Below are 144179 nucleotides of genomic sequence, written 5' to 3'. Positions count from 1 at the left end.
CTGCACACAATTCCCCCTGCAGTTGTCACTACCATTTCACAAAGTGCACCCCACTAATTACATCAGTGTTACATCTAATGGAAGCAGAAGCATTGTGTGTGCATTACCAGAGGACCAACCTCAGTCATTATTTCACAAAAAGCTTTCTGCACCTGGTGACGAACAATAAGGCAGTAATGAGGCAGAATATGTGTTGAATTGACAAAAAACGAGCAAAGTTTGAAATGCAAATATGTTCTTAGAAGACTAAACATCACGGCCCCTTTGAAAAAACTAACCAACCTGCCTTTGTCTTTGAAAGAGTTCAGATCTCCTGAGGCCTGTTAATGTCAGCCTTGCTCCACTTCATTGTTGTCTTGCAATATGTCTTTAATAGTGACTTTCAGTGTCGACAGCATGGAAAAGGACAGGTCAGACATGCAGACAAGTCATATATCTAAAATGCTTCAATTTACTGGGGGCTAGAACATCTGGCAGTTGCCAGAGCATTTCACAATCAAAACAGTGAATGAAGGCCAGAGGATGTTTTGTAAAACCATTTGGAGGCGTTGACAGCTCTTGACAGCTCTTATCAAGTGTTGCATTGAAGCTGTGCATGAGGCGAGCTTGTTTTACTGTGCTGTTGTCCTGCATTTACGTTTTCTGCATCAATTCATATTTTTAGGAATATAGAATTTTCTACTTCCACCAAATTTTTTTCCAACATGGAAGAACAAAATGCAATATGTTAAGATGTGGTTACTTAATATTGTGAATCTCTTAGATTATGTTTGAAACAAACCTAAACCTGTGTTTCATCCACCTAAACTGGGGACCTAAGCAGGGCAGAAAGACATTAGTGGGCAGGGGTTTAAAGCACTGTAGTAAATCTACAACAGAATTTGTAAAGGAGAAAAGTAATCAATGTTGCAATGATACAGTAAAAATGCAGATTAAAACCTGATTCTAATGCTGTAATGTGACATTAACACTGTTGTGCAGAAAATAATGTCTGCAAACCACAACCAAGAGCAAAGAAAATAATTGTTTGCCAAACTTTTTACAGAAAAATCTAAAGTGAAAATGACCACTTGAAGTTATTATGTCAAAAGCTTGCTCTGCAAGCTGGTAAATTTATTGGCGTACTTATTTTGCCCTGGTGTTTTTCCTTATAACTCAATGTTAAGGTAACTTTTTGACATTTCTGGGCTGTGTATGTGCTTTTATGTAACTTTAATTATTTAAGGTTTAATAGACATTAAAATGATAACTACATTAGCTGTACTTTTCATTGACTGTTTAAGGTTGCCATTTTTATCAGTTGTGTTAGAAGGTCCTGATCTGGTTTCATATATTGTCTGCAGCCTGTTGCTTTTGTAGCTACTGTACTCTAAGTGCGTAGTAAGCACAGAAGAATAAGATCATTTTCCCCTGCACCAAAACAACTGCTGCCTAAACTCATCTCATCTAGCTTTCTCTCTTCTCTGTTTGCTTGTGTGTCTTTTCCAACAGGAGTTTGTAATGATTGTGGTGTTTGGTTTGGAGTACATCATCCGCATCTGGTCAGCAGGATGTTGCTGCCGCTACAGAGGATGGCAGGGCCGACTGCGCTTCGCCAGGAAGCCTTTCTGTGTCATAGGTGAGTTTAACCTCTCCGTCTCCCTGGCCATTTCCACTCACTGATAGAGCACACTTAGTCTCTCTGAGCTCAGTCCCACAGCACGCTATAATGACCACTGTTTTCTGGTTTCATTTCCAGCTGTGGTCAGAGCTTTAAAAGGCAGGGAGCATTTATGTAAGGAGGCTGCATACGCTGCATTTTATTTTTTCCATTGTTTAGACTTGGATCTTTCTGCTTGAAAAGTGAAGTAGGGTGATCTGGAGAAGCAAGGGGACACAGAGTGGTTGTCTAGTGGTTAGAGAGCAGGGCATTTGTGTCCTGGAGAGGCCACAAGTACCCTGGCTGGAATCCCACAGCCTGCCACTCTGGGTACCTGAGCAAGACCCTTACCCCCTGAATGGTCCTGGGGCGCTGCACAATGGCAACCCACTGCTCCCTAAGGGATGGGTTCAATGCAGAGGGTAATTTCTCCACTGTGGGATCAATAAAGTCTATATTGATTATCAAAAGGGTGAAAATTAAAAACAAACTACAAGATAAAGAGTTACAGTTAAGTGAACTGTGAAAGAGAAAAGAATGAGGGAATATGTTAAAAAAATAAGAAGCTTTCTAGGAGGTAGCTTATGTCTGTTTTTTGATAGATTCTGTTACTTGATGATAATAAATTATGTTTTCATGTAACTGTCTCTTCCACATTCAAAAATAAGAACAAGGTTCTAGAGTTGTTTTTTTTATAAAATTACTGCTGCAGAAAGCATTTACATAAGGATGGTACATTACAGTTAGTTTTATTTCAAAGATTCTGACCTTCACTGATTTGTACTGGAGTAAATGGCATAAATGCAACAAAATGTTCTGAAAGAAAAACGACATCAAAAAGAATCCATTAAAATTCAGCATAATTAAATATGAACCTCAAAGACATTAGTGATGATGATGAATGTGTCATGTTCTTTGCAAAAAAACAACTAAATTTGAACTTTTGTGCAGGCTCTTTGTTCTTTTTTTCATTAAAGCAACATCAAGATGACACTTAGGCGAATTAAAGTAACTCACTGGAGTCGTTTCTGTCTAGGTAGCTGGTAGGGATAATAGCTGAGAATCAACGTTTAAACAGATTATAGCTGGACCAAAACAACGATAATTATCAGAAGAATGTCAAACGTCTGAGGAAAAAATCTTTTACAGCATCACATTGAGGCTGGATTTAAAGAATAGGGCATAATATCCTTTACAACAGCTGTACAATTGTAATGAAAACATAACAGGAGAAAAAAATATGAATTTACAATACAGGATTTCACAGAAATACAACATTTTAAAACAGTTAAAGCACTTAAGATAATTAAGAGGAATACAATTACGAACACATCAAGGACCAGTCAGAGGAGGCGTTCCAGCTGCAAGGGGTTCATGTGTTTAAACCAGAACATAACTCTGGCAGTCCACAAACATGATGGATGTTAACATGGATGCAAAGCCTTAAACAAGGGGTACAAATCTGTTTATATTCCTGTTTGACATTCTCCACCTAATTGGTTTCCAAACGTTTGCCGCTTGTAGAAGTTCTTTTTACTGCTTTTATTATTATTATTATGAATTTGATCAGGCAGCACAGCAGTTGTTAGGTCTTGTGCAGCATAGGAACCCAGAATGCAGACTAGCAGGCAGCATGACGGTAAGTGAAGAAATATTACTTAATGAACAAAAACTCACTCCAGTTGAGGCAGGAACAAAACTATAAACGAGCAGGCAAGACAGACATAGCATGATCCAAAAAACCAGACATGAGCATGATTTGAAAAATGTTTCCACAAGGAATAAACAGGACAGGTGTGTATATGCATGGAGTGTGTCCAAGTGAAACAAGAAGACAGATTAACTAGGTGCAGGTGAACCAAATAAACTTAATTGACAGGAGACAACAAACGTGACTGAGCAAAACAGGGACCAATGAGTACAAACTAACAGAAACTAGAAAAATACTTTTTCATATCTAAAAAAAGGGTTCATTATTCTAAACACCTCAATTTTTCTGTTTTAATTGAGAAAATACCGAGAACTGGTTGGACTGAACCCATCATCAGTCTGTTTGACTGGCAGTTGTAGCGGATGATACGGTGATTTTTTAATGCTTGGCATATTGTTGGTTCTTGAAAATCAAATCTGCGCATTCCTGTCTTTCCCACTTCTCTTCACAAACCACTTTCATGCAATGTTCTCACAGGTTTGATTTCCCACCTTGGGACCTTTGCTTCATGTCCTGCCCCCCTTCTCCCTCTGCTCGTTTCCTTTTTGATTTCTGTGAATAAAGGCCACTAGTGTGAAAAACACAAAATCTTAAAAAAGAACGTAAAGCCCACTAAAGAACCAATTTAAATGGAAACACTCAGAGAACACAAATGGTCATACTTTGAGCCCATTAGTTATATTTAGCAATACCCTGTTGGCAAATGTATGCTTTCATTGCATGGAATGCAGAGGATGTTTTGTTGTAAAGGTATATTTTATCCATTTCATTTCATTTATCCGCAAATAACATTTAAATAAAACAAATTTAAAAACTGTTGCATTTTTTTAATAGCGGTCAAACTACATGTAACGTTAGTTTGATTAATTAATTTTAAAGCAAAATCTGGCTTAATTTACTTCCGATAATAGTTCCTGAGTATTCACTGTCAGAGATGTTGGATTAACAGATGGACGACATGTTTGTAAAAGAAAAGAGCTTTGGATGGAGAATTGGTCATAAGGAAAAGACAAACAGGAGTTTTAGCTCAAAGTCATCCAGGACAAGAAATTTTAGCTCCTTGCCATTAAAACTGCTGAGGCTTTAGGGAAAAAAGGAAAATTAACTTTTTATCACCACCTCTGTCAAAGGATAAGAAAATTGTTTATAAACGATTTGTTTAGCCTTGTAAAATGGCTTTTATTCTGATCATTCAAAGTAGCTTTACATGCCCAATGTAGCCCTAATACTAATTATTTATGAGATTTCATTTCACATGGTACAGTATTTATTTTAAACCCAAAAGTACTGCTTTAAGATAACATAGCCTGTGTGAATATGCTGTTGTTCTAACAACTCTTTGTAGAAGAGGGCTGTATTGTGTCAGTGTTCAGCCTATGTGTGCAATATATTACTGCATCTACTGTTGTCATTTTAGGTATTTTTAGGCTTCTTTTGACAGCTTTTAATTACATCATTGCAGTACTGTTTTTTGTCTGTGTCAAGGTTTATTTGGATCACATATTTCCTATAAATAAGGATAATTTATCAGAGGTTCTGGTAAGATTGTGCTGTATATTAAACCTAAAACAGTAGTCTGAACTGAGGGTTTCTCCTGATGAAATGTGGTGTCTGTTGAAAATGCCTCTCTTCCAGTCACTGATCCCAAAGCATTGGTCTTATATATATATATATATATCATATATCATATATGAGCACTATCATGCTCTGTTAACTGTTTTCCGTGTGTTTCTGTTTGTTTGGTAGGTAATTGTGTAGTCTTGTCATTGTTTAACTTCTTTGTGGTCTGATTACTGATCAAAGGGATTCATAGTTGGCTTAAATCATTAATTTTGACTACTGCTTTGTTTTGGAACATCTGCAAAATGTGTTGCTTTTGTTCAGCTGTTCAAAGGAGGGTCAAAGGATTTGCTGCTGCATTAGAGTTGAACATGATCATAGTGATGAACATATTTTAAATACTACAGTATATCATGTCTATATTGTCTCTATATTTAGTAGTATTAATTTTAGCCGATATCACCCGGCCCTACATGACAGCATTAATACAGGGGTTGGACAATGAAACTGAAACACTTGTCATTTTAGTGTGGGAGGTTTCATGGCTAAATTGGACCAGCCTGGTAGCCAGTCTTCATTGATTGCACATTGCACCAGTAAGAGCAGAGTGTGAAGGTTCAATTAGCAGGGTAAGAGCACAGTTTTGCTCAAAATATTGAAATGCACACAACATTATGGGTGACATACCAGAGTTCAAAAGAGGACAAATTGTTGGTGCACATCTTGCTGGCGCATCTGTGACCAAGACAGCAAGTCTTTGTGATGTATCAAGAGTTACGGTATCCAGGGTAATGTCAGCATACCACCAAGAAGGACGAACCACATCCAACAGGATTAACTGTGGACGCAAGAGGAAGCTGTCTGAAAGGGATGTTCGGGTGCTAACCCAGATTGTATCCAAAAAACATAAAACCACGGCTGCCCAAATCACGGCAGAATTAAATGTGCACCTCAACTCTCCTGTTTCCACCAGAACTGTCCGTCGGGAGCTCCACAGGGTCAATATACACGGCCGGGCTGCTATAGCCAAACCTTTGGTCACACATGCCAATGGCAAACGTCGGTTTCAATGGTGCAAGGAGCACAAATCTTGGGCTGTGGACAATGTGAAACATGTATTGTTCTCTGATGAGTCCACCTTTACTGTTTTCCCCACATTCGGGAGAGTTACGGTGTGGAGAAGCCCCAAAGAAGCGTACCACCCAGACTGTTGCATGCCCAGAGTGAAGCATTGGGGTGGATCAGTGATGGTTTGGGCTGCCATATCATGGCATTCCCTTGGCCCAATACTTGTGCTAGATGGGCGCGTCACTGCCAAGAACTACTGAACCATTCTTGAGGACCATCTGCATCCAATGGTTCAAACATTGTATCCTGAAGGTGGTGCCGTGTATCAGGATGACAATGCACCAATACACACAGCAAGACTGTTGAAAGATTGGTTTGATGAACATGAAAGTGAAGTTGAACATCTCCCATGGCCTGCACAGTCACCAGATCTAAATATTATTGAGCCACTTTGGGGTGTTTAGGAGGAGCGAGTCAGGAAACGTTTTCCTCCACCAGTATCACGTAGTGACCTGGCCACTATCCTGCAAGAAGAATGGCTTAAAATCCCTCTGACCACTGTGCAGGACTTGTATATGTCATTCCCAAGACGAATTGATGCTGTATTGGCCGCAAAAGGAGGCCCTATACCATACTAATAAATTATTGTGGTCTAAAACCAGGTGTTTCAGTTTCATTGTCCAACCCCTGTATGTTAAGCTCAGTTTAGGGTATGAAAAGCAGCATCATTTAATGAGATTAACAACAGAGTGAATGTACATAAGCAATCAAATAGACAATTATAGAGACCATAAACACCTCATGGTTTTCACTTGAAGACCAAAGATGAAAAACAACTACTATGAACTTTCCACTACTGTTAGCTGACCTAAACACAGAGGAATACGCTCCCTAAAATAATAGGATAACAACACAAATGGCAGAAGTCATTGGAGCTTAGTGAAAGAAGGAACAAGTTTCTGTTCAGTTGTTTATCATTAGCTTGATTAAAGAAAATGTATGATGCAAAATCAGTTTGTTTTGTATGTTTATCTTTTTGTTTGTTAGTTTGACTTACTACTTTACTACATCATACATGTATTCTAGAGTCCTTTATCTTTATTATTCACATTATCTTCAGGGCCACATAGACTGTAAATTAAGTATACTGTGTAGTCCAATTGTGTGTTTAAGTAATTTCTTTGTAGTTTACAAATTAAACAACAACAACAGAAGAATATAGAATATAGAAATGAAAAATTCAGCTCTGTAAGAATCTGTAAAATCGATGACAAAGAAAGTTTCATTGTGTGTGGATTTTAGAGCATTTTTAAAATAGTATCATCCTGAAAAAAACACACTCTTAAACCCTGTAGCTGTAACAAAACATTGAGTAAGAGCATGATTGTTGGTAAGAAAATAAAACAGTTGTTGAAGAAGTATAAAGTGGGTCCAGTTTAACTTAAATTTGTCGAATAAATTATTTCGCTTTAGAGTTAAGAATAAAATGTGATTAAAATGTTGAAACACTGAGGTAGGACTGCTGCCTTGCTTCAAGAAGATCCTGGGTTCAACTCCCGGCCAGAGGTCTTTGGGCATTGAGTTTGCATGTTCTCCACGTGTATGTGTAGGTTCTCTCCGGGTACTTCAGGTTCCTCACACAGTTCTAAAACATGACTGTTTGGTTAATTGGTCCTTCTAAATTGCCTTTAGGTGTGAATGGGTGTGTGCATGGCTGGTTGTCCTGTATGTCTCTGTGTTGCCCTGTGATGGACAAGCGACCCTGTCCAGGGTATACCTCGCCTCTCGCCCGTAGACTGCTGGAGATAGGCATCAGCTCCTCCGCGACCCAGTATGGAAGAAGCAGGTATAGAAGATGGATGGATGAATGGATGGATGGACTTTTTTGAGGTAATAAAGGGACTAACTTGGATATTCTTGCTCTGTGTGTTTTTTTAAAAGCAGTTTTATATAATATAGACATGAAAACTGTTCAGGTTTTTGCAATGAACAAATTACACAATTATAATAATAATAACAAATAATAAATGTTGAAATAGTTAAATACATCTAATGGTACAAGGATTTTATCCACATTCAACACTAAATCCCCTTGTAATGACAACTTCAGTCTAAAAAATTATTCAACCCACTGAATAGAATTTATCAGAAGAGCACAGCTGACTTGCAACCAATCAATCTTCATTTGTGTGCTTGAGGACACCTCAAATACCTGGACTGAGTCTTTCAAATAATGACAAATTATTTATCAAATGCACCTTCAGCCAGGCAGAGACATACGGTATGTGCTCCATTATTCACCGTCTCATCTGTAAAGCCCAAAGGGCAACAAACACTCTTGATACTCTGCAGGACCTCCTCACATGTATTTTTCATGCTGCTGCTGACCTTCCCCCCTCTGCTTGCATCCACTGTATCTCAGCCTCCCTGTGGTCTACTGTATCAGCCTCCCCTTGGTCAGCATTTCCTTTAAAGTAATTGGGTTCGGCAGGAACGAGAACATAGATTATATATGAGGGAAAAACTCCCACAAAGAGAACTTAAAAAATGTAATCTGTGGGTAAAAGTTTCACTTGGCATGTCTCTGATATGGTAGACGAAGCAGTGGAAGGTTGACAGGATACACAGTAATAGGAGCTGATTGCTGCAGTAGTCTGTTTTCTTTGTGGGTTTCATGTGATGTATTTATTACATGTGATTTCTGTGTGAACTTCCTCTGAGACAGATCTGTGAACGTCTGTCTGTCTGCCTGGGACCTTGTTTATGCATCTGATTGTCACAGTTTGCAGAACATCTTACCACAGAGTCTGTATGAGTGTGGCATGGGCATGAGGCATTGACATTTCTCTGTTATGCCCTGTTTGTGGTAACAGCAGAACTATCTGATGACATTATGACTTGCATGTCAAAGTGTGCCAAAGTTATTATATTGTTGCAGATGCAGGCAGTAGAGTGTTATTTTTTGTAATGAGTCTTTGCTAAGTTGATCTAGCGAAGATTACGGCAGCAATAAGATAAAGCATTCTAACGTACTTATTAGACTAGCCACCCAGCCTCTCTGCTAAGTTTAGGACCACTACGAGTGAGTCAGTTGACTGAAGGATTAATGTTGATTTAATTGCTCAAATATTTTATCCATTAGGCTTGAAGACTAATGTAGAGTATGTAGCAAGGTTCCTACATACTCTTAGAAAGTCTGAAAAAATTTGGAATTTGCACAAATATGCTAATGGTACCAATGTTCACAAACTGTGCTTCAAAAAAATCAGCATTATTTAGAATACTACAGCTTCCTTTTTTTGACAAGTCCAAGTGTGTTACAGAATGTAAAGTTGTACCAATCACCTTTAGTTTTCATGTGAAAAACAGCAGTAAAACGGTCCCATACCACACACCAAAAACCTAAAGCCAATTTCAACATTTTTAATCAGTTAAAGGACTGTCTTTGTACTCAAATGTTAGGAAGGATATAAAAACTAGAAGTATTTTACTAATTAAATTTATTTTGAAATTATTTAAATGTTTAGGATCTCTGAGTCTTTCAGGGTGAGCACAGTTTGCAAGTTTTTAGTATTGTGCAATGAATATTTTTGCTTTTGCACAAAAAAACACAAGTCCAAATCAGTAAAAAGTGGATCAATATAAAATAAATGCAAATAAAAAGTACAATTGGTACTAAACCATTATAAAAGATTTTACCTGTGATGCATGCTAGAAATAAAATATATATATATATATATATATATATATATATTTATATATATACAGTACAGACCAAACGTTTGGACACACCTTCTCATTCAAAAGAGTTTTCTTTCTTTTCATGACTATGAATATTGTAGCTTCACACTGAAGGCATCAAAACTATGAATTAACATGTGGAATTATATTCTGAACAAAAAAGTGTGAAACAACTGAAAATATGTCTTATATTCTAGGTTCTTCAAAATAGCTACCTTTTGCTTTGATTATTGCTCCGCACACTCTTGGCATTCTGTTCTTTGAATGAGAAGGTGTGTCCAAACTTTTGGTCTGTACTGTATATATAGATATAGTTCCTAAAAGAAGAAGTACTGCTTTTTTTCATACTCCACAGTGCAGAATATTTTCAAACCGTTTAAGGAATCTATAGGCATTTTTGTGCTTCAAGGTAAAGATGAGGCATTAGCTGGGATCTCGTGCTATCTAGATCACACCACCAAATATTTGTCAAGTTACATTCACAAGTGCTACGTTAAGCTTACAAAAAAGACACCTTGTGTTAGCACTGTCCACAGGCAGCATCAGATGGTTCTGAGGCACCTGGGATCAACCATCACACAGTGGAAACATCGTACATGGTCAGATGAATCAGTATTCCTCATCTTTCTTTGCAAAAATTGGAGTTGTGCTCTTTTAAGGTGGAAGGAAACATCCTGTTAAATCGTATGACATCACAAAAAACTTTTTTTATTTTTGTGATGGCAGCATTAGCAAAGAAAAATACGCAGAAAACTATAACCTAAAACACTCTGTTTAGCCCTAACAAAGAAGTATTCACTCCCTCTTCCTCCAGCTGCAGGGCTAATTTATGTTTGGGTTTAGTGTGTTGGCTCCTGTTTAGACTCAAGAGATGGTTCCAGGGCCGAAGAGTACGAGATTAAGATGCCACTCTGTGCAGGGTTCAGATCCTGTAGTCAACATGCCTGGGAAAGAATAACAATAGGTCTTACATCTGTCCCTCCTGAGGGGCCTGGCTTCATGGGATTTCACTGAAGCTGTTATAAGAGAGTTCTCTCCCTTCGTTTAGTCAGAGCAGATTTGGCACACCTCTGACACTGAAACTGCTCTCCCTTGCAAGGTTATCAATGAAGCAGGCTGAATGACGATCATTGATCTCTTTTTCTATTTCAAAAAGACAATATTAAACCACTTTCACCACCATGGCAAAGCCAGGCCACCAGCAGAAAGGATGTGTGGAGAATTGAAAAAATTAAATGCATTGACTGCTTACTGTTGCAGACCAGTATTAAAGAGCAGTTTAACCAAATACGAGCTGAAATGTGGAATCAGTTGGTGGTGTGAAAAGGTGTGGTTTAGAAGCAATATAATCTTTTACAAAGAACCAAAAGTTGTTTTTTTAATGGACACAAAAAGCGAATATGAATAAATTAAAATGTTTGGACATAGCATGAAATAAGGTCATATTGAAGGTCAAATAGAAATTTATTGAAAAGTAATTTTATTTCAGTAACTCAGTTCACTAACTCAAACAAAATACATAGAATAATTACAGACTGATGTTTTGAAAACTTAATATTTGTTAATTATGTTGATTTTCTGCTTAAATCTAATAAAATGTAAAAAAAAAAAATTTTTTCTTAGAATTAAATGTAAAAATATCTAACATTCTTAGATTAGAATATTACATTAGACCAATAAAAAACTATTTCAATACAGAACGCTTTTTTAATCTATTGAATATGATTATATACAGATTAATATAATTTCAACTAAAACTGTGCTTTGGGTTTTCTGTTCTCTCCCCTCCGCCTCATCCAGACATCATAGTGCTGATTGCATCCGTGGCAGTGGTGTCAGCGGGCAGCCAGACCAACATGTTTGCCACCTCAGTCCTTCGGAGTCTGCGTTTCCTGCAGATCCTTCGGATGGTTCGAATGGACCGGAGAGGCGGCACCTGGAAGCTGCTGGGGTCTGTGGTGTACGCTCACAGCAAGGTAAACAGACACAAAACGCATAAAGAGAATCACACCGGATCAAATGGCAGTAAAGCTTAGAACAGCTGTTTGATAAGCCAAAAAATAAATAGACCTAGACTAACTACTTTCTAAAATTATACATGATGGAAAAACCGATGCCTGATAAAAAAAAAAAGAAAAAACTTGCCAAACGTTTCTCTCTAGGTTTCTTTTTAGGTTTTAGGTTTATCACAATCTTTCTGACAAGGATCTATTCCAAATGTAATAAGGTTTGTAGTTGAAACATCATCATTCAGGCTGTATTCTGCAGAAAGCAAAGAATCACTGTTAATCAGTAATAAGTAATCAGTAATATGTGCTTTCCTGATCCTGAAGCTTGGTTTTTCAGAAGCTGAATATATAAAAACACATCTCTTCAAGGGAGCATTTTCTCAGCGTTCACAGTACAGTCAAAAAGAGAAAACAAGTACCATAAATTCTGGACTACAGAGCGCACCTGATTAAAAGCCGCATGCTCTAATTTTAGAAAGAAAACCAATTTTGTACTTGTACAGGCCGCGCTGGATGTTAAGCTGCGGGTGTCCTACGTTGGAATATGATTTACACATAAAGATTTTACACGTGAGGAATTTTTACTTTTAACTTAATCTGTATGGTAATATAAAACAAATGCATATTGCAAATGCTTTTTTTCGAACAGTGGCTGACACGGCTACTGTAACCGAGGGTTTTAGGATGATGACCACTGACGTTATAAAGCTTACATGAAGGAGGGACGACAGCTGTGAACTCCAGAGGCACTCTCTCTTTCTTTATTTAACTCTCTTTTTTTACACATCTTTTTCTTCCTGTCTGAAAGAGCTCATCAAAATAAGTGTCTCACAAAAGTAGCACTCATCCAAAATAAGAGTCTCATAAAAGTTACTTACATGCCTCCCCCCAACAAAAAAATAAAACGTCCTCGTTTAGCAAGAAGAACAAAAATAAGTGAACAATGAAAACCACTGCAAAGCATGTCAAACATATAACATGACCACACCTACTCAAACAAAAGGTGCATGAAAACAGAGAAAAACAAAACAAAACAACCCAAAATGACAAACAGCCATTAATGGTAACTGACAAAATCCTTAAACCGACCTGGAGGTCTCACAGCTCTCCCCACACGCGACAAGGCCAGAGGCGGACTATCCACTAGCAACCTCACCCCACACCCATCCTTATCCTGAGCCAACACAGCCCCTACAGCTTCCATTGAGGCATCGGTGTACACTTTCAAGGAAACAGCATAATCTGGCATAGTAACCACCGGGGCTGACGAGAGCACAGATTTCAAATACTCAAAAGCTGCATTACAATCATTAGTCCATTCAAAAGGGATATCTTTACATGTCAAATGATGCAATGGGGCAGCATAATGGGCAAAGTCTTTAACAAATCGCCTATAGTAAGAGCATAGGCCCAGGAAAGCTCTCACCTCCGTTGGCGAATGTGGTGTGGGCCAGGTCTTTACCTTGTCAGTGTTCCTGGGGTCAGGCTGCAGTCCATGGCAGGAAACCACATGACCTAGGAATACCACATGATCCCGGGCAAGGTGGCATTTGCTAGGGTTAAGCTTGAGGCCAGCTGCCTGAATACGTGAAAACACCTCTCGCAGGCTGGCCACATGCTCTTCAAATGTGGGGCTGAATATTAGCACATCATCCAAATACACCATGCACACCTGCCACGGGAGCCCCCGAAGAACTAATTCCATCATGCGTTGAAACGTAGCAGGTGAGTTGGTGAGGCCCATGGGCATAGACCTCCACTGGTACAGGCCCCGACCCGTCGTGAAAGCCGTCTTCTGGCGGTCCTCCTCGGCCACTTCAACCTGCCAATAGCCGTTCAAAAAATCCAGGGTACTAAACCAGCAGGTCCCCCCCAAGGCATCGAGAGTGTCGTCCACGCGTGGCAGGGGATGGCAGTCCCTCACTGTAATACTGTTCAACCATCGATAGTCAATACAGAACCTCCAATCACCATTCTTTTTCTTTACCAGAACAACAGGTGAAGCCCAGGGGCTGCAGCTCTCCTCAATGACCCCATCGGTCCGCAGAGTCGTCACCTGTCTGTCAATTTCTTCCCTCTTTTCAGGAGAGGTCCGGTAAGCACGCTGTCTCATAGGTGGGTGATTACCGGTGTTGATGCAATGCTTGATAAGGGTGCACTTACCAGCCACTGCTTTGGACTTGCTAAAAATGTCATATACTCGGCTAACAGGGCTTTCAACTGTTCCATTTGTGGCGAACTGGCGGGGGAGTCAATCAGTGACACTGGCGGCATGTCGGTAGCTACCATAGGGGACACTGTATTAGAAATGGGAGTTGACAGGTCTCCCTCCTTTACTGAAAAGAATTCCCCAAGGTGTGTGCCCTCCCGTAGCGTCATGTTCTGGATTGTAGGGTTAAGCAGTCGGGCTGTAGTCACACCGTTCGCCACAGAGGAGAAAGTGTGGGCTACTACACACTCACTCTTACCTTGGGGATTAGGTTCAAGATAACCAATAAACTCTGGAAAATTGTCAACAGGCCCAGAGGGAGAGACGCTCACTGGGACCAGCATCTCACTGAGTGGTGGCAGTGTCAGAGTAGAAATAAGAAATATATTACAACATACTGGGATCAAGTCTTCATTGCTCAGCAACCCAATGTCCATGCCCCACAGCTGCAGCCTACCACGGGAGAAATCCAAAAGCGCGTGGTGTGCCGTCAGGAAATCCAGGCCCAGAAGAGCTTTTTGAGTGGACTTACGGAGTACATGGAAAACATGTTGCCATGACTGATTGCCCAAATGTAATGTGGCAGTAATGGTCCCAAGAGTGTCCAAAGCTATCCGTTTACAGCCCTGGCCGCAATAATATCCACCCCTAGGGGTCACTGGCGGAGGGTAGGAATGGACTGGTGAAAATCTGCACTAATAAATGATTCTGTGGAACCAGAGTCTATCAAAATATTAAGTTCAGTACCTTCAATGCTTCCTCGCACGTATGAGGATCTCCGCTCTATAGCCGTGAAACAACCAGTAATGTGATTCTGGACAGGCATGGCGGTTTCCTTCATGGGGGGCCCTGCAGGTGTTGTAGCTGATGTCTGGGCCACGACTACATCTACATCCCATTTCCTGGCGGGTTGGCTGGGTCCTCTTGACTTGGGGAGAGAAACCTCACCCCTCGTCGTCTTACTGACTCGCCATACAAAGTATTCCCGCTTGGGCTCCGGCCCCCAGGAGAAGTGGAGGGATCCGTGTACGGAGATGGAGACCGACGGTCTGGTCCAGCGTACCGGCCTACGCCAGTTCGGAACAGGATAACGTCCACGTGGCTCAGACCATGAACGCAGTGACTGACAGCCCAGGCCCCCACACTGGCACTGACATTGGGGAGGCCTGGGGGAGGAGGAGTCTGCGTCCCTTCTACGACTTTTCATTCTTTCATTTTCATCTGTCCTTTTTCATCTCTTTCATGTCTTCAGCAAGTCCTTCCATGGTACACTGCCAGCGAGACTCCTCTGAGATCGAGTGCACCAGGGCAGTGGCACCTTTACTTATAGGTGCACTGACAGCAGGATAGGTATATTCACCCTTTAAAGTCTCTCGAGCCATGTCACAGCGGCCTGCTATGATCAAAGCCTCATCCAAGTCAGCTGCTCCCTGCTCCTGGCACTTGGCTTTAAGGCAGGGATCAAGTCCAGCAAGGAATCTGCGGAATTTTTCTTCTTTCTGAGCTGCTTCACCATAGTTAGGAAAGGCTTCGTCTACTAGCTTCCCTATATCAGCCACATAGACATCCAGGCTTTCACCAGGGGCGCGACGGCGAGCAGTGAGATTAGCTCTGAAATTTTCCAGAAAATGTCTTTGTCTAAAGGCTTCTTGCAGCCGCTCTTTCACTCTTTCACGGTAGTGTAGTTTGCCTGTACAACTGCGGGCAGACTGTCCCACAGCAGGAAAGCAACCTTGGACAATCTGGTAGGAAGTATCCGTCCCAGTTCATAGTCATAATCAACGCCCGTACCTGCCACCAGCGCTCTCACTGCCACTTCATATTGACGTGACCAGCAAGAAAAACTCTCACTGTCCTCCCCGGAGAAGGGTGGTGGAAGTTCAATTTTCACATTGCTGGAGAAGGGTCTTTCCCAGCGGAGGAATTTGCAATCCAGCGGGTCTTCATCGTGTTTCCACATGGTTCTTGTCTCACTACATGCCTCCCTTACTGTAAGAAAGGTGGAGTTCAGCTTACGTACTATTTCCACTTTCACAGCTAAGCTAAGCGCGGGTTAGCAGTGGCTAACTTCAGGTAGCTGACTACACTTTTTTGTTTTTTTTTACCGTCTCTGAAAAAAAAAAAAAAGTAGGCTTCTGCACTAGAACATCCTACCGCTGCCATCAATGTAACCGAGGGTTTTAGGATGACCACTGACGTTATAAAGCTTACATGAAGGAGGGACGACAGCTGTGAACTCCAGATGCACTCTCTCTTTCTTTATTTAACTCCCTTTTTTTTTACACACCTTTTTTTTCCTGTCTGACAGTGCTCATCAAAATAAGAGTCTCACAAAAGTAGCACTCATCCAAAATAAGAGTCTCATAAAAGTTACTTACACTACCATTAAATATACGTATGTTATCAGTAACGCAAATTTCGTTGCTAATGATTTTTTACTGAACAGTGCACGAACAACATTCCAATATCTCCTACCAGGTCAAAAGTCATTGATCGCCTTCTTCATCTTCTTCCTGTGCACTGAAACCATCAAAGTCCTGTTCTTCAGTGTTGAATTCAACAGCCTCAGGATCTCATCATTAATTTCAGCCTCTTTGTTGACTCATCAGGGTGAATATAAATGACTGATTTGTAATACGTGTAATTGAATTGTGGAAGTGCTCTTGATTTATCGCACAAGTTCATTGGACCTCTTTGAACTACTCATCAATTTATTTTTCCTGCTCTCGGTGGAGGTGGACGCTTTTTCTCTGTCTACCGCACCCCTCCCATATCTGTCCTGCTTCAGCTCTGAGTCTTGTCTTTTTTTTTGGAGCCTCTTTTTGCACATCTTCCCAAATTCTTCCAAAATATGTTTTTGGTCAGCTGGTCTCTCAATGCAATTGATCAAATTTTCTCGACGAGAAGACAGGGGTCGGGAGAGCCCACTTGCCCGGACGGGACATTTTTCTCCGGATACACGATGGACTCCTGGCAGAAGTGGAGGATTGTGTGTCTGTCGATAATGTCAGTCGAGGATGTGGAAGATGTGTATATAATTGGATGTTTGATATCAGGATTTCTGCTTTTTGGAGTCAGCGGTTACCTGGCATATCGAGAAATTCGGAGAATGTCAGCAGCTGTTCTGGCCATTGTAAGGCTGCCTGGCATGTGTGATGGGATCTTCAGAGCGATCAACACTCAGACTGAGATGTTACGTGAGCTGAATCGCAGATTGGATGTGATCCTTACACAGGTCGCAGGCAGGTTGCGGTTCCTGGACTCAGGGGTGAAATGGGATAAATCTTGGAGAAAGTTGTTCGCTCGGATCTGGCAGAAAGACCAGGAATTTGGCTGTTTGGATTTGCCTTTGAGAAGCACCAGCGATACTCTCAAGGCTGACGGAAAATTAAGAGTCAGCCTAACCCAAATAATTATTATTTTTCTGAATTTGGCTCCCCTTGATGGCTGGCTATCTTCAACTTCTCTGGAAGTTATGTAAACATGACGCTCTGCTCCCTCTGCCCCCTCCCTTCCCTGAGGACATCTGTGGACCTGCTCAGAACTTTGTGGCCGGTTGATGTACATTCCAACGAACCATCAAGGACAATGGCCTCTGTGACAGTGCTTCATGGACTTACTTACACACACTCACTTGCACACACACACATGCTCAAGATAAACATTTGGACTCCTCACACCACCTTCACCGTTCCCGGCATGATGTTGTTTTGTAAATTTGTTGCTTCTTTGTGCTGAGGTTTTTTGCAATCTCAAACTGTATCCTGCTAAGGATAAAGTGTGAAATATGATTTTTTTTCCCTCTACTTACCTAATGTGGCCTCTTTTCTCATCTAACAAGGGCAGCGCCTGTGAGTGGGCAGCAAAGCCTCGGTGACCCGTCCCCCCATTGTCTTGTGTCATGATGTATGTTTGGATGGGTTGTACTGGAATTCTAATTTCCCCTCGGGGATCAATAAAGTATCTTTGAATTGAATTGAATTTGATTGGTCAACTGTTACCAGGCAAAATGTTTTTGGCGGCATGAAAAAAAAAACATGCATTAGCCGCACCGTTGTATAGGCCGCAGTGTTCAAAGTGTGGGAAAAAAGTAACGGCTTATAATCGGGAATTTACGGTAGTTGTGTGTGTTACCAGCCATACACAAATATATTGCAGATTAAAAACTAACTTGTGAAAGAATTTTAATTTTTTTATATTTTCTGGTTGAACTTGAATAAGAATCTCACATTTGTTGCTCAAATAATTGCGATTTTATGATTAACTTTTTGTTCACTTATTTCATTAAATAAATGCAAATGCTATAAAATAAAATAGAAACTCACAAATCTGTAAGAGACATGTCAGCATTTACTGGTTGGCTTGGACAGCAAGTTTATGTTTTTGTTTTGTGAGGTCATGGAAGATGATTTTTTCTATACGAGTTATTGTCTTTAAATGCTCATATCTGTGGAGAAACCTTGTCAGAGATTCAGCTTTACTGTGGTCATGTTTGCTAATATTTTGCACAAAACCTTCTAACTAAATTGGTAACTTTTATTTACTCGTCTTCTGCAGCCCCTCTCCGCTTTTGGGGTTCTTCAGGGGTACATATTTGGTCCAATGCTGTTTATCTTTTATGTGTTACTTCTAATTTTGACATTGACATTTATTATTTGCGCAGAAAGTAATACATTGTATCTTTAGTGCACTGTGAAAGATGTATCTAAACTTGGAGTATAAAGATGATTTAAATGCTTTTTTTTTTCTCCGATGTCCTTTACTAAAAAAAGTCTAAAAATAGGGTAACTGTGAATGTCATTTTACATCCCAAAAACATTATGTGGAGAACATTTGCCTACAGCTGAAATACAGCTGAAAATAAACAGTAAAAAAAAAAAAATCTTGTTAGTTTTAGAAATTGCTCTGAAAACGTTAGAAAATTTTATTATTTTGTGCTTTTATTCCTGTACCTCTCTGCTTAGAATCCTGAGGATTTATAATAAATTTAAACATGAAGCATTTCCAGCACAGTTTCCACCTTCACTTCCTGCTCTCTTTCCTTAGACTCACTTTCATCCTTCTGCCTTCACCTCCATCAGCCCACTCAAAAAAAAATTATTTTACCTCTTCCTGTCATCTATGTATAGAAACCACAACAGGTCATTTTTGCTATTATTTGCTGCTTTAAAAGCTGCAGATTCAGATGGAGTCATCTTGGTAAAATGTCTCGCACTGCACAAACAGGTCGAGGCTGAGTACAAGATGATGATGGGTCTTTTAAATATCCTTTGATTCCATTCCTGCATCCCACTGTGGGCAAGCTTCTGGTGTTTCAAGAACATCTTTGACGAGAAAACACAACTCCTGAAAAAAGGATTTACACGGCTGCTTCTCTGTGCTGGTATCTAAATGAGATGTAGCCACACATACATTTAAGTTTTGAGCTTCTAGCTGCAAATCAAATATCTGTGAATTTTTAAACATTTGAGATTACTGGAGTGTTGGATCACGTTAGTGCATAATTCATAGTGCTGGAACATTTACATGTGCTTAAGTTAAATGAAGTTCTTATCATTAGAGATCCATAAATCAGAATTAGAGGTAAATTGTCAATCTCCGATTTTTGGAAAGCTTTCACCTGCCAATCCCAATTTTAGCTGATTCCAATTTTTCTCAAATAACTATAATCAACAGCGGGGGGGGAGGGGAGGGGGGGGGGGGCAAAGTTCTACACAAAGGGGGTAAAATATCTAACTGAACAAAATAAAGCAATGGAATCAACCAGCAGTTATGGCAAAAATTATTATATGACAAAAGGGGTGTGGTGGTGAGTGGAGGTTGGGGCGCAGCTCCAACTTTAACTCAGTTATACTCAGTCATAAAACCTCCCCCAACTCTTGAGCAGACAAAGGGTTAAACTTTTGGCGGCAAGCTAGCAAGCAGTGAGGTTGAAGACAAAGAAAATGGGGAATTTCACCATGAGGTTATTTTAACAGTCCAGTCTCACAGCGCACCTGCGCTTGCTCTCAGGTGTTCAATAACCCCACAAAACACACACACAAAGCTGGGGAGCGCAGCGGCCTCCAGACATCAACACGGCACATGAAAGTTTCAATAAAAAAGGTTACATGCACATATCATTCAGAACACATTAGATTAAATAGCGAATCTCATCGCACTAAAACCTCCTGTAACCTGCCCAGACTTTCTAAGAAATAAAAAAAATAAAAGATGGGTTTTACTTGTTGTCGTCTCCCTTCTGAGCGGGGTTGAGAGAGAATGGGGTGGAAGTTGGAAGTTACTGTGCGTCCACAGTTAACTTCAGGAAAAGCGGTCAATCTTCATCCTCTGGCCTCCTTGGCGAAAGGGAAAATATGATCTGACCATCAAAGTCGACTAGGACAAAACAAGGTGGCAATTCGTCTCCTTGAAACTCCGTGTTTTTTTTTGTTACGTGTTAAGCTCACGTCTTCAAAAGTTACATTTCTGGCCTTCTTATTCCAGAAACCTCAGGTATAAATTCTTCGTTGGCCAACGAGAGAGAATAAATGAGATCCACTTGGGAATCTTCTCCAGGTGATGCTTCAGATGTTGGTAACCGTGTCACAGTCTCCAGCTGAAAAGTGAATGGTCAAAATGGGCGCCTTCCTACATAGCGTCCTGTGACGTCAGACTGGGGCACCCCGTCATATCAGTCGCAATGTCCTGGATACAAACACCAAAAACACCAGGAGGCCTGGTGGCGTCCAGCAACGTGCAAATGGTCCAATATTCAGCAAACAAGTGGTCCAACAGCACGCTCACACTTACACCCACAGATGTTTGGATTCAGGTGTTAACAGATACACAGATGTTCAATACTGAGCCACAGTTACCACTAATTACATCTTGCATTCATTAGTACCGTACACTTTTCGGTAACATTGTTGTTGTTCAATATGTGTTTCTGCAGCTGCAGAACCTGTCTTCTAGTATCTTGTATTCTCTCCATCCTTCTTTCTCTCTTCTATTCTTTTCCCCTTCTCTCCCTTTTTCCTTTTTGCCTCACCTCTCTGTTTTTCTTGATTCTTTTTTTACCTGTCGTTTCCGTTTCTGTGTCCATTGCAATGGAAATAATCCCAGAGCAGTTTCTAATAAAGTTTTTTATATATATCAACCATGGCATTATATCGGAAGCCGTAACGCTCCACTTGTGAAAGTAAATCTGTTGGGCTTCTTCTTGGCACCCAGACAATAATTCTCACTGCTACTCTGTCGGACAGGACACTAAAAAAAAAAAAAAGAGGGCAGCTGGTTTACTGTAAAACACAAGACGGGATCACTACTTTCATAGAAATATCGATTTATCTACTGTTATTTTTTATTATTAGACTGCTTCTTCTGATTTCCTTACTGCAGGAACTGGTAACTGCCTGGTACATCGGCTTCTTGGTTCTAATCTTCTCTTCGTTCCTCGTCTACCTTGTGGAGAACAAGTTCAACAAAGACTTTGCTACCTACGCTGATGCCTTGTGGTGGGGCACGGTGAGCTTTAAGAAATTAACTGTAAATGCCAGTATTCAATAAAAGATGGTAGAAAGATCATCATCCTGACAGTTTCTGGACATCACTATAAGATATCAGATGAATGTCTTGGAACACTAGAGTTCACACAATGACAATTTCTGAGTTTTTTTACTACTTTGGATGCTTAACATTTGTGTTATTTTCTGTGGTTTGATTTATTCCTTAGAACTGACAGCTCTGCTGTAAAAGTGAGTCCTTCATGGCTTTCAGCAGATGATTCATAATGGCACATAAGTGGCTTCTTCATTCATGACAGCCATTGCCTCAGCTGAAGATAATCCACAGTCTGAAAAAATGTAAAGCTGACAGATAGACATCTGTATGTCGAGTCAGATAAAAAAGCCAGAAGTGATGCAACATGTCTGTCTGCCTATAGTTTTTGGGGTCTTTGGCATTTAGTTTTACTGTATGTACAAATGTTAAATAATAAACACTTGTGGAAAACCATTATCACAGATTACTGCTTGGTAATGACAATATAGGGGAACTGATGACTCCTGCACTTGTCTATGTGGGTGTCAGTACCACCAGGGGAAATTCAAACATTAGTTCAATTTGGCTTTCTAGGTTATTTATTTTATTTGGTTTGTGTGAAGGAATTTACAGTAGACTTTGAGTGGTGAAACCATTTTTGTGTTTAGCAAAAAAGTATTTTTTCTAATTGTGTAGGATAGTTTGCATTTAGAAAGTGAAGTACCACACAGTACCAACATTATTTTAGACTGTTACATCTTTTTTTGCCACAGATTACCCTGACAACCATCGGCTATGGAGACAAAACACCAAAGACATGGACAGGGCGGATGCTGTCCGCAGGGTTCGCCCTCCTGGGCATCTCCTTCTTTGCCTTGCCTGCAGTAAGTAAATTCTCTATCTGTGATTTATTTTTTATATAGTATTAATTTCCTGCATTTGGTTGTATTTTTGTTTTCTTTTTATAACCTCATTTTTGAATTTTTATATAATAATACCTACTAAGAAAATTTATAGAGCTGAAAATAAAGAGTTTTTATTATTAAAGGTTTTTTTGTAAAGGTTTGACCTGCTGAAATTATGGCAGAATCCACTTCCAACTTCTAATTATACTCCAACGTTTTACAAATTGTTTTGATACAGTACAGATGTGACATAAGACCAAAGCGCTGCTGTAAGAGTAGCGAAGAAGAAGCAAATAGCAGTTAAAACAAAATAGAACTGCCACAGTTGTGATGCTTTATAAAAGTAAACAGTGGCCAATAGCTCTTTCTTTTCAGACTGTGTTATTTCCTTCAAGCTTTTACATGACAATTAGCCTAATTGAGTAGCACTGACATTACTAAATTAGTTGTTTTGTAATTTGGCAACATTGAAGGCTATTTTTGTTTAAAAAATGTGGTTTAATATATCCTTTACAAGGAACAATACAAAAAGTCTGGTCGAATGTCTGGTGTTTAATGGTGAATACAGTGTAAATCACTGTATTTTCCATAACACAATTAAGTACTGCAGATTGAGTTTATGCTAATAATAAAACATGAATGTAAACACACCCACAGTATTAGGCACCAGATTGAGTGCATAATACAGCAAAGCAGCAACAATCTGAACAACATTTTAGGAATTGATGGCATTCATAAAAGCAGCTAAACTTATAACAATCTCACTCTCTAACCCTGCTGAGAGATGTTTGCAAAGGTGTTTTAGCACAGACGTTTGCTGGGTGCTCACGTTGGCTGTTCTCCTCTCTGTTTTTGAAATCACTTGTTAATAATTTGGCCCATGACATTTTTTTTGTGGTTCCAGTTCATCATGTGTGGTCAAAGTTGAACTTCTTGTCCTGGTTTATGAATCAACTACTTTGCTATGACCGTTGTATTTATTAATGACTGGTGTTGTAGCAGCATGCCACACTGTGCTGTGGTCTCTCTGGCATGGCAGGTTCCGCTGATAGTTCTCTAAAAATTATTTGGGGACTCGGTCTGGATTCACTTGCCTTTTGGTCTGCATCTGGATTAGAGTCCACACTTTGAGAGACACTGCTTTTTATGTCTATGTTTCCAAATGTAAATGTATTTGGGTGTGGCGCTGACGCAACAGTAGAGCACACTGCCCATGTATAGAAAGGCTTCGGCCCTCGACGCAGCTGTCCCCTGGTCTGAGTTCCGGCCGTGGCGACCTGTACTTCATGTCCTCCAAACTCTTCACCCTATTTCAGGTCTGCCTACTTTCAAAGAAAAGTGACAAAATAAAGGTCATTATAGCTGCGAAACAAATCTTTAAAACATTTATACGTATTTTTGGCTTGTGAAAACTATAGGACTATGAAAGGGCTGTGACTATAATACACAAACATGAAAACCAGAGGTAATGAGGAGATTAGCTGATCCACCATATTTATGTTATTGTCATTTGACTTTTTGCAGAATTTTGGGACACCCACAGTCATGGTAAAAATAAAGTACATCTACTTTATATTCTAGCATTTTACATATTTTACATGTATCTATGGTTCTGGGGTGTACCTAATTTTTCTCAAACCTTTCCATTTCAGCTGCATTTTTGCTTAATATTTTGATATATTTGAGTGAGTGGTTTTGTACACCTGAGGTTAGATCATTTATACATTAAAAAAGGTAAAACATCTAGAGATTTTCTTATCTCACTTATTTCTTTCCATATCTGTATTTTGATTTACTTTAAAGGAAACATTGAATGGCTGAGTTTAAATTATACAAAGCAAACTAATGCATGTCTCATCAGGGTATTCTGGGCTCAGGCTTTGCCCTGAAGGTCCAGGAGCAGCATAGACAGAAGCACTTTGAGAAGAGGAGGAACCCTGCAGCCTATCTCATCCAGGTAAAGCTGATTACCTATTTGTTTTTTCTGTGATACATTAAAAGAGGAGTAAATGTGTTGCTGTAAATTAAATGCAGCAGTACTTGTAAACAAGACACTCATTAGTGTGTTTTTCTTTTTCATTCGATTAGTTCCGGTGCTGTTTCGAAGCCAGTGCCTAACCTAAACAGAGTTTTTTTTCTTTCAGCTGTAAAGCACCAGTACCAACCTTAAAGAGCTGGTGGCCCTATAGTACCAACCAATAAAAGCTTGTTGAGCATTTTAATGTTACCAACTGTCATTTATAGATCCTGGTAAAAAGGGGTATCAACCATAGGCAGTTACAAATGCCGCTCGTTATTATACTAAGCATTTAGTGACAACGGCATCTTTAATTTACATTTAATGACAAAAGACATCAACAGAACTAACAAAGCAAACTGTGATGCCAACACACATTGTATTGCTGTATACTGACTACTGTGTCAAAAGAGGGATGTTTAAACAATATATAATATATTTGATGTTCTTAGAGACACCTTTTCATGGACCTGTTCTGGAAAGTGTAATCAATTCTTTGTTAAAACTGTCAGATGCCCAAAAAAAAACCACATGGCCAACACCCTGCCCTTCCCCTCCTGAAATACATACACAAACGGCAACAAGATGGAAATAAACAATGGTGATTAATAGTGGTCCAGTTTAGCTTATTGGACCAAAACAAATATGTTAAAAAATGACCAACATAAACCAGTATCGTTGTTGATGCTGATATATCTTGCATCCCTGCGTAAAACCATTTTAATACTAGGTCTAGCACTAGTACTGAACCAGCACTGGAACTGCTTTGGTTAAAAAAGGGTAAACGTTTACATTGCCATGCAAAAGCACTGAACTTTTTTCAGATTTTGTATTGTTACTACCTCTAACTTCAGTGTATTTATTACAATTTTATGTGATAGACCAACTCAAAGTAGTGCATAATTGTGAAATGGAAGACAAATTTTAAACTGTTTTCAAAATGTTATTAGAAAAACCCTGAAAACTGTAGCATGAATTTGTGTTCAGCACCCTTTACTATTGTATACCTAAATAAAATTGAGCAATAAAGGCTAAATGTTGTTCTTTAAAGTATTGACTTGGGGATGAATGCAGCTTCACATCATTATTTTCTTAAAATATTTTTATTGGTAAGAAATTTTAAAAAAGGTGTCATTTTCCTTCCACTACCACTGTACTGCTTTGTGCTGGTTTATCATAAATCTCAATAAAATATATTGCAGATTGCGTTTGTTATGTGACAAAATAAGAGAGAAAAAATAATTTTTTCAATGCACTATAAGTAAATATTTGAATAATAATGACTGTAATTAAAACCTTTTTACTATTTTATCACCCTCTAATTTCTCTTTTTCCGTCCTGGACGGCAGCACAATAAATGTCACTCTGTCTACCCTCCTCATCCTGTGGTATCCTCATAAATCCAATTTTTTTCCAGATTCTTCCAGAAACATACCAGTCTTTCTCCCTTTACTTCCTATTGCCCACTTCACATTTCTCCACGATTCCTTTTCTTCATCGCCCGCCTCTTTTGCTCATGCGTCTCCTCTTCATCTTATGCCTCCCAATGTTATACCAGGCTGCGTGGCGTCATTACTCCACTGACAGCGCAAGATCCTACCTGGATGCCACGTGGCGGCACTATGAGAGCCTCCTACCAATCCAGAGGCATGTATCCATGCCTGACCTCCACCCAGCCCCAGACGTGTGGCACATCTGTGTATTTTTCTTTTTTTGCGTTTTCACTAATCATCTGTTTTAATTAGTTTTATCGTTGTCTTCATCCTTTTAAAACTCTTCCTTCTGGTGCCCTTTTTGACCCTGTTTAACTTGTTTGTTTTTTGCTTTCTATTTACCTGGATTTTTGGGGGGTGTTTTCTGTTTGTATTCTGCATGCAGTGTGTTTGGCGTAGTTATGCGGCTGATGAGAACTCGGTTTCCGTTGCTACCTGGAAACCTCACTTGAAGGCGTTGCATACCTGCAGCCCTACGAAGTAGGTACAACTATGGCAGCTGATGTCTATATTTGGTGTCTTTGTCAGACTCTTTAGACTTCAGATTTGAGCTGATTTACTTTTGTTGCTGTCCAACTCTTTTATATAACTGTTTTGTCGTATTTATTGAGCACCCTTTAACACTTACTGAATCCTCTGGTAATGATGTCAAAAATTCTAAAATAAATACAATTTTTATTGTAGTAGCATAATGTTTTTACTAAAAAGCCAAAATTGAAATTTAATCCGTTTGATAACTAGGAAAACAGTCTATGTCAAGACAAATCTCCTGTGCCAGAATTATTTTTACGGATTGTATGACTTCCTTTTGCCAACAGGACAACACAAAGTTGTTCTCTGTAACATTTTGCAAAGTTATAGGATACAGAAGGAGGGATCTTTGACCCGTCCATGGGTCAAAGAGGGCTGCACTTTAGCACTTAGGTCAGAGGGCTGAGATAGCCATAGTACAATGTTCTGTGATGATTTAGTCAAAGGATTTAGATGATTGTCCTGCTGTCCTCAAGCAACAATCAATTTTTACTGTCCTGGTACAGTCCTCCAGGTTTTAATTTGAACTGTCAGGGTATATCATGGAATTCATGATGCCATGCACTTTGGAAAGGTACCCAGGGCCTTTGGAAGAGAAATAGGTCCACAGCATCACAGATCCTTTACCGTTCATACCATCGGGCAAGACGTGCTTTTTCACATTTACATATTAGGTTTTAGGCCAATCTCACCTTAAAATAGTTCTTGCTAACCAAAGCGCAAAGTTTCAGTTACAATCCCAGATGCCTTTAGAAAATCCCACACATTTATGTTTTTGATGGGAGGACAGAAAAGTCATTCTTCAGCCTTGTTTGTCACAGTCAAAGTTGAATTAAACGTTATTGACTATTTCACTGACTGCAGATATGTGCAAGTTTAGGCATATACAATAGCCTATGTCTCTCGTGTTATCGAGATCAACACTCATCTGCGTCACTCAAATGGCACTCGTCTGTGTGTTAGGACAATTATCTACCCATGGAATAGATGTACTCAAATTAAATTTCCAGGTGTAAAATGATGATGCTGCTGCAATAAAAGGTGAATTTAACAATTAGAGGTGTCAAAAACTGCGGAGGGTGCTTCAAACTACAAAGATTAAGTATCCTTAGAGGAACAAGATTCACACCCATCACATAGACTGGTCATTTACAGGCTTACGTAACTGAGGAGGCAAAAGGAGCAGATATTGTGGTATATTTATATATGAGGGCAATGGTTTTCCTTAATGTGCCAATTGAGCATCTTTGAATTTGAGGTACTTCAGCTCATTTAAAATAACAGAGCACAAGGCACAGTCTTTTTACATCTGTTGTTCAAAAGGCAAAAATTAATTACACAAATACAGGAGATTTATTACTCAGAATTATTACTGCTAATAACTTCGCAGAACCTCACTTCCAAAAATCTGAACTAAGTCTTTTCATTTCTTACAATATCAAATCTGATTACCTACCATTTTTGTATGAACACTTTCTTACTTCTGTCATGTTTCCCTGCGTATTTTGTAGTTTTTTATTCCCCGGAAACAGTTAAAACTATGTCTTTCGAAGTTTAGTGCTCCAGATAAGTTTATACAGGAACTAAAATGATTTTTTAAATCTTTTTAATATTTAGTTTTGGCTACTAGTGGTATTTAGATATTATAGTTACAAGTAGTCAATATATTCCTTAATGTAGAAGTAATGTAGTGAAAAAATGGAAAACAATTGATGAAATAGTGCCCGCTTGAAACACAATAAAAGAATTGCCTTTAACACTGCATTACTTTTGGTACAAGATACCTTCTCCGTGGAGCATCACTTTTACCCATTCTAGTTTGCATAATCTTTTAAAGGGAAGGTTATTGTTAAAGAAGCAGACCCTAACACACTCTTCATTGTTGATAATAGTATCCAGTGGCACGTGGTGGCGCTCCGCTCCTCTGTTGATTTGAGAAAGAAATTGATGAAACCTTGGAGTAATTATAATTGTTAGTCAGGGATCCTGACAACAGCAAACATATCTTAGTGCAGGTCCAAAATAAAAATAAACCACATTACACATTTGCAATTATCATACCATAGTCATTTATTAGTACAAAGTGTGACAATTTTCATACCACAAATAAAGCAATAATATGGCACAATATCCAGGATGTCAAATAAAAACCCAACATAATAAAATGTAAGTCTCTCAATTCAATTGTCCCGGTAAACTTCAGATTCACTACACCTCAGTTGACATAGCAAACAGTATCACTATGATGACTGTACATGTTAAATGAACCATGAAAGGGACAGTGGGTATAAGATAGAAGGGATTGAGGCTGTAAAATTATTACTGCAGTGAAATCTGAGTCATGACCAAATCAGATAAGACAAAATTAAAAAAGCGAAGAGTTAGTTCACCCTTTCCAGATGTTATTCTCAGCAAGCAATGCAAATAAAAACAATGTATATGAATAAATTCAATAAGGACATCATGAAATAGTACAACTGCAGCTGTAACGATGAAAAGTATCCCTCTTAAATTCTTGTGTGTCCACACTGCGATATCCAAAACTGCAAATAAAACAGAGGTACTTGAATCATCTCTTAAAAGCCATTCAACAATATTTTTAATTTCGAGAGTTTTTTGTTTTCAAACTGTAGTATAACATACCTTAGGATTGTGTTTGTAAATATCAGTCTGGTACAAACTGATGGAGGTGAAGAGGTTTAAAAAGTTGTTGTCACATACACTGCTACGACAATTTTAATAAATCAACTTGGAAGGGGATCCACCTGCTTCGTAGCTAAAATCCCTGCGTGGTCATTAATCTCCATTCCTCCAAGTTGATGTTGTTTAATGAATTATCTGCTGTGAGTAAGATGCTGAATGCTCTTAACCTTTCTGTAGAACCCTATTTAAAAAAGCTGACCCATCCCTTTAATGATGGGGATTAATAACAGACACAATAAATGTCTGTGAGAACATTATATTGGACACCTCTGTGCTCTTATCAATTCAAGTCTGTCAGATGTAATTGATTACAATCAAAAGATGTTTAAACCCTCAAAACAGAAAACAAGAGTTGTTTTTATGGCATTACAAATATAACATAAACCTATTTATTATTCAAGTTTTGTCTCTGCAACCACGTTTCTGGTAAAACTAGTGTTGGAAACTGGAAACACTTGGACAACTATCTAAACAGCATAAAATGGGCATGTACGAATATATAGTTAAAACGAGAAAAAGACATACAGAAGTGGAAAACACAGCTTTGTTTCTCCAAGCATATTTTTAGTTTCCCTTCGCCATCTGCATGCTGCTATAGTCAGTGTGTGTCAGTTCTGTTTTTGATGCATGCTATTGTGTTGCCTCTCCTAAATTATGAGCACTTGTTAAGGCAGCAGTTGGTAGAACAGTGCCTCAGCAAAAAAGCCATTGTATCTTGCTGATTCTAAGAAACACACTGGTGTTTTTGTGAGTTTTAGTTTCTTAACAATAAATCACGAGTGCAATAGTTTTGCCCTATACTTTTTTCTAATCGGTTACCACAGCTTCAGACACCCACTGGTCTTCATCACTCTCAGCAGATTGAGCTCTCCACAAATAAACAACATCAAAAATAGCCTGAAGAACATCAAGCTTTCAGGTGCAGGTGGTAAATTATTTGGGCTAAAGTCTTTATCAATAGACTTAAAATGTCCACCAAATTCTTATGCACTTTTAGTAGATAACATACAGGGGTTGGACAATGAAACTGAAACACTTGTCATTTTAGTGTGGGAGATTTCATGGCTAAATTGGACCAGCCTGGTAGCCAGTCTTCATTGATTGCACATTGCACCAGTAAGAGCAGAGTGTGAAGGTTCAATTAGCAGGGTAAGAGCACAGTTTTGCTCAAAATATTGAAATGCACACAACATTATGGGTGATATACCAGAGTTCAAAAGAGGACAAATTGTTGGTGAACGTCTTGCTGGCGCATCTGTGACCAAGACAGCAAGTCTTTGTGATGTATCAAGAGCCACGGTATCCAGGGTAATGTCAGCATACCACCAAGAAGGACGAACTACATCCAACAGGATTAACTGTGGACGCAAGACGAAGCTGTCTGAAAGGGATGTTCGGGTGCTAACCCGGATTGTATCCAAAAAACATAAAACCACGGCTGCCCAAATCACGGCAGAATTAAATGTGCACCTCAACTCTCCTGTTTCCACCAGAACTGTCTGTCGGGAGCTCCACAGGGTCAATATACACGGCCGGGCTGCTATAGCCAAACCTTTGGTCACTCATGCCAATGCCAAATGTCAGTTTCAATGGTGCAAGTAGTGCAAATCTTGGGCTGTGGACAATGTGAAACATGTATTGTTCTCTGTTGAGTCCACCTTTACTGTTTTCCCCACATCCGGGAGAGTTACGGTGTGGAGAAGCCCCAAAGAAGCGTACCATCCAAACTGTTGCATGCCCAGAGTGAAGCATGGGGGTGGATCAGTGATGGTTTGGGCTGCCATATCATGGCATTCCCTTGGCCCAATACTTGTGCTAGATGGGCACATCACTGCCAAGGACTACCGAACCATTTTTGAGGACCATGTGCATCCAATGGCTCAAACATTGTATCTTGAAGGCGGTGCCGTGTATCAGGATGACAATGCACCAATACACACAGCAAGACTGGTGAAAGATTGGTTTGATGAACATGATAGTGAAGTTGAACATCTCCCATGGCCTGCACAGTCACCAGATCTAAATATTATTGAGCCACTTTGGGGTGTTTTGGGGAGCGAGTCAGGAAACGTTTTCCTCCACCAGTATCACGTAGTGACCTGGCCACTATCCTGCAAGAAGAATGGCTTAAAATCCCTCTGACCACTGTGCAGGACTTGTATGTCATTCCCATTACGAATTGGCGCTGTATTGGCCGCAAAAGGAGGCCCTACAACATACTAATAAATTATTGTGGTCTAAAACCAGGTGTTTCAGTTTCATTGTCCAACCCCTGTAAGTATGCTTATGTGTAGATAGTTCGTAATTAAATCTCCAGCTCAACTTGACTGCCGTAGATTGTTTTGAACATGTTGAAAAAAGTGCCAAGAAAACACAACAAAACAAGATATCTGAGTTACTCACAATGAACATGTCACTTTGTTCACGTTTGAGAAGTACTCAGCGCTGAAGTTCAATAAATAATATTATTATACATTTTTTCAAAAGTAGTTCTTGACTGGAAGATTTTCATATTGTGTGAAAATAAATTAATACCAACATTTCCTACTTCAGTCATTAATATTGTAGTATAATTAGCTTTAATTGAAGGTTGTTGCATACTGCAATTAGAGTTACGGTATGCAAAAGCACCAGTATTTTATTATTATTTTTATTAGAGAAGCCTTTAATAAAATGTTTTGTCATTTTTTTCTCTTTTTCTCATCCACCACTCAAGGAAGGAGCAGGGAGAGTCAACCACCAGGTTTGTGACTACTTCACTGCACATTCACTGTGTTAGCTGCTGTTAGAAATGTGATTAAGGAACTCAGATGGGGGTCAAACCAAGGACGAGTCTATACCGCTCCACCACTCAGTCATTACTGCTATTTGTTTTTCATGATCAGAATCAAAAAATCTCCAGTTGCTGCCATTATTCAGTCAATACCTTTAACTGGAAACAAGTTGGGGTTCTTCAGCCACTATACTGATTGATTTTTTTAAATTTACCCTTGGTACCACGTCCTGCAAAGTTCTGCAGTCGTGTTATTCTAACAAGGGAAAGAATAAAGTTTTGCAATCACATATTTACTATTTACACACATGACCACTGTTATACTATTTTTTAACATTAATGCTATTATTTGTATCTACGTCTTTGCCTGATTTGGTCAAAGTTTTTAATTTCTGTTTAGTTTGTACTTTATTTTGTTTCTCTGGTCCTTGTGCATATCCAGAAAGCAAGTGAACCACAACCTTTTTAAGGATTTTGAATCAAGCAGTTGAGATGGGGCATATGAACTTTGAAATTTGTCATAACATTTAGTTTTATTTATTACAATAAGCAACAAGTATTAATAAATCATCCTTTTTTGGTATAAATGTATCAACACATAGAGTCCAGAGTCTTTAATTGCTTACATGATCGCAGCAATTATATTAATTGGACCAATTGTACTATTAAGTAAATATTTTGATTGATAAACTTATCGTTTATTAACGCTTTCATTGAACTGACAGTGGAAAAAATAGTAATTATAGTAGTAGTATCAGTTTGCAGGATTTGAAAACAACATATATTATTTTATTATATGAGATCTGCCCTGAGTATATCAAGTCTTTGGATGTTGTGGGGCTGTCATGGTTGACACGCCTCTTCAACATTGCGTGGCGGACGGGGACAGTGCCTCTGGACTGGCAGACTGGGGTGGTGGTCCCCCTTCATAAGAAGGGTGACTGGACGGTGTGTTCCAACTACAGGGGGATCACACTTCTCAGCCTCCCTGGTAAGGCCTACGCCAGGGTATTGGAGAGGAGAGTCTGGCCTATAGTCGAACGTCGGCTTCAGGAGGAGCAGTGTGGTTTTCTTCCCGGCCGTGGAACACTGGACCAGCTCTATACCCTCTATAGGGTACTCGAGGGTTCATGGGAGTTTGCCCAACCGGTCTACAAGTGTTTTGTCGACCTGGAGAAAGCATTCGACTGTGTCCCTCGTGGTGCCCTGTGGGGGGTGCTCCAGGAGTATGGAATCGGGGACCCTTTATTAGGGACCATCCGGTCCCTGTACGAGCGGAGCAGTAGTTTGGTCCGCATTGCCGGCACTAAGTCGGACCTGTTCCCGGTGCATGTTGGACTCCGGCAGGGCTGCCCTTTGTCACCAGTCCTGTTCATAACTTTTATGGACAGGATTTCTAGGCGCAGCCAAGGTCCGGAGGGGGTCTGGTTTGGGGACCAGTGGATTTCGTCTCTTCTTTTTGCAGATGACGTTGTACTGCTGGCCCACTTTAGCCAAGACCTACAGCATGCACTGGGGCGGTTCGCAGCCGAGTGTGAAGCGGCTGGGATGAAGATCAGCTCCTCCAAGTCTGAGGCCATGGTTCTTGACCGGAAAAGGGTGGCTTGTCCTCTTCAGGTTGGAGGGGAGTTCCTGCCTCAAGTGGAGGAGTTCAAGTATCTCGGGTCTTGTTCACGAGTGAGGGAAGAATGGAGCGGGAGATTGACAGACGGATCGGTGCAGCTGCCACAGTAATGGGGGCACTGTCCCGGTCGGTTGTGGTGAAGAGAGAACTGAGCCGAAAAGCGAAGCTCTTGATTTACCGGTCAGTCTACGTTTCTACCCTCACCTATGGTCATGAACTTTGGGTTGGGCATCTATATCGGATGATTCCTGGAACATCCTCCTCTGGAGGTGTTCAAGACACTTCCCACCGGGAGGAAGCCCAGGGGACGGCCCAGGACATGTTGGAGGGACTATGTCTCTCGGGTGGCCTGGGAACGCCTTTGGCTCCCCCTGGAGGAGCTGGGGGAGGTGTCTGGGCATCTCTGCTGAGTCTGCTGCCCCCGCGACCCGGTCCCGGATAAAGCGGAAGACGACGATAACGAACAAATATTTTATTGTTATCATTTATTCAGGACGACCCATTGTTTTTGAAATTGGTATTACCATAAAAAAAGCATTCTGTAGACAGTAAACAACTCAATGTTGCCGATCCCTATCAATAATGAAGCTGTGTGTAACAAAACTCCAGTATTAGCTAAAAGATTCTGAAACACTCTGACCAAGTGACTGAATCCACCCATGGAGTATAACTCTTTGTGCTTTTGAGTGACTCATTCAAATTCAATTCAATTCAATTTAATCAGCTCACAATTTGTTGTGACAAGAGCAGCTTGAAATAGAGTATCAAAAATTTAGTTTTTGTATAGAGAAAATAATTAGTTGGCAAGAATGCAAAATCACTATCTTTTTTTGTAGAAAATAAACCAAGTCTTTTAAAGACATTTATACACTCAGAAGGTCAGTGATTTCATGCTGGTGGAATAGTGTTGATATCTTTAAAAGATGGAGCAGGACTTGCCATGTGGTTAAATTACTTTGAAGAAGTTACATGTTTTGAATAAATTCACAGTGAATATGGGCGAAACATCTCTTCTTGCAAAAATATTCTCATAGAGTTTTCCTGCATTGTGTGGCCTCCTGCAGCGCTCACACATTTGAAGACATCATAAAACTGATTTAATTAGGTGCAGAAGTGCTTTTTCAAAAATACAGCATCACCATGCAATAACAGCTCCTAATGGAGTAAAAACTCACCTTTTTTACACATGAAAGCTTGGAGAATTTCATTGATCTCTCTGCAGCACAGGGAGAGGGAAAAGCTTTTTGGGCTGTGTTAACTACATTGACACAGCAAAACTGATCTAATCAGAGCAGCTACAGGCAGAGGGTAATGCTATTTTGCTCCACTAAAAGCCGTTTTACTCAGGCGCTCCATGACTCATTGTTGCGTCTGTTTGTTTAGTGCTTCCTCTCAAAAACCATAATTCCAAAGACATTTTTCATTTTGTACCAAAAAAACCCACTAATGCAGAAAAGCATATTGTCTTTTTCTCAACCACCATCTTGCCTCAGGTAGCTGTTAAGTTTTATTTGTGATCCATTCTTCTTTGTTAGTCTGTGTTTATTTAGCACATGCATTTAAATGGTATGTAGTAATGGTGGTGATGCATTTCCAGATTCATTATGGGAGGATAGCGTTCAGGACAGCGGGGCCAGTGTGATGCCGCATTGTTGTTCAAACTGTAAAAGTTTTTGAAATAGGCAGATTAAAAGGCCTGAATAATACCCTGTGAACAATATGTTGAAGCATCGCTATGAATGATTCTCAGGAGAGATTAAACAGCTTCTGCATACAGCGGGCTGCAGCTGTGTTACTTAATCTAAGAGACTCAGAAGATAATACGTGCTTAGGAAAAAAAATGCCGCAGAGCTAATATATAAATGACAATAAAAACAAACAAACAACAGTGATCCTGTCGGAGAAGGACTGTGGGTCGGACCAAAGCGCAGAACAGAGCTCGGTAGCCGCATCATAGTTACTTCCTACTTTATTCATAAAAGTCCAAAAGGTAACAAAACACACTGCAGGGATGAAACAAGGACAAGATCAAAACTTGCGCAAACCTGCAGGTACTCATAGCAAGGCATAGCATAGTCCAAACGAAGCATAGGAATCCTAAGCGTAGCATAAACGAAGCATGAACAAAGCATAGACATAGAAACGTAGCATAGAAACGTAGCATAAACGAAGCATAGACATCATCGACATAGAAACAAGGAACCAGCGAGGAACTAAACAAACAGAACAACTAATATACACAGAGCACAGAGAGGGGAACAAAAGGCAAGTAATCAAAGAAACAGGGAACAGGTGTGACAAGGAACAGGTGAAACAAATACAAAGGCTGAGGATGGGTGAAAGGACTGAAACAGAAAACACAAACTAAGCAAGAGAATAAATCAGAGGAGGAAATAAAGAACTAGAATAACTATGAACTAAAGTAAACAGAGAAACTAGAGGGGAACATAAAAACAATAACTTAAGAAATAAAAAAAGAGCCATAAGGAGAATCAAAATTACAAAATAAACCAACAAGTCCAAAATGTCACTCCATGACAGATCCACGGGACTCTGCTACAAGGATTCTGGCTTCGTGCTGTGATTCTGGCACTTGTTGTCATGCCTCTCTTGAATTCACATGGTAAAAGGAGGAATATCGACATGAAGCGAATGAGTCACCAAATTGCAGCATTTTTTTGGACAGTTCTGCAGTAGATGTTCATTTTCGTCCACTTAGCCCCTGTACTGCTGCCTCTAAATCCCAGCATTTGGCAGGCTGAAACATCAGCGCTGACTGCTGTTTATGGACATTCTTGCATAGGGCTTTTGGCATACATTAACTGGTGCATCTCAATTAATAAGAAGATCAAAAGCTAATTTACTTCAGTAATTTTACTCAAAAAGGGAAACCTTTATAATATAGATTCATAACAGCCAGATAAATACTTCTTAAGTGTTTAATTCTGTTTATAAAGAAGTTATGGCTTAGTTAATTTTGTTTCTCAAAAGAATTTAATATTTCAAAAGACCAAAAAAAAAGATTTTAAATACAGAAATGTTATGGCTCACAAAATCATGCTTAAGATTAACAATTGTCCACTAGACAACCTCCACAAGAAGCCGAAGACACAAAAGGTCATTACTAAAGAAGCTTGTTGTTCAGCGAGCTAAATGCAAGAAAATTAATGCAATGTTTATGGAAAGGAAAAAGTGTGATTCACAAATTGTAGACTGCGGATGAAGTCGGTGCTTCAACAGCCATCACACAGACGTGACCAGGACATTGACTACAACTATTTGATTTCTTTTGTTAAGCTATTCCTGAATCAGAGACAACAGGAACATAATCCAACTTGCTTTAGGTCCAGTGTTAAGTTTCCACAGTCATGAATGATTTTGGGGTGTCATGTCATCTGCTGCTGTTGGCCAACTGTGTTTATTAAGTCTAAAGTCAGCACAGTCGTCATCTAGGAAAGTTTAGAGCCCTTCAGTATTCCTTTTGCTGACAATCTTTATAAAAATGCCGATTTTATTGTCCAGCCGAGTCAGCACTTGCCCACACTGGCAAAAAAAAAATGACCATGCTATCCCTCTGTGACACGAGAGCCAACCAAGCAGACAATCTGAAGACCACTATTAAAACTACATACGTTTCCTTAACATCTCATTACAACTACAGGATACTTACCTCCTTACCACACCTAGAGCCCCAACTAAACATGAAATTCATATACTTTAAAGTACATTTACCTACTTTTCTGTAGACTGACATTTCTGTATTAAAACTATTGGTCATATGTCATATTGTAATTTTCTAAGAAACAAATTTTGAGTTTGCAATAGCTGTAAGCCCTACTCATTATAATGAACAAGAATAAAAACTTGAAATTCATGACTCGTTCACTTTTTGAAATAAATAATTGATAGTTTTATGATAATATTCTAATTTACTGAGGGACACCTGTATGTAATTCAGCAGCAACAAGAAAGAAGAGTAATAAAACTGAAAGTATTTTTTCTCACCTTACAATACTCTGAGGTAAACATTTTCTCTCATCTCTTCCTGCATCAAGTAACAAATCATCATGTGTCTATCTCCCCTTGGTTTTTAGTAAAATTCATAGTAATAAGCAGAAGCTACTGAGGAGGTGTACCGCTCGGAAACATAGGTACACAGCATCTCTGCTCCCATGTTCCATGATGTTTTTCTTTGGGAATGCTGACTAATTCTTGGTGCATGGGTGTCCCTTGGAGGCTGCATGGCCTCAGAAAGGCCAGAGCAAGTTGGTTCCTTGAGGAAGACACCAGTCCCCTTAAAGGAATAATCTGCCTTTGTTTGATATGTGCCTGAGTGATGTACTACTTGCCTGATTTTATTAAAACATTATGAACACTTGTGCCAGGCTGTGCTCTCAGCTGCAAATTCAGTGAATTAATCAACATCTATGAGCTTTTTCTTGAGTGAAATGTTCTTGCTTTTTGTGTCATTCTTTCTTTCTTCACCCACTTCTCTAAATTAAACCTAAACTGCAAACTACCTTGCTGTTTCTTCTTTCAAAATTTCTCTTATTAATGTTAACATTTTGCTTTTTATTGTCATCAAATCTAATAAACAAGATCACACGTCACAATGACCAACTGCAAGATTGGCCTCTGAAACCAAGCTTCAATACTTACTGATGGTAACAAATGTGTATTAATCAGCAGGCAGATGTAGTTGTAAAAGTAGTTCCTCGAAAATGCCTGTTTGGAAATCATTTCCCAGAGCTTATATTATGGTGCCTTTTGAATAATTTTGCAGAAACAAAGCACGGATCTTATCAAGTAATTTGCTGACAATATATACTGTATATATATATATATATTTTTTTGGAAGCAAAATTACAACTCGTGTTTTTAACGCATTGAACGTAGCCACTTTAAATGAGTCCTGGCTGGGTTTGTTGCCTTTGCTTTTGCATGCTACCACTGTGTATTAAACACGCACTCAAACACTCCCTGCCCGCTTTTCACCTCATTTTCCTGCTTTCTTGCAATTTACAGGTGAATTTCAATTAATGTCCTTTGTAAAGTTTCATATGTAATAAAAGCTTTAAATATACCTTTAAATAATCAATATGAGACATATTTAGAAAAGTTGGGAGTTTTTTTTTTTTATCAATGAGACTTTTAAATATGTAATATGCATTGTTGTTGTTGACATTTTTGTATGTTGCAACCACAACCTTTAATGTGTTTTTATGTTTTATGCAATAGAGCAACACAAAGTATCACATTATTGTGATGTGGAAGAAAGTATTATTATTGTTTATTTATTTAAACATAATTCTAAAAAGTTTGGTGTGCATTCTATTCAGACTCCTTTATTTTTATACTCCACTTAAAAATCCAATGCAAGCGATTGCCTTTAGAAGCAGCCTCTGTGTCGTTTAATCTCAGTATTAATACAGCTGTTCTGTGAAGGTTCTTTAGAGAATATTAGTGAACACAAAGCTTCCTGAGGACCAAGCAGCAAAACTACATTTCAGAGCAAAAAATATATAAAGACAAAAAAAAAATTATGTAAAATAAAAAAACAATAGAGAAACAATGTAAAATAAAAACGAAATTGACCTTTTGGCCTATCTGCAAAATGCTACATGTTGCAGTAAACTAAAACTGCATATCACCCTGAGCACACCATCTCCACTGTGAAACATGGTGGTGGCAGCATCATGTCATAGGGATGTTTTTTTTTTTTTTTTGGGAAGAACAGGGAAGCTGCAAGAAGCTTTAGCATAGTTAAGACTGTTGATGAAAGAATGGATCACTTTGTGGTGGTCTACCACATTAAATCCCAATAAAATACCTTGAAGTGTGTGGTTGTAGCTTGACAAAGCTTGAAAAACGTTTAAGGGGTATGCATAAGTTCTGCTTTTTTAAAAACCAAGTTTAGAAATGGAGATATGTTATTTGTTTCCTTTGTGATGAAAAGTTGCTCGAATTTGTAAAATCTTAATAGTCTCCTGTAGTTGTTCGTAAGGTAATTTATACATCACCTCAAAGCACAGCTTGCATTTTATATGCAGAGCTTTCAGCAATGCATGTTTGTCTTTTCTTTACACTTATCTCAGAAAAAGCTCTGAATGATGTAAATACCACATAAATAAGCAAACCTTTACCGAAAGTTGAGTCAAATTTCTGTAACTGACTTGAAACTTGGATCATTAAAAAATGTTTATCTGTCTTTCACATCAAACCATATTTCCCTTTTTCTGTTTCACACTCCAAACTCCCTCTGCACAACTCCTCTTCCTCCCACTTTCAGTCAGAAGTTAAGCTTCAAAGAGCGTGTAAGGATGGCAAGCCCCCGCGGTCAGAGCATCAAGAACCGGCAGACGTCCTCGGTAAACGATCGGCGCTCTCCGGTGGCCGACGGTGGCACCGAGGGCACCAGTCCCGCCAAGGTTCAAAAGAGCTGGAGCTTCAATGATCGCACGCGCTTCAGACCCTCACTGCGGCTCAAGAGCCAGTCCCGGTCCACCACTGACGGTCAGTGACACTGCACCCCCACCCAATGTTTTACTGAATGCTTTACAGGGATAATTGTTGTTGTGCCAATCAGAAGTTTAAAATTGCTTCACTGTTTTGAAAATGTCAAACAAAAAAAACAAAAACAACGAAGAAAATCACATTTAGAATGTTAAAATGTCTGGAACATTTGGGTAAAAAAGTATTCACCCCCTTACAGCCCCCTGGCAGTTGTTGCTTCCTAGGGTGGCACAACCTGTTATCAGGTTCAGGGGGCAGTTTGTGTTTCATGTAGGGCAAGGTTGGTTTGGATAACTTTTTTTTCCTAACTAAATGTAATTATCATTTGAAAACTATTTTGTAATTACTATAACACATGTTAAAATGTATTTCATGATCTGACTTATCAAAGTTTGCCAAAAAAAGCAAAAACAGAAGAAATCTGCTTTGTAGTTTTTGTTTTTTTAAATAGGTTTCTTTGGAGAGTTTAGTTAATATCTTACCTGCAGCAGTTACAGATGTCAGAAACCCATCAGATATGAAACCTACTACTAATAACTTCCCCAAGGAACCCTACCTATCACAAATACAATCAATCACATTAGTGTTTTATTCTGTTTATTGTTAGTATTGAGGAATCTGGAATTTACATCAATCTTTTTCTACAACTGGGTAAGTATGCAGAGTAGACATGAAGTATGAAAAAAAGCTTGAGTTCCCATTCTTAATTACTATTCCATTTTCTAAAAGATAAAACTTTCCATTTCTAAAAAATAATAACATACTTTGTCTTTTATTATTATTTGCCCATCAGTATTTTGGTTGCCTTTGGTTGCTTGAGGCTGAGAACTTTCACTCATGCAAAAATAAACAAAAATATATAAACAACCATTAAGTTTTTTTTGTTGTTTTTTTTTATCTCAAGCCACCTTTAAATAAGGGTTTTAAACTGAACCTTTTATTTTTGACCTGAGCAGAATCGAAGGTGTTTCAGATGCCAAACAAGGCATTAGAAAAGTGTTTATTTTTTATTTTTACAAAGGTGATAAAAGTGTCAAAGTTCAATAACTGTGCTTCAAATAATCAGTCCAGATATGAGACTTATAAGCATTTAAGGACTTGATAACACCTGGCACTAAATACACACTAAATACGTACAGGTGTGAATGCACTCAAGATGCTATGAGGGAGGGTTAGTTCAGAACACCTTCAGAGGAGGCCTGGGTCATTTGAATATGCATTAGTTTGGCAGTCTGAAATCATAATGTTTGGAGCTGATTGTAGGCTGCCTATAGCAGTGGGTGCTTATAAAACTGACTTGTGCAAACCACAAAACGTCCACATTTGGAATGTCAAGTCACTGTTACAGAGAGCGGTTTGCTTAAAATTGAAATGGAACCATGTTTGTAACCCATTTAAACCTAAAAAAACAAGAGTTTGTGTTTTTCTTCCACTGTCCATATGGGGTGGCAGAGCTATCCAGCTGGCTAAGTGGAAACAAGTGTTAGGTGAGCCAAATCCCAAAAAATATTTTAGATATGACATTATTACAGGCAAAATAGTTGTTTATGAGTTCTACTATCATTTTTGTTCACACGTGCTCTGTTCTACTACAGTCTTTACATTTGATTCTGTAGTAAAGCTCATGTACTTCACCGTGACCCCGTGCTTACTTCATCAGGATGTCGTAACTCAGAAGGCCCATAAACAGAGCTGCTGTTGGCAATAAATACTAAAGGAACACCAGAGACCTGTTCTTTACAACTAGTCTGCAGTTCCAGATGCTTCAAATCAGTTCTTCCCTCTTTCCCTCTCCATTCACTTTAAATCCTCCTGTCATCATTATGAGACACATAAAGAAGCCTTAAAATACTTTCTTCTTGGACGCAGAAGCTATATACAAATCAGGATTAGTGGCTTAACGAGGTAACTTCAGGTTCGGCTATGGATCAGTAAAATATTTCGTTTTAGGTGTGGTTTTTTTTTTTGTTTTACTTTTTGGATCATAATAAAGATCACTAAAATCTGCTGTTGTGTTCAACTACAATACCACCAGTGACACATAGTTTGCTTGCTCACTATACAAGTAAATGAACAATCCTTCTCTTCTGCCTGTTTCTTAAGCAGCAGACTCCGCTGTGACCGGCGAAGACGGCTTTGATGAAAAGGGCTGTCACTGTGAGATCTCCGTCGAAGACTTGCTGCCCTCAGTTAAGACTGTCATCCGAGCTGTCAGGTTTGTCAAAGGAAAATAATACTTTTTCCATCCAGCTAATGCTTTTTTTCGCTTGTGTTTTGAATGGAAACAAAGCCTGATTGCAGCCTACTGCAGTCTAGCAGCTCCCCTGATTGCGCTCAAGGGACTGAAATGACCATAAGTTGTTTTTTTATAGTTTTCTTTTTTTCCTGTAGTGTAGTGTACGTTCAGGAAGTATAGTTAGTATGGTCTGAAACACTGCAAACCTGTGCATGATTACTAAAGACACTACAGTGCCTTGCAAAAGTATTCATAAGCATATCAAGTTTTTAAAAACCAATAAAACATCAATGTTTTATTTGATGTTTATTTGAGATTGACAATGACAAAGTGGTGCATAATTGTGAAGTAAAAAGAAAATAATATATAGTTTTTTTTTTTATGGATAAAATCTAAAAGTGTGGGTAATGCTTTCTAGAACCACCTCACTGCGATGAGTGCAACAGGTCTTTTTTGGGTGTTTTTTGTTTCCATACCCGCTGGGCACATCTAGAAACTTACATTTTAACAATATTTTTGGCAAAATAGCTCAAGCTCTGGGCTGCATTGTGGAGCAGTTGGTTGCATTGCTGCCTTGCAACAAGAAGGTCCTTGGTTCCAATCCCAGCCGGGGTCTTTCTGCATGGAGTATGCATGTTCTCCCAGTGCATGCGTGGGTTCCCTTCAGGTACTCCAGCTTTCTCCCACAGTCCAAAAACATGGCTGTTAGGTTTTTTTGGTCTCTCTGAATTGCCCTTAGTTCTGAGTGGATGTTTGCATGGTTGTTTGTCCTGTGTATGTTGCCCTGTGATGTGAGAAGCCTACCTCTCACCCATAGATCGCTGGAGATAGGCACCAGCTCCTCTGTGACCCTGTATGAAAGAAACGGGTATTTTGCATGCAGACCAATGTTATTTCATTTTGATGTTACCTGACCAGAGTACCTTCTTCCACATGTTTGCTTTATCCTCTACAATGCTTGTGACAAACTCCATCAATGGCTTTCCTTGTGACTCTTTCTCACCTGAGCCGTGAATTTGTGCAACTCCTCCAGAATTACCATGGGCATCTTGACTGCTTTTTTTTAAAATAATTTCAAGATCACATGAAAATATTAAACTAAACTCCAACTGCATAGAAACAAACTCAAGAAGTGACTTAAAACTTTTGCTCAATGCATTTTACAAACTATTTTCCTTATGGGGGCGATCCATAGCTTCAGCTGTCTCTGGACAAGAGACGTTGTCTAGCCGATGTATGAACCTTGAAACACAAGTCATTTTTTACTGAACAGCTTTGTCCTTTTTGCATATTTTTTGCAGAGTTTCCTTGCTTATGAAAATATACAGTTTTTTCATATGGTAGCAGGAAGAAGCTTTTTCATAAAATGTACTTCCATTTTTGTCATGCCTTTTGTATCAATATATTATCTATAAAGCTTTTCTATCTTCATATTCTTATAATGATTCCTTTCTCAAAGCTGTCTCCTCCTCAGTTTGGTTTTATTGCTTTTTGTCCTTGATGGCTTTTTTTCTGTAAATGTACATTTATTCTGATTTCAGCCTTGAGGCAGCACATGTATATGAACCTTTTCACATAAATTGCACAACATGCACACCACTAGAATACACAACTACAACCACACTTGATTTTAGGAGATTTTGCGAGAAAAATGTTCAGGTGCTCAGACCTCTGTGGACAAACTAGTAGAGTAGTTTCAACATGTCTCATTTAAAGAGAAAGATAAAAATAATTTTAATAGCCTTGTGGCGGAACTGCTGCAGACTCTTTCTGACTGGGTTGGAATGCCCTCTTTTGACTGAATTAGAAATGTTTCTATGCTTTTCCTGCAGGATAATGAAGTTTCATGTAGCAAAGAAGAAGTTTAAGGAGACTCTGCGTCCATATGATGTGAAGGATGTGATTGAGCAGTACTCTGCAGGACACTTGGACATGCTGTGCCGTATTAAGAGTCTGCAGACCAGGTAGGATCAATGACAGGCGGCACTCTAACTTAGCTGCCTTTGAGCTGATGGATGTGTCTGTGTGTGTATTTGTAGGAATGCATATTGTGAATATGCATAAAGACATTAATGTGATCTATTTTCTTTTTGCACATATGTTCCTCTGTTTGTGTATATCTTTGCTTTCCTCACAGGCTGGACATGATAGCTGGCCCACAGACCCGAAGCACCAGAACCAAGACCTTTTCCTCCCCTTCCTTGACTGTGCTTTACAGCCAGGGGAGAAAGAACTCCATCAGGGGGTCAGAATTCCCCCATAATCCTCCATTCTTATTATCCCACCTGGGTTTTCCTCACCTGCCACTCAGTCAAATCAAGCAAATTATATAATTAATTATATAATTTATATATATATATATAATATAATTATATGTCTTTTATCGTTGGGTCATAAGCAAAGTAGCACCAATGAATCAGCCTCTGATCTGTGATCTGATCTGTAACCAGCATAGTAAAAAAAAGTCTTGTTTTTTGATTCATTAATTACATAAAAAGTAAGAACTTCCAGCGTTGAATCAACCATCTGCTTCCATTCACATTTTTTTGTTTAGAATTAGCATTGACTAAAAAAGACGTAATCAGTATATTTCCAGTTATAAGTATAATGCATTGGAAGTAATTCCAGAATTTTTCTTTACCTATTTTTCATGTTGTCAGTGATGCACTTCTGCGGCATTTGTAGATTAACCTTTGTGTAAAAGACTTTGAATTGACTGAGCAGGGAAGGGCGAGCAGACCTTTTCTTTCCTCTGTCCTCTGATCCACAGAACAAACACTAACAGTGTTAATCCACTTCTGTTTCGGGTTTAAATTCTAGGATTTCTTAGGTGTCTGGAGCTTGATGTTAAAGCATGTCACTGTCGCACACAGAGAAAAATATGCCTCCAAATAGTGCAAATGTTATGCCTTATCTGGCATTCCTGTTGCAACTCTGACCCCTGCTGTCGCAGACTTAAAATGCTGCCTGTACCTATGTTTTACCTTCAGCAGAAGGCCCTAATCAGTAGAAGTAGAAAAGAAATATGTCATGGTTCATGCAGTCATATCATCACATCAGAAAAATATCAATAGTGCCCAAAATAAAACTTTTCTGACACATAAGACCTATTTTCTACTTGGTTAAGGGATTTAATCACTTAAGAGTGTTACATGAAATATAAAGCACTGACAGCAGTATTAGAGGTGCAGTTACTGAGGTTGTTAACTTGCAATTCTAAACATTACTTTTATTTTTTTATTGCTATTTAAAGGAATTATAACTATTTAAGAATTATAATTATTTAAAGAAACACTATGGTAACTGTAACAGTGTAACACAGAAGCCGTGGTTATGGCAGCAATCCGGAGAATTATAATTTGATGACAACACCCACTTTCTGAAAGCAGTCCTGAAATGTGTTGCAAACGTTTTTCTGAGTAATGTCTGCCTTGTTTGAGTTGGGACACTGGACGAGCAACCTTACATGGCTTTCCTAAAACTCTGAAAAACCTTGATCTGCATACATTCTTTGGCAGGTTTTTATATATTTATTTATTCGTTTATCAGGGAGACAGACATTAAATATAGCAATTCTTCAGGCTCTGTAAGGTCCTATCTCTATTTTTTTGGTTGCTGTTTGATATGTATTTATGTGTTTTTTGCACATTGCACAAAAATTTTGAAAATGTCAGGTCACTGAGCAATGAGTCATTCAGGCATATCACAGCTCTTAAACTTAGGGAATGAATTGCATTGGGTCTTTGCAAAGAAACAATTTTAAATTGTGTTTATAGGGATTTTTTTCTTAGTAGCTCAGATCTGGCTGTAAGTCTGTTCTGCAACAGTAACTAATTGATGCCTATGACATTGCATTTATGTAACCTTGCAAACTACTCGCACTCATATAATCAGAAAATAGGTACTGGAGAAGAATTGTGTGCTCTTCAGTTTAAATGTTTGGGTCCTTTTAGATTCAATGGTTTTCCCAGGCTTCTTTGATTATATTAGGTGAATTTTCTATAATTTCAAATAGATAAATTGTTAGAGGAAAAGTCAAACAAAGAAGCAGTCTTTCAATGTAAACTAAAATTATGCTTGAATTGATGTGTTTGATAGCGGTTTCTCATTTCAAATAAAGTAAGCCAAATTTCAGTGTTTCACAGAATTACTTAGATATGAAGCTTGGTTAAATAAATAAATTAAAACCTTGCCTGTTTTTGAAATGAGGAAGCAAGTAATTCAAAATGTATCAAATATTACAGACAGAATAACATAGATAATGTGATAGATTAAAAAAGATCATCAAACACAAAAATGTTAAAGAATAAGCTTCAAAGTAAAAACATATCTATTCTGCGAAGGCAATGATTATCTTTTAAAGTTAACAAATAAAACTGCCTGATTTTAAAAGTAAAACTTTATTTTATGGTTATTCTAATATAAATATTGTAATGTTTTTGTAATTTAAATAAAGCAAATAAATAAATACAAATTTTAAATATTAATTATAGGAGAAGAATTAAAAGCTAAAGCTTTAAACTGTCCATCAGGACAGAAAATCTATCTTAGTTTAATTATTATTTAAGAATATAGATTTAATGATTTAAAAATATTTAATAATAATAATATTTAAACAGGCTTTTTTACATAAAACTTTTTTTTTTACCTTAAGAGAATGTTAAATTCAGGTACAAATTAAGATTTTGAGAACTCAAAAATCGTGGATTCCTACAAAATTTCATGCTGAAGAAATAAATAAAACCTGGTATATCTATAAAGTTTCCAAATCCTTCATCAAAAGCAGAAAAAAGTCATGCCACAGTGATAAAATTTTAGACAAATTTTAAAAATGTTGTCAGGAGGCTGGCGGACTAAATAGGAAACACTTATCTAAGTAAAAGGAAATTATACATAACTTGTTAAAACCTTTAAAGTTTTACCTCTGCGATCCCAAAGTTTGCATTTTTTTCTTCAAAAGTTACATTTTCCAGCAAAATAGGGAAAAAATGAAATAAAAGTAAATATGCGGAGGGAACTACTAGCTAAATTAACATTGAATTATCATTGTCTCGAGTCCTGTCTGGAGTTTTCTAATCAGAAATCAAATACACCTAAAGTCATGAATTATTCTCTTTTCCTAACGTTTCTTCTTTTTTCTGGGCTTTGGGTCGCAATTCTGTCTTTTTTAAATAATTTTTCCCTCCTGACACATACATATTTTGTTTGTTTTCTGTGTCAATCTAGGGTGGACCAGATCCTCGGGAAGGGACAGGTCCCTCTGGATAAGAAGATACGAGAGAAGCTCCTGTCTGATGGAGATACGTTGGAGGACATGAGCATGCTGGGCCGCGTCTGTAAGGTGGAGAGGCAGGTGTGTGACACTGTGGTGGCAAACATATTGTCTAATGGGGAACTGCTAAGTGATGTTATGCTTCTAAGCTTTAGAGTGGTGCATCTCTATAAATAGGGATATCATAGAAAGTTCATTTATTTTAGTGATTCAGTTTAAAAGTGAAATTCATGTTAATAGACTGTTTACACACAGAATGTGTTTTTCAAATGTTTATTTTGTGATTGTGACTCACAGCTAATAAAAACCCAAAATTCATTGTCTTAAAGAATTAGAATATTACACAGGACTGATGAGAAAGGATTTTTGATACATAAATGTTGTGTTATAACCTACACAATCGCTAAAAAGAGCTTAAGGAGGATATGCCACAAAAGGTCAGTGATGCTAGCTGTACGTAAAGTTGAGTGGAAGGAAGCACTAAAAAGTGCATAAGCAACAGTTACAATTGACTTTTGGATGATATTGAAGTTCACTGAGATGCACCAAAGTTGGCTGTAGCCCTGATTTTTTTAACCTTTCAGTCTTGTCAACATTGTTTTTCTGCATAGGTCCAGTCAATTGAGTCAAAGTTGGACTCTCTGCTGGACATTTATCGTCAAGTACTGCGCAAAGGCTCCTCTTCGGCTCTCACTCTCTCTTCGCTGCCCCTGTTTGAGCTGGAACAGACCTCTGACTACAACTCTTCGGTCTTTACTAAGGAACTCTCCAGCTCCACTCAGGTCAGCTGCGGCGGAGTGCCTAACTCGAGCGGCTTCGCCACACGCTCATCAACCAACTCGCAGCTTTCCCAGAGAGGACTCCACCTCATTCTAGCCCCTCAGAGTGAGCTCAACCTCAATCTCCATGCCTCATCGTCCACTCCTCCCTCTGGCCTTTCATCTTCCCCTTTTAGCCCATCGCCGCTGCCTCATCATCATCATCATCATCATCTTCCACATCATAAACAGGTTCAGGCCACATCACCTGAAAGTGGCACTGATGAGGCTGTAGGGAGCTCCCCTACTGTCCTCACCCCGAACAGTACCAGCAGTTCTGGGGGCCAAGGATTAGGAGATGAAGGCTTTCCTCTTTTGGCACGACTCCCACCACCCCCTTCCAGACAAAGTGTTTGCCCTGGCAAATTGGTGCGAGCAACCTCTACAGAGGCTTCTCCTGAAATTAAGAGCTTCTGCAGGGGTCTACAGAGCCACATCGAGGACCACAATCTTGGGGAGGACCTTGGACTTCAGTTTGGGTTAAGCACATTAGGGGAACAGTTACAAGGGAGCCCCAATGGTAATGCCAGGCCTAATGCTAAGGAGGAAGGCTCCTGGAGGAGACATATGAGTCTCGAGCTGGAGCCACTTATGCCAGCAGCCCCAGATTATTGCTCTAGGCCCATCCATATGGACCAAGGAATGGGCAAATCTATGTCAGTACAGGACTTGGTGCAGGTAGGTCCTGTTCATGGTCCACACCAAAGCCACCGCCTATCATCTGCAAGCCCAAGTACAAGCAGTGACTCTCCAACAGGCTTCAACAGCTGTTGCCAAGACCTTGGGGGAGAGAGTGGTGGTGCAAGAGGGAGAGGTCAAGGATGTTGGGGTGAGGAGGACCTCTTTATCAGTGACAGAGACATGGAGGTTCAGGGGTTTGACTTTCTGTCACAGGGCACATCTGAGGCTCTCTCCTTTTCTTCAGACCACCTGAGGACAGCAGACAGAGCAGGGGCAGGGACCCAGGGCTCTAACCGAAACCTGGCTGGTGGTCCTCCATCATCGCCCTCTTCTGTCAGCGCCGAACTGCTGAACATGCCACACGTGCGGCTAAAATAGACCAACTAATTGTTCGGAAGATACACAAATCTCACCTGAGAGACTGTTTTTATCCTGTTTGAAGGGAGGTGGTTGGGAAACTCAGTTGGGGTTTTGTCTTTTGTTTATTTGTATCTTTTTCCATTTGATAAGATTCACAGGTTTTTTTTCATACAGGTTAATTATGTTGGCATGAGTTACTCTGTGTTTTAATGTATGTTAGACGAATCTGAGATAAAAGATGAAGGCTTGAAAAAAGTAGAACACAATTTTTGTGTTAAATTAAATAATGGATGGGTCGATCTGAGACCCTGCTATATAGCATGAACTGCATGTTTTCAGGCAAAAGCACAGATTTGAAACTACATTTACAAGTTCAGGCACCTAACACCATCTCTTTTTTCTTTTTTTTTTTTCTGCGTTTTAGGCCCTTTTTGAATATTGTTTGTTGAATAACTTAGTCAATAAATCAAGGCGCTGACAAGTTTTGCTATAAAATTCAGTGAATCTAAAAAGTGTTTACACCACTGTTAAACTGCCAGCTTTTTGTAGTGTTAAAAACAGACCATGAAAAACTTTTCAACAGTGCAACTGAAAAATACAACATTTCTGTTTTTGGCTGGAAATGTAAAACATTAACTGGTTGCAGAAGTGTGCAGCACACCCTCTAACTCTTACTTTTTGGAAACACCCTCTGATTCAGTTTCACCATTTAGTCTTCTTACAGCAGTTCACAGCTCCCATTAGTTAAGGTCAATCTGATCAACCTAGGTTTAGGTGTTCTTTTTTCTTTTACCTGACTTTGACTTATTTGCATTCATTAGCTAAAGCTATAGATTGTAGAGAAGTTACAGAGGATCACTTATAAAGGTATCAGTCAAGAGAAGGTTTTAAAGGAAGTTACAGCATATTTTATATCCCATGGCACAGAGGATGATCATCACTAATCAGAGAAAATATAGGACACCAGTGGCACTACAAAATCTTGTCATTTGTTCAAGATTAATGTAAAGTCAATCAACTGGTCGGTTAGGCTTCCAAGAGACCAGCACGAACACATGAAATGCTACAGGAATACTCAACTCGTACATCTTGTGTTCTACATGTGGCAACAATCTATTATCTATTATATTCTCTATATTTCTGGATTAAGGTTGCAAAAAAGAAATAATTTATTTCACAAAAAAACCAGGCCTAACTGAAATCTCCCAAAACCATTGAGAATACATTGTGACCAAAAGAAGTACAACTTTTGAGCCACAATTCCAAATCAAATAATTTCAAAAGTTAATGTTGTGCTATGTTAAAACAAGAAAAATACTTAGTGTAATAAGGTGGTGGCAGCATCATGCTGTGGGATTACTGCTCTTCAAATTGAACAAGAATTTTTGCCAAACTGAATGACCGATGTGACTACGCCTTTATGTGTGTTTACAGTGTAATCCATACTAGTATTAGAGGTCTGGAGGCTGAACGTCTGTTTATAAGCTGCTTTTTAATCCAATAAACTAACCCCAAAACACTTTATGGGTTCATTCTCTGCTCTGAAATATTTCATGCATGACACAAGAGCAAAACTAAACAACAGAAGAAGACACAATCTGTTATACTGGCATAACAGTTGTTACCGTCTGTAAACCTTCAAGCTCCACCATTCATGTCCGCTTCTTTGAGTTTCTGTGGACAGAGAAAAGCCTAAGACCTATTTTTTTATGCAAAACCTGGACAATGAAATAGCAAGTTTGTAAAATGAAACTTTTTAATTAATTCACTGTGGCTACATTGTTTAGCACAACTTAGCAAAGCCTAGACAGAAGCTCACACATTGTTGATTTGTGCTATCTAGGAGCCTTGAGCTAATTATGCTTTGTCCCTTTTAACTGCTCTATGTACTGCTGCTCGGTGAAGATCCTCATGTCGTTTCCTGAAGCTGCTGTGCAAACATGCTGAAAGTATGATCTAAGGCAACTAATGCAGCTGTATCTCATCAAAAAAAAAAAAAAAAATACTTACAGATAAATGTTTCAATTTCTGTTGAGCTGCAACTTATTCTTTGTTGAAGCGACAGTTATGTGGATGGGGAAAAGGTGCAGCTGCTTTTATGTCCAGATCAATTTGACGCAGTTGAGCTGGTTCTGCTATGGACTGAAACATTTGGTGAATGTCATTTTCTGGTGTACAAATTCTGTTGGTTAGAAATTGTGTGATCACAAACCACCCTTTAGTGTTTTGCCATTTGTTTTAACATTGCTCCTGACGGAAATTATTATTGACTTCTTGAACTGGACTTGGAATCCAAATGTGTATCTTTTCAGTATAAACCCAAGATTGCTTAAACTGTTGAGCAGTGAAAATACAACTTGCCACCACCTTTCTCTTCCTGTTGCATGGTGCAGAACTAGATGCTGTGATTAGACTTAACTCGTTTTCTCAAATTTTGCAGTACCTAGACACATTCTGTAGCTTTATATTAAATACCAGGACCTGTGGATAAACAAAATTGTACAAATTTAAAGTAGAAAGAATTATAAATGTATCTGTGCATGAGAGCAGAAAGGTGCATACCATTTTAATCTGACAGATTGACAAAGAACTGCATACATCTGATTTTACTACTTGTCTTAGCAGTGAAAAGGATGTGAATAACTTGTTTTTGCCACAAGCAATATATATGCCTGGCAATTAAAACAGCAATTGAAAGGAAGTGACATCTATCCACGATAACAGTCCAACTGATTGGTGCATCTCTGATTCAAACTTATCCCTGAAGGTTTTGCAAACAGAGTATAAGTATCATGAAACTGCGGTTTTCCACAAACCTTCTACTGGTTACTGGGCTCTCAGAAGCAAATCAAACTTGCATCAGTCCTGCAGTGCTTACCTTCAGAACTGACTATGTATACGGATAGACACAGACAAGGTTATGAAAACTGTATCAACATTTACTAGTTTCAGCAAGCTACTATGATACTAGGGGGGAAAAAACCCTCGCTGGAATAGCTGTAAAAGGTCAGTTTATACTGTTAAAAAAAACTGTTACAACAGTAATTAATTATGGTGCAGTTCTGAATGTTTCAAAGTAAACTCACAACTAGTATGTCTGAAAAGGAAATGTGAAGTATGCTTTTTTGCACAGCGCATTCTACCTTTAGTTAACAGCATGGTCATTTTGTATACATTCATGCCCTGGATATGTTTGGTCAGCCACAAGTTTGCTCTAAATGATATTACATTATTTTCCCTTTGACATTTAAATATCTTTTGCATGAGGAGCCTTTCATGTCCAAATAGATCTTTAACTGAAAATGACTGCAAGTTCTTTCTTCTTAGTATTCTGGGTTATAAATAACTGCATCAAAAGCACCTAAGCTCTGTTTTACAGTCTTCACGATATTTATAACATACTGTATACCGGTGCCTTGATTTTGTGGTATATCTGTGTTTTAGTTTTCTGAAAGATGCATCTGATTCCTTACTTAAAGTTGCTGCTTTACAGTTTACGTTTTTTATAATTTTGCTAGTGGGCATAAAATGGGCAATTGCCATATTAAGGTTTTGTCTTATTTCTTTTAATTTATTTAAATTATGTCCACATATTTTACACATTAGTAATAACCTTTGTTAGATTAAGGAAGCCTGAAATTTAATAAAAATGCAAATGAACTCTTATTCTCATTCATGATTAAAATGAATTCTTCAAGATAGTTGTTGGGGTTTTTTTCACTACATCATTCACAAACACAGAGGTCCAACTAATCAGTCCCGCAAACCCAAACATATTATTTTTGATATGAATAGTTTTCAGACCCCAGCTCCTTTAGCAATGTTGCCACTGCCCTCAAAAACCCATGAAGTAAATTTATTGCTAAATATATTTCATTCTGTAAAAAAATGTAAAATCAAAACCTTGTAATATAGTTTTAAAAATTGTAAAAAAAAATTATAAATGCTGTTTAGGTGTGCTACACATACAAAATATGTCTTCTTGGTTATGATAATTGCAGATAAAAACAGATTTCAATACACTGTATAAAAAGATACATAACATTTTTTTTTCTGACATATTAAATCAGACTTAACGTTTCCCACGTTAGGTCAGTTAAGATTAACATTATTTCTATTTGCTAAATTCCAAAATAATGAGAGATTTTTTTTTTTTACTTTCTTTAAAATTAGACGTTTACATGAACTAAAATCACTATGCCTTTAACAATTTGGGAAAGCCCAGATGATGATATCATGGCTTCAAAGCTTCCGATTCACAGCACTTGACACAGTTGGATACAGCTTTAGATGTATTTTTTAGGTGGACCTCAAACACACTGCTTCCATTTGTGTAACAACCCCAGAACAAAAGCAAAACAAATGTTGCTGGCAAAAGATAGTGGCTGAAACAGCATAGTGCCATCATCCACAGTGAAACCAATCCTGTACCGATATGGCCTGAAAGGCCACTCAGCGAGGAAGAAGCCTTTCCTCCAAAAGCAACATATAAAGCCAGATCAGAGTTTGCACCTGCACTCAGGGACAAATGCCTTAATTTATGGAGAGATGTCCTGTGATCTGATGAAACCATAACTAAAGGGGTTGGCCATAATGCAGTTTGAAAATATATATATGCAAACTTTTTGAATAGAAGAAACAAACTAAATATCTCTCATTACTTTTACATTTATTAAATAGAAACAAAATTGGTCATCCTAACCTAAACTCAAGGCATAAGTGCTGACAAGTTTGCTATGAAATTCAGTGGATCTAAAAAGGTAATTGTCGAGACAAAGTAAGTTGCAGCGTAATATTTTATATACCGTGGCACAGAGGATGATCATCAATAATCATAGAAAATATGGGACACCAGTTACATTACAACAACTGGTAATTTGTCCGAGATAAATGTAAAGTCAATGAACTGGTCGGTTAGGACCAGCATCAACACATGAAATGTCAACCAGTTTGTAAAAACAGGTTGTGTCTTTTAATATAGTGTATGGAAACGTCTAGTTTTAACTGTACATGATCGCAAAGGTCAAATGTATCAAGAGTAATAAAAGAATAAACAAAAGAGACCAGGTGAGGTATAAAAAAAACTAATTTGTAAAATTATTCTATTTTTATAAATTTCCTAATAATTATTTGTTGTATCAGGCTTTAAAAAATAAACAAAAAGAGCAAAAACAAACATCGTTTTTAAACATGTTTCACGTTTATGAACATATTCTCACAAATAACAGCATTTAGGGTGCACAAACGTTACAGTAACACGTGTCAGAGCTGCTGTAAAGGAGCTTAGGTCAAGCAGGGTGATTAAATATTTCAGTTTCTAAAGCTGGTTCCTTTAAGGTGCTATAAGCAAACATGCAAACCGCCTGTATAGTTCTGGCTACTGAGTTGATCAGTTTTAAAGCTTGAACAAGAAGCATTACTTTTACAAACACCAAGATGAAGAGCATCTCTACAGTGTTACTACAGGGCATCTCTAGATAAACTAGCAGGTCAGATTTAACTACAACAGCACATCTTTGAACAGTAATGCAAACCTGTTGTGATGCTCAAGCAAAAACAAGACACAATCAAACATACGTAACCGTTAATCATGTTAATCTCTAACTGAATGGATTTTTTTCCTTCGTCTGCTTTTGCGATGCATTGTGATAATGGACCAGAGGTTTACTATGGTGTGCAGATGGAGCGAGATGTTTGCGGGTCTTCTGCCACGCTGAACGTTTAGGGCAGCAGCCCAGCACAACGTTCATTTGGCCTTCTGCGCCTTCTGCGCAGATTTGGTGATCTTACCGCTCGTCGGGGCTTTCTTTTCCACACCTTTTATCACTCCCACCGCCACCGTTTGACGCATGTCACGAACAGCGAAACGGCCTGAGGAACAATAAAAATATGACGATTGTGCCAAAGGTTATTGATTTCTTATATGGCAAAATCATTTAAATATTATTTTATTAAATTAATATTGTATTTACCCTTCTGACTTGCATTGTGAATTGGTTGCTTGAACACATTCTTGCTCTTAAGTAGTTTTAAAACTGATCTGACTTCCTTCCAAATTCCTCAAGACAAACCTTGGTTCTTAAACAAACATATTTACACTGAACTGTGAAATCACTGCATCATTTTATTGGTTATGGTTTATTTCTTTGTTCCCTTTTGTAGCTATTTTCCTCATTCTTCTGATTTTTACTTAGTAATGTAGTTGAGTGTTACTAGCCTAGTATAAGTGTTTGTTAATTAAAGTATTTTAACTTGAAGTTGAATTATTTTTGTTAATAGATTCTTATATTTTGGAGAGAATTTGAGTGTTTATTTTGTATATGTGTGCAGGGTAAGAGAACGCTAGACTTGAAATCTCCTTTTTTATCCATTGTTCTATAATACCACGCCATAGTGGGCTGGTATTGACAGGAAAATCCCTGACAGACAGAAAGTTTTTGGGCTAATGATTCCTGATCAGATGCTGCCCCAGTTTCTTAGTCTGACTGAAAAACGTTACATGTTAACAGTATTAATCATTTTGTTAATAATTGTTCATTATAATTATTAATAGTTTCTAAAAGCCAAGCAAACATTTTGTTGCACAACAATGAATGGTGAAGAAGTTCAAGAGATATTTTTGTTTGGCACTGTATTGCAGCATGAAGCAGACATTATGTTGCAGGATGGGACACTCACCAAGCGGTGGGTACTCAGAGAAGCTCTCCACACACATAGGCTTGCCAGGGATCATATCCACAATGGCAGCATCTCCAGATTTCAGGGACTTAGGGTTATCCTCCAGCTTCTTTCCAGAGCGGCGGTCTATCTTTTCCTTTAGCTCTGCAAACTTGCAAGCGATATGTGCGGTGTGGCAGTCAAGCACAGGAGCATAGCCAGCACTGATTTGACCAGGATGGTTCAGGATAATCACCTATGAAAAATGTATCCAACAAATGGCTGTTCATTATTCCCCAGCATATGTGTTACTTTAAAAATAAAATGAATCTTCTATTGTCTCTAAACTGGTAGTTACTAATTACAGCAGTTACTTGGAACCAAACCTGGGAGGTGAAGCCAGCTGCCTCCTGTGGCGGGTCGTTCCTGCTGTCTCCAGCCACGTTGCCTCGGCGAATATCCTTAACGGAGACGTTCTTGACATTAAAGCCAACGTTGTCCCCAGGCAGCGCCTCACTTAGAGCCTCATGGTGCATCTCCACTGACTTGACTTCAGTGGTCACATTGACGGGAGCAAAGGTCACCACCATACCAGGTTTTAGGATTCCTGTTTCCACTCGGCCCACAGGCACAGTACCGATACCTGAAGGACAGGCAGAGTGGTAACTTTACTATATGTGAGCCTGGTGCATGCTTGCAAACTGAAAAGCTTTTCTTAAACATTTCTGACAGAACAGGCCCATTAGAATTCTCTCAAGACCTCATTTGTTTCTGCTATTCCTGACAAAAGGTGTCCTACTTTCTTAAAAGACTTGATAACATCAACCACTACTTAAGATAACTGGGGCTTTTAAATGCTACAATCTAAAGCACAAAACTGCAAGAAAATCAAGTCTCACCTCCAATTTTGTAAACATCTTGCAGAGGCAGACGAAGAGGTTTGTCAGTGGGTCTGGATGGAGGCTGGATGGCATCAAGAGCCTCCAGCAGTGTGGTGCCTGAGGCACTGCCGTCTTTACGATTGATCTTCCAGCCCTTGAACCAGGACATCTGTAGAGAGATCACTGTTAACTTGATGCCAAAGAAGGAAGCAAAACAAAAAATCTTGGAAAGCAACTGTTACTGCCCATGTTTCTGATTTTTTTATGACAACACGGTCAAACTCCAGTCCTCCAGGGCAGGTGTCAGTTACCTCCTGAGCTTGCAGACAGTTCTACTGAGTCCTGCTAATGATAGTGTCATTTGATTCAGGTTTGCTGAAGCAAAAACAGATCTAAATGTTGCAGGAGACATGCTTTTGAGAATTGGAGTTTGACACCTGTGCTCTACGATGAGAAAATTTGACAACTGGAAGACATTCAAGAGAGCGGCTCCAAAGGCTGCATCTCTGATTTTACAGGCATTCATGACAGTACAATTGAAAAAAGGGTTGAATAAGTAAGGCTTGTAAGGAAGGGGTTTTTTTCCAGGAGGAAGCCCTGTCAAACTCACATTAGGACTAGGCTCCAACATGTTGTCTCCATTCCAGCCTGAAATCGGGACAAAGGCCACAGTGTCGGGATTGTACCCAATCTTCTTGATGTAAGTGCTGACTTCCTTCACAATCTCTTCATAGCGCTTCTGGCTGTAGTTGGGCTCAGTTGAATCCATCTTGTTGACACCTACGATGAGCTGCTTCACTCCCAGCGTGTAGGCAAGTAAGGCATGCTCACGAGTCTGCCCGTTCTTGGAGATGCCAGCTTCGAACTCGCCCACACCCGCAGCCACAATCAAGACAGCACAATCAGCCTGAAGGATGTAAAAAAAGGAGAGGAATTGAGAAATGACTTTTGCTCTCTTTACAAGCAGTTTGTTACTTGTTTTATTCCAACCTGAGATGTCCCTGTGATCATGTTCTTGATGAAGTCTCTATGCCCTGGAGCGTCAATGATGGTGACATAATACTTGCTGGTCTCAAACTTCCACAGAGAGATATCAATGGTGATTCCACGTTCACGCTCGGCCTTGAGTTTGTCTAAAACCCAAGCATATTTGAAGGACCCCTTTCCCATCTAAGAATGCAGAGGAAAGAAAACATATTTTGTGGTTTCTTAGATTCACTGAACTCAGATTTTCAGAAAGGTTATAAGTAGTGTATGAGCCAGTTGAATTGAAGAAAACTAACTAGTCGACTGCTGCTTTCAGCATGCTGTCGGTGCTGCAGTCCCACACTGCATGTCCTCCAAAGCCACAACATCACACTTGTCCTTAATGTTTTAGTCTGCTTGTATCAGCCTAGTTTTCTGATGAAATCCGAATACAAAATCTACCAGATATATACTGGATCAACCCTGGTACCTCGTATAATGAGATGTTCTACTCTGTAAGTGAGAATTACAAGGCAGAGAATCCATTTAATGTTCTATTCTAAAATGTGAAAACAGAGGAATCATACCTCTGCAGCTTCCTTTTCAAACTTCTCGATTGTTCTTTTGTCGATGCCCCCACACTTGTAGATGAGGTGGCCTGTGGTGGTGGACTTGCCCGAGTCCACGTGTCCTATGACCACAATGTTAATGTGGAGCTTCTCCTTCCCCATTTTGGCACTGCCTGGAAGATGTGGAACAAGCTTAAATGTTAGAAACAACAACAAACTGTACTTAAAATATTCAATTCAATTCAATTCAAAGATACTTTATTGATCCCGAGGGGAAATTAAAATTCCAGGACAATCTATCCAAACAGACATCATGACACAAGACAAGGGAGACGGGTCACCGAGGCTTTGCAATCTTACAATCTTGCAATCTTATACAATCTTAACAGTGGCAACAACACTAATTAATTGGGACTGAACTTTAATATTTGCTCCACACTTTATCACTATGTTTAGCCAACAGATAAGGTACTTTATTTCTAAATAAGAAATTAAGCCTGCTGTAATAAAGCCAATGGTGCCTCCTTCCATTTCTGGTCAGAAATGGTGCAATGTAGAACTAGATATTGAACTTTACCAGACACTGCATCATTTTGTGCCTCATTTACTTTAATTAAATTAAACAATGAAATCCTGACAACAAAAAGCTTGGCAGCAGTTAACCCACTGTCATTTTAGTCAGCTATGGTTATAAGAAAACAAAACAGCTTTACTAAATGGAGTTTAACAAACATGCTGCTACATCACAACCCCACATATCACTGAAAATGATAAACCACACAATTAACTAATTACAGTTTAATTAGGTGTATCAACACACACAAGCTTGAAATTTAGCATTTTCCCAGCCGGTGAGATGATGTATAAACCCAAAGCCCACAATGATGCCAGCATCTGGAATACCATTATGTTTAGTAACCATCTCCCCTTGAACCATCTTGTGGAAAACATCCCACAAGAACAGATGTGTAACCCAGTTTGAAAGCCATCAGAATCTCATCCTGCTTAAAGTTTCTAAATTCTTTATTATTATTATATTATTATTATACAATTCGTTTACTTACTTTTATTTCATTTTCTCTAACATATGTGTGGTTGGTCACTCTAAAATCTCACTGAATACCCCTCTTTTGTTTTCCAGGCTTGGGACCCACCCTCCCATTATCTGTGGGGTCAATTTGACCCCCCTGGATGTTTATCATTCAAAACATAATAGTTGACTTTTTTCGCTTCAAATGTCACGACTTTTCCTCATTTCACAGATACAACTGATTAAACATAAAATTATCATGATGATATTTTTTCAATGTGCTGAGCTCATATTCCATGCATTAGTGCTCATCTGGAGTCAGTTTGACCCCAAGCTGTTTTAGTATCACTTGTCTGTCTGTGTGTGTGTGTGACCCATGTGTGACCTAACATCCCCACACCTGCAGATTCAGAGTCGATACTTTTGAGCTAATACATGACATGGGGTGGGGGCAATAATCTCATGAGAACTTTCCTGCACTATCGGCATGAATGTGTTTGTGTGTTGTGTGTGAGGGTGTGTGTATGTGTGACCTACTACTTACGCCTGCCGAAGTAGAACTGATATTCCCACCCTCCACAGAACATTGGTAGGATATTGGTAGTTCATGCAAAATAAGAGAGGAGCAAACAAATAAAAACCTGCACAGCTTCCATCTGTCCAAATCATTCCTCATTGTGGTCTGCAATTTGCACTCTCTCTCTCTCCCTCCCGAAGATTTGCTCTGGGGAAAGGTTTACTGTCAATGATGTTTTGAAACAGGTCTTTGACAGTAAAAGTGACATAGAGGAAAATGTGTCTGAGACAGAGTATTGTGTTGAGGGGACCCTGATTTTGAGGCATTCTCATCTGAGGAGAATGAGAGTGTCGACCCTCTTGTTGTCACTCAACCACCAGTAGACATGATCCCTTCCAACAATGGAAACATAATTATGGTCCCTTCAACGGCAGCGCAGACTTAGCGCTACTAAAATAATCAAAATGGTTCAAGGCCCCACTAAATATGCAGGTAGCTATGTTGAAGATATCAAGTCATCATTTGAGCTCTTCATAACACCATCAATTGAAAATGTTGTTCTTGAGATCACAATTACAGTTGGTAAGACTTGGATGCACTTGACCTGGGCTTGCTGATTTTGGCAGGAGTTTGCAAAGCACAAAGTGAAGCAACAGCAAGTCTCTGGAACGCTGAGAGTGGAAAGGCAATAATTCCAGTCACCATGTCTCTGAAGACATTCCAAGTTTTGTCCCGTGTCGTAAGCTTTGATGACAAACAAACAAGGCAGGGCCGATGACAACATGAAAACGTGCAGCAATAAGGGATGTGTGAGACAAGTGGGTGCAGCGTTTCTCCCTGCTTTACAATTCAGGCCCCCACGTGACTGTTGATGAGTGCTTGGTTGCGTTTTGTGGGCGTTGTCCATTCCAATATATGCCAAGCAAACCTGCCAAATATGATATCAAAATATGGCCGGCACGTGATGCATAGCCCAGCTTTGCCTGAAATATACAGGTATACACAGGCAAATGCAAGAAATATGTCTGCAAGGAGCATGTACACACTCTCTACACATCCTGTGTAAAGTAGTGCAGACTAGAATGGTCAATGGGCTGCACTTGTATAGTGCTTTATTAAGTCTGAGGACTTCAAATATACTACAATCAGTCATCCACCCATTCATACACTGACAGTGGTAGACTACATTTATGCCACAGGGGCAGACTGACAGAAGTGGGGCTGACATACAATCGGTGCCATCAGGCCCTCTGATCACCATCAGCAGGCAAGGCGGATGAAGTGACTTTAATGATTTTCTATTTCACAAAGGGATCAGTTTTCAAACTGTAAACCACCTGGCTCACACTGATAAAAAAAATAATAAATACACACAAAAAAAATCAACCTATTTAAAACAATGTGCACTGGATAACATCAAAGTTAAGTGCTGATGCAATACTGCAGAGGTGATGGCGTTTGGGGGAACGTCTGCATGTCTCAGCATCCTCCTCCCAGGCAGTTACATGGCACTGTTTATTCTGCTGTGACAGCAGCAAGACGGGCGAAGCAGAAGCTAACCCGCACGACCTCCATTAGGAATATTATCAATTTAAACTGCGCCACTCCGGCCTAACCAGCCCTCGCACAACCCTTTGCACTTTTTGTGGCATCAAATTACAACAGGCATCTCAGACACTCTACATTCAGTTGCATCCAGATTTGTTATGGCTTTTTCATACACGTCCCCAAAGTCAGCAGCTTTTAAATTGCAGCATGGTAAAAGATGAGTAAAATGCGCGTTGTTTGCACAGAAGTCATCCAGGTAGCCATTATCCAACCTACCTTTGCCTGTAAGGTGTGCTCACTGGTCCACAGTAGGGATGAAACAGGAGATGCTGCCTGCTGTGCGGTCCTGACTGACGCAGACAAGGTACTGCTGCGTCAACTGCCGTCAAATGCGTCATTTACTGAAACTACGCGGCTCAACCGCTAGATGGAGCCCTGTTGCCACTCTGCACAGCTTGGTGGCGAAAAGAAACACTGCTTTCAGTGGTTAGTTACTGTTTTATTTTCAGTTTAAAAACCTGCTTAATATACAGTAGGCTACTGTGCAAAAGTTTTAGGCAGGTGTGAAAAAATGCTGTAAACAAAGAATGCTTTCAAAAATTGAAGTGTTAATCATTTATTTTCATCAATCAACAAAATGCAGTGAATAAATAAAAGACAAATCTAAATCAAATCAATATTTGGTTTGACCACCCTTTGCCTTCAAAACAGCATCAATTCTTCTAGGTACACTTGCACACAGTTTTTGAAGGAACTCAGCTGGTAGGTTGTTCCAAACATCTTGGAGAACTAATCACAGATCTTCTGTGGATGTAGGCTTTCTCACATCCTTCTGTCTCTTCATGTCATCCCAGACACACTCTATGATGTTGAGATCAGGGCTCTGTGGGTCCATACCATCCCTTCCAGTAAGTCTTGTTCTTCTTTACGCCGAAGATACAGGGGTTGGACAATGAAACTGAAACACCTGTCATTTTAGTGTGGGAGGCTTCATGGTTAAATTGGACCAGCCTGGTAGCCAGTCTTCATTGATTGCACATTGCACCAGTAAGAGCAAAGTGTGAAGGTTCAATTAGCAGGGTAAGAACACAGTTTTGCTCAAAATATTGAAATGCACACAACATTATGGGTGACATACCAGAGTTCAAAAGAGGACAAATTGTTGGTGAACGTCTTGCTGGCGCATCTGTGACCAAGACAGCAAGTCTTTGTGATGTATCAAGAGCCACGGTATCCAGGGTAATGTCAGCATACCACCAAGAAGGACGAACCACATCCAACAGGATTAACTGTGGACGCAAGAGGAAGCTGTCTGAAAGGGATGTTTGGATGCTAACCCAGATTGTATCCAAAAAACATAAAACCACGGCTGCCCAAATCACGGCAGAATTAAATGTGCACCTCAACTCTCCTGTTTCCACCAGAACTGTCCGTCGGGAGCTCCACAGGGTCGATATACACGGCCGGGCTGCTATAGCCAAACCTTTGGTCACTCATGCCAATGCCAAACGTCGGTTTCAATGGTGCAAGGAGCGCAAATCTTGGACTGTGGACAATGTGAAACATGTATTGTTCTCTGATGAGTCCACCTTTACTGTTTTCCCCACATCCGGGAGAGTTACGGTGTGGAGAAGCCCCAAAGAAGCGTACCACCCAGACTGTTGCATGCCCAGAATGAAGCATGGGGGTGGATCAGTGATGGTTTGGGCTGCCATATCATGGCATTCCCTTGGCCCAATACTTGTGCTAGATGGGCGCGTCACTGCCAAGGACTACCGAACCATTCTTGAGGACCATGTGCATCCAGTGGTTCAAACATTGTATCCTGAAGGCGGTGCCGTGTATCAGGATGACAATGCACCAATACCCACAGCAAGACTGGTGAAAGATTGGTTTGATGAACATGAAAGTGAAGTTGAACATCTCCTATGGCCTGCACAGTCACCAGATCTAAATATTATTGAGCCACTTTGGGGTGTTTTGGAGGAGCGAGTCAGGAAACGTTTTCCTCCACCAGTATCACGTAGTGACCTGGCCACTATCCTGGAAGAAGAATGGCTTAAAATCCCTCTGACCACTGTGCAGGACTTGTATATGTCATTCTCAAGATGAATTGATGCTGTATTGGCCACAAAAGGAGGCCCTACACCATACTAATAAATTATTGTGGTTTAAAACCTGGTGTTTCAATTTCATTGTCCAACCCCTGTAGTTCTTAATGACTTTGACTGTATGTTTGGGTTCGCTCACTTAGCATTTTGTAAATTGATAAAAATAAACAATCATCATTTATATTTCTGAAGGCATTCTTTGTTTACAGCATTTTGTTACACCACCCAAAAAATTTGCACAGAACTGTATGAGTCACTTGTAAAATGTATCTGATGTCTCACTGATTCATTCAACTCTCCATTCTAGACTTGGATGTCATATAGTGTTTGAAATCAATCTCAGAGATTGTGTTTTACTTTTGATTGTATGATTGTCAAAACCGCCCTGCAATGAACTGGCGACATGTCCAGGGTGTAGCTACCCAGCCTCCCACCCATAGACTGCTGAAGATAAGCACCAGCTTGGTCATTGTCCAGCAGTCTTGTAAAGAAGGCTAAGCCACAAAAGATCACGGGTAAAGACAACTGTTCAGAGTGCTGTATCCACATGTATTATTGGAAAGTCGTGTGTAAGTAGTGTGGTAAAAACAAATAGGTGCAGGAGCAGAGAAAAATCTATTGCTCAGAGGCCCAAAGTCTGGTTTTCATATTAATAAAAATGTCCTATTTCATTTGAAACGCAAGATCTGAGAGTCTGTGGAAATAGTGGGTAAGGTCCAGAGTGAAACTTCACATTGAGTGATAGATTTGGAGAGCATCAAATCCAATATTCAGCACAGCTATCTACCAGGAAAATAGAGCTCTTCATGCCCCCCTCTGTTAATAAACCTCAATTCATTGTTCAGCAGTTCTTATCTGCCCACATTGTAATACCTGGTTTACCTTACTGAAGTGAATGAATATTCTGATGATATTTTCATTTATTTGGGATGTCACTAATACCTACAGTGTAATAACAATTAGCGAAAGCATAACAAGCTACAAAAAGCAGAAACGTTTTAAACTTCCATGTACCACAAAGGAATCCAACAGGTTTACGTTAAATTCACTGACTATAATATACTTAAATATTAGCTGAGGGCAGGAAAGTTGCTAGCTTCTCTAACTGAAAACCCGTTTACTGACAGGCAGCTAGCAGATAGCCGCAGAGAGGCTTGTTTAGCGTCTGTTGGTAGATTGTTAATGCATGGGGATGAAGAATTACCTCAGTTTCGAGGAGGCCTTCCGCATTTACATTGTTTAGAAATCAGTGACTTTCAACGAAACGGGAGGAGACAACAGACATTGCGTATTCCGAACTGAATTCAGGAAATACGCATGTAAAACAAGGGAAGAAAATTAATATTTGTAATTGTATTACATATAGCTATTTATATAAATATTTTTTATATAGGTTAGGTGACATTTTTGTTTGTGTTTATCTAAAAAGTAATTCCGCCATGTTGTCGCACAGAAATTGCGTCACTGATCACGCTCACTGAGCTGTTGCCGTCGCACCGCAGAATCAGGAAAATAATACATTTCAAGTGTATTTCTTCGAGTTTAATATGTCGACATGAACGTAGAGCCTTCATGTTAAGCGTAAGAAGACACCATTTTAAGGTAATGTGCGTTGTTGACTTTTCTGAAACGAAAATGCACCTGTTTGTAGCAAGGCTCCTTACTTCTGATGCTTCACTGCCTCATTGCGCTGTTTAACTGTAGAAATGCTTATATACTCTGCTGTAGGCGTATGTTTTTAATGCCAAAATCACTGATAGCATAAGGTCTCTCCCGGTCAGCTTTTTTTAGTAGCGCTCTCATTAATCGCATGAATGAGACGTTTTGCCTATTTCACTTTTAGGTTTCACATATTATTCACATTTTATCTTATTTCCCAGGATTGTTTGCTTTATCACTGGGAAAATGAAGGCTCTCAGAGATGCTGAGTTGGGCGCTTTCACCTTTTTTGCCTCAGCTCTTCCTCATGATGTCTGTGGAAGCAATGGTCTTCCTCTCACGCCCAATTCCATCAAAATCCTGGGGCGTTTCCAGATCCTCAAGACCATCACTCATCCCAGACTGTGCCAGTATGTGGACATCTCCAGAGGGAAACATGGTATGGTCTGTTAGTTGTAGGACATACTGTGATCTACCAGTAACGCACTTTAATGTACAGTGTAAGCATAGTAGAAAATGAGGGTGTAATTTAAAATCCAATGCAAAGTTTTGTGAAAAATCCAAGTAGTTTTGTAAAGACTTGCTTGCTTTTAGTTCTTAGTTTCTCAGAGAAGTTTCAACTTCAGAAATATCCCAATGTACCAAGAAAAACTTTGAGTTACTGTGTTTATAGAGACAAAACCTTTGGAATCTCTTAAATACTATGCAGTTTTATATTTTCTTCTTGTCCAGTTTACATTAGGCTAAAGTTTATGATCTGTGCACGCTTACTCTGAATGAATAACCGATTTTGGTGCTGTAAATTAAGAAACAAAATAGAAGCATATTTTTATTACAGATTTTCTGTTTTCTTGCTGCATAGAGCGGCTGATTGTCGTCGCAGAGCACTATTCAAGAAATGTAGGAGATTTCAGACAAGGGCAAACAGCGAGGTAAGTTATGATCTAAAATCTTGATCTAATATTCTTTAGAAATGTGCCTATATGTGTTATTTTTCTTTATATTATAAATAGAAGATTATTAAAGTAAAATCTGTACACGTGGCACTGTTGGCAAGGATGCTGTCCTGTTTACAGTGCCTAAAACCACCATAACAATCTGTTTTACTGGGTATATATGTGATAGACCAACAAAAAATTAAGACAAAGTATAATTGAGTGCATAATAGGGAGAGGGGAGGAAAGTGATACAGATTTCTTCTAAAAGTAAACATCTAAATCTAAAAAATTTTCATCTATCACATAAAATCCTAATCTAGGTTTGCGGTTGTGACGTGACAAAACGTATACTTATACATTCTTCAAGGCACAGCATGTTGGCCAAAGTTGATACTGTAGCATGGATTAACCTTGACAACTGTTTATTTCATAGTATTGCTAAAATATGTCTGCATTGCCTACATTTTGAAAAGACAAATGTTTTTGTACCACACAGCTTTTGTAAAAGACAGAAACCACATCACTCACATTTGATTGTGTTTGTGTTAGTTCAGAGAAGGTGCTCCAGATAGCTTACGAGGTTCTTGAAGGTTTGGAGTTCATGAACAAACACGGCTTGGTGCACAGAGCCCTCAGCCCAAACAACGTCGTCATGGATTGCAAGGTACTGTTTTGTTGTCACATTTAGCTTTTTAGGTATGCAAAAAAAACCTAAACAATGTGTTAGCTCCTGTTAAAAGAGAAGGAAATGATCCTGTTTCCAAAAAGCCATAAATCAGAAGGCAATGGTTTTCAGATAGTTCAAACTGAACTAGATTATTGCAATTATTGTTTAAAGAAAGACATACTCACCTTTTAAGGATGTTTTATCAATTAAAGCACAATTCTGCTTTTTGAGAGTGATGTAAAATTAACTTAAATATTCATATAAATATATGGGAACTCTTACACTGTGATGGATTTTGTCTTTGAAGGGCAATGTCAAACTGGCAAAGTTTGGCCTTTATCACATGACTGATCATGGCGCGGATGTTGATTTTCCCATTGGGTAAGTCGTTTCCTCTCTAATTCTCCCAGGTAGCTGCTTGTCAAGGTTCAGACCTACACTTGTATTTCTTTGGTTTCATTCCAACTAGAGTTAAAGAAGCGTAATGTACAGGATGACAAGTGTATGCTTACATGCCGTGTCATTTCAACTCCAGCAACCCATCATACCTTGCTCCAGAGGTGATCGCCCAGGGCTCCTTCCACCCCAGTGATCCGTCATGTGATGAAGCTCCACTTCCCTCAGGACCCAAGACGGATATCTGGTCGCTTGGAATCTTACTCTTTGAACTATGTGCAGTAAGACCCCCTCTTAGACCTCTTTAACAGTTTTTTTTTTTGTTTCTGAATTCATAGCTGTTTGAATAATGGTGCATTTTTAATCTGATGCTATTAATCAATTGCAGGGAAGAAGAGTCCTACAGAACATTGAAATAAGTGACAAGCTGAAATTCATTTTAACTTTGGGTGAGCGAAAGGGGTTCAAATAATCTGCGTGCGGAACAGAACGCTCTTAAACTCAGATGGGTCTATAAAGTGATTTTGTCTGTCCTTGCCAGGTTGCATGGACGATATTGTCACCGTTCTTGCTGAGGAACATGGATGTTTGGAAATCATTAAGGTATGCCTGAGATCACCTCTTATATAATCTGAGTCACAGTACCTGCAAAATTTAACACATTTTTAATACTACTGTTTACTGCTAACAAAAGTTATATAGTTACTTTTAAGGTGGAATTTGAGAGGAAGAAGTAGAAAGTATGTGTATTTACCTCTACAGATGTGGAAATTATGTGAACGCTGGATTTTAATTCAAATATTTCTTGTTTTACAAATTGATAGAAGGTTTAAGTTATTTCATTTTGTTTTGTTCATGACTTGGTTCAGTACTTGACATGTTTTAAAGGCTGTTTTTGTCATACCAAACTTTAGGAACCATTTTCCCTACTTATTATATGTAATGAAATAAAGGGCAAACATATAAAATGTAAATACATTTTTGGTAAAGTGCCTGGAAACGACATGTGTTGTGAATTGGTGCTATATAAATACAACTGAATTGAATTGAACAAAATTTTTGATCGAACCATCCATATTCTGCTTTTTGCTGTGTTCTGAGTTAAAATAAAACACTCAACTGATAGAAGCTATTTAAATGTACTTATTTACAATCTACCAAAGGCATTTATATATGTTGACTGTGCTGAAGAATTGAAAATGGAGCCCCTTGTGTTAACTTCAATGGGGAAAGTAGCTGATCAACGACACATTCGTGCCTACTTCACAGGAGCTCCCTGAGAATGTTGTTGAGTTATTGAGGAAGTGTTTGACCTTTCTTCCATCTAAAAGGTAAATATAGTGTTTGTTTCATATTTCCCTTCACATTTATTGGCAGCACTGGGGAAGATGTGTACAGGCCTCAAGATAAATGTGTCTTTTAATGCAGCGGCGAATTAAAAAAAAATACAACCTTCAATTTATTCAGTAGGCACTAAATTTAAGAAATAATATTTTTTAGAATAAATATGTCAGTGCCACACCTATTGGCATCTTTAGAGATGTCTGTAAAATAAATGTAATTCACGCAAATACTTTTTATTTCTGATTGGATCAGAGTGTTAATTAATGTTCCTTGTTTATGATGTACCACAGACGCCCCCAGCTGCTCTTCAAAACAGGAACAATAAGAAAACATGACATATTAATAAAACACCAACTTTCGCTGTTATAGAGCTGCAGATTGTTTTTAAGTAAGAAATTATTCTCTTGAAATAAAAATGTGCTTTATCTTAAAGCTTTTGACACATCTTTAGCAGTGGAGAGAGCTGTATATCATGTTGTTTAATTTTAGGTAAGCTTTAATCAATTTATCGAACAACTTTGTAGGACTTTGTCAGATTTTTTCTGTTATGAAATATAACGTAAAATGAAAAAAAACAAAACAGTTTTACTAATTTAATAAACAGGACAAAATGGACCAGTTTCTACCAATTTCTATTATTAGCGGATTTACTGGTGCATCTCGCATTTTGTCCCATAATTATTTTCTGCTTTATGTAACCTGAAGGCCGACCCCTGCACAGCTGCTTGGAGACCCTGTTTTTGATGGCATTTCCTGCCACTATGCACCCTTCCAGAAGCCCGTCAGTCTGTTCTCATCCTCCCTGCGCTGTGCACACCTAGAGCTCCCAGATGACATCGGTGATCTTTGCAAAGGTCTCCTCCAAGTACATTGACATGCCAAATGCTCTTTTGTTTAATTAAATATCTCTTTTCCTAGACCTGAATTGATTGTCTTGGTGTAGTTGAACAAATCTCAACGACAACACCGATATACTGTTGATAAAATCAGTCTGTGCCCAGTAAATGCATCGCTGCAGTAATGTTCAGTCACATTTTTTAAATTTTATTTTCACAGCAAAACCTAAATAGTCTAAGGATAATTACACACTATTTCAAGGCCAAAGCACAAATCACGGCAGCTTTACTTTATCGGTACACGATAAAGTATTGGTTTTGTCTTACTATCCCTGCTTGCAAGTACTTACACTTTTGTCTGTGTGTAATCTAAGATGATGATGAGGACTACATGTCGGAGCGGGGCATAGATGAGGTTTACCACCTATGGTGCCTCGCTGGTGGAGACCTGGAGAAGGAGCTTATCAACAAGGAAATCATCCAGTCTAAACCTTCAGTCTGCACATTGCCCAAGTACATCATATGCACTGGGGCAGAAGAGGGATCCATGAATAAATGCACATTTTTAATCGTGCTATGACCTATTAAGCTCACTACATCTGTCTGTTTTCATATTTTCTTTTAGGTATGTTTTGGAGGATGGGGAGTCATTTGGCCAAGGAAGAGATCGAAGCTTCCTGCTTGATGACACCACAGTGACACTGTCTCTGTGTCAACTCAGAAATGTAAGGCAGCTTGTGTTCTATACTGTGTTAAGGTGTGAGTCATTAAAAGCACATTACTGTAAGCGTTTTTGTAGCTACATCCAAAATATCATCTGAATTTATGTGAAAGAGTAACACATTTCTAACTATTTTATTTTGTGATGTGTTGTTCTGCAAATGTTGAATCAGTGTATCTCAATAACATCATGTTATTTCAGTTTTATACATCAAATCATGTGTCCCTGACCATCATCTGATTTGTTTTATTAAAAGTTGGCTGATGTATTTATGAAAAAAGGCAAGAGTTCTAAGATGATCTCGAAACAGTTACATGAAAGCATGTTATAGGTCTGCAGAATATATTATAGACGTGTTATCAATCGCTCTCTCAAGCGATTCTATATCCCCTTTGGCCTGAGTACGCCTTGGGATCCCCCAGAATGAGCTGGAGGAAGTCACTGGGCAGAGGGATGTCTAGGGTTCCCTCCTGGTCCTGTTGCCCCAGTGACCCCTGATCTCGGATAACTATGGATGGATAGACTATATATTTAAAATGAAGAAATAGAAAAAAAATGTTTTTAATTCAATCACTTTAAGCATTTTCCAGAATTTGTTATTTTTTGTATTCATAACACACGTTTTCATTACTGTATCCATATAGTTTTTGTGTAGATTATTAAACTGTGCCAAATTGAGGATGTGTGCCCTTTATTTTGAAAAGAGGTGACAGGCACACATATGTCAAATTAGACTGTTTTCCTGTGTTGACCCTTGTCGCAGACGGTAAAATTGCAAACAAGACTTGAAAAAGAATGTAATTTCTTTGTAGAGACTGAAGGATGTAGCTGGAGAAGCATATTACCCTCTGCTGGAAGACGAGTAAGCCTCCTCTATCTTAAGATCCCTGCCGTCATTCCCTACCTCATTGTCACTATTTTTTCACATCACCTTGTCATTTTTTTTTTTGGCGCGAGTAATGTCACGTCCCTTTTCCAACTTCCTCCTTCAGACAGTCGAGTTTGCCGCAGTCCAACAGCAGCAATGAGCTGTCGACCACTGTCACGCTGCCACTCATCATCCGTGAGAGAGACACAGAGTACCAGCTCATCCGCATCATCCTATTTGACAGGCTGCTCAAGGTCAGGGAAGCGTACATACTTGTGTACATGAACCGCATACACTCGGAGTGCATGCCTGAGATGGAATACACAACCATAATGTTCCCCGACCTTGAATCTTTAGTATAGATTATTGGGACTTTATGTAAAAGACAGAGACAAAATACAGCATAACTGTGAAGTGGAAGAAATAGGAGAAATGGTTTCCAAAAGATTTTTCTTTGAAAAATCTAAAGTTTGTCAATGAACTATGAACTTGAACTATTTTGCAGGAAGCTTGAACAACAATTTCATCATCTTGATGTGCAAAATTGGCAGAGACATACCCTGAGGGTGGCATTGTAGTGAAAGACGATTGTGCAAAACATTGACTACGCGATGCTGAATACAATCACACACCACACTTTCAGATTTTTATTTGTAATTCATTTTTAAAGCCATGTATCGTTTTTTCTAGTTATGATGTTTAGGGGGCATTTCTCTTGAGGACCAGGGTGGTTTGGATAACTTTTTTTTCCCTTAATGAATTAAATCATCATTTGAAAACTGCCCTTTGTATTTACTCAGGTTATGTTTATGCAATATTCAAAATTTTTTTTTTCACAGCACTGTATGTGTTTTGTTTTTAGGGCTATCCATACAAGAAGAACCTTGTGTGGAAAGAGGCCAGAGTGGATATTCCTCCTCTGGTTAGAGGACTGGCTTGGGCTGCTTTGCTGGGTATTGAGGTATAAAACCTTAAAGCTAAAATTTAAATAAATAAAATTTAAAAAAGGTTCATTGGTTCATCTGGTCTTCCTTTATTTGCACAGGGTGACATTCAAGCCAAGTATGACGGCATCGACAAGGATACTCCCATACCAACTGACAGACAGGTACGCAGCAGTATTAAAGCTAACTGCTGCTCAGTTTGCCTTTTTCAGTTGTATTTTGCTTCATGCTACACTTGTGTTTATTTTTATTTTTTGTTTGCAGATCGAGGTGGACATCCCACGCTGCCATCAATACGATGAGCTGCTGTCATCTCCTCAGGGTCACATCAAGTTCAGGCGTGTGTTAAAAGCCTGGGTGGTCTCCCACCCTGACCTGGTCTACTGGCAGGGTCAGTCCCTCCCCATTCATCTCCTTTTATGTCCACCTCGCTGCTCCTCTATCCTCCGTCTTTTTTTAGTTTTCTTTTCATCAAGGTAACGCCTATAAGTGAACACTAGATGGCGATTAAGCCATGTTTTAGGAACAATTCTTTGACCACAGGTGATTTAGTTTGACCATTAATTTGATGGGATTTCCATTTCAGGTTTGGATTCACTTTGTGCCCCTTTCCTTTATTTGAATTTCAATAATGAAGGTGAGGATCTGAGTTTGACCTTTTCTAGTTAAAGTTCCAGTTTTTACACACTCATCATTTACATCAATGTCATATTAATTTGGGTCTTTTAATCGTTTATTTCAATCCTCTTCTCTCAAGGTTGGCATGAACATTTAACTTACAACTTCAACAATGTTAACAAGAGTTGGGGACACAAGTTTAGATTTATTGTGGATTTTCACTAAATCAGACAGACTCAAAATTATACCAGCAGGCTCAAACCTATACGTCCACCACCAACCAATATTTGGTTAAATGTCCCTCACCAAGTTGCAGAGAGATTTGATGCCAGTTGTTGCTACCAGCTACATTCGGCTTTATCTCTGACTGAACATTCGACCACTCCTTTCAGCTGAAGATGTTGAGGATATTTAGGTTGGTTATTTTCCTGGCAGGTTTTAGGTTTAGTCCATACATTTCAACAGGGTTAGAGCTTTTGGAAAAGCCCTTTAGGAGTCTTTTCAATGCTAGTATTCATGTGTGTTTCGGGATCATTGACTGGTAGGAACGACTTACGGTTACGGTGAATTTGAAGGTAATCCTTCCTCGATATTATGACAGAATTGTTTATTGGACCAGTATTACTCGGAAATAAACAGCCCCTCAGCATGATGCTATCGCTACCATGCTTGTCAGTAGGTACAGTGTTTTTGGGTTTGAAAGCCTCAGCTTGACTTCTCCAAACATACATTGTTATCAAAAAGCTTAATCTCTTGTCTCTTATGACGAAAAAAACATTTTTTTCCAGGAGCATTTGGCTTGTCCATGTCGGCAGCTGCAAATGTCAGTTGCTCCTGAAGATGTCTATTTTGGAGCAGAAGCTTCTTAATTTGTTGGAGCCTTCACAGTCCATGTTGATGTTAAAGTGGCTTCACTGTGGATAGTGACATCAGTGTTTAAGCAGTTTGCAGTTTATGATGCGGGAATCTATGGTGGTTTCCGGACATCTTAATTAATTTCCTTTACTCTGATGGTGACAGGTTAGGTCAGACAGTTAAAACGTAAGACACAGTTAGGTATTTTAACTGTTTTAGTCACAATAAGTCCCAACTTGTCAAACCATCTAAGCCGTATGTTATATTTATAGGGAATTTAAACTCAACACTATAAAATAACAATTCAAATAAATGACTAAAAGCCCAAAATTATTATGACAATCAAGCACTTCTGACTGATAACATATCTTACTTTCAAAGCCTATTGTCTTTATCTTAACTTCATATTTGTATTTATGTTGTTCTCTCTGTAGCATTAGCATATGCCTGCATGTCTGCCTTCATCCCAAAGTACCTGTACAATTTTTTCCTGAAGGACAACTCTCACGTCATCCAAGGTAAGATGTACGAGAAGAACCATTCATTTTCTGACTGAGGAACATTTATAGCTCCTACATGTTGCCATTTACATTTGAGACCACATCTTTTGTCAGTATAACCTTCCTTCTTCAGCGTTTTTAAGAAATATTAAGAAATATGATAATCATTTCCTGTGTGGTTGATAAACAGCTGCCTCACGCACCTCTGGAGCCCTGTCAAGAAAGAGACTTATTGTATTCCTTCCATGAATATGTGCCTTGCAGAGGTGGCTAATGTTTGGGGTTTTTTTTGGGGTCAAAACTACTCTAAAGTAGAGTTTGATGATTAGATGTCCAAGTGGAATGTTTAGACTTGAATGAAAAGAAAATGGTCATTAACATTAATAACATTATTATTATTTTTTTTACAGTAAACGCCTTAAATTTTGGTGGTAATTTTGTGCATTTTTTGCTGTTTTTTTTTAAATGTGTGTTGGTTCTTTTGCCCCTTTACCATTTTGAAACTTTTGTACGCAACCTTTCCAGTTATAAAAACAATCCATCTGCCAGAGGACATTATTACCCAGCCATGCATCAATTCGTACACGCCATCGTGATGTTCAGTGAATGCAGGGATACCCGAATATCTAACATGTTATCTGGCTTTCTGTAGGGTCTTTCAAAGTCTTGAATACCACCAAATTTTGCCTACTAGGTCTTAGATTTTATTCAGTTACATCTTAAATTATTATAATTTTTTTCATTGCTTATCAAACGTTTTTTTTGATAAAAACACACTGTCAACATTCTTTTGTTCCATGTGTTGTAATCTTGTGTGTTGTAATAAAAGAAATCTACAATTAATACGCTGTAACAATATTTCAAGACTCAAGATGCAGTTCAGCAAACAGCCCTCTAGGATTGGATTTATTGAAGGTTATTCAGTCTTCCTGCAAACCAGCAAAACCAATATGCTCTAAGAACTGTAGTTCTAATACAAACATCTGCTGTTTATACAAAAAAATTAATATCAATAGGTTCTTGTTGCCCCCTACCATGGATTTGGGAGATTTGTATACATACCAATGCTTGGTTTGAATGCAGGGATTTCACTACTTGGCTAAAACTTTCCATCTGTTAACATATTGAAGCTTTACTCAAAAAAGTTCTTACTTGCCATGTTTTTAATGTTTTTAGGTGTCTTGTATAATTATATCAAGCTGGTCATTTTGACCCTTCATACTTTTTTCACTTTTGGTATAAATGTAGGTTTAAAACTGAAAACATAATGATCTTTAATGCTTAATTTAATCCAACTGAGTCTTGCTGAAACCCGTTTATAATAATATATTGTACATGTATAGTAGTAAAATGCAATACTAATTACATACAGTCAGTCAGCCGTCAGTCAGTCATTTTCTACCGCTTATTCCATAGTGGGTCACGGGGGAGCTGGTGTCCATCTCCAGCAGTCTACGGGCGAGAGGCGAGGTACACCCTGGACAGGTCGCCAGTCCATTGCAGGGCAACACAGAGACATACAGGACAAATAACCATGTACACACTCATTCACACACCTAAGGGCAATTTAGAGAGACCAATTAACCTAACAATCAGGTTTTTGGACTGTGGGAGGAAGCCGGAGTACCCTGAGAGAACCCACACGTGCACGGGGAGAACACTAATTACTTACAGTTGTAAAAATAAATAAATACAAATTCATTTATTTGTGAGATTTGCAAATTTTGTTTTATTTCCATAATTTATTCTAACTAGTCAACCATAAAACATGCATTTATTTTTCTATATGATTAACAATGAAGGGGTGCATTAATTCATAGCTGTCAAAGTCAAATTCATGCTGTGCTTTAGAGTAAAGACTACACAATAAATTGTTTTCCTGACCTTTTTGTTCTTTTGCTTGGGTTCCAGAGTACTTGACTGTTTTCTCCCAGATGATTGGCTTTCATGATCCAGAGCTAAGCAACCATCTAAATGAGATTGGCTTCATTCCCGATGTAAGTTACACAGGATGAAAGTGTCGTGACAGACTGATGACAACAGGCTAAAGCGCAGGACATGCTCAGATAGCGTTTGTCTTACACTGCAAGTTTTGCTTCAATGTGAATTCAGAGATAAGAGGAAATTGTTCTTATTTTCTTGCTCCTTGCCGAGGGCAAAGGAAATGACCATTCTTGGATAGTGGGATATAACTTTTCATTGCCAGTGACACTTTCTGTTCCACATCTTTCCTTCCTGAATATGTGGTCACGGTCAAGTTCTCCCCATAGTCCACAGCTAGTAATTTATACAGTGGCTGATGTCTTCCAGACACACTTAATGACTGCCTTCTGCCAGGCTTAGCTTATTCCTCTCACTATAGGCCAATTCCCGCTGCCCTTTGCCTTCCTCTTTACAGCTCTGCTCAGTGACAAGGTTAAAGTCTGTGCGGCTTGTCTATGGATTTAGTTGTGTGCTGATGAATGTGTGTCATCAGTGGCGCAGCCTCCGAGACATCACCGGCTGGCTAGTGGAGTCTCAGTGCCTGCATCTTCCTTCAGAGTTTCGGAAGCTGTAGCTCTGAAGCGGTACAGTCGAAGCACAGAATTACTTTTGTTAATTGGATTTAAAACAAGAACTTAATTATTGTTTCCTGAGTCCTAAGTAACCATTGGCCAGTATGAGAACTTCTAGTAAAACTACCCAATTTTCACAGTTTTACACAAAATCTATGACTTCATCTAATTGATTTGATTTGAAACAGAAAAAGATCATACTGCAATTCAATATTGATCATTACATTTAAAATGTAATTTACAACATGTAATCTGTTTTTTTATTTGATACATAAACTTAAGCAAAACTAGAAGTGCAAGCAGTTGCGAAAGTGTTTCAATCTGCCATAGCAACGCCACCCTTAGCCACTTCCTGTCCGGTGTGCTTCCCTTCCCATGTCTAGCTTTCTTGCCCTCCGATGATTCTGCCCCAGGGTCATTGCTCAATAAATATCATGCCAGTTACTGAAAATACTAAAATATGGTAACTTTAATTGCACAAAAGCTGTTTAGACTCACCAAACATAAGCATCAAGAATGTCTCAATGGTGATAAAAGTAGATTAATAGAAGATATTTGAGAAAGTAGTTTCTGTACTTCAAAGTTTTGAATTACTTGAAAAAGCGATTTAAAAGAGAGAGAGTCTAGTATTGGTTAGCGTCTAGAAATCAATCTGCAGACACAGAATAAATAGAATAGAATAAATATTCCCTAAACTTATTAGTAGTTTTAAAATGCTTGTTGAGCATAATATAATGCCTAATGGCCATTTGCTGGTAATACAGTAACTCAAGTATAACAACTTTTCACAAATGTAATGCCCTTCGTAGCTTGTTGCTTTAAGGCAGTTAGTTACTTTGCTACGAGTGATAGCTGGCACTCTTAGTTTTGACACTTTGGTTTTTGCTGTCGTAAACAGCTGATTTCGTCTTTCTTTATAAGCAAAGGAAAGTGTGGGAGACTACCTTCAGCCAGCTGAACTACAATACTCAACAACAGGTGGTGGAGGGACAGCATTCACTTAAGTTATTCTCCATAAAGTCAGAGAACGTTTGGTATTTATTTATGTGGATAACCAGGAGATGCCTTTTCTGGAGCAGCAGGTTGGCAACCCCACAGAAAGTCACTGTTTATTTGATAGATTTAAACCTTTAAATCTGTGAAGGGCTGCCAGCTTTGACTGTGATTTTGTTAAATGTTAGGTCTGGATAATGCTAAATAATCTGTGTGGATTCAGCTGTCATGCATGTGAGACCATGTAATTAGACATCACAGACATTAAATCCACCTTTGTTTCACTTGAGCCAAAAACCTAATCAGCTCCTACAAAGCCAGAGAATAAATACTAAATATTTGGTTTTCCAAGTGCTACCATACAGGCATTTTCAAACAGTGGTGCTACAAGAGTTGGACTTCGTCAATTTCTTATGTTGTAAAAACAAAGGAAAGAAAAAGAAAAATGATTTGCTATTAATTTGCCTGGTTAAATGCCTGTTTTCAATTTCATATTTAGAATTTGAAGTTTCAAGTTAGAAAAATGAAAAGATATGCTGAATTTGGGTTTACAAGTTGAAAGTCAAAGGTTTCTTGCCAACAATGAACTCAGCATCCAATATGGCTGCCTTGCATAAACAAAGTAGTTAAAGCCAAAATAAACTAAAAACTCTTTAGTCAGACTTAAGATTTAAGATTCTTAACTTATTGTCCTTCAGTGAACATTTTACCATAGCGTCTATTTGTGCAGTGAAACAGAATCCCATCCTGGATCTGTGCTAAGATTTTAGTCCTCTCTTTTCTTGGGAGAGGTAGCAATTAGATTACATATAGCCTGCGGTTTAATTTAGGCCATTTTCAATTTAGCCTTATCTCCTCTCTAAAGCCTGCAATTTGCACCTGCACTAATCCAATCTGGCTGCTCTTGAAGTTCTGCAACCCAGGATGATACTGGGAGAGCAGTGATGTTGTGATTCATCACTATCCGGGACACTAAAGCACCCTATTACTGAGTAGCTACCAGCTCAACCACAATGAGAGGTCAATTACCTTTCTGAGACAAGCTGTAGTTTTCCTCCTATAGACCTAACAGGCTGAGTGTGTGCCCCAAAGGTTTAAAGTGGAATTCTGTGTTTCTGTGTGTGTGTTTTTTAACTTTGAGGTGAGAAAAAAGAGAAAGGATGACTAAACTGGCATAGTGACATCAAATGTTTGTTTAACCAGTTTTGCCTAAGATCTAAACTAATCTTGTATTGCTTTCAGCAGATTTGTGATCTGCCTCTAAGGCAGGAGTCTCACCAGTTAAAAGCATTATTACTGATGTTATGGGAAGGTGGAGTCCTGTGTTATGTGATTTTGAGATATCCAGACTAATAAATGCCAGTACAGGCCTAATCTAACTTATCTAACCTGTTCTCTCTTTTTGTTTTTTTGTTTTTTCCTTACAGCTTTATGCTATTCCCTGGTTCCTCACTATGTTTACACGTAAGTTGCATTTTGCTGTGCTTTTTTATAGTAGCGTCCCTACTTTAGAGCACTAGTTAAGAGGACAGATAAATGTCAGTGACCACATTGTGAAAATTCTTGTATTAGAACTAATATAAAGTAACACAACAGTGGTTGACAAATCTATTATAGGATGCAGGATCGGAGTCATTAACAGTTCACTTAATTATGTTGAAAGTCTTTGGTTTGATCAGACATCTATCTGAAAATACATAATCACATATCTCAGGAAAACATTTTGTTATCTTTTTTCTGCTTGTGCAAAGATAACAAAAATACTGTCTATATTCAAAGGCACATGTTGTAATTAAAATGTATTCCTGGAGCTCATCACAAGCTTTGCAAATTGAAATTAAAAGTCCTTTAATGCATTTAGATTTAATACATTAGAGAATTGCAGCTGATAGTATCTCAAAGTTTGTATACTGTACCTCCCATAGGTAAAACTTTTTCTGTCACATTTAAATCACTTAATCAACTATTAAATACAATGTTTTCAAGGGGTAACATACAGGTCCTTCTCAAAATATTAGCATATTGTGATAAAGTTCATTATTTTCCATAATGTCATGATGAAAATTTAACATTCATATATTTTAGATTTATTGTCTTTTATTATCTTAATACGGATGATTTTGGCATACAGCTCATGAAAACCCAAAATTCCTATCTCACAAAATTAGCATATTTCATCCGACCAATAAAAGAAAAGTGTTTTTAATACAAAAAACGTTAACCTTCAAATAATCATGTACAGTTATGCACTCAATACTTGGTTGGGAATCCTTTTGCAGAAATGACTGCTTCCATGCGGCGTGGCATGGAGGCAATCAGCCTGTGGCACTGCTGAGGTCTTATGGAGGCCCAGGATGCTTCGATAGCGGCCTTTAGCTCATCCAGAGTGTTGGGTCTTGAGTCTCTCAACGTTCTCTTCACAATATCCCACAGATTCTCTATGGGGTTCAGGTCAGGAGAGTTGGCAGGCCAATTGAGCACAGTGATACCATGGTCAGTAAACCATTTACCAGTGGTTTAGGCACTGTGAGCAGGTGCCAGGTCGTGCTGAAAAATGAAATCTTCATCTCCATAAAGCTTTTCAGCAGATGGAAGCATGAAGTGCTCCAAAATCTCCTGATAGCTAGCTGCATTGACCCTGCCCTTGATAAAACACAGTGGACCAACACCAGCAGCTGACACGGTACCCCAGACCATCACTGACTGTGGGTACTTGACACTGGACTTCTGGCATTTTGGCATTTCCTTCTCCCCAGTCTTCCTCCAGACTCTGGCACCTTGATTTCTGAATGACATGCAGAATTTGCTTTCATCCGAAAAAAGTACTTTGGACCACTGAGCAACAGTCCAGTGCTGCTTCTCTGTAGCCCAGGTCAGGCGCTTCTGCCGCTGTTTCTGGTTCAAAAGTGGCTTGACCTGTGGAATGCGGCACCTGTAGCCCATTTCCTGAACACGCCTGTGCACGGTGGCTCTGGATGTTTCTACTCCAGACTCAGTCCACTGCTTCCGCAGGTCCCCCAAAGTCTGGAATCGGCCCTTCTCCACAATCTTCCTCAGGGTCCGGTCACCTCTTCTCGTTGTGCAGCGTTTTCTGCCACACTTTTTCCTTCCCACAGACTTCCCACTGAGGTGCCTTGATACAGCACTCTGGGAACAGCCTATTCGTTCAGAAATTTCTTTCTGTGTCTTACCCTCTTGCTTGAGGGTGTCAATAGTGGCCTTCTGGACAGCAGTCAGGTCGGCAGTCTTACCCATGATTGGGGTTTTGAATGATGAACCAGGCTGGGAGTTTTAAAGGCCTCAGGAATCTTTTGCAGGTGTTTAGAGTTAACTCGTTGATTCAGATGATTAGGTTCATAGCTCCTTTAGAGACCCTTTTAATGATATGCTAATTTTGTGAGATAGAATTTTGGGTTTTCATGAGCTGTATGCCAAAATCATCCGTATTAAGACAATAAAAGACCTGAAATATTTCAGTTAGTGTGCAATGAATCTAAAATATATGAATGTTAAATTTTCATCATGACATTATGGAAAATAATGAACTTTATCACAATATGCCAATATTGTGAGAAGGACCTGTATACTTGTCATATATAAGGTTAAAAATATATTAAGATAAAACAAACTTTTATTAAACAACAAAAATCTGAGAAAAAATTAGGTGACCTGACAGATTTCCTTTCCCATGAGAAGATCAATGAATATGGACATACTGCGATGCGACGAGACAGATAAACTCTATCTTTTGATTTCATTGAACTGTATGTCACTTACCACTGAATTATTATTTAATGTTGGGTATGTTGAGATATTCTTTTGCATGTGCATTAAAATGTAGAGACCCGTGATACACCATATATAGGCACCACTGCTGCAAAATGGCATTCAACTACTTCTGCTACTAAATCTTGCAGCAATGAGCTGCTAATGGCTTTATTTAATCTCATGCTGCCCTTTGCTGACACTCCCACTGCACTGATAAAAATTCATTTACCTCGGCTTGCAAAATGGTTTAATTGGCTGGCATTACAGGGGCTCTGACCTTTACTGATTTATTCAATAATTATTTGACCACCTGGAGGCACTCATAGGCTGTCTATGGTGTATTGAACTTTCATCCCCAGATGGTCAGGCGATCAATAAGCAGTCATTTCTGACCATATAGCTAATCCTTCTTAAGAAACTCGTTTAGTTTCAATCTGAAGGCTCTCACATAATTGGGCGTACTTGACTTCATGGATGTTTGTTGGACATGTCCACGCAAAGCTCAATTTTTATGTATGCGTAGGTGGTGTCACACAATAAACTGCTCGGCAGGAAAAATTCTTCACATTGAACTGTTTTATTTGTGACACACCGCTCCGTGAGGACATAGTGTCACTGCCACTCTTTGCGCCCTACTGACAGATGTATTCCCCTCTTCGTCCCTAGTGTGGTTTAACGGCCTTCTATACCACCTTCTATTCATTTTATTTTTCCAACACTGCAAGACAAATTAGCTCCCTCTCCTCGTCCGACGACGCTATGGCATAAGGTGTGGGAATGTAGAAACCTGGTACTCTTGACAATGAAAAGCTAGATGTTATCAGAATGCGATTTATTTCTTCATTTTTGGACCCACATAAAATGCTCTAATATATGTGGTACCCTATGTTACAAGACAGGAAATGTGTGATGGTAGCTTACCGATGTCAGTTTTGGAATATTTCTATTTTGCTCTTTGACACCAATGATCATTTGTGTGTTAGAATCACAGCAGATTACTGGACGTTTATTTTACAAAATGTGAGTTTCATGGCACAGGCTGTTACTTACGTAGCCTACTTTAGTAACAGCCTTACATAATTGTTGTTGCAATTAAGTAAGTATTGTTAATGTGGTTTCTTAGTATTCTATTTGTAATAAATTTAAAACAATCTCAAACAAACGTCTTTCACATTGTCATAATGGGGTATTGTGTGTAGAAGTTTGAGGAAAGAGATTAATTTGGTACCATTTGGATAAGGCGGTAACATAATTAAATGTGGACAAAGTGCAGCGGTGTGAATTCTTTCCAGATGCACTGTACAGGTCCTTCTCAAAATATTAGCATATTGTGATAAAGTTCATTATTTTCCATAATGTCATGATGAAAATTTAACATTCATATATTTTAGATTCATTGCACACTTTTTCCTTCCCACAGACTTCCCACTGAGGTGCCTTGATACAGCACTCTGGGAACAGCCTATTCGTTCAGAAATTTCTTTCTGTGTCTTACCCTCTTGCTTGAGGGTGTCAATAGTGGCCTTCTGGACAGCAGTCAGGTCGGCAGTCTTACCCATGATTGGGGTTTTGAGTGATGAACCAGGCTGGGAGTTTTAAAGGCCTCAGGAATCTTTTGCAGGTGTTTAGAGTTAACTCGTTGATTTAGATGATTAGGTTCATAGCTCGTTTAGAGACCCTTTTAATGATATGCTAATTTTGTGAGATAGGAATTTTGGGTTTTCATGAGCTGTATGCCAAAATCATCCGTATTAAGACAATAAAAGACCTGAAATATTTCAGTTAGTGTGCAATGAATCTAAAATATATGAATGTTAAATTTTCATCATGACATTATGGAAAATAATTAACTTTATCACAATATGCTAATATTTTGAGAAGGACCTATATTTTGTTGTTATGATCTGAGCTAGGGGGAGCACGTAGATGTTGAATAGGAGGCGTCCCAGGATGGAACCTTGGGGAACCCCGCATGTGATTTTTGTCAACTCTGATGTAAATTTGTTCTCTGACACAAAGAAGTCCCTGCCCTTCAAGTAAGACTTAAACCAGCCAAGTGCTGTACCAGAAAGCCCGACCCAGTTCTCAAGTCACTAGTCTCTGGTAATATACCGTGATCAACAGTTTCAGATACTGCGCTGAGATCCAATAATACCAGCACTGTGGTTCTTACACAGTCTGCATTTATGTAAATATCATTGAACACCTTGACAAGGGCAGTCTCGGTACTGTGATGAGCACGGAACCTGACTGGAAGATGTCAAATAGGCTGGTCATTGTTAAAAAGGAATGTCACCTTTTTAAAGGACAGAGAAAACTTCTGTAGAAACTTCCCTCCTGTGCTGAGCAGTCAAATTAAGCACAGAAACATTTTTCATTAGATAATCCAGTTTCCTTATGTGCCCCTTTTCCATTTACGGTTACAGCACCGCACGGGTCCACTCCACGCTACCACGCTCGTGGCCCATCATTGAACAGCAGTCTGTTCACGTCTCATTTCAGCCATACTCAGCCCTCGATTGGACCTGCTGATGAGCAGGTACCAAGAACGCCAGTATCGGGCTGGAAAAGCCAGTAATGGAAACGGTCACAAAACAGCTGAGTGGGGTGGTGCTGACCAAAATAGACCCTATGGAAAAGGGGCATTTGTAGCCTATTGCCTTCCATGTGCTTCTTCTGATTCCAGTAATTAGCTTCATGTTTACATCTGTTTACTTTTTTCTGTTTTGTGAAGAACATGTATTGTATATCTCACCATGTTTGTTAATTCATGCTTTTATCTTTTCACACTACAATGTATCGTCATGAGAAAATGCAGCTAATCATTTTTACCAGTAAAAGTAACCTGATTAAACCTCAGTTTCTATCAGGCAGCCACATAAACAGAACAGTTATTTGAATAACTTTCTATGTTTAGAGAGGTCTATGGGTTTGAACACATTTATAGAATCACACAATTTCCCTGAAATCTGCCTTGGAATGGTCAGTGCAATTGCCCTTACATTCCCTGTTCATGGTAGTGTAATAAGTCCACCTTAAATTAATCAGACACATGCTCTAACACGTGAGGGTGAAGAGTTTAGTTTGTCATCCTTCCACACCATATCCTGCCTCTGAGCCAGAGTGGGAGTCCAGATTTCAGGTGTGCTTTTCTGACTGCTAATGTCCTCGATCCAGTATGAAACAAGGTTTCCTGCTTCCTTTCACAAACAGACATACAACCTGTCACTCACACCCACCAGTCTGTTCAGCTGACTGCTGATGTGTTGGAGACCCTCTGAGATGTTCTCTCAGCACTCAGCCCACCACAGCGCACTGGGATTCCGCCCCCTTAAAGGGAAGAAAATTCAGAATGGGATAAACAGAAGCACCAGGTTGGATTCATGTTTATGCATGTTAAGAAAAGAGAAATGTTCCATTTAGGAACACTGAAAGTCATATGCTTGAAATAATAATTGCAGTGGGATATTTTATCAGGATGTGGTTTTATTTGGCCTGAAAAGAGTTGGCTCATAACAAAGGTTCTTGTTCTAAAGCTCCCAAGCTTGCTGATGTTCTGCCGGACTTTTTGTTTTGCAACAACGCCCACCTAAAACCTTTTCCCAGCTGCCTCCCACACCAGATATGCTTCCAGTCAGTTTTGCCTCGTAAACTTGTAGTCAAGAGGCAAGTTTATCCCAGGTTCTTCACTTACAGATTAATTGTCGATCTCACATTGTGTATAAGTGCAGTAACAACTAGATCTAATCAGATATTGAGACACTGTTTTTCCAGACGCTGTTATGTTATTTTATAACCCATTACCTCTGTTGTATTTGTTTTCCTATCTGGCATGCAGATGTGTTTCCTCTGCACAAAATCTTCCACCTGTGGGACACATTGCTGCTGGGAAGCTCTTCATTCCCCTTTTGTATTGGTGTCGCCATACTGCAGCAGCTCAGGGAGCGTCTGTTGGCTAATGGCTTCAATGAATGCATCCTACTCTTCTCTGACCTGCCAGGTAAGGACATTAGCCAGTTCTTGGCTGTATTTATGAACATTGCTTTACGTTGTCTCACTTTTCAGATCCATTTCATATTTCAGGACAACAGAAAATGCTAGTTGACAATAACCAATATCTTCACAAATGTATATAGTATGTATGTATTCCTACACAGCCTGCAAAAGTATGGACTTTGATTAGGGTTTTGCAGTAAGAGTATAAAAACATCCATCCATCCATCCATCCATCCATCCATCCATCTTGGCCACAAATACTATAAACCACTGTTCATTATTGGGAAGAAACAAAAGTAGAAGTCTTTGGCAATGTGCTCTTCACGTAAATAACACTGGATATTTGAAATTGTGGTTGAGGTTCTGTTGTGTTATGGGGCTGCTTCAATGAATTCAGTGATAGATACATTTAATATATTTAAGAAAGGTGAAGTCAAAAGATTATTTACAGTATACCGCATTACCTTGTGAGTTAAATTTTTTTTTAAATGTAGGTCTGAAGTAATCAAGCCACACAAAAACATGAAGGACAGATATTGCAGTACAGAGTAATGGTAACAGGAAGGATCAGCTCAAGCATAACTCCAAGAAAAAGATAGCAGAAACTAACAATAAAGGCAGGAAGCTCTTCAGTGGCGACAAGAAATGTTTAGAGGCTTTCTACAGCCAAGAACTACTGTTTGGTGTCTCTTGTTTTTAGGCTTTTTAAAACGTCTGCATGAAAGCTGAAATGATTAAAGAGCCATCACTTTAAAATGTGTTTAGTATATTTTGTTAACAGTTTGGGCTGCTGGCACAAGTAAGCAAAAACAGTAGTATGTGCACATTCCTTAGAAAATATAGAGCCCAGTTGTAACCCTGAGGTCAAGCTGAAAATTAGCTGAACAAGCTCCATATTTAAAATTTATACAGATAGATTGTTTTTGCTTTTTCTAAAAAACAGATCTTGTATTAGCTCCCCTTACAACCGCTTATTTGACATTTTATAGATACGTTATTTCTTTTTATTGTCTATTTATTAGGAATTTGCTGAAATATTAGTGATTTTATGTAAATATGGTTTTTAAAAGGTGTCCTCTTTATTTCCCCTTTTATTACTTTTACAAATTCAGCTTTTTATTAAATCATGAATGGCACTAAACTCAGAGCAGCATACCGTAGTAACGTGATGAAGTGTTTAGTGTGTCATTTTTGCTGGGAATTGCTCCCACTACTCCCTTAAAACGCTGTGCTGCTTAGCTGAAAGGCAGAGCAACACTGGGATCTTCAGACCAATACAATGGAAAAATTATGTCCAGAAATTACCCAGAAATGCTGTAAGAGAAGCTTCCCCCCGTGCCCATCTTTAGTGTTGCCATGGTTCACTGTGTTTTACTGTCCTATTACAATGTGTGGGCCAGAAGGGAGAAAGAGGTTTCCTTATAAAGGAGAATTTGTTGGCCGGGGCAGCAGTCAGCTCCTCTAGTGTTCTACTAAGGTGTCTCCTTCTTCCAAATGTTTTTCCATAAATCTTTGCCAGCTCATTTTGCAGTTAAGTATACCTGGATATTTACAGCGTGGCATTTTGAACTACATTTTGTCAGGAACAGATTCTGGAGTGGAAGGACTGTTTATCTAAGCCTCCAGTAAGCTTCTGGTTTTGCTGGCAATGTTTTTATACAACGTGTGACAGACAGGACCTGCTAAATCTGGTGTCACTCACTTAAGCAAAAATATGTATAACCTCTAAGACACTGATGGCCTATAGACTTATTTTTGGTTTTTACCTAAACAAGTTATGTTGCTACGGTCTGTTTCCTAGTCAGCGACAATGCCCCAGACATTAACATAAATACATTTCTTGATATATTGAAAGGGTTAGGGTATATTTTATATTGATACTAATAGATTTAAGCACTATGTTAATTTCCTCGTTCTGCTAGTGCTACCATCAGCTAAAATCATATTCCTAAAGCTTTAGTTTATCAAAGAAATTCCATCAGTAATAGCTGGAGCTTCTATAAACTGGCTAAGAGGTATTTCTGAAATTAATTCTCATGATCTTTGTTAATTAGTGTTTCTGAGATTTGAGCTTTGTATTTAGTTGGCCTACGTCAAACCATCTTTGTTTTGATCGGTGGTGTTAATTTCGCTCGGTTTGTGTTTTATTCTACTGTAGTCTATTTTAGACAGTGCTTGTGTGCACCGAAAATAGCTGACCGATGTGAAAGCAATGTCAATCAGAAATCATTTATTTAAGCTCCTTTTCATCTACCATCATTAACATTTTTAAGTAATAATAGTTTTTACTGTAATAAAACATTTATACCTGTAAGTTCTTTAAAGTCAGAATTGTGAAAATAAGCTCTAAACATGGGCTATTTTCTAGGAGGCAGCCTACACAACAACACATTCTGAATATAAACCTGAGTTTTTGGCATTCTGCAAATATTCAGGCTACACACAATGACAAATCTGAACCCTTAAGTAGCTCTACCAATCAAGTACAATCTCCCTCTGCACTGACACAGTTTGCCCTCATTTAAATGAGGCATTTTGCCACCCATATTTATATATATTTTTGTAAATTACAGCCTGAGTAAAAGCGTCAGATTCTCAAACACCAGGGGCCTCATGTACGAAGCGTACTTACGCACAAAAATCTTGAGGCACAATGTTTTACGCACAACTTGGCATGTACTAAAATGAACGTTGCGTGAAAGTGTGCATAAATCGGCGCAAACTTTTGACCTGCCGTGAAAATGTGCGAAAGCCTCGCAAGCTTTTTCAATCGACAATATGAAACTACAGAAAACTAAAACTCACCTAAATCCACTTGAATATGACTATAATTAAGCTTTATTTAATTAATGGAGCATCAAACCTGGTGCTTTTTTCATGAGTTTGAGCTTTTATGGTTTAAACCAGAGCGATGAAACTGAATCACATTTAGCCTCATACAGCAACATGTTTTTGAATTGAAGGCATTTTCATTCAATACATGTGCTACCTATGTATGATGCGCTAATGTGTCTCATTAATGCAATGGCACGTTGGCCTCCTCATCTCATGATTCCCTTGTGCTATAATAATTATAAATGTTGGGAACAAACCTTAAGCAGCACGATGGCTGGCTTTTAGGTGATTTTCTATTTTTTTATGTGGCGTCCTATTCGTTTTAAAGATTTAAAGTACTTCACATAGTGTGTGTGGCGACAATATTTCTAATAGATATATGGGAAGAATATTCACGTCATAATGATCAGCATTGAGCTGTAACTGAGTTTAGCGCAGCAGCTAGAGTGTCGTGTGGATCTGATGCAGACATTGTAGAACTTGAACGGGTTCGAGCCAACAACCCTTTTATTTCAGGTCAGGTATGAGTCACTGATGTCATTCAAGAAGTTGTTGATTTGCTGTAACTGACTACAAATATCCCTCATGGTATGTAGACAGTCTTTCTTAGCGTTTTTCTGCCGACGGGAGCTGGTTCTTTGACTATCACAGCACTGTTGCCATGGTTATTTGAACATGTGATGGGTGACTTCCAGCTATTTATACTACTTTGCATATGTATTTAGGGGCGGGGACCGGGTGGTCCAAGTGCCACATGCAGCTACGCCAAATCCATCGCAAATTGGGATGTATGAAGGCTACGTGAGCGGTGGCATGTCTACACATGGTTTCGTACATCTGAATTTTTTTGTGCGCCGCAAGTAATTTCTCCATACCGCAAACATTTAGTATGAAAGCTGCACTCTTTTGTACATGAGGCTCCAGAACTGCTTCTATCGTGATTATGTGAAGAAATACCATCTGTGACTTGATTGTGCGCTAGGTTTTACAAAACAACAGTTGATGTGCCAGGTGAAATTTTCTAATGTAATAAATCATTTGAACTCTGTTGTGGGGATGGGGGATAAAATCTATATTTTTATGCATCAACATGCCAACATGAGAAATTCTGATTTAATTAACAAATGTCAAAGCTTGATTATCTGACTGTTCATTTATGACCTAATTTTGAGAAACCTAGTAAGTCCGGCATTCAGACAGTTTCTGCTTAATCTATATAATCGTATGCACCACATCCTGCACGCTCTGCATCAAAGGGAAAATGACTTTGACAAAAACCCCAACATACATGCTGTGTTGAAACACACTGATATGGTGAATAAAACAGCTGATATTACATCCGGTGGTAAACTGGAAGACCATAAGGCTAGCGATGTCAAATCCTTTCCTTTTCTCACTCATTAAGAATCAGGGCTTTTGTGCCATAGAGTAGTCTTTGCATTTATTAACCCACCTGAACAGTTTTGTACTAAATCTTCGATCCCCACAGAATGAAATAAAATAAAACAAAAACAAAGTTATGATACATCAAGCATATATCACTGTAACAGTGCATTTTCTGATATGGGATGGATAGCTTATTGTGTGCTCCCAATGAGATCAGTGAACAAGAGTCACACGAGTCTAAATATCGATGAGCTGTATAGCAATGTAGCACAGAAACAAGAGATTGCTGCAAAAGATTTAGTTTTAGTTACACATTTTGTGAGAGATCTTGGACACATTGTTAATAAGATCAGCTGTGGGGGTGTCCTGTGACAATAATAATCATAATCTTGAAGTGACTAAATATTCCAAGCCTTCCTGTGATGGGAAGGCTTGCTGGTCTGCAAAGGAAGAGGATGAAGCAGCAATCAAATTATTTATGACCTTCTCAATGATCAGTAGGATAATCCTCACTTGCATTGCAACTGCAAAACTCTTTTTAAAATTGCTGACCAGTTGTTTGCATGTTTCCCCTGTTATTTTGATGATTTATTTTTGGTGATGAGCTCCAACTCTTTCAAGTTAGAAAACTTCCTTGCTGTCACCCTAATCTTTAGTTCCCTTCACAGATTCTCTGTCAGATTTAAGTTGGTACTCTGGCTGAGCTACTCTAAAATATTAATTCAACTAAATCTTTCTAAATCTACCAGGGGTATGATTAAGTTGGGGCATAGCTGCATTGACTTTTGGCAATATTATTCAAACACTTTGCTCAGGTTTCTAATGGTGAAGTTAACCTTTGTCAAATGATAGGAGTGAAGTTCTCCCTCATGTTTACAAACACACACACTCTCTCTCTCTTTCTCTTACACACGCACGCACGCGCGCACACACACACACACACAGAAACACACATGCGGATAGTGAATTATGGATCATATCCTATGATTTATGGCCTGCACCTGCTCATTTCTGCCATTAGGCATGGAAAATTGATGTCCTCATAGAGCTGAAGCTCACATTAATTTTTTACCAATCCGGCTCCACATGCATCACATTTGCTACTACAGGAGCCTCATGTGTGCAAGCGGAAAACACCGCCTGCTGCTAGGTTGGGAATACACAACAGGTCAAGTAGGTTCTGTCTAGCTCTCTGTGTGGCACAGATGGAAGGAGAAAAAACAGCCTGTGAACACTTTTATTGTTGTTTTAAATTTTTTTTAATAAATGGCTATGTTGAATTCTGTGTAAAAGTCATTCAAGCTATTTTTTTTTTACAAGTCTAAAATTGCAGTATAAATCGAAAACATCAGGAAAGTTGATTGGTTTTAGATTTTAAACTTATGCAGCTGTCTGCTGATTGGTTCTGAATGTCTTATGTTTTAATAAAGAAAAGACCTTGATGAATACGTGATATTAATCTAGGATTCAAAAAGTTGGTTTAGCTTTGGAAATACTCATGCAGGGATTTCACATAAAAAATAAACTGAGCAAGGTACAAGACATAATGACTAATAGATACAAGATTTCTTGAGCTGTGTAAAAAACCTCTTAAAATGAAAGATTTATGCTGTCTCTGAGTGTGTTGAAGTACTCTGAATTGGTTTGTCAGCTTGATTCTTGCTGTTTGTTTTGGCACTTTTTACTTCAGTGATTAAGTGTTATAAGTTTCCAGACTCTTTCTAATATTACATTATCTAAAAGATAGAAATCAGAATTTCTGATAATATAATATATGGTTTATATTTATTTGTAGAATATTAACGTTTTTCAATTTGCAACATCTCAACTTCACTTGTGTTTTTTTTTACAACTCATTGAGGTGTAATAAAGATAAATGCTCACTCAAAAATCTAAAATCTACAGGACAACTTCAAAGCTCCAAGACCCTCTTAATTCAGGATTTTAAACTAGACCTGAAGGTCCAACATATCTGTGATTTAAAAAAATTTTTATTTAGTGTAGTGTAATCCAGTCCTAGATTTTAAATAAAATGTGGTTTAAGTTGATCCTGGTGCTAGAGAAGTATAGAATATAGCCCTTTCTCTACTTAGACCATTCTTTACAAACCTGAAAACCTCCAGTAGATCAACGGTTTTTGAAGTATTTAAACTAGTCCATCTGGCACCAACAACCATGCCATTTTTAAAGTCGCACAAACATTTTTTCCTTCCTATTCTGTTGCTTGGTTTGAACATAAGTAAGTTATCTTCAACACACACAGTCACCAAAAGGCATTACGTTGTTGCCATGTGACTGCCTGACTTGCTATTGTATTAACAGGTGTACCTAATAAAGTGACTGGTGAGTGCCCCTTTTTATTATGTTTGACTCTTTCACCTGATGAAGCTGCACTTCACCAGTCCTGCCCAAGTTATACACAGTAATAGAAATGAAAGCTACGTCTTTATATGCTGGTTTTAATAACACTGCCTTTTTTTGACAAAAAAAAATATCTGCAACTATACTTTATAATGGGTGGACGTAATGTTGAATAGTAATGGCACTTCTGCTTTGTAGTATCGAAGGCAACATAGTGCTTATATTTAAAATCCTAATATGCACAAACCATAATACCTTTATTCTGCCTACGACAGCATTAAAGTCTTATTGATCTTATTGGGGTGGGTTCCTTCTTGTAACCGATGGAATGTCGGTTCGAATTCCTGCTCTGTCCCTTTTGGTCTTTGTGTCGTTGGGCAATACACTTTTTGGGGTCTCAGGACTTAATAAAGCGCTATACAAGTGCAGGCCATTTAAAGCATGCAGCAACTTTACTTGCAACCTGAGCTAAATAATTATAAGCATTACTAAGAAGAAGAAACATCATTGCCTTTTTAAAAGTGATTCCTTGTATAGTTAAAACAATTTTAGAATTTCTCAAACAACATGTTTTTACATATTGTAATGTATGAAAAACAAGCCTGTGTTACATCAGTATGGATGTATGAAATACATTTCCTGTTTCTCTATTCCTGTGTGCAGTTGATTGGCTGTCAGATCCAGCCGATCAACTCAGTATTCCAAGATGGTGACTCCTTAAGGATTTCTCACTTCAGGATACTTCAGGATTCACTGAAGCAGCAAGTGAAGTCAGTGACAGTAATTATCACTGACAAGTCCATTACACAGAGCACCCGATTTATTAGTTAAATATTCCAATCAAGAGAAGACATCCAGATTAAAAAAATAGTGATGAACAAATTTGATTCCCCAAATTGCATATAATTGTAGAATCGATGTTTGCTAAGGTACAATAAGGTTTATGAGTGTATATTAAGTATTGCTACTGCACATTATGTATCTAAATGACTTGCTAGACTTTTAGCAGACATGTAATATTTAAAACAGGTAAACAGGGATGCCACGTTTCATTCTAAGCAAGCAGGATGTCTCAAGTAGACAATTGATGGGAATTAATCCCACTTTCTGTTATCCATTGCATGTAGCTCAGTGTAATCTATACAGTCTTTTGTGTTTATCCACTTGAAGCCACAATTCCGCACAAACCACAAATAATATGAATTACCAATGATTGCTACGTCTTAGGATTTGTAAGGATTTTTGGAATTTTGTAAATTATTATGTCCAATTTGTGACACTGTAAGATTCACTAATGACACAGGTACAATAGATACATCGTGAGATTCGGCTTGATTTGCACCAATATTGTCATGAATTCAGTACGATTTACAAGAATGTATTAAGAATACTACACAAATGTCAGGAATCAGTTAACAATAGGCCGAATGCATCTAAGAATAAGGTACGATTTCATTTACATTTAAATTAATTACTATTCTCAACAATTTCCATCAAGATGTAACTTTTTTTAAATAAATTATTTTCCATATTTCTTATTTTAAAATGTTTTTTCCCCATGGGCAGAAGAGAGATTTGGGTGGTTTTAGGTGGTACAATCAAGAATCGCTGATTTGAGTTAAGAACACACAGGACTGTCTGTGAATCAATTAGGAATCGGTTATGACATCTATGAATGACCTACAAGTTTGTTAAGAATTAACTGAGATTTTTTTGGATTTGGAAGATCTGCACCAAAATTTAGAACAGCTTAAAGCATTTGCTTTAAGCCATCTGTTTCCAGATGGCTCAAGAATTGCAGAAACTGACTGAGAATGAAATCTGAATCAGTTATAAATTCAGGAATTTATTGATTCAACTAAGAATCCTAAAATTTGGCAATTCTTGGTGATTCGTATTATTTGTTGTCAGTGTGGAATGGTGGTATTACCGATTCCCAGTGGACAAGAGTGGCTCTCTGGCTGTCATGAACCTTGTGTTTACAGATAATGCCTTCATGGGACATTAGTGTTTGGGTCAGTGAGACACAACAAGCACAGAGCTGATGATCTCTAAAGATTTTTAGATTTAGCTTGTGAACACAGTGTATATTCAGTTCAAGGTGATGGCAGGCTGAGGTGAAGAGAAGCATACTTTTTTAAGCACCGAGCTGCAAAATGGGTTTGTTGTTATATTTGAGCCCTACTATAAAATAAAATTGTATTGTAATGATATCAAGCTTACTGTTCACGTGAATGTGCCAAATGTAGATAAACTAGAACAGCAGAATAATTGAGTAGAATGATTCTGTTTATTTATTTTAAGATAAGTTAAAGCATAAAAGAAGCCTTGATCATTTTTGAGCTGTTTATCTGGCGGCACTTTAGCACTTGAATGTTAGCATTTGCCAGTGACCGTTTCTTATTTTTTAATGAGTTTACATTTCATTTGATTATCACTCAACTCAAAATCTAAAATTATATGTCTGATCAAACCTGAACTGGATCATTCAACACGAAAAATAGGTTCCCTGTTCTCTCTGTCCATTTATTGATGAAATCTCACAAACTGAACTTTTGTATTCTTTTTAGTACCACTATAGAATTAACCAAGCCTGAAAACTGTAGTATATAGACTATAAATGGACTTAATTATTATAAACTGATTAGATTCTTTCAAATGAACTCTGGTAAACGAAACCTTTATTGTATTTGTAAAAACCACAAAATATGATTCTTGTAAAAAAATCTTTTTTTACCACTTTTGTTTTCCCCAATTGGCCCCCTTAGGTAATCCAGCTATTCTAGAGTTTATTTTAAGAAGCCACAGCTCACACTTCTATATGTTAATATATATCTTATTTACTGCAATATTTTACTCTGACATATCGGTTGTTAAGAAGATTGGCAATATTAGAATGCCCAGCTGAGCCTCCCACCAGTGATTGTTAAAGCAATCAATCTCCTCTTTGTCATTTCTGCCTCTTTTAGCAGAAAGAGTGATTGCACGCAGCACTTGTGGCCCAAGGAAAGAAAAATGTGTTTTGTTGAGCTGTTGCTAGCCTGTCGGTGAGGAATATCAGACTCCCAGTGTGTTTTTCACTGAAATGGACCTTGTAACTGAGTTTGTCAGGTCCTATCCCCAGAGAGCTGACAACCTCCTAACCTTGACACTGTGATGGAGCAGAGGGAAGAAATGATGAATCTTCCATATAACTTCTCCTAAGCCTGGCCCAGGTGCAGGTCACACCAAAAAGAGCTCATTAGCCAGACTTACTTACTGGTCATGAAGAAGCAGGCAGGACTAAAGAGGCTGCGAGGGGAAATTATTCCTAATTTATCCAAATCCTTGACTAATCCAGCAAGTCCCAGATCCCTAATCCTCTCTGTTCTCACAATGAGCAGCAGGCTGCATTGAAATTCAACAAAGAAAACAAAATTGCATTGCTATGAAAGTGTATTTATAACTTATAATGCTAAACTCAAGGGAGAAACGGCTGTTTAAATAAGGCAGTTATCACCTTGAAGAGCTGCTGGCAGCGCTAAATGAATACTTGGGGCTAATAATCAATCCAAAATGCCAAGGTCAAGCTGTATCCTGCTGCAATTTAATGAATCCTTGCACACTCAAGGTTCCTATTTGTGTCCTTCCTCTCTCCCTTCCTCCATCCATCCATCCATCCATTCATAAATCCATCCATCCGTCCGCCTGGAAAAGGAAAACTGTAATCTCTCAGGCTCAAGGGACAGAATCCATTTTTTTCTTTTTGAAGTCATTCATATAGTCAGAAAGCAGTTACAAATCAGGTCCTGTTTCACATGAAGTGTATTGTTTACTTTCGAAAAGGCTGTATAGTGCTGTAGTAGGATAGTGTTTGCAATTCGGATTTTTAATTTCGAACATCATGCAAGAAGGGGAAAACAATGATATTGTTAAGAACATTGCAGAAAAGTTGAGAGAAGCTCTTGCAATGACAGACAGCATGTTTATATTTTCCTTTCACATTTTTATTTGTACAGAAATTGACATTGAGCGCTGTGTTCGTGAATCCATCAACCTCTTCTGCTGGACTCCAAAGAGCACTACATACCGACAGTATGCTCAGCCAATGAAAGCTGGCGGTGAAGGTATCTTTGGAAAAACAGCAACATATTTCTCATCTGACTACCAAGACATGGCCAAGACAGACCTGGTGAGTCCCACACACAGTTATCCATTTATTTATATTGAATAAATATGGTGAAGGGAGATTTACAGTTGCTCATCTTAGCTTTACAACTTTCTGAACTAATATTATTGAGTAATTAACAGTAGAGATTGTGTAAATTATAAGCCTAGGGAATAAAAAAAACTATTTTTTTAGTAGAGACCTTGTGACAAAATATATGTACAAGTCTACTATAAATGTGACAAAGTGTACCGTATTTTCCGCACTATAAGGCGCACCGGATTATAAGGCGCATAGAATAGAAGCTACTGCAGTCAAACGTTTGACTGGGGTTGCGTTATGCATCCACTAGATGGAGCTGTGCTAAAGAGAATATCAACAAAACAGTCAGATAAGTCAGTCAGTCAAACTTTATTGATACACTACAAACCAGCGTTCTGATAACTCCATTCACTCTCATGGTAAGGTCTCCTCTACATAGAAATCTATTGAATAGAGCCAACAGCACGTTAGGAATACATTGGAGTCTATGAAGTTGAAGTTGAAATCAAACGTTAGTTAAAACGTGAAAGGGAACTTTTCCCTGATTCAGTAAACACGTAAAAGAAACAGTTTGATGCACTAAATCAAACGTTAGTACTGTTAACCTTTCCTGTTTCTGTCCCCTGACCGTAGTCTGATGACACAGGGGAGACGCTTTCTCCAGGGCCGAAGTTACTAGTTTCCTCGGGGTTAACTCCCTCACTCATACGTTGCTGAGTTGAGCATGAAGAAACGGCATCAAAACACTGAGTTGTTGACGAGATTCGGGGTTCTTTTTAATGACTTTGCAGCACGTAAAAACACAGGGCTTACAGACTCATACACCGCTGCTCCGGTCGCCGTCTCTACCCACCCCACACACACAATAATACCAACGTCACTCCTTCACTCTTGATTCTCAGCTACGGCAGCACACAGCGCCACCTCTGTCCGGAGGAGTAATGTCAACATCTTCCATACACACACACGAAACATACACCCCACACACTGAGCTTCTAATTACATATAGTTCAGGCAATTCCTGCAACAGTACATTCAAACGTTATACACACACAAGTGGTGTTGGACTAGGAGTAAGCACAGTACAGGTGTTTACCGCTATTACTTCGGCGACGCCCCTGACTACGGTAGCCGTAATGCTGCAAACGGTGCGGCTTTGTAGTTTACCAGTCGTACTGAAACATTTTGACAGAGCGCCGTGTACAACCAGTATGGATCAACCAATTAACCAATTGATCCATATATAAGGTGCTCCTGATTATACTTATAGTGCGGAAAATACGGTAATAAAATCTTACAAAATAGTAAACTAAAATTTATTATGTTGATGTGTTTTATTCAAATTGAATACTTGATAAAGCATTATATTTCCATTTGTGAAATACTATTGATAAGATTGTTTAGCTTAAAATTGATAATTGAGCTGTTTAGCAGTGTAATTGTCGTTGGGAGCAGTCAGGCTTTCTGACAATGGACATCAGGACATGATTTCACATTGGAAACTCCCTGTCGCACTAAACTAAAAGATCCTTATTACAAGGCTTTTAAAACACAATATTTTTACGTCATGAAACAAAAAACCCAAACTGATTCACAGGAGTTTAAGAGTATGCTGCCCCCTGAATTTTCTTACCTTCTCACCTTTCTAACAGAAATGTTACCTCTGTGCTACATACAGGGGTTGGACAATGAAACTGAAACACCTGGTTTTAGACCACAATAATTTATTAGTATGGTGTAGGGCCTCCTTTTGCGGCCAATACAGTGTCAATTTGTCTTGGTAATGACATATACAAGTCCTGCACAGTGGTCAGAGGGATTTTAAGCCATTCTTCTTGCAGGATAGTGGCCAGGTCACTACGTGATACTGGTGGAGGAAAACATTTCCTGACTCGCTCCTCCAAAACACCCCAAAGTGGCTCAATAATATTTAGATCTGGTGACTGTGCAGGCCATGGGAGATGTTCAACTTCACTTTCATGTTCATGAAACCAATCTTTCACCAGTCTAGCTGTGGGTATTGGTGTATTGTCATCCTGATACACGGCACCGCCTTCAGGATACAATGTTTGAACCATTGGATGCACATGGTCCTCAAGAATGGTTCGGTAGTCCTTGGCAGTGACGCGCCCATCTAGCACAAGTATTGGGCCAAGGGAATGCCATGATATGGCAGCCCAAACCATCACTGATCCACCCCCATGCTTCATTCTGGGCATGCAACAGTCTGGGTGGTACACTTCTTTGGGGCTTCTCCACACCGTAACTCTCCCGGATGTGGGGAAAACAGTAAAGGTGGACTCATCAGAGAACAATACATGTTTCACATTGTCCACAGCCCAAGATTTGCGTTCCTTGCCCCATTGAAACCGACGTTTGACATTGGCATGAGTGACCAAAGGTTTGGCTATAGCAGCCCGGCCGTGTATATTGACCCTGTGGAGCTCCCGACTGACAGTTCTGGTGGAAACAGGAGAGTTGAGGTGCACATTTAATTCTGCCGTGATTTGGTCAGCTGTGGTTTTATGTTTTTTGGATACAATCCGGGTTAGCACCTGAACATCCCTTTCAGACAGCTTCCTCTTGCGTCCACAGTTAATCCTGTTGGATGTGGTTCATCCTTCTTGGTGGTATGCTAACATTACCCTGGATACCGTGGCTCTTGATTCATCACAAAGACCTGCTGTCTTGGTCACAAGATGCACCAGCAAGACGTGCACCAACAATTTGTCCTCTTTTGAACTCTGGTATGTCACCCATAATGTTGTGTGCATTTCAATATTTTGAGCAAAACTGTGCTCTTACCCTGCTAATTGAACCTTCACACTCTGCTCTTACTGGTGCAATGTGCAATTAACGAAGACTCGCTACCAGGCTGGTCCAATTTAACCATGAAACCTCCCACACTAAAATGACAGGTGTTTCAGTTTCATTGTCCAACCCCTGTATGTTGCATGAATGCTGGCTGGTGGATTATTCTTCTGTTGATTCCTCCCTAAATCTCCAAGCTGAAAGTAACCGGCCTTCATTTACCAAACATCTGTTGTAAAGTCATTTTCACTCTCATTTTGGGATGTATCGATTTGATTGTAAGCTTAAAACCTGCATCCAGTCTCAGATATTATAGGCATGTTTATGTCAGAGTGGACTTACGGAGAAAATCAATTTGTGTTGAAAAATTAGAGGTCCATGTCGGATCATTTTATGTGCAGCGGTACAGGTTTCAGGTTATAAGTGGGATATATTGGGTTAATGATTTTTCTTCATTAATTTGATTTGATGATCAGAAAGGTTGATCGGATTAATGAGGCATTGAATGTGCAAAGTTGTGACATTACAGTAACCTTAAATATTACTTAAACTGAATATTATAAATATAGAATATATTTAAATTGTTTGCTTGCCTACCTATTTGACAGGAGAGAGGATCCTGAGGGAAAAATAACTTTTAGCTTCTGAAATTTGAAATATTTTTGTGCAGATGTGACGGAGCTCAGGATTTTAAAAGGAGGTTGTCGTACTTCAAACAGTGTGACCTTATGAACCTGGACTGCATGTTGAATTAATTGTTGACCGTTTGTGCAGAACATTAAATACCACAGGATCACGACCAACGTAAGGAGATTTAAAATGTCTGCAGTTGATATTCAAACACAGAAGTGAGGTTTTTTTTTAATCAAATAAGTTTTTTACACAGAGTGAAACGTAGCTAGTCATTTCTTGCTTCCAACATGTCATTATGGAATTATGTCAAATTTTAGAACCATATTCAAATGAAAGAAACTGAGCACACCAAAGCCATCTGGGTTTTTGTTTACTTGGGCCTTTCAGCTGTTTGATTTGATACTCTTTACTTTTATTTTAGGCAAGTAGGCTAAAATTAGCGCTGGTCCTGTGTCCACATGGTAAAGCTCCATTTGAGCCCTTAGATCAGGCTCCACTTAAATTTCTGTCATTTAAAACATCCGTGCTTTCAGCTCTGACATCTGCAAAGAGAGTGAGTGATTTATATGCTCTCTCCGTCACTCCTTTCTGTCTCAGAATATGGGGCGATGGCACCTCAGCTGTCCTGCATCCTAACCTTTCACGTCAGAAGTGATAACTCTGAATGGCCTTTATCCTCCTCCTCCTCATAACTCTGAGGAGGAAGCCACGTCTCATCTCCTCTGTCCCACACACGCGCTCTCAAGTTACGAGGCACGCACGGCCGCTTAGCGTGAGATAATATTTATTTTTAATCTCGGTTTGTGGCGTTTGCTGTTATTTGTCACTACGGCTGAATTTTCTCAAGCCTCCCTGTGGTCAGAGGGAGGCATGAGGCATGCAGGGGTAGTTACGCTGCAACATTGGGCATGATCCAGCGGCTGATTTGTTCCATTTGTTTCTACTCTACTCCTGAGGCATTGTTGACCTGCTCTGTTTATCATCAGACTGTTACAGTTCGTAACCTTCATCGTCACTATTCACATCAGCAGGTCTGTCATCTTAGCCTCTGCCATGACCAGATAATATTTCTCTTCTTTTCTCTGCTGTTTAGTTGCTGGCAAAATGCATTAACAGTGGAGGAAATGTGTAAATACAAACTGTAAATACAAAGAGGGATCAGGAGGAAGGAGGATCCTTGGATAAAGGCCCTTAATGTTTCAAGAAGGTGCATTCTGCACATAATTATATCAAATAAACAAGACATGCCCATACATCCTGATGTCAATACTGTAAGCAATGACAAACTAACTGAATATGTCCAAAGCAAGAGTTTGTGATGTAAGATACAATGACCTTCTTATTTCAGTTCGGTTGAAAATTATTGTCAGCATTATACTGCAGATTTATTTTCCATTTCACCTCCAGTGCCACCCATTTAGACTTGTACATTAGAGATGTAATAGGTGCTGACAGTTTTATAATAAGTTCATTAAAAATGTATCATCACCACCTGAGCTACTTGTCTCTCTTACAGCTGTAGACTTTTATATCTAACAAAACATCTGTTACATTTGAGCCCCTGACAGCTTAATTCCCAAAATGTTGATGAACCTCTGTGCCATGTAAATGAAAATGCACCTCTCCTTATAATAGAGCTTGAACAGCAGATGTTATCTTAACATGTATGTTTTATTATCCAGAAGTTATCTTAACAAAGATTATTTCTGTTGGGCTTTCAAAATCATTTAGAAAAAAGGTAGGGCTGATAATGAAATCAAAACATTCATTCGAATATGTACTACTTGTGACTTTGGCACCTAGAAAGTAGGTGACATTACCAATCGTATTCACTCAACCATCACCCATCTTTAAATTCAGGTCTTTAAATCACTTCAATGCCCACCTAGTGCGTGCAGACTGCTTAATCCAGTAAAAGATTGGGTCACTCTCAGGAGCTCTGTGAATTGCAGCATTGTGCTGTTAAAGGATGCCACTTGCGCAATAAGTCCATGTTTAAAATTTATTTGCTGGTTAATCCTACAAAGCCATTTGTTAGTGATATCAGCCTCTTTTCATTGCAGGGACTTTTAGTCATTTCCCAGGATTTTGAAAACCCTCCGTGTGTTTCGACACGGTTTTATCCAATTAATTTAAATATCGCGAGTCCACACATTTCTGGATTAAAGGTCCTGGACTGGGGGTAATTTCTTTCAGATTACCCCGGGATTGTTGAGGGGCGGGGTTATGTGCAGAGCAAGGATAATTTGTTGACCCTTTCTTGCCATGGTCTGACTTCCGCTCACCCACCATATTTTGGACCTGTGGGTTGTTGTTGTGTTCTAAGACGATGTCTTTGGGCGATCACCTGCCTTCTTTCTCTTGCAGGTCACTGGATTTCATTTACAATGTGAACCCACACTACAAGCGAAAAGCCAGTTGTGCATTCTCCATCTTGTTTTGTGAACAAATGGCAGGATGTGGGCTTCTCAGTCGGGTCTTCCTTGTTTGGCCTTTGCTTCCTTATTACTGCCACCCGCTGGACTAGAGATGTAGTGCAGTTTTCTTCACAACTTCCTCTTACGTCATTAGGCTGGTTTAAAAATATTTTTCACTGCCTTTCAGAGCAGTGGAAACAAAAAGCGCACAAATTCCTTTTACCGTGGTAAACAAAAATCCTTTGTGTTTAAATTTTGGGACTCTTGGGATGAAAATGAGCTGTTGTAACAAAGGGAAAGTGATTGGGAATTATAGCAACTTAGCCACAAAGTGGTAGGCGATGCTAAGTCACTGAGTGTGGTCAGCAGATACTGAGATGTATAGTGTGCAGAGGTTGCCAACTTTCTCCATAAATGTTAGCTACAAATTTTTAGGACCATTCACGCTGCCTCTCTACACCTGTAATACATTTGGAGACACCTGGCATTTATTGCAGCATAAAAATGATTTAGAAGTTAAATGGGTCATACTGTGGTTTAATATTTTCAAAGCCAAAACAGTAGATGTCCGTCCAACCTTTTCAATAATATTTTGTTAAAATGTCACATGTATGTAAAATCACATGTACTGAATGAATGTGTCCCACCTCTCTCTCTAATATCAGGGGGCCGTGTTATCCAGCTTTCCTCTGAGCAAATGTTCCATACACTGTCCAGTTTGCTTTAACATGAAACAAGCTCTCCTTCTCAGATGTAGCCAAACAAATGTGATAAAACACTTCAGTACAGGTTCTTCTCAAAATATTAGCATATTGTGATAAAGTTCATTATTTTCCATAATGTCATGATGAAAATTTAACATTCATATATTTTAGATTCATTGCACACTAACTGAAATATTTCAGGTCTTTTATTGTCTTAATACGGATGATTTTGGCATACAGCTCATGAAAACCCAAAATTCCTATCTCACAAAATTAGCATATCATTAAAAGGGTCTCTAAACGAGCTATGAACCTAATCATCTGAATCAACGAGTTAACTCTAAACACCTGCAAAAGATTCCTGAGGCCTTTAAAACTCCCAGCCTGGTTCATCACTCAAAACCCCAATCATGGGTAAGACTGCCGACCTGACTGCTGTCCAGAAGGCCACTATTGACACCCTCAAGCAAGAGGGTAAGACACAGAAAGAAATTTCTGAACGAATAGGCTGTTCCCAGAGTGCTGTATCAAGGCTCCTCAGTGGGAAGTCTGTGGGAAGGAAAAAGTGTGGCAGAAAACGCTGCACAACGAGAAGAGGTGACCAGACCCTGAGGAAGATTGTGGAGAAGGGCCGATTCCAGACCTTGGGGGACCTGCGGAAGCAGTGGACTGAGTCTGGAGTAGAAACATCCAGAGCCACCGTGCACAGGCGTGTGCAGGAAATGGGCTACAGGTGCCGCATTCCCCAGGTCAAGCCACTTTTGAACCAGAAACAGTGGCAGAAGCGCCTGACCTGGGCTACAGAGAAGCAGCACTGGACTGTTGCTCAGTGGTCCAAAGTACTTTTTTCGGATTAAAGCAAATTCTGCATGTCATTCGGAAATCAAGGTGCCAGAGTCTGGAGGAAGACTGGGGAGAAGGAAATGCCAAAATGCCAGAAGTCCAGTGTCAAGTACCCACAGTCAGTGATGGTCTGGGGTGCCGTGTCAGCTGCTGGTGTTGGTCCACTGTGTTTTATCAAGGGCAGGGTCAATGCAGCTAGCTATCAGGAGATTTTGGAGCATTTCATGCTTCCATCTGCTGAAAAGCTTTATGGAGATGAAGATTTCATTTTTCAGCACGACCTGGCACCTGCTCACAGTGCCAAAACCACTGGTAAATGGTTTACTGACCATGGTATCACTGTGCTCAATTGGCCTGCCAACTCTCCTGACCTGAACCCCATAGAGAATCTGTGGGATATTGTGAAGAGAACGTTGAGAGACTCAAGACCCAACACTCTGGATGAGCTAAAGGCCGCTATCAAAACATCCTGGGCCTCCATAAGACCTCAGCAGTGCCACAGACTGATTGCCTCCATGCCACGCCGCATTGAAGCAGTCATTTCTGCCAAAGGATTCCCGACCAAGTATTGAGTGTATAACTGTACATGATTATTTGAAGGTTGACGTTTTTTGTATTAAAAACACTTTTCTTTTATTGGTCGGATGAAATATGCTAATTTTGTGAGATAGGAATTTTGAGTTTTCATGAGCTGTATGCCACAATCATCCGTATTAAGACAATAAAAGACCTGAAATATTTCAGTTAGTGTGCAATTAATCTAAAATATATGAATGTTAAATTTTCATCATGACATTATGGAAAATAATGAACTTTATCACAATATGCTAATATTTTGAGAAGGACCTGTATACCTTTCATTTTACATTTCTTCACCTTTGTCTTTATATAGTAAAACTGATTGGGATGTGAATATAAAAAAACAACTACATAAAAACTATGGAGGAATGGGGTGGGGAGTGAAATGGGATTTGACCATATATGCAGACATTTTTGTCTGACATCAAAGTTTCTTTGAGTTTTGTTTTAAGTGATTAAAGAATTACTGCAGCATCATACTTTCTTCAGAACCTTGTTACGTATGCAGCTTTAAAGCAGAATTATGTTTCTTCTGAACTTACGTTCTCTTGGCAAAAGTGGAAATATGTTTTCGTAAAAAAAAAAGAAAAAATGTGGAATGTTAAGTTGAGGACTGCTGCGTGGCCATGTTAAACAGGAGGCAAGTGGGAATTTTAGTTTTTTTTACAGCCTCCCTCTATTTTAAAGTTATCTTTTTTCTGCGTTTTGGTTGTTAGGAGTATTTCTTTTCAGTAGTTTCCTAGAATTATGACCCAATAATTTGACTGATCCTCACTTCCCCCTTATTATGTGACCAGAGACTGGGCAGCAAGTACAGGTCCTTCTCAAAATATTAGCATATTGTGATAAAGTTCATTATTTTCCATAATGTCATGATGAAAATTTAACATTCATATATTTTAGATTCATTGCACACTAACTGAAATATTTCAGGTCTTTTATTGTCTTAATACAGATGATTTTGGCATACAGCTCATGAAAACCCAAACTTCCTATCTCACAAAATTAGCATATTTCATCCGACCAATAAAAGAAAATGTTTTTAATACAAAAAACGTCAACCTTCAAATAATCATGTACAGTTATGCACTCAATACTTGGTCGGGAATCCTTTTGCAGAAATGACTGCTTCAATGCGGCGTGGCATGGAGGCAATCAGCCTGTGGCACTGCTGAGGTCTTATGGAGGCCCAGGATGCTTCGATAGCGGCCTTTAGCTCATCCAGAGTGTTGGGTCTTGAGTCTCTCAACGTTCTCTTCACAATATCCCACAGATTCTCTATGGGGTTCAGGTCAGGAGAGTTGGCAGGCCAATTGAGCACAGTGATACCATGGTCAGTAAACCATTTACCAGTGGTTTTGGCACTGTGAGCAGGTGCCAGGTCGTGCTGAAAAATGAAATCTTCATCTCCATAAAGCTTTTCAGCAGATGGAAGCATGAAGTGCTCCAAAATCTCCTGATAGCTAGCTGCATTGACCCTGCCCTTGATAAAACACAGTGGACCAACACCAGCAGCTGACACGGCACCCCAGACCATCACTGACTGTGGGTACTTGACACTGGACTTCTGGCATTTTGGCAACAGTCCAGTGCTGCTTCTCTGTAGCCCAGGTCAGGCGCTTCTGCCGCTGTTTCTGGTTCAAAAGTGGCTTGACCTGGGGAATGCGGCACCTGTAGCCCATTTCCTGCACACACCTGTGCACAGTGGCTCTGGATGTTTCTACTCCAGACTCAGTCCACTGCTTCCGCAGGTCCCCCAAGGTCTGGAATCGGCCCTTCTCCACAATCTTCCTCAGGGTCCGGTCACCTCTTCTCATTGTGCAGCGTTTTCTGCCACACTTTTTCCTTCCCACAGACTTCCCACTGAGGTGCCTTGATACAGCACTCTGGGAACAGCCTATTCGTTCAGAGATTTCTTTCTGTGTCTTACCCTCTTGCTTGAGGGTGTCAATAGTGGCCTTCTGGACAGCAGTCAGGTCGGCAGTCTTACCCATGATTGGGGTTTTGAGTGATGAACCAGGCTGGGAGTTTTAAAGGCCTCAGGAATCTTTTGCAGGTGTTTAGAGTTAACTCGTTGATTCAGATGATTAGGTTCATAGCTCATTTAGAGACCCTTTTAATGATATGCTAATTTTGTGAGATAGGAATTTTGGGTTTTCATGAGCTGTATGCCAAAATCATCCGTATTAAGACAATAAAAGACCTGAAATATTTCAGTTAGTGTGCAATGAATCTAAAATATGTGAATGTTAAATTTTCATCATTACATTATGGAAAATAATGAAGTTTATCACAATATGCTAATATTTTGAGAAGGACCTGTATGTGCTTCTGTTTTAATTACACTCCTACATTACCAAAATCTTTTTTTAACATCTGAGCATTTAGTCACAGCTTTGCAGTATAAGCCACTTTAAATCAGTCATTAAGCCTCTCCTCAAGCTGTACCCACACACAGCAACATCTTAATATGTAAACAGTGTTTTCTTTCATTAAACCTGGAACAATATTGCAGATGCAGATGGTTTTCTGCTACTCTGGTTTAGACTCATCACTCTCTGTCCAGTGAAATGACAGAGTTCCTGCAAGCTATCCTTGGCTGTCTCACTCTTGACATTTAATTAACCAAGCAAAGCTTCATCAGACCAGAACTCTGACAAGCTGCACATTTTTCCCTATTTCTAAATGGAGGAGGTTGCACCTCAGATAGTTGTTTAAGTGTATGCCCAATGTTCCTAACCACCTTTTCTACAGCAGCCAAATTAGTCATGTATTACAGTAACTTCATTTCTTGCAATAGGGTGCTGGTCAAAAGATCCACTTCCTCTTGTATTAATAACAAGTTAATTTTAAACTTTGAATGATTTAGTTGAACTGTTCTTTTTACAGGGTGGAGTGATTATACAACACACAGTCAGTCAGTCGTTTTTTATACCGCTTCTTCCATAGGGGGTCGCGGGGAAGCTGGTGCCTATATCCAGCAGTCTATGGGCGGGAGGCGGGGTACACCCTGGACAGGTCGCCAGTCCATGCAGGGCAACACACAAACAACCATGCACACACTCATTCACACACCTAAGGGCAATTTAGAGAGACCAATTAAGCCAGGTACTCCGGCTTCCTCCCACAGGGAGGAACATGAGATGAGAACCCACGCATGCACGAGGAGAACATGCAAACTCCATGCTCACACTCATGCACACACCTAAGGGCAATTTAGAGAGAATTAACCTAACAGGCATGAAAGGCTCCGAGCTGGAAGTCGAACCCAGGACCTTCTTGCTGCAAGGCACCAACTGCGCCACCGTGCAGCCCATACAAAACACAGCTGTAATGAATTTTAAATACAGATATTGGATGTAATAGTTTAACTTCAATGCCTATTTGCTCTAATGAAATTTATACATGCAGGGCAGCATTCTCCAGAGTAATACCCTGGGCCACTTCAAATTTTCGACCAATCACACAGTGTTTGTCTAAAGACCACACAAGAAAAATATTCTGCCCAGATTATGTGTCAAAAACAAGTTGCAAGAGCTCCCAAACCAGGACAGCAAGAACAGACTGACTTCAATTTGTCCTTGCCGTTTCTGGGAGAGAGAACACAATCATTGTTCTTGTGAAGTATCTAAATTGTCTCGCCTTTGGCCCTCCTCAACAACAGGACACATCGCCTTTCACTAATATGTCTTTAGGATGCCAGTATCGTTCTCGCTGCTGCTTTAGGAGTCACTTTTGGGAGCCCCCCATTTCTAATTGCTGCAGCAGCTGAGTCAAATCATTTATTGATCAAAATTAAACGTATGCATTTGTCCATGACAAGAATTTAAACAAGTTTTTTAGGAAGTTTGTCTTTTTGTTTTAAAGACATTCTGAATTTGTTATCTTATAAGCCAAATGCATGTATTTACACAATGTGGCTGTGGTATATGCCATCACATTATGTATGCTTACACATAATACTGCTATTCTGAGAGTTGAATTTATTGCATTTAACTCCATTCACGCTATGTAAGCATGCATAATAATCCAACATTTACCTTGTTCGTTCCATATTATATTCTATCTGTTTACTTTTTAATAGAATTAAAGAAAATAATCTAGTGCACATTTGCATGATAGAGTTGAACTAGCTGAGCTTACCCCTCTAGGGCTAAAGGTAAAGTCAGGCTGCTAGTTTCTTTTATCACCCTTATTTACAGATTTAATAGCACCTAATGTAGAAATCTTCCGCATTCCTTCTATCACAGCCAACAGGCACAGACTGAAGGTTTTTACTGATTAAACTTGTTCTTTTTTTTTTATATATTTTGCTTCTTTAGTAAATATATTTGATTAAAGTCACATAAAAAGAACAAGGGGAAGGGCTTTACATACAAATAAAAATAGAAAGTTGCAGAGCTGCTGATTGGAAGCAAAACAAGTAAATGTTGGCTTGTTTAACCATTTGTACTTTTAATAACATTTGAAGTTTAAAGAGATGCATTTAATTTTTCAGAAAATTAGTGTAAAGGCAAAAGTAAAATGCATCAAAACAATTATTAAACCTGTGGGCGATGAAGTTGTGAAGGTTTGATGAACGTTTTCTGATGCACACCTGATCACAACTTAAGCTGTCAGCTTTTCTTGTTTTTTGACTATTGCTCAGCAAACAAAAGTACTGTTTTTACATGTCACATTTCAGAGAGGAAGTATTTTAACACTTCTTGTGTGTTAGAACACTTGGCCTCCACTGCAGAGCAGAGCTCTGCGACTGCAGCTATGCCTCTGGCTGCCTGCTTTATTGAATCCATTTGGCAGCCCACAAGCTAACCCACCACAGGATCATGTTCTGGCCACTGCTGCTGCTCATCTGTCAGCATTACAGAGGGGGATTATTTAACCCTTTCAGACCTGATACATCATATATACGGTTCTTCCTTTCAGACTGAGGGCAGGCTTTTACCACTAAATGCAACATAAGCAGTGTGATGTTCAAGATGCACATTTCTATTTTTAATGATGAACTCAAGGGCATTATAAATCTGATTGCTTTTTCATTTGATTCAAAAATATTTAAAAGGTCTGAAAGGGTAAGCATGAGAGTCATTAAGGTGCAATTGGTTATATAATGATGAGAATAATGAAGCTGTCAGTTTTTGTTTCATCTCTAAATGATTAGCTTTTCATTGTAACAGCATTCAGGAATTCTGTCCAGTTTCATCTATTTTCCTGCGACCTCCTCTCTTGTAGTCCCGAGAGCCCCTAGCGCTGTGTGACCTGAAAGCTGAAGTGTCTCCCAGAATCTCGGCTGAGGATTTAATCGACCTCTGTGAACTCTCGCTCGGCGGACCACCCAAAAGAAATAAAAGTGCCAAGCCGAAAATTGTTGCTGTCGACATCCGCAATGTGGAAGAGTATCCTTACCATTTAATAAATATTACTCTTTTCTTGTCACCTAGTGTTTTTCACCTGTTTATAAGCAGAACGGTGCTTAAATGACTACATATAAATGAATGCTGTGCGTTGGTAAGTTTTATTATATTGTACAGCGTGACCAAGTGAAGGACTTGGAGTTCCAAGGACAAACACAGTCCAGCAGCAGTGCTGAGTCCCTCATCTGTTGCTGAATTTGTAAGCATCTCTTTACAGAAACGGCCAGTTAAACCTATCATCCGAGACTGAAGCCTCTAACACGGCCACACTATGATGATTTGTGATGTCAGATTCTGATGCTCTAACATTGCTCATTTTTGTGGTTGGTGACCTTTTTGTCAGCTTTCACTTTTTCAACAAAGCCAAAGATAATGTTTCATAGAAATCTGACAAAAATATGTTGTTCAGTTTCAGCCTCACAGTATGCTGTAGTATTTTCTTAAGGTTGAATGCTTACTCATGTGATAGAGCTTTAATGTTGAGAAATTACCTTAACAGCTGAAAATCTCTTTCTGATGGCATGACAGAAACCATCTACTAGCCAAAACCAGTGGCCGGCTTACTGAAATGACTAATGAGTGGCATAAATATGACTTAAAAAACATAATATTTACAGAAAATATTCTTTCAAGTCATCTTATGTCCCACTGTTCTTATTTGCAGGTTACTTCTTGATATGCTTAGATTTCCTGGTGGAGTTTTCAAGAAACAAAAAAAGCACAGAGACTAAAATGGCTCTGTGTCTGGAAAAGGGAAGTGGAGGAAAATTTAGGAGGTATAATCTGTTTTAGATATGCGTCCAATTGATGCAACATGCAGTGAGCCCTTTCACAAAGCTGCCCAACCAAATACTGCAATCTGGGAGAGAGGATAGCATAGAGCAAGAGGATTAACCAGGAGACTCAAGCATTGTTTCTGCCTATTGAATGCTCTATCCTTCCTCTCCTAAGTAGTGTTTGCATTTTCTTTAAGAAAAATGAATATTCATCTCGTTATTCTTTTCTAAAGAGAACATTATTTTCATGCTGTTAAAAAACATTGCAGATCTCATAAAATTAAACTCAGTGTTTTACTGTGTGAAAGGTAAACAACGTTCACTGCAGTCATTGGCTTTGCCTCTGAGGAATTAGCACACTTGCCAAACTCTGCGCTCCTTAACTCAGTTGCCTCCAGCTTTGGTAGGGGACATGTTTCAGGCAGCATTAACATTCCCTTTAACAGCGTGTTCGGTCCAGATGGTGAACTTGTGCAGTGTCCCGCTACGGGAGTCCTCCAGAACTACAGAGGGCGCGTCATTGTGATCATCAGCCATGCTGTAAAGAGTGCTACTTTGGTGAGAAAGCTGAGCCACACATGCATCTGTACACAACACAACAGATTTAAACGAGATGTACTAACTAAAGCCTAAAATATGACCGAGTTTCATGTATTACTACTGAGGCTTGGATATTAACATTCACTTTCTTTAAAAGATGTGTATTTTGCAGTCTACTACAAATATATATGAAAGCACCTCATAATGTGAGCAGATAAACAAGCAAAATTATTTCTAATGACTGAAATATGTTTATTGTAGGCTGTAGCAACCTAGCTCTTAACCACATGTGCTATAAACATGCAATTTTAATACAGTGTTTTTTTCAGTAGAAAATACTGGAGTGATTTTTTTATTTATTGACAAAACCTTTTATTTGTTTGTCAAAGTTTTACAGTCTAACCAAAGTTTGTACTTATACTTATATTGTTAGCATGTTGTGCATTTAATACAATGCTAATGTTGAACATGACAGTGTTTGGGGAGGACTATATGTAGGGAGAAAGATAAAATCAGTGTCATTTCAGGTCCAGACATGGCACACCAAAACAGTGACAGGAAAAGCCAACAAAATATAGGAAAATGTATATCATCTTTTGAATTTCTCAATAGTTTTCTTTAACCAACTCATATTATCTGTTCTCAGTAAAGCTAAGCTTTAAATGTCTCTTTCAATTAACAGAAATAATGTATTTTGAAACTCAAGAATCAACTCCAATTGCCCGGTAAAGTTTTTTTTTTAATAAATGATTTATAAAAACTAGACTGAGAGAAAAAGTGGTTTAGGTAACATTTCAGTGTTTAGAAAAAAGAAAAATATATCAAGCAGTTTTCATATTTTTTCTTCTCTTCTTATATTAGAATTGCTTTATCAAGATCATTTAAACCAGACAAAAACAGTATAAAAAATGAAATATTTTCAAAAATCTTAATATATTTCACATAATACAGCCTAGACTGTTGATAGATCTAGACCTGTAAATAAATAAAGCTCAAGAACAAATGTCTATCTTGCGCAGGTCCATATAAGTCATAAGAGTAAATGAAGTGCTGTGGTTAGAGTCAGTGGTTGAGTTTAAGAATCCAAAATTTACTTGGGTCTTCTTTTCCAGGCAGACAATTCAGGAGTTTTAGGCAGATCCTAGATGCACAAATGGTTAATATAATAAAAACATTAAAAAGTAATTTAAGTATTGTTTCCTTTTGCAAAGAGACCAAACTGCAAATAAAAAAAGTCAATTTCAGATGCATATTAGATTTGATTAGATTCAACTTTATTGTCATTGCACATGTTGCTAGTACAAGGCACCAAAATGCAGATTGCATCCAAGCAGAAGTACTTAAGCAGTGATAAAATTATATAGGCAGATATTTACAGAGCACTGTATGAAATTAGGACTGTACAAGCTATGAATAACAGTTTTGAATTAATATTGTATATACAGTAGTGCCAAATGGTGATTAGAGAAATGGATATATAATGTACAGCCATTATAGGCTAGCGAGATTAGCAGTTTCCTGTGGTTTTTCTGTTAGCGATCCAATTTGACATATTATCTGCATATGCTTTGAGAGACGTATAAATAAATACATATTGTAAAGTAGTTGAGAAGAGGTATATAGACTCTATAGATTCTATGATTAGTACATATGTTTCAGACTTTTTTTCTTAAAAACTGCTGTTGCATGTCATTTCCCCCCTATTGCTACTTCATACTGTTGCAATTTTAGTCAATTCAAGTTTTTTAGGTATGAAATTTTACCGTGTAACACGAGACATTTCATATGAACCACGCGTCAATTTATTTCCACTTTGGAGAGCCATTTTAGATCTCTATCGTGAGTTTTTCAACGTCACATGGCTTCTTAGTAACTGCATTAAAAGCGTCACCTGGTGTTTATTTGGAGAATTAAAGGTGCCGCCTGGCATTAAGAAAGTGAAACACCACCAGGCTACAATTAGTGACTCCAACCTCTGAGTAATGTCCAAAATAGCTTTCCATAGCCACAAGCGAGAGGTTTGGGGCTCCTCCTCTCCTCTTTTTGGCATCTTCACTTGCACAGACTTTTTAAAACAAGACATCACGGCACACGTAGGTTCAGCCTTCGAAAGGGAAGGGAGAGAGCAATAAATAGGGTCAATATGTTTGGCAATAACTGGTGTAAATTAATTCAGTTTGGAAGGTAAACATTCTAATCTGTCAAAATGTGTCAGATTGTGGAACATATTTGGTGTTTTTGTGATATGTGAAAATGTCATTGAGCATCTTCATAAAACCATCAACTCCTACATACAAGTAATGCCAGAATCTATTGACATGCAAATTAGAAGCAATTGTGTCATGATTATGGAATTTAATGACACTGTGGATGAAATGTTAATAATTTATATTAAGAATACACAATTTACTCACATGGTGTTGTTAATGCTGGCCTTCCCCTTGCCAACAAGTAAATGATAATTAGATCCATTTAGTAAAATTGTTGTGAGTAAAATGTTTTGAGAAAATTGTAAGACCACAGAAATGTTGAAACATGAGGAACCTAAACTTTTAATAACCCCAAACAAACATTCAAATATCACTGGACTACAAAAATCCAAAAGGCACTCAAAATAAGTTTGTTGTGTCCAGATAAGTTTTTTTTTTTTTTTGCCTCATTAATTAGAACATAAACCTATTTTATCAAGGTGATTTCTGATTCTGTATTACATACCAATAAAGATGTTATATCTCAGCCAAGGTATTAGGGTTAATGGGTCAATTCAGTATGCTTTCAATGTCACTGTGGGGAAACTTGTTGTGAGCAGGTAAAGCTGCGCAACAAACGGATACAGTAAAAAAATTGCAATTCAAACAATTAAATATCACATATAAAAGACAGTTCAACATAAAATATGAAAATCGTTGTTGTTCTTTATGTTTGGGAAATGACTTGGATTTTTACATATATTTCTTTCATCCCAGTTTGCTGCACATCTTGTCAAGGTGAATTTTCCTCGTGTTTGTATTCTGGATGGAGGGATCAGCAAGCTGAAGCCCACAGGACTCCTCACGGTCCCCTCCCCTCAGATCTGAACCCATAACCCACCTTGTCATGAATGGACAAACATGAGGACTGCAAATTGTTTCTACATGAAATTAAGAACATTTTACTGAACGGAATTGATCATGTGTTTCAGCTTTATTGAATTTGATTTGATTTTCATTTACTGGACTATTGAAGAACCTTCTTTTTTTAATGTTTTTTTAGAAAAAGTGTTTCTTTTTGTATAATTTTCATTGAAAAGTTGATCTATGGCCGGTATGTTTTTTTTTGTGATAGAATAAAATCATGGATTCATTGATGTTTTTTCAAATAAATATATCTGTTCATGTTTCTCAGAAAACCTTTAATCACATTTAGGCTGACAGTGTAATGCTTATTAGATCATTTCATGTGTGTGTTGGACCTAAAATCTAGACTGTTATTGCAAACTTTCATTGGTATTTTTAATAAAAGAGTTACATATTAGTTGCAGTCCCTCTTTAAAAGAGCAGACATTTTATTGATGGGGAAACATTTACAGATTTAGGTGTATATAAGGAAATATATGTTCAAGATTAGCAGTCTAAGATTAGCAGCATTGTCTCCTGATCTCACTTGTATAGATAAGATGGATTATATGATTTTTGTCAACAAAATTAGACTGAAATCAGCAACTAAGATGACAAAATGAAATTTTGCATATGTACTGCCTTACTTTATTGCCTATTCACTGTAAAACTAGTGATTCAATAGACTTCTCAACTAATTTATTTACTGATAGGCTAAGACATTTTAGTATTTAGTTATTTCATTCTATCATCAGCATTCATCTACATTCAAGATTAAATGATACATCAGAAAGTGACTGACTTCTGATCATGAATGGTTTTCACAATAATACCATTTACAGTTAAGGCCAAAATTATTCCTATCCCTGGCAAGTTTAGGTTAAAAGTAATCTCTTTTATATATATTTATATATATATATAAATAAAAGCGGTTCTTGTGTAAAAGCCGAGGTGAGTAATAACTTCGTCAGTCTACTCAGCTACATTTGTTTATAGTGTACTTCTAGTAATACTTTTATTGCAAATCTTGCTTCAAGTAATGCTACTCTTACTGCCTTGGATGTCAATTTAAAAAAGGTTTCTAGTAGCCCAAAAAACATGTTAAAATTATGTATACCCTTTTAAAAAATAAATGTAAAAGCTTTTTTGGCATTGCAGCAATCAAATGCTTATGATTGCAAGATTTTCTTGCATGTTTCAACTGGTACTTCAACAATTTATCTTTGATGAGGTTCGAGTCCGTAAAGTTACATCCACAGATTCTCTATCAGATTCTAGTTGAAAGTCTGACTGGGCCACTGCAAAACAATATTACTACCTGTCAGAAGAAACATTTTGTTTCAAATCTTAATCTGCTGAATAATTTAACATTAATAGTAAATTTCACCTAGTTGATAATTGGTATAGGATTATTTTGTTTGGTACATGTGTTAAAAACAGAACACTATTTTGACACTGTCATTTTTGACTTAATGTTTTTTTATTACTGTAGATGTTTTTTTGTATACTGTTAGCTTCTGAAATGAATAGGCAAAATACCAAATGTTTTAACACAAAAGCCATAAAGTTCACTCCGACATAGAACATTAGAAAAAAAAAAAACTTTACAGAGGTACGATGATTTTAAAAACGTTTAGTCTAGAAAAATGTCACCTGCTTGTTGAGCAAAAGAACTGCTGTTGATCCAGCTGTCATTCAATTCAGTTTATTTATATTGTGCCAATTCACAACACGTTGTCTCAAGGCACTTCACAAAAGTCAGGTACATACATTCCAATTAATCCTAATTGAACAGTGCAGTCAGATTCAGTTATTTATTCAAAATTGGATAAAACATTTTTCCTATCTAAGGAAACTCAGCAGATTGCATTGAGTCAGAGATTTTAGCAGTCACTCCTCCTGGATGAGCATGTAGAGACAGTGGACAGTCACTGGCGTTGACCTTGCAGCAATCCCTCATACTGAACATGCGTGTAGCATTCCTCCATTTTCATTTTTGAAACAGTTCTGTGGAAACAGTGTTTCACAATGACATGATTAACTCAGAAATAATGTTTGCTCATAGGAAGCCAATACAACCCACCCCTCAAACCTCATCTTTAATTTTACCTCAGTTTTGGAGTATTAGATTAATGCTATGAAACCACAATGCATTACGGTTGTGTATAAAAGCTATACATATAGAATTCAGTATTTGTTTTGTAAAATTGTGACTATTTCAAATGGTGTATTTGTTAATGTAATGGAAAGTAAAAAGTGTTAAGGTTCACAGTTTTGAAACTGAAAAGTTTCAAATGTCTAACATGTTTAGTTTCTTTTGTTACAAGGAAAGCAACATCGATTAAAGATATAATTTTACCAGCAGGTTTCATTAACTGTTAGATCAATACACTTTTTTTCTAGCCACAAGTGACAGAAAAGGGAACAGTATGGAAGTGAAATTCTTGCAGCAAGTGACCCGAGGACTTGAGTGGTATCTGGTATTTCTACCTTGAGGGCCAACAGCTGAAATATAAGGACCACTGGCTCAATCTGCTAAACAACCTCCAAGTTTGAGACGTAAACTTGAACAAGTATGAACAATTTTGGATTTTTTGGAAACTGTAAATTATTAAAGCCTTGCTACACCTTGTTACTTTTAACCAGCCTATGAACATCTCATGTAGATACATAATTGAGAAAATGATTTGGAAACATAGGATTAAAAATGCTATTGACACAGGTAAGGCAGACCAGGGAAATCCATGAAGCAAAGCAAGATTATATCAGGCAAAAAAGGACCGCTGGACACTACATACATAAAGCCTTTCAAAAATCTGGCACTGGTTGTCTGTCAGAGAGCTGTATATAAAGGCAGGAGCACAGGTGATGCAGATGAGGACTAATTAGGGAGCTAGCTGGGAAGGAGCAGGTGAACCCAATCCTCCCAGAGCAGACAGACAGAGGTGATGCAGACAACCAGTGTAGAATCATAACACCTATTATATTATAGCAGAAAATACATTCTTCAATATAATATTTTATACAGGATATAATTGTCTTTATTGTCATTGTATAGGGGGGTACAATGAAATTGAGGGTGCTGATTGCTGGGCCACCATACATCACAGTAGAATAAACAAATAAATAGACTAGGTATATAAGAAGGTTTTCTCTTAAAATAGAGATATGATAGATGAAGTGTAATATACCCTGCAGAAGGCATAATATATACAACTGAAAAGACATACTATATACAGTGGGGCCAAAAGTATTTAGCCAGCCACTGATTGTGTAAGTACTCCTACTTAGAAAGATGAGAGAGAAACCACATTGTACAAGAATTTATTTGTACATTATGGTGGAAAATAAGTATTTGGTCAATAACAAAACTTCAGCTCAATACTTTGTAGCATAACCTTTGTTGGCAATGACCAAGGTCAAATGTTTCCTGTAACCCTGTTTACACACTCCAGCTGGTATTTTGGCCCATTTTGTCAAGTCAAGTTTATTTATATAGCGCATTTCAACCCTAACCCGAAAGAGCGAGATCTCGGATACAAGTGGCTGAAATGAGCTTCCTCCGTAGGGTGGCCAGACACTCCCTTAGAGATAGGGTGAGAAGCTCGGCCATGCGGGAGGAACTCTTAGGAGAGCCACTGTCCTCCACATCAAGAGGAGCCAGTTGAGGTGGCTCAGGCATCTATACCGGATGCCTCCCTTGGAAGGTGTTCCAGGCATGTCCCACCAGGAGGAGAGCAAGGGGACGACTCAGAACATGCTTGAGGGACTATTGCCTCTTTTCCACTGGCTTGATTTGGCCCGACTCAGCTCAGCTCGGCTCACTTCACGAGCATTTCCATTACTGTTATTTCAGTACCAGTACCAATTAGTTTAAAGCCGCGCCACCAGGAGGTGTTCCCTTCAGCAGAGCAAAAGCGGGTCTATGGAAATGCAACACACAACGTGCAGAGCCGTGCAAAGCCATGTTGAGCTGTTCTGGGCTGGCCAAATCGAGCCAGTGGAAAAGGGGCAAATGTATCTCGGCTGGCCTGGGAACGCGTTGGGCTCCCACTGGAGGAGCTGGGGAGAGTCCCCTGCAACCCGGTTCCGGAAAAAGCGTAAGACGACAACAACGCTTTGACATTTTACAGATTTTACATGTTAGGCACTGTGGTTTTAAATATGTTAATGCCCTATAACTTTGCAAATGTAGTATAATGAGTGTGCTTACCGCTTTAATTCACAAGGCAATGTGGCCAGTTTTGTTTATTTATAATTTCCGGGGCTATTTAAATGTACTCGTACCCGTCGTCTTCCGCTTTATCCGGGACCGGGTCGCGGGGGCAGCAGACTCAACAGAGACGCCCAGACGTCCCTCTCTCCAGACACCTCCTCCAGTTCCTCCAGGGGGATCCCAAGGCGTTCCCATGCCAGCCGAGAGACATAGTCCCTCCAGCGTGTCCTGGGCCGTCCCCTGGGCCTCCTCCCGGTGGGACGTGCCTGGAACACCTCCCAAGGAAGGCGTCCAGGAGGCATCCGGTATAGATGCCCGAGCCACCTCAACTGGCTCCTCTCGATGTGGAGGAGCAGCGGCTCTACTCCGAGCCCCTCCCGGATGGCCGAGCTCCTCACCCTATCTCTAAGGGAGTGCCCGGCCACCCTACGGAGGAAGCTCATTTCAGCTGCTTGTATCCGGGATCTCGTTCTTTCGGTCATGACCCAAAGTTCATGGCCATAAGTGAGGGTAGGAACGTAGACCGACCGGTAAATTGAGAGCTTTGCTTTTCGGCTCAGCACTCTCTTCACCACAACGGACCGGCACAGCGCCCCCATTACTGTGGCAGCCGCACCGATCCGTCTGTCGATCTCCCGCTCCATTCTTCCCTCACTCGTGAACAAGACCCCGAGATACTTAAACTCCTCCACTTGAGGCAGGAACTCCCCTCCAACCTGAAGAGGACAAGCCACCCTTTTCCGGTCGAGTACCATGGCCTCGGACTTGGAGGAGCTGATCCTCATCCCAGCCGCATCACACTCGGCTGTGAACCGCCACAGCGCATGCTGTAGGTCTTGGCTAGAGGGGGCCAGCAGGACCACGTCATCTGCAAAAAGAAGAGACAAAATCCATTGGTCCCCAAACCCGACCCCCTCCAGCCCTTGGCTGCGTCTAGAAATCCTGTCCATAAAAGTTATGAACAGGACCGGTGACAAAGGGCAGCCCTGCCGGAGTCCAACATGCACTGGGAACAGGTCCGACTTAGTGCCGGCAATGCGGACCAAACTCCTGCTCCGCTCGTACAGGGACCGGATGGCCCCTAGTAAAGGGCCCCCGATTCCATACTCCTGGAGCACCCCCCACAGGGCATCACGAGGGACACAGTCGAATGCCTTCTCCAGGTCCACAAAACACATGTGAACCGGTTGGGCAAACTCCCATGAACCCTCGAGCACCCTGTAGAGGGTATAGAGCTGGTCCAGTGTTCCACGGCCGGGACGAAAACCACACTGCTCCTCCTGAAGCCGAGGTTCAACTATCGGTCGGACTCTCCTCTCCAATACCCTGGCGTAGGCCTTACCAGGGAGGCTGAGGAGTGTGATCCCCCTGTAGTTGGAACACACCCTCCGGTCCCCCTTCTTATGAAGGGGGACCACCACCCCAGTCTGCCAGTCCAGAGGCACTGTCCCACCCCCACTATAAACAGTGTTGGCGAAGCACTGCTTCCCCCTCCTGAGGCGACGGACGGTTTGCCAGAATCGCTTCGAGGCCAACCGGTAGTCCTTCTCCATGGCCTCACCGAACTCCTCCCAGGCCCGTGTTTTTGCCTCTGCCACAGCCCGGGCCGCAGCACGCTTGGCCTCACGGTACCCGTCAGACGCCTCAGGAGTCCCACAAGCCAACCACAGCCGATAGGACTCCTTCTTCAGCTTAACAGCATCCCTTACTGCCGGTGTCCACCACAGGGTTCTGGGATTGTCGCCGCGACAGGCACCGCAGACCTTACGGCCACAGCTACGGGCAGCAGCATCGACAATAGATGCGGAGAACATGGTCCACTCGGACTCTATGTCTCCAACATCCCCCGGGATCTGATCGAAGCTCTCCCGGAGGTGGCAGTTGAATACATCCCTGGCCGAGGGCTCCGCCAGACGTTCCCAGCAGACCCTCACTATGCGCTTGGGCCTGCCAAGTCTGACTGGCTTTCTCCTCCTCCAGCGGATCCAACTCACCACCAGGTGATGATCAGTGGACAGCTCAGCCCCTCTCTTCACCCGAGTGTCCAAAACATGCGGCCGAAGATCTGATGATACGACAACAAAGTCGATCATCGACCTCCTGCCTAGGGTGTCCTGGTGCCAAGTGCACTGATGGACACCCTTATGTTTGAACATGGTGTTCGTTATGGACAATCCGTGACTAGCACAGAAGTCCAATAACAAAACACCACTCGGATTCAGATCGGGGAGGCCATTCCTCCCGATCACGCCTCTCCAGGTGTCACTGTCGTTCCCCACGTGGGCGTTGAAGTCCCCCAGCAGAATAATGGAGTCCCCGGGAGGGGCACTATCCAGCACCCCCGACAGGGACGCCAAGAAGGCCGGGTACTCTGCACTGCCACTCGGCCCGTAGGCTGAAATGATAGTCAGAGAACTCTCCCCAACCCGAAGACACAGGGATACGACCCTCTCATCCACTGGGGTAAACCCCAACACGAGACGGCTGAGCTGGGGGGCAACAAGCAAACCCACGCCAGCCCGCCGCCTCTCCCCGTGGGCCACTCCAGAGTAGAACAGAGTCCAACCCCTCTCAAGGAGATGGGTTCCAGAGCCCACGCTGTGCGTGGAGGCAAGCCCAACTATTTCTAGTCAATATCTCTCGGCCTCCCGCACAAGCTCAGGCTCCATCCCCCCCAGCGAGGTGACATTCCACGTCCCTAGAGCCAGCCTAAGCATCCGGGGATCGGGCCGCTGAGGTCTCCACCTTCGTCCGCCACCCAATCCTCTTTGCACCGGTCCCTCACGGTTCCCCCTGCAGGTGGTGAGCCCACTGGGGGATGGCCTCGCGTCTCTCGTTTGGGCTTGGCCCGGCCGGGTCCCGCGAGGAGCAACCCGGCCACCAGGCGCTCTCCGACGAGTCCCGACTCCAGGCCTGGCTCCAGGGTGGGACCCCGGCTCCGCCGTACCGGGCAACGTCACGTGCCTCAATATTTTTTTCTTCATGAGGGATTCTTGAACCACTCTTTGTCTGACCCATCACCTAGAGCCTGTTTGCCATGGGAGACCCTACCAGGGGCTTTTAGGCCCCAGACAACATAGCCTCTAGGATCATTTGAGCACTCAAACCCCTCCACCACGTTAAGGTGGTGGTTCAAGGAGGGGCTATTTAAATGTGTTTTTTTTTTTGTTTTTGTTTTTTTTTGTTTGCTATTTAAATGTGTTTTTTTTTTTTTTTTTTGTATTTTTTTCTTGTTTTATTTTAAGTTTTAAATATGGTGTTTTCAAACAAAACAACTAAGGTTTAAAATAAAGTTAACTGCCTTACAACTTTGTTGTGGAACTAATTTCTTACAAGGTATTACATGAGCAAAAATGTGAAAAAGTTAAAAACTACTGAAGAAAATCTAATTGGAACAACTTAAATTTTTTAATGGTGGTCAGCTTAAAAAGTTGTGTTCAATTGAGTTCATAATACTTAAAAACTCCATTAAAAAAATCCAGACAAAATTGTTGGAACAACTCAATTTTCTGAGTAATCAGCTTAAAAGCGTCCCTCCTTCCAGGACTTATACAGGTCTAGGGTCAGGAACAGGGCAGCTAACAACTCTGCAGACCCCACACACCCTGCACATAAATAGGCTTTTACCTTCAGGTTGGCGCTACAGAGACTGTTTGCCCCAGACTGTTTCTCTGATGAACACTTGACAGTCAGAGTTCCAGAACAACACCATGCATACTTGGACTGTATACACTTGGATTGTTTAATATGTTATTTTTAGAGGTAGTAAATAAACATGCACCACTTAAAAAAGCAACTGTCACAAATGTGCAAATCCCTGGACTGATGATGAATTAAGAGACTGCATGACACAAAGGGATCTAGCTAAGAAAATAGCAACATTATCAGATTATGATTAGGAATTGCAGGTTTATAGGAAGCTCAGAAATCATGTCACTAAACTGAATAAAACAAAGAAGAAGTCATATTATCAATATTTAATAATCAATGTAAGTGATGACAGTAAAATGTTATGGAACATTTTGAATAATATCATCCCTTATTTCTAGAATCAGATGGCAATTAAATCAAAAAAAATGCTAACTATCTGAATTTTTATTTTATTTCAAAGGCAAAAAAACTAAGAAATGAAATGGATCGAGCAAACATTGGACAATCATGTAATTTGATAAAGGATAAAATGATGAAAAGAAAATAATTTGAATTCAAGTTTCATAAGGTTACATAGAGTTATTTAAAAAAAATCTGTTGGGAAGTAAAGATAAATTAGCAGGGACAGATAATTTGGAAAAGTGTTAAAAATTGCAGCAAATTAATGTTTGGTTCCAATTTATCATGTGCTGAATTTGAGTTTGGATAAAAGTGAATTTCTAGCAGCCTTGAAAACTGCTAAAATAATACCACTGCCTAAAAATATAAATGCACCTTTCTCAGGTCCCAACAGTAAGTAAGATCATGGAGAGAGCTTTTTATAAACACATACAAGATTATTTTTCAGAAAATAATTTGATTACAGGTCATCAACATGCATTTAGACCAAGTTATTCTACTGAAACTGCTTTGATTCAAATATCAGGTGATTGGCTCAGAGTAATAGATAATCATAAAATAGTAGGTGCTGTGCTATCAGATATTTCTGCTGCTTTTGATATTATTAACAATGTGCTTTTACTAGAGAAATTGAAATGTTACGGCTTCAGTTTGCCTGCAGTTGTATAGTTGGAGAGGTATCTAACAATCAGGAAGCAGGATGTGTTTTATGATGGCAGCTTATCAGACATTACATCTCTTTCTTGTGGAGTTCCCCAGGGCAGGTGTTTAGGTCCTTTACTGTTAAATTTTTGCAAATGATTTTCCATTATGCTTGAAGAATGCAACAGTTGTGATGTATGCAGATGATTCCACGGTGTATGCATCAGACTTTAATTATGAAAAACTCACAAATGTTTGAAATCGGGAACTGCAGGCATTAACTCAATGGGTAAATAATAACACACTAATTTTAACTAAAACTAAAAGCATTGTTATAGGATATATTTCGGCTGAAGGAAAAGCCTGAACTAAAGGTGATTATTAAAGATGTACCAATAAAACAAGTAAAAGAAGCCAAACTGTTAGCAGTTGTACTGGATAATCGACTACGGTGGAATAAACACATTGATAAACTGGTTAATAGAATGGGAAGAAGACTGGCAGTCATAAAACTCTGCTCATCAATTTGGACAAATAATATCATCAGACAATTGATCAAATCCCTTGTCTTATCTCATTTAGATTATTGTTCATGTGTGGTCTGGGCCCTCAGGTACAGTAATACACAAACTACAAATTGTTCAAAATAAGGCAACTCGGTTTTTACTTAACTGTGTTTTTGGAACGAATGTTAATATGATGCATGTCAGAATATCTTGGTTAAAGGTCGATTTCGAGTTTATTTTTAAAATGGCCTTATTTATGAAAAAGGTTATACTGTCTAAACAGTCAAAGACAATGTACAACAGGTTACTTTTTAGCACCGAAGAACAGTTATCCTACCAGACATTCAGTTGTAACTCTATGCGTTACATTAACGCTCAGCTTGGACTCCTGCTTTACTTGCACTGCCATACTTGCACAATGATCATCTGCACTGTTGTATTGCTCTTGCATCTTATACTGCTCTATATTTACTCTCACTCACTTAAAACTGTGCACATATATTTATATTATATTGTAGATATGTTTATACTGTTTAATTTGTATTGTATTGCACTGACTACACCAAAACAAATTCCTTGTATGTCCAAAAACGTACTTGGCAATAAAGCTTTTCTGATTCTGATTCTGATTCTGATTGATAGCAGATTCATACTCCCAAAGATTAAGACAAATTCTTTGAAAAAGTTCAATTCAATCCAGTTTTATTTATATAGCGCCAATTCACAACACATGTCGTCTCAAGGCACTTCACAACAGTCAGGTACATACATTACAATTAATCCTAACCATTGAACAGTTGGTTATATATATAGCAATGGCTTAATGGAACGTCAGTCAGTCATTTTCTACCACTTCTTCTGTAGTGGGTCGCAGGGAAGCTGGTGCCTATCTTCAGCAGTCTATGGGCGGGAGGTGGGATACACCCTGGACAGGTCACCAGTCCATCGCAGGGTGCTTCATGGAACATTTTAACAATAAATATTATTGAGCAGAACCATAAAGGATCAATTAAGAACAATATTAAAAAGACATTTACAACAGAAGCAACTATTCTAAATTGTTTTCCCTATTCTATAATATCTTGATTAATTGTATGTGAACACGTGTCATTTGTATATGTATGTTTTTGATCTGTATGTAGTATGACATACCACAGAATATATTTATTTTTTAGATTTGATTTGAACTATGACCTTTCATTTGTTAATTATTTTGTTTATTTTGTTGTCTATCATGTATTGTGTTTTATGTGTATTTAAGCGATCAATGTGAGAGGACCCCAAAAAGAGTAGCTTCCGTTAAATGCAGCTAATGAGGATACAAAGAAATATGATCTTCTCTTGTAAAGTCACATGTATATATGTACATTTTAAAAATATTTTACATTTTTATTTTTATTTATATTGAAAAAAAATCTTCACTGAGAGCAAAGTGTACTGGAGTCAAATTCCTTGTGTGTGTGCACAAACTTGGCAATGAAGCTCATTCTAAAAATACAAACTGTGAACAGAATTAGTTTATTTAATCCAGAGATTTATTTTCTTTAATGCTAAATCTGCTACATTAACTAGAATTTACACAGAATGGGATTGGTGATGAATGACTTGGAAGATAAATTTCCATGAAGTTATAATGTCTTGGTTATTCTTAAAGTTTGGGAAATTAATTACTTTTTATTTCTGTTCTACTCCAGTTTGTGGCACATCTGGTCAAACTGAATATTTGACATGCTTGTATTTTGGATGAAGGGATCTGTAAACTGAAATCAACTGGACTCCTTGCTAACCCAAAACCCAGTTCCATATGAAATGGGTAAACCTGAAGAGTGCAATTTATGTTCTCAGGTGGAATTAAGAAAATGTAATTTTACAAAAGTCCTCATTATGTTACAAAAGGATACTACTAAAGTTTGATTTAATTTTCTTATACTGGATTATTGATTTACCATATTTGTTTATTTTTGTTTTGTCTTGTCTTCTAAGACAAGAGTGATGAGTTCAAAGTAAAAGTGTTGCTGTGCATTAACATGTCAGTCCTCTGTGGCCAAATATGTCTGAGTATCATCAAAATCCTCACAGTTCCTTTTATCGTTTTGCAATTGTTCACTGCTGCATATGCTGAAGACAAAACTTTGCTTAACTGCTTTTTCCAAATAGCCACACATGGATGTAAGCATCGTTATTTTCTTTAAGGAATTGTTGGACCACTTGTTTGCTGAATATTGGACCATTTACACTTTGCTGAACGCCACTATGCCTTTCCAACGTCCATCGGCCATTTTGTATCCAGGACAGTCCATTCCTACAAATCCCATCGGACACTACAACTGATATGACGGGGCGTCCCAAGTCTGACGTCACAAGATGCTATATAGGAAGGCGCCCCCTTTGAAAACACGTTTTTCGGCTGGAGACCTGTGGAGGTTAATTTGTCTCAATATTATTCAATCAAACAAAAAACTAATCTCAATCAAAAAAATAAATTGTGGTCAAAACTTTTGGAATATTCAATCAAAAAAAACTAATCTCAATCAAAAAATATTAAGTTGTGATCAAAACTTTCAGAGATGTAACGATTATTTTCTTTTAAATGGAATATTTTATTTTGGGGAGAAAAAAAATAGTTTGAAAAAACGTTTTGATTTAAATGACAAATTCTTTCTCACGAAGAGAAAAAAGTTATTTGCAAAACATAAACTTTTATTTGCGCATGTCAAAAATCTTTGGTTACGACTCGCTCTTTTGGTTTTGACGCTCTGTTTTTGGTTGAACTCAACGAGTTGTGAGTGCTGGAAACATGAACATCCTGGGCGGGGCCTAAAGACCAACGCTGTAAGACGTTTCCCTATTGGTTAGCGCTGACTAAAGCGGCCGCTCGAACTGCAGGGCTTGCAGCGTCGCTTCAGTGAGAAGACATCAACTGTACAGAAGAAAACTGCGGTTAAGTGAGCCGACAGTCAGAAATACGCGGTCCCGCCAGCCGACACCAGCTCTCTCTTAAAGATTAGCGTCGCGCATACAAGGCGCATTACGGTAATGGAGCAGAAAGGACGCTGATCCTGGCAACGGTTGAGAAAATAAGAGGAAAACAGAAAAGTAACCTACAGAACATTTATATTAATTACATTTTTACAACTTTCACATTAATTTTTCATATAAAAGAATAAATATTTTATATTTTACTGTACTGTTTTGGAGAAATATCTTGTCAAAATACCTCAAAATGCTCAACCATTATATGCATTTGTCCCACTTTCAGGAATTTATTTCTCCAAAACCATGAGAGGTGACAACACAATCTCTTCAGATTATATTAGAGTGTTATCTATATTATAACCAGAATTAGTATTTCATAATTTCACTGTAGGTTTCTGGAGAAATACGCACGTGTGGACGCACATTAACTTCCACCCCCACCCCTCTCCCCCGCCCCACCCCCATCTCTCTCCCTCTGCTCAGAAGGAAGACTTCAACAAAGTAAAACCCATCCTTTGATTCTTTTATTTTTATATTTTTATTAGGAATAGTCTGAGCAGGGTAAAGGAGATTTTTAGTGCGATTAGAGTCGCCATTTAATCTAATGTGTTCTGAATTGTATGTGCATGCCATTGTTTTGAAACTTGCTGGTACTTTTGGAGGCCGCCGTGTCTCGCTAGTGTGTCTTTACCGCGCAGGTGCGCTGTGAAACTGGACTGTTATAATAACCTCATGGTGAAATTCACCATTTTCTTTGTCTTCAACTTTACTGCTTACTAGCTTGCACCAAAAGTTTTATAACTCTTTGTGTGCTCACCTCGCCCAGCGTTGGGGATGTTTTATGACTGAGTATAACTGAGTTACAGTTTGAGCGACGCTCCCAACCTCCGCTCATAACCACATCCCTTTGTCATATTATCATTTTTGCCATAACTCCCGGTTTGATCCCATACTGCTGTTTGCTTTATTTTGTTTAGTTAGATATTTGACCCCTTTTGTGTAGAATTTGCATGTTTGAGTAGGTGAAGATTATTAAATCAGAAGAGCGGATTGTATCAGGGCTGTGATTTAATAAATGTTCACATAGATAAAGAGAAGGCGTTTTGTGTTTATTTTGTGCAAGAGTGATTCGTCAGTCAAGATAAGGCTGAAGTTCCACACGTTTCGGCAGAAACGGTCGATTAAACAATGACATCTCTGGTAATAGTTATCAATTATTACTGAGTATTTACAATTCCAACAAAATTTTGCAATAGGCTTTTTCTTTAGTACTTTGGATGAGGGTGTTGTCATGTTCTTCTTTCATCAGAAAAGATGTCCACAGACAACTGAGTTTCACAACTCAATATGTATATAAGGACATTTCAGAGAGGACTGACAGCATAGACGCAGCAGTTCCTCAAAGGAGCATCTTGGTCTGACTTGCTAAAGGTAAAGGAGGATGCTTTTGAAATATATTTTTGTGAATCAAAATAATCAGAAATCAAGATGCAAAATCTATTTAAATTACTTGATAACTAACTTTGATTATTGATCCTTTTAGTATTATACAGGGTATAATACTAAAACCAGAGGCTGTCACAGAGGCTATCACAACTAATCTTATCTTCTGATGGCCTATCTAATGAGTGTTGGTAGTAACCTTTTTGTTCTTTCTGTCACCAGATTTCCCCTACTTTACAGAGTAAAAATGGTGGAGTACAGTGTGACTGTGTACACTTCTGCTCGTCAATTTTCTGACACTTCTGACTATGTCTACATCACGTTGGTGGGCACAGATGATGAGAGTGAACAAACTCAAATACCAAATTCTGTGCTCTATGGTGTAGGATCAGTAAGTTTGCCTTATTACCTTCTATATTTGCAGTAGAAATTGAAAAGTAATCTTGATCATAATAAATAGGAAATTAAAGTATACATTTCTTTACTGTACTAAGCAATACCTATTGTTTTCTCTCATGTATTTTAAAGTTTCAAAACATAAGGGAAAAGGTTGTAGGATCAACTCAAAATATCACTCCATGCTTTGCACCAAACCCTTAAACTACGTATTGTTAGAAGAATTGCAAAACACCTTGAATCATTGAATTATTTGGAATAGTTCAACATGAATCTTAAAATAATAATACACCCATATAAAACATTTTGTAACCTCTTTGTCCTGCGATGGACTGGCGACCCGTCCAGGGTGTACCCCGCCTCTTGCCCATTGACTGCTGGAGATAGGCACCAGCTTCCCCGTGACCCACTATGGAATAAGCGGTAGAAAATGACTGACTGACTGACCTCTTTGTACTGTTCAGCTCCTTTTTGTGCATAAAGTTTTTATAAGAAATCTATTAAATGCTAAGTGTAGAGACTGCTCAGAATGTCTGACAAAATGAGGCTTGGTGACAAACCTCTATTATAAACACTCCCTTTACTCTTTTCAGATTTCTGTCTCATTTCCTATCAGAAACAAACTTCTGGGTTCAATGTAACAAAATTCAATTGAGTAATTCTTATCCGTATATACTGTACAATTAAACCAAAAACATACACATTTATTTTGGGAAGGAAATAAAACATAAATAGCAGTAATAATTTAATAGCATAATTGTGCACACCCTTAAATTAGATATTTGTTAAAGCATCTTTTGATTCAATTTCAGCTTTCAGTTTTATTTGGTAAGTCAGCATTGCGACTTATCAATGGCTAAACACTGTATCTGTTAAAAATTCTCCAAATCTATTGGATTATGAGATTGTCCTTTATCCATGGAGGTGATTCTTCCAATCTTCTCAAGAGAAACAGGCAGAGAGAGAGAGAGAGAGAGTGTGTGTGTGTGTGTGTGTGTGTGTGTGTGTGTGTGTGTGTGTGTGTGAGAGAGAGATTAATTGTATTGGATCCTAATGGTGCCACTCCATGTATACAGCCCAGCTGCTGTAAGCCACTGAATCAGGTTCTTCCTAACTTCATACATATTTTTGGAATGAAAATATGTTTACTCAGACTTCATGTCATTTGTAAAATACGTTTAATGTCTTTTGGTGTTTAATAGTTTGTGCTTATCGCTTCCTTAGGAGTTGACTTTCACTGTTTCCTGTGCCTCTTCCATTGGAGAACTGGAGCTAATAAAACTAGACAAACAGAATTTTCTCATGAATGAAGACTCCTGGTTCCCTGACAAGGTTGTTGTCAAATCCCCTGAGGATGAGACCTTTACCTTTCCTGTTTACCGCTGGATTACTGACACCAAGGCGCACTACTTCAAAGAAGGAAATGGTGTGTGAAATATCTTTAGTTTGCTGAATATCATGATGAACTTAAATGCTTAATTAAGTTTATAGAAACATTGTGGGACTTAAAGAACTTTAATTGCTAAACCATTCTTGCTAACTTAACTCTAAAAAATCTCATGTTAAGTAAACAATGCTTCTTTAATAACGCCCAAAACCATGTATCATTTTTCTTTCACTCCACAGTGATGCACTACTTTGTGTTGGCTTATTACATAAAACCTTAATGAAACATACTGATTACCTTTACAAGGCACTGTATTTATAAACACTCATGTAAACTGTGTCAATACTCGCAAGGTTGGAAATAACTTATCTGTTAGGAATTTTAAACTCTGTGATTCTTTCTTGCTTTTGCTCCCATTTCCAGCTCGTACAGTTCAAGAAGATACGAGCGCTTGTGGCAAGAGTGCTCGAGAGAGGGAGTTAAAGGAGCGTGAAAAAAACTATTGGTAAGAACTCTTTGAGGGAACATGTTTTAGCATAATGTAGACAAACTAAACATACATGTAAATTTATTCCACTTTAAAATGGTTCTATCCCACCCAGCATATTAATAACTAATAATATTATGTTTAATTTTGATGACTACATATGATATGAAATACTTGTCACCTTCTGCTTATCTGGGACCGGGTTGTGGCGGCAGCAGTCTAAGCAGCGATGTCCAGACTTTGCTCTCCCCAGATACCTCCTCCAGCTCCTCTGTGGGACCCCCGAGATGTTTCTAGGCCAGCCAAGACGTAGTCCTTTCAGCAGGTACTGAGCTGTCCTCTAGGCCTCCCTCCGGTGGGACTCGCCGGGAACACATCCTGAAGAAGGCGTCCAGGGGTGACCGAAACAGATGCCTGAGCGACCTCAGTTAAATCCTCTCGTTGTGAAAGAGCAGCAGCTCTACTCAGGAGTTTCTCTCGGATGGCTGAGCGCCTCACCTTATCTCTATGGTAGTCCCTGGACAACCTTCGGATGAAGCTAATTTCAGCCACATGTTTCTGGGATCTCGTTCTTTCAGTCATGACCCAAAGTTCATGCCCAATTGTTTCTAACATGGGAACTGTAGAACGTTTGGTTTTGAAAATGTTTGTAACAATCATATGAATACTTTTCAACCAAATCTTTTTGCTGTGAGTTTTAACCACTTTGCTACGTTGACATCAGCCCTGGTAATAAATAAATAAATCCATTTATTTATTTGTTTGTATTTTAGACAGTTTGCACCAACATCAAATGTTAATACATTTGACCTCAAGTGTGTTATGTCTGAACTCATAATGCACATGTATCAAAAATGCATAACTGTTGTGCACCCAAATCCCTCATTGTTGGGCTCTGTTTTATTTCTATAGCTGGTACTCGTATAAAGAGGGAATACCTCACTGCATCAAGGCAGATGACCCTTGCGAACTGCCTCCTGAGATCACTTTCTCCTACACCAAGAAAATGGGGTTTGCCTTCACTACGATCACAGGGTAGGCCCTCATTTCATATTTAGTCCCATAATGCACCAATCGATTAGTCAGTGATAGAAATTGCCAATTTTCCTTGTACTGCTTTCCTATGACGAAGTTCTTCAAAAGTAAAAACTACCATTTTTTATTGTATATAAAATCACCAACAATAGGTATGTTTATTGTTACACCTCGTGCCTTCAGGCAAAAATTGGGATCATCTCAATTTTCTGTTGCATTCAAAATAATAACCTCTAAAACACTGGTAGGACATGTTTTATTTTATGGTCAATACTTGTTACATTTAATTGCTGAATTGAAATAAAGTTTACACAAATAGCTTTGGATGTGTTACAATCCTTAAAATGAAAACTGGAATTAGAAGGTCAGAGCTCAAAGAAAGCCAGTAGTTGGTAACAACCAGGAACATATTTGTGACATATTTGTTCAATGTTTGGTTCTCAAAACATAAATCCAATAATTGCTATAATTCAATTTTTATTTTACAGCTGGTTATCATCAAAGTTCAAGGGACTCATTGATTGTGACAAAAAATGGACAAATGTTGAGAAGATCACTCATGTATTCAACAGCAGAAGGACTGAAATCGCAGGTATTTATTATTATATTAATTTATGTCACTTTGATCCACACTCACTGGTGTTGTGATTATCATTATGATTATATTATTTAATATTTAATTAAATAATAATTTAGTCTGTTAACTGTTGTCCAGTGAATACCAGCCCAATAAGGTGGTAGTAGCAGGACAATAGAGAAAAGGGTGGAACAAGCTCTGGCATTACTGAACAGCAAAACTCTGCACAAAAAAGGAATCAATTCGCACAATTTCTTAAAATACAAGAATTTATTAACAAAAATAACTCAACTCAAAGTCAAACATATTTCAATCAACAAACAATTTACTATACTAGAACAATTCAAATAAAACAACCAAGCAAAATGAAAGAATAAAGAAGACCATATATACACAATATGAACAAGGGAATCAAAGATGGTTAAAAACCATGGCCAATAAAATGATGCAACATTACCATTTAATGTTATTTATTTTTCAGAACCAACAATTATCTTGAGGAATCTGGAAATTAAATTAAGTTATTCTTGGAACTAACTTAGCCAATAATTGGTATACCTTCAAACAACCAATGCAAGATCAGATAAAACATTTTTTTATAAAATATTTTAAAGAATGATTTGCTGAATAAAACCAACCTTTTGGATGACTAATTCTTAATGGTGTTTAATTAGCTGTCTTTATTTAGTGCAATAACATTTAAAGAAATATTATTCAGGAAATATTAAAATATTTTTTAAGGAAATATTATTTTGAATAAGAACCAACAATCTTTGTGGATAAATGATTCTTAATTAGCCATCGCCTGAGTCACATGTAACTAGCCTTAGCTGTTGGCGGTTAGAGCTAACAAAGGAAACTTAATGCATGTTACCACTCCTTTAAAGTCGAAATTTAGCTTTTTAAAATACCATTAATAAAAGGATTATATTGCATGAGCGCTGACGGCGCATTATGGCCGATCTGTGATTAAAAACCACCCTTTAAATAAAGTTTGTCTTAACTTTAAAACAAAACACAGAGCAGAAAACCATCCTCAATGCTGAGAGGCCTGTTCACATTAGCTGACCAGACAGCCTGCTAGCACTTGAGTAGCTGAATTTTCACAACGCAAGCAAAAAACAAATGTCATGAAACAAACATTATTTACAAAACTAAACTAATTTCTCTGCCCAAAACGCCATCTTACCTGAAGTAAGTAAGAAGTTGGGATACGGTTTGGAAGTAGGACAACGTGTTTTATTTTGAAAGTTCCAGAAAAGCTCATACCGGCCTTTGAACTGCACAGTTCAGAGTTCATGTTCCAACCCATGGCTAGGGTCTCAATACTCATCACATTATTAGGTATACCTTACTGGGTCTGGGTTGGCCCTAGTTTTTTTTAGAGTGGCAATTTTTAGATTCAACAAGCTGTCAGAAAAATGTCTCTGAGATTATAGTCCGTATTGAGATGACAGCATCACACAGTTGCTACAGAATTGTCGTCTGCACATCCATGAAGGGAATCATCTTTTCCTTCACATTCCAAAGGTGCTCTGATTCATCAAGATGTGATGAATTTAGGGGCCACTGGAGTACCGTGAACTCATAGCTATGTTCAAGAAATCAGTTTGAGATAATATGAGCTTTGTGACATGGTGCATTATTCTACTGGTAGTAGTCATTCGAAGATGGGTATGACCATGTTCATCATAAAGGGAGAAACATAGCACCAACTGCTGCTCACTGGATATTTTCTCTTTTCAGGTCATTCTCTGTAAGTCTCAGAGATTATTGTGGGTGAAAATTGCAGGTGATCATCAGTTTCTGAATTATTCAGACCTGATTTTGGCAACAACCTTACTCAAATGTTCAAAATTTGCTTAACTCACATTTATTCCCCGTTCTGAAGCTCAAGTTGAATTTCTACAAGTCATCTTCTAAATGCCAAATTACATGGAGTTGCTACTGTGTGATTGACTGATTTACTACTGGCGTTAACAAGCAATTAGTCAGGTGTTCATGTTAAAGTGCCATATGTACTATGGTGCCAAGGGTACCATTTTTTTCAGCCTTTATTTTTCAAAGGAGGCTATAATAATTTTACAGCCCAATAAATAAACTTTTGTCCTCACATTTATTTCCTTAAGTAACACGCTGTCAAAAATGGAATAAGTACATTGTTATGACAGATTTTGTACTATTTATATATGTATTTATTTATTGCAGAGCATGTCCACGGACTTTGGAAGACCGATTACTTCTTTGGCTACCAGTTTCTAAATGGTGTCAATCCCATGATGATCAGACGCTGTATGGCCCTGCCTGATAACTTTCCTGTCCCTGACAACATGGGCCTTCTGGATGGTCAGGGTAGCTTGGATGAGGAAATGAAGGTGATTGTCTCACACAGAAACTTTTAGGAGGAGCATAGTTTACTTGATATCATTTGCCATGTTTTGCCAAAAAGATACTCATACTTAGTCATTGTAATGTGCACGTGCCCAACAAGAGAAGCAAAACATCTCTGTTGTTGAAATTAAACAGAAAGGCAACATATTCCTGTGCGACTACAAGATTTTGGATGGAGTACCAGCAAATGTCATCAATGGGAAGAAACAGTACCTGATGGCTCCACTCGTCCTGCTCCACAAAACGCAAGATAGAAAAATGATGCCAATTGCTATTCAGGTAAGAGTAGTACTCTAATGAGGTACATCAGCAGTTAAAGCAACTTTAATTTAAACTGAAAATATATATAATGAATAAATCAATCGCCTTTTATTTACAATACTGTGAAAAATTATTTGCTCCCTCACAGATTTCTTGTATTTAGTGACATTTAAATTTTAAAACCAGACAAAGATACATTGGATACATACAAAAAACTGTTTTAAAATGATATTTAAATTTTTTAAGGTGAAAGAAGCTATCCAAACCAACTTAGGCCTATGTGAAAAAGCACCTGCCCCCTACAGGCTTGTGCATACTTCACAAGAACAGAGATATTTGTTCTTTTACTTGAGATGGCAAGAACAAAGCCTTTTCTGGCCAGGACATTTAATACTTCACAAAATACTCAAGAGCAGAACTTCTGGCAAGTCCTCATAGGACCTGCCCACAGGAGCATACTTTTGAGCAATACCCACATCCACTCCTTATTCCCAATAAATCCCACAAAGTTGTCCGAGAGCAACAGCTGCCATCAAGTGTTTGCGGTAATCGGCAATGAGTCTCTGTTATCTCAGTGAAGGAATTTTAGACTACTGTCCTTTGCAGTGGTGTTATCTAAGGTTATCTTTTTCTCATATTAGATTTGTTTGATAACATAAAACATTTAAGTGTTCCAAAAAAACAAAAATTGAAAATATATACATTTTTGTTACTGCACTGTGTTTCACATTGTTTATGCATGAGGCAACCCAAATTGCTTCCAAGTGTAAACACAAGGAACTTTAAAACATTTAAAACATTCAAAAAAATTAATGTAGAGAGGTTAACAGGCTTACATATCTAATGTGATAGCTTGTTATAAAGGTGAAAGGCCTGAAAACTAAACAGTAATGAAGGGATTAAACTAGGATGTTTCTCACACATATTGACTCAGATTACTCACATTCGTGCTGATTCTACTTGATGGATGAGAAAGTTAATTTCTAGAAAACAAAAATTCTTCACTCAACAATAAATATGCTGAATTGACAGAAACAGTACAACTGAAGTACACTATCAGCAAGCAATTATATAAATAAAGCATGTCTGATAAGGCAACATAATAGTCCTTAACTTAATATTAGACAGTATGCTATTCTTCTTGAGATTTTTTAAACACTGTAAGAACAAAGTAGTATTAAAAAACAAGGCTGTTGATCATAGTATCTGATCCTGTTGCAAAAACTATTCGGTTAAAGTTCTTTGTGATTGATTTTAATACCATCCATTTAAAAGAATATCAGTTAAGCATAACTAAACATTTACCTTCTTTATAATTTCTTAACTGAATCATTATTGGCAACATTTCAACAAATGTGCTGTTTAACTTGTTTCTCCTTCTGTAGCTGAAGCAGAAACCAGCAGAAGACAACCCAATCTTCTTTCCAACTGATTCTGAGTACGACTGGCTGCTGGCAAAGATCTTTGTGAGAAGTGCAGATTTCAATATGCATCAACTCAACACTCACCTGCTGCGCACTCACCTGCTGGCTGAGGTCTTTGCAGTGTCGCTGCTGCGCAACGTGCCCATGGTGCATCCCCTTTACAAGGTAACTGAAGCCTGTGGCCCATAATGTTTGGAGATCCATATATATACACTGTTAAATCTTTGACAGTTAGAGATTCATATTCTGTACTAGAGATTAATATTCACAGCTAAATTAGGCTTCATAGTTTAAGCATTTGTATCTCAAGTTTGTAAATGGGTTAAATAATATTTATTTGTCTGTTTTTTATGATGAAGTCTTTTTGTTGGCAAGAAATAGGGTCCGTTTCCAGATCGGTTTTATTTTCTTAATTACTTTGTGTTCATATCTACATCATATTATAGTATAGTTTTTATTTTTCTATTTCATTCATATATTTCTCAGATTTTCTCCACAGTCAAATTATTACGTGATTTGATTAATTAAATTATTTTAGTTATGTAATCTTGATGTCATTTGACAAAAACGTAATTATTGTACAGTGATTTGAAGAAGTGTTCAATCGCACTAAACTTTTTCACATTTTGTCATGTTACAACCATGAAAGTCAATGTATTTTATGGAAAGTTTACGTGATACAGGGGTCTCCAACTCCAATCCTTGAGAGCTACTATCCTTCAGCTTTTAGATGCACCCCTGCTCAATCACATCTGAATCAAATGAATGGCTCGTTACTAGGCCTCTGCCAAAGTTGATGGCATGCTGAAGAGGTAATTCATTCATTTGATTCAGCTGTGTGGGAGCAGTTATGTACCTAAAAGTTGCAGGACAGTAGCTCTCAAGGACTGGAGTTAGGGACCCTTGGGACACACCAATGCAAAGTACATATTTATAAGTGGAAGGGAAAAGGTACAAAGTATTAACATTTTTATATGACTACAAAATCCAAAAAAAGTGCTGTACACTTGTATTCAGCCCCCAGAATCAACACTTTGCTGACCACTCTTTGCTGCACTTATAGCTGCAGTCTTTTGGGTATGTCTTTACCAACTTTAAACATCTAGAGATTTTTTTTTTTAATCATTCATCTTTGCAAAATAGCTCAAAATCATTTTCATATCACATATTCTCAACTGAATAAATGCCTGGACCTTGACTGGGCCACTCTAACATTTGAATATGAATGAAACCTTTCCAATGTAGCTCTGGCTGCGTATTTAGATTCATTATCCTGCTGAAAGGTGAACCTCTTTCAGCCTTTACGAGGTTTTGTTCAAGTATTGCCCTGTATTTAGCCTCCTTCATCTTCCCATAAATCAGCTTCCCACTTCTGACGAAAAGCACACCCAAAGATGGGGCTGCCACCAGCATGTTATACTGTGGGGACGGCGTCTTTAGAGTGATGTGCAATGTTAGTTTTCCTTTGGCGTAGCATGATGTTTGTATTCAGACGGGGTACAATCACAGAATACACAAAAAGCAGACCGTACTATTTTTTATCCATTGCTTTTTCTGCCTTTGAGATCAAGAGATTCACGGACGTGTCCTCCCCAATGCAGCCTTTGGTGAGCTGCAGGCAAAGAGAACGAAATGCTCCTGAGTGCAGAGTTTTGTTGCTCTTTGACATCACTGGTATTTTAGTTGTGACTCCTCCTTCCTGGGAGCTGTCATGAAATGAGTTAATACTGTGCATTCTGGGATTCATAGTTTTTACCAGTCTCCTTTCTTTTCTGTGTGTAGTTAAGTCCTTGTTCTTCCTATGGCTGGGCCCAACAGCACTGTAAAAAAATTCAGAAGTCAGAAGAAAGTTGCTAATGTGGTTCAGTTGAAATTTGACAGTTAAAAAAGAACCATGTGAACCTCAAGATTTACAGAAAAACACAATTTATAAAAACAACACTGAATGTAACAGGATAGAAAATACAATAGCAGACTGAAGCATAAAACTAATTTATTGTGTTCCTTATTCGTTTTTCCTCAGCTTCTCATACCCCACACTCGCTACACTTTGCATATCAATGTGTTAGCTCGACAATCACTGATATCTCCTGATGGGGTTTTCACCAAGGTGAGTAACCTTCTTTGTAGTTCATTGCTAGAATTTCTATGTACAGTGGAAGCTCTAAAGAAATAAATTTTCCCAACTGTGAACGGTGCATACATTTCCCAAACACACATTTGTTTTAGCGTATGCATCCGCAAAATGAGCAATCACAATATCTCCAAAAAAATGACGGTGATGCACAGGTCCTCTCCTCCGAAGTCCTCAAAAAGTTGTGGGTAATGGAGGGGAAAAAGAGCAATGCTTTTGTATGTGGTAGCACCCAAACAAAGCAGTTGTCTTCGCTGCATAAGTTTTGTACCGTTACAATTTTAGGGAAAATCTTTGTTTTTGCTGAAGCACAGCGAGAGGCCAAAATCTTTAACAGGGATCAGCAACCTTTACAACCCAGAGAGCCATTTTTGAGCTTGGTCTAAATGAAATTTGTTAAGAGCAACATGACCCTTGTCCATTTCTGTTAATGACCCGCACAATTTGTTTTATGCTTAACTGAAAAAACCACAATCATATTTCTGTTTTTAGGTTTTAGGAAAAAAAAAACTTTTACAGAAAGAAATTTACTTTGTGACCCCATGACCATAAAATAGTGCATATGTGTTACTGAGTGTTAGATAAAAATGTTAAGACTGAAGATGATGCTGTGATAGTATATGTATATCTTTTTTTAATTTTCCAGATAGAAATCAAGAAAAGGAAGTGAAACCCTGGTTACAAAGCTGCTATTGGACGCTGAATAAATAGCCAATCACTTAAATTTTTTAAATAAAGGCAAATTATTACATTACTAGCTTCATTACATATAAAATGGGCAAAATTCTTACATTATAAGAAGGCACTATGTTATTTGCCATTAAGACAATAATGGTTTCTATGCACCGCGCAAGGATTCTAAAAATATTTTTATACGTATAAATAATATCTTCCAATCCCTCTAATTTTGAGTGACATCCAACTCTTGACATGATTATCGGTTAATCTCTTTTATTTTCAGAGAGGAAAGTTGTTTTCACAACATTTTAAGATACAAAGGGTCTTCTTAAAAAAAACAAAATAATAATAAAATTGTATTCAGAGGTCCCATAGTGTATCGCAAAGATTAACTGGTTTTAACTGTGATTTACCTTTCTTGTAGTTTGCTGCTTGTGGTGGAGAAGAAGAGGGATTGTTCACAATCCTGAAGAGATCCCTGTCCTCACTGACCTACAGCTCCCTCTGTATACCGGATGACATTGCCGAGCGTGGGCTGGAAGACGTCCCAAACTTCTACTACAAGGAGGATGGCATAAAACTTTGGGAGGCTATCCAAAAGTACAATATGCCTTCTCTGTTCTGCAATGTATTTTAACAAATTTTACAATGACACACGATAAGGGGTTTACCGTGTAATTCTTTCAGAGGTCACCTTTCAGCCTTACTGTTTATGGTTATTTTTTCCCCTTGTTTGTCTGCTTGTGCTGTACAGGTTTTGTTTTTGTTGGTTTTTTTTATGAAAGGACTGAAACTGGAATTCAATCATTTGATATGAATAATGAATGACGTTGAATAATCTTTTCTATTTCTAAAAGCTTTGTCAAGGGAATTCTCAAGTACTACTATAAGACTGATCGTGATGTTGAAAATGATCCTGAACTGCAGAAGTGGATCGGAGACATTTTTGAACATGGGTTCCTTTCACAGTCAAGTACAGGTGGGTTTTTACCCGACTGAGCCTTAGATAACTTCAGAGCATATAGTTTCTATGGGCTTAGGGAAGTATTAAATATTGCCATTAAAACTACACCTTTTTAGATAGTACAGAATCAATCATAAATACACTTGGATTGTTCATCCAAAATGTTAAAAATTCCAGTTATGTTTTTGGTTTCCTTTTCTTAGGAATCCCTCAAAAATTCAGCACTGTGGATGAGCTGATCAAGTTTGTCACCATGGTGATCTTCACTGGCTCAGCTCAGCATGCTGCTGTGAACTCTGAACAGGTGAGTCTTTGTAATTCATAGGAGTAATGCATTGTAGCTTTTTATTTTTCATGATGTATTTTGAAGAGGTGTTTCATAACTTGATGCATTTGAAAAAAATAAGGCTCAGATGTATTTTTCTTTTATTAGTGGCTCTCTGATGTACTAGCAAAATGCCAATAAACATTTAAAATGATTTTCTATATTCATTTATAGCATTTTTATTTTTTTTGAGTACATTCTGCTAATATGTAAAAAGCTTGCATTACCAACAGGTTAATATATTTTGGTTGAATTCAATCTTATTCTGTCTTCTATGATTCTATCATCACCGTAGTGTTAAGAACATACTGGACATAAACAAAAACTAAAAATTATAATCATAGACATATGTTTTACACTCCAACAGTGTGTCATTATTTATTAATTATTTGCAGTATGACTATGGTTCCTGGATGCCCAACACTCCAGTCTCCCTGCAACTTCCCCCTCCAACCAAAAAAGGGGAAGCAACTGAGGAAACAATGCTGGCAACATTCCCCGATGTCAACACAACAGTTCAAGGGATGGACACCATGTTTCTGCTGACCAAGCAATCTTCTGACTCTGTACGTAGAAATTTATTTCAAAGCTCATTTTTATTCAAGTTGGGTGACTTAATGCTACAAAAACATCCTGATCGCCTTTTTACAACTGTACAATTAAGTTTTAAGATCAATGTGATAAACATTAAAAACCTGTCATTGATACCATTAGGTCCTTCTTGGTCAATATCCTGAGGAACACTTCACTGAGAAAATTCCACGTGAGAAGATAAAGGAATTCCAGGGAAACTTGGAGGTGCTGAGCATGGGTATCAATGTTAGGAACAGGATGCTTAAGGTCCCCTACACATACATGGATCCCAAGAAGGTAGAGAACAGTGTGGCCATCTGAAAATTAAAAGATGGAGCCTTCTCAGCTTTTCACCAAATTCTGATTCAGAAACGTCTGACCTAAAAAAGAAAAAAAACAATTGCATTGCTATATGAACTTTTATTATCTTACTGTTATGTCTTTGCTGTGCAGTACTCTCATTGAAAACTAAAACTGGAATGTGATGTCTTTACTTTCATGTAAATCTTTAAGCAAAATAAATAATAGAAAAAAAAGGTTTTCCTGTCAAAGACAGCTATTAAGTGTAATTGATTAATTTCTGGCAAACAATTTATTGTCATTTGAGCAATTACAGACATTTTAGGTCTTCAGCTTTGGGATTAAACTGAATCAATAAACCTTTTTGTTAGTAGAAAAACTTTGTGTTGTGCTGTCTTTGCCTAATCAGAAAAAGGTGAGGTTTTTTTTAAACAGTAATTTTGTTTTACCAATTGAGCCACATTTAAGTGCCACAGCTTTGGAAAGCTAACTAAAATAGATTTTTTGAAATGTCCATATCAAGGAGGGGCCCTCCTTGAACATCCACCTTAACGTGGATGTTCAAGGAGAACATCCACCTTAACGTGGTGGAGGGGTTGGAGTGCCTGAATGATCCTAGAGGCTATGTCAGACAAAGAGCGGTTCAAGACACCCTCATGAGGACTACACAAACGAGGCATGAGACGTCGCCCGGTACGGCATAGCCTGGGTCCCACCTGGAGCCAGGCCCGGGGTCGGGACCCGTTGGAGAGCGCCTGGTGGCCGGGTTGCTCCTCTCGGGACCCGGCCTTGCCAAGCCCAAAGGAGAGACGCAAGGCCATCCCCCAGTGAGCCCACCACCTGCAGGGGGAACTGTGAGGGACCGGTGCAAAGAGAATTGGGCGGCGGAGGAAGGTGGAGACCTCGGTTGCCTAATCCCCGGATGCGTAGGCTGGCTCTAGGGACGTGGAATGTCACCTCGCTGGGGGGGAAGGAGCCTGAGCTGGTGCGGGGCGTCGAGAGATATTGACTAGAAATAGTCGGGCTCACCTCCACGCACAGCGCCACCCATTTCCTTGAGAGGGGCTGGACTCTCTTCTACTCTGGAGTGGCCCACGGGGAGAGGGGGCGGGCTAGGGTGGGTTTGCTTGTTGCCCCCCAGCTTAGCCTTCTCGTATTGGGGTTTACCCCAGTGGAAGAGAGAGTCGCATCATTTTGATTAAACATAGCATTATAATACATACTGTAATCAGTTGCAAGGTAATTCTCAAAGCTTACAAGCTACAGTCAAATGTTAAACATTCATTTTAGCAGATCACACCTGCTTTTTTGAAACTGTCCAGCTTTACTGTATAAGTCTTCAATGCATGAACCAGTTTCTTGGTATATCTGATTGTGACTTAACCTTACTTTGGAAAAAGAGGGGCACAGATGTTGTCCCTTCACACATCAAGGGTTGAAGCATGTTCGTCCATCATTCAGAGCTATGCTCCTTTTGTCCACATCAGCAGTTGACAGGAGAGGAATGTGTGTGATTGTATTTTTTAAGTTCATGTTTCACTTATTTGTCAATATTCACTTCATCATTTTAAAACTGATATCAACAAATGTTCCGATTTGCTGGCAGTTTTAGCCACTTTAAATATTTATAAATTATTATGCTGCTTATGCAGAATATTGCAAGCCTGTTTAATATGTCTGCCCATGCATCGGGAGTGGTGGAGGCCAATTACCTCCTAAGTATTCACAGCGCTGCACTTTTTCCACATTTAGTTATATTACAGCCTTATTCTAAATGGTATCAATTTAATCACTTTCATCAAAATTCTACACCCAACACCCCATTATGACAATCTGGAAGAAGTTTGTTTGAGATTGTTGCAAATTTCTTAAAAATAGAAAAGAAATTGCATTTCCGTAAGTATTCACGGCCTTTGCTTAACACTTTGTTGGTCCACCTCTGGCAGCAGTTAAAGCCTCAAGCCTTTTGAATATGACACCAAAAGCTCAGCTCACCAGTTTGGCCCATTCTTCTTTGCAGAACATCTCAAGCTCCATCAGGTTGGATGAGAGAGGTGTGTGCACAGCTATTTTCAGATCTCTCCTGATGTTCCATCAGATTCATGTCTGGACTCTGGCTAGGCCACTCCAGGACATTTACAGGGTGGTTCTGAGATCTTGGCTGTGGGCTTCGGGTCGTTGTCCTGCTGAAAAATGAACCGTCGCTCCAGTCTGAGGTCAAAAATGCTCTGGAGAATGTTTTCATCCAGGATGTCTGTACATTCCTGCATTCATCTTTCCCTCTATCCTGACTAGTCTGCCAGTTTCTGCTTTGAAAAACATCCCCATAGAATGATGCTGCCACCACCATGCTTTACTGTAGGGATGGCCTAGTGATAAGCGGTGCCTGGTCTCCTCCAAACATGACAAATATTTGTGTAATCAGACCAGAGAATTTTGTTTCTGTCAGGTTCAAGCAACCTAAAATACTTATAACATCACAAAAAGAAGAGAAAGACAAGATAATTAGTTATTATTTGCTGCGAGGAGAACGGACAGAGATGTGCTTCAGTTACAAATCTCCTACCGCTCTGAAAACACATCTGTCCGATTCTCTCTTTTTATTATCTTTAGGGTGGTCCCTAGACAATATACGTTGCTTCTCTGAAGGGTGGGATAAACAGCTGCAACGTAAACAGGTCATATACACCATTATCTTGTAACAGCACACTTCCACAGTCTCCACCATCTTAAGATCTGTGTGTCCTCTGTTCAGTACAATCAGCCACCATCTTTATGACATCGTCAACTGTGACAGCTTCCTTCCCGGCTCCACCTTTGATCCTTGCCGGCAAACAACTCATCACATCCTTACTCACACATACACGAAAGGTTATAAAGATCAAATAGTAAAGTGAAATAAAGACGAAGAAATATAAGATAACTCTATTTACAATTATTCCAACATTTCCCCCCTGTTTATCTTATATTTGCTCATATTCTCATATCACTTAAACAGCCACTTTTTTGGATTTTTAACTGTAAGATAATTTTTCATGAGCACAAATATAATTACACTCTGAGGCACTTACTGACATTTAAACCACAGGATCATATAGAGATGGATTCGGGTACAGGTCAGAAAAATGGTCAGTCGGATCTTCATCATCCTCATCATTCTGATGTTTAAGTAACGGATAGAGCTGGGTAACTCTGTCTTCCATAGGAGAAATAGCTGTGGTGATGAGACGGTTAAGCAGAGAACAAAGGCAGGGAATACAACAACATCCACACAATGTCAAAATTGCAGCGAACACAACAAAGTAAATTATTATTGATGATACTAAAACTTTATGCTTCCCAAACACATCCATCCAGGAGTCCCACATCGGGGTGTCTACTCCAGAATGCTCCTTCATTTTGCCATTTAGAGATCTTAAACCTTCTATGGCTTTAGTGAGGCTGCCGTCATCAGCAGTGTACATTGTACACCACCAACAGATACTTGATTGAAATCCTGAGGCTACTCAG

The 144179-nt window shown here is 38.8% G+C and overlaps 4 protein-coding genes across 10 annotated transcripts in view; 3 read left to right on the top strand and 1 right to left on the bottom strand.

Moving 5' to 3' along the window:
- Nucleotides 1-53081, top strand: part of LOC124868700 (potassium voltage-gated channel subfamily KQT member 5-like) — a 159115-nt gene extending 106034 nt beyond the window's left edge. Inside the window, exons 3-16 of one of the 5 annotated variants that reach the window (XM_047366207.1) lie at nucleotides 1492-1618; nucleotides 11520-11695; nucleotides 21318-21443; nucleotides 22232-22342; nucleotides 24225-24320; nucleotides 26259-26353; nucleotides 31824-31850; nucleotides 37599-37655; nucleotides 39794-40017; nucleotides 42121-42232; nucleotides 44086-44217; nucleotides 44391-44498; nucleotides 47480-47606; nucleotides 48137-53081. In XM_047366207.1, coding sequence (XP_047222163.1) covers nucleotides 1492-1618; nucleotides 11520-11695; nucleotides 21318-21443; nucleotides 22232-22342; nucleotides 24225-24320; nucleotides 26259-26353; nucleotides 31824-31850; nucleotides 37599-37655; nucleotides 39794-40017; nucleotides 42121-42232; nucleotides 44086-44217; nucleotides 44391-44498; nucleotides 47480-47606; nucleotides 48137-49402 — 2784 coding nt within the window. In that variant the 3' untranslated portion in view covers nucleotides 49403-53081. The remainder of the gene's footprint in view (nucleotides 1-1491; nucleotides 1619-11519; nucleotides 11696-21317; nucleotides 21444-22231; nucleotides 22343-24224; nucleotides 24321-26258; nucleotides 26354-31823; nucleotides 31851-37598; nucleotides 37656-39793; nucleotides 40018-42120; nucleotides 42233-44085; nucleotides 44218-44390; nucleotides 44499-47479; nucleotides 47607-48136) is intronic. The other 4 variants (XM_047366208.1, XM_047366210.1, XM_047366209.1 and 1 more) reach the window with 4 other exon arrangements.
- A 1481-nt stretch (nucleotides 53082-54562) lies between these two features.
- Nucleotides 54563-61981, bottom strand: LOC124868702 (elongation factor 1-alpha 1). 3 transcript variants are annotated; one of them, XM_047366215.1, is made up of 9 exons: nucleotides 61829-61948; nucleotides 60032-60047; nucleotides 58476-58630; nucleotides 57913-58092; nucleotides 57533-57829; nucleotides 56941-57091; nucleotides 56428-56684; nucleotides 56063-56297; nucleotides 54563-55255 (listed from the first exon to the last, which is right to left on the bottom strand). In XM_047366215.1, exons 3-9 carry the CDS (start codon nucleotides 58617-58619, stop codon nucleotides 55131-55133), a joined length of 1389 nt encoding a protein of 462 aa, XP_047222171.1. In that variant the 5' UTR covers nucleotides 58620-58630; nucleotides 60032-60047; nucleotides 61829-61948; the 3' UTR covers nucleotides 54563-55130. The 3 variants fall into 3 exon arrangements, with proteins under 3 accessions (XP_047222171.1, XP_047222170.1, XP_047222172.1); XM_047366214.1 differs by lacking the exon at nucleotides 60032-60047 and having other exon boundaries at nucleotides 61829-61981; XM_047366216.1 differs by lacking the exon at nucleotides 61829-61948 and having other exon boundaries at nucleotides 60032-60061.
- A 2975-nt stretch (nucleotides 61982-64956) lies between these two features.
- Nucleotides 64957-114322, top strand: tbck (TBC1 domain containing kinase). The gene is made up of 26 exons (XM_047366213.1): nucleotides 64957-65265; nucleotides 65544-65761; nucleotides 66185-66254; nucleotides 66810-66924; nucleotides 67235-67308; nucleotides 67463-67604; nucleotides 67712-67772; nucleotides 67865-67926; nucleotides 68593-68654; nucleotides 69373-69521; nucleotides 69878-70016; nucleotides 70129-70228; nucleotides 71037-71086; nucleotides 71217-71346; nucleotides 71955-72053; nucleotides 72138-72200; nucleotides 72301-72427; nucleotides 72623-72673; nucleotides 73944-74027; nucleotides 75921-76006; nucleotides 78985-79021; nucleotides 85164-85325; nucleotides 95902-96074; nucleotides 109312-109475; nucleotides 110668-110827; nucleotides 113776-114322. Exons 2-26 carry the CDS (start codon nucleotides 65569-65571, stop codon nucleotides 113884-113886), a joined length of 2664 nt encoding a protein of 887 aa, XP_047222169.1. The 5' UTR covers nucleotides 64957-65265; nucleotides 65544-65568; the 3' UTR covers nucleotides 113887-114322.
- A 13370-nt stretch (nucleotides 114323-127692) lies between these two features.
- Nucleotides 127693-141019, top strand: LOC124868811 (polyunsaturated fatty acid lipoxygenase ALOX15B-like). The gene is made up of 15 exons (XM_047366411.1): nucleotides 127693-127725; nucleotides 127960-128128; nucleotides 129358-129559; nucleotides 129944-130025; nucleotides 130920-131042; nucleotides 131531-131634; nucleotides 133828-133994; nucleotides 134146-134289; nucleotides 135657-135860; nucleotides 137719-137805; nucleotides 138932-139107; nucleotides 139365-139486; nucleotides 139675-139775; nucleotides 140192-140362; nucleotides 140511-141019. Exons 2-15 carry the CDS (start codon nucleotides 127985-127987, stop codon nucleotides 140688-140690), a joined length of 2007 nt encoding a protein of 668 aa, XP_047222367.1. The 5' UTR covers nucleotides 127693-127725; nucleotides 127960-127984; the 3' UTR covers nucleotides 140691-141019.
- Nucleotides 141020-144179: the final 3160 nt, after the last annotated feature.

This window comes from Girardinichthys multiradiatus, chromosome 5 (genome assembly GCF_021462225.1).
Source record: "Girardinichthys multiradiatus isolate DD_20200921_A chromosome 5, DD_fGirMul_XY1, whole genome shotgun sequence".
Taxonomy (NCBI): domain Eukaryota; kingdom Metazoa; phylum Chordata; class Actinopteri; order Cyprinodontiformes; family Goodeidae; genus Girardinichthys; species Girardinichthys multiradiatus.
This window is presented reverse-complemented; position numbering and strand designations above follow the sequence as displayed.

Bases quoted from the DNA above. Each gene is read 5' to 3' on its own strand.
- LOC124868811 (XM_047366411.1), top strand. From the start codon at position 127,985: ATGGTGGAGTACAGTGTGACTGTGTACACTTCTGCTCGTCAATTTTCT. The intron at 131,043-131,530 runs GTAGGCCCTCAT...TTTATTTTACAG, and splicing joins GCCTTCACTACGATCACAGG to CTGGTTATCATCAAAGTTCA. The intron at 131,635-133,827 runs GTATTTATTATT...TATTTATTGCAG, and splicing joins CAGAAGGACTGAAATCGCAG to AGCATGTCCACGGACTTTGG.
- tbck (XM_047366213.1), top strand. From the start codon at position 65,569: ATGAAGGCTCTCAGAGATGCTGAGTTGGGCGCTTTCACCTTTTTTGCC. The intron at 67,309-67,462 runs GTAAGTCGTTTC...TTTCAACTCCAG, and splicing joins GATGTTGATTTTCCCATTGG to CAACCCATCATACCTTGCTC. The intron at 110,828-113,775 runs GTGAGAAAGCTG...CTTTCATCCCAG, and splicing joins CTGTAAAGAGTGCTACTTTG to TTTGCTGCACATCTTGTCAA.
- LOC124868702 (XM_047366214.1), bottom strand. From the start codon at position 58,619: ATGGGGAAGGAGAAGCTCCACATTAACATTGTGGTCATAGGACACGTG. The intron at 57,092-57,532 runs GTGAGTTTGACA...ATCTCTCTACAG, and splicing joins TGTTGGAGCCTAGTCCTAAT to ATGTCCTGGTTCAAGGGCTG. The intron at 55,256-56,062 runs GTGAGTGTCCCA...ATTGTTCCTCAG, and splicing joins CTCTGAGTACCCACCGCTTG to GCCGTTTCGCTGTTCGTGAC.